We start from the raw sequence: 144,179 nt of genomic DNA on the forward strand, positions 1-144,179 counted from the left end.
TCAGTAATTTGATTACTTGTGTCTCTTTAAAATCTGTTGTGTTTTCTCACAAATAAGGTTTCAGCTGGGCAAAAACAGACACATTAATGGCTTCTCCAAGAGTCTGTTGACTATCCAGAAACAGCTAGAATTGTCTTATTTCCTTTTTGCACTGAAACACTTATGCAAAAATGCTGCTATTCTGAGGAAGTGGGGCTAGTGTTTATCCTTTCCAAGCTGCCAAAGTAATGAGACAGGCCAGACATTTTATATGATGTCTGTACGATTATGGTCGTACTAAAATGCTTCAACTACAGAAGTTTGTAAAATGCTTTAATGCATTTTATATGATGAACTTCTACTGTGTGATATTAAAGCAGGGTAGATATGCAAATGAACGGTTATCTTTGTTATTTCAAGTTCCCTTGGGATAACAAAATCTCAGCTTGGTTAAATTTTTCCTGTTAAATCAATAGTATATTGAAGATGATGACATCAAATGTTGAGGCTGAGTAGGTTGACTAATGATAGCTCCAAAAGATTTTTCTGGTTTCATTTGGAAAGAGAATATTGTAAAATTTGGTCTATCTCTTGTATGCTATTCTCAAAATCTATGAGGTCTCTAAGGCTCGACTCTAACTTCATATCACTTTTTTTTTTAAAGTATAGAATTATCAGAGAGTTAATGTCATTTATATTTTCTTATTAAATGCTCTGTAAATCATTCAATTAGTAACTTATTTACTATTCTTATGATTAATTATATTTGTATCAATGACCCTAGTATTTTAATGTTTCCAATTACTCAATATTGATGGGGGGGGGCTTTTATGCATATTCTTCTAAGTTGCTGCATCTCTTGCTCTTAAAGAAAATGACACCTGCACAATAATAGCTGAATTACACATAACATGAACTTGTTTTTAAATGTCTTTCTTTCAAATATGCACTGCTTCCATCATATTTGTTCCATGCTCTTCTAGAGAAAGTTCAGGGAAAGTCACATGGGAATATTTCTTTCACAACAACAAGAAAAATGGGTAAGTGATGAAGTGATTAAAGTAGGAAAGAAAGCTTTAGTTAGTTCACTTGGAATCTTTGAATGAGCAGAGAGGCAAACCTAAGATTTCCTAGTTCAGGTGTATCACACTATCCATTAAAGAAATGATAAGAGATAGATAAATGTTGCTCTTACATAGCATCTCATTTCTATCAGAAAATATATGGAAATAAATAAAGATGAAACAGTTAACTGAAATGTATAACCATTTTGCCAAGGTATTAAAATTTAAAATTAATAAATTTCCTAATATAGTGGTATCTTACTTTTTCAAAATGTATTTTCAATATTATAATGTTTTTCATAGTAGCATTACCTTAATAGGATGTTCTTATGACTTAACAAATGTAAATTTTAAAAAAGAAAATATGAGGACAATTATGTTGTGTTACTGACCTGCTCACATAATATGGACAATATCATTTTTGCACATCATCTATTTATTCAATTTATATTATTCTTTCTAGTCAAAATGAGCATTTAAAACAACTTTATCTGATGGTCTTATTTTTTAATTTCATAACTGTTTTGAGTGATTAAGCACAGATCTCACCAAATTGTGAAATTGCAGCAGGAATACCTTATGGAAGATAGTTGTGTAAACTATACACAAATAGCAAGCAAAATAGCAAATTGAAATTATTTTCTGACTACCATAAGTTTTGTGTACAAGTTAATTGGCTTTTTCATTGCTTTTGCTTCGTATTATTCTTATAGCATCAGTGATGACGATTTAGAAATTTGTTTAAAATAAAAAGCATCAACTAAATCAATCCTTTTATATTTAAAAAAGTTTAGTACAAATCCAGAAGCCTGGGAGAAATTTCATAAGAGTAAAATGATGGACATCTTCAATTATTGTTCTAAATCAAATGTCAGGATAGAGATAAAAAGTAATTAATGAACTGCTAGATAAAACCCACCCTGTACCTTTTCTCTTTCCTGAACCTGGGCTATCTCAAACATTTTTCCAGTCAGGTTATACACTGTTCTTTCCCAGTGTGGTTTCTTTCAGACATGCAGGAACTGTATAGCACAGCCCACTTTCAGATCAAAAATATACAGCAAATAGCAAGCACTCTAATAAGCACTCTGCTTATTACATTCCAATTTTATTTTTGGGTAGACATCTAGAATTTGTTCACCATGATAGGAAATAGCTGGGAAAATAAGGCTTTAAAGACACACACGCTGATTTGATTAATTTATTTATATGGCCACCCACTTGTCAAACAAAAGTAGAAGACTGGAGATACAACTGCCATGACTCCTATTTTACAAAGGACAATTACATTACATTAAAGAGGCATCAGTCCATTAGCTGAAAGTATCCTCTAAGTCAGTGGCCCCCAACCTTTTGGCCACCAGGAACCGGTTTCGTGGAGAGAGGTTTTTCCATTTGACCAGAGGGGGCGTGGTTTCATGTGCTGCCTGGATCCCGTGGATGGGGTTTTGCTTGTTTGCGCGGCCCGGTTTCTGGCATGCCACGACCCGGTCCACAAATTGGGGGTTGGGGACCCCTGCTCTAAGTAAAAGAGCAGGCCAGTCTGTAAGAAGGAAAGCAGCAGTTGTTCAGTTGCCCATCAGGACTTAGTACTTGGGCAGGACACAGGACAGACTTATAGTTCACTTAATTGGTACTGTTTCTACTGTACTATGTCCAGCATCTTAACTGAGCATAATAGTTATGTTGAACTTAGACTGGGGAAATCCAAATACAAGTCTCCACTTCACCACAGAGTGACATAAAGCTCTCCCTTCTGTATTTTTGAACAAAAATTTCCCAGGCTGAGCATTCTTCCACATGTAAATCTGGGAAGACTGAAACAATACAATACGTTTTGTTACACTGCACCTTTTTAACATATATCTGTAATAGTTTGCCCTAGCCATGCCAGGACAAAGAATTTATGTCAAGCTGCTTCATTCTGATATAAAATAACTTATTAACTGTATAAAGCAAAACATTCATTAGATTAATGCAAACATAAACAAGCTGTGTATTATTAATGCATCTGTGCTTTTTTAAAAAAATCTGATTTATTATCATAAATAAATACTGTGACTATTCATGGAGCTCGCTTAGTGACTTTGGGCCAGTCTTGAACCTATTTACAAGCTTGTTATTATGAGGAGACCTCAGCGTGTGCTGACTAACACTCTTAAGAGGAAAAACAGGATAGATAAACAATAAATAAATAGATATTTAAATTATTTAAATAAATACATATTTAAATTAAATTATAAATGTGTATAGTGTATTTAAGCTAGCATATGAAAATTTTATGCAAATTGATGTCATATATTTACTTCTTTTTGCTGATGCACTTCCATGGGGGGACAATACAAAGATGCAGAGGAAAAATCTTAACAGAGGAAAATTCAGCACCTCCTTCCCCTTCTGCTCAAAACAATCTCTTTCTGGTGACTTCTTTTATTAAATCAAGTGGCCATTGTAAACACATAAAGTTAATATACAATGTGTTACTAAACCATTATTATACATTCAAGCAGGCACAGTATCTGAAAATCAGAATAACTAGAAAAATTTGCTAGACTTTATTGGAGAAAAGACCTAGCAAATATGTTGTGTTATTTTATACATTCAGTTTTTATCAGTTGTTCCAAAGTTTGCATCCTTTTTAAGCTATTTTCTTTTTAAAACTATTTAAACTTCCTTTTTAAGCTAAAATAATTTAAGCACAATTATTTTTCTTGACAGCTGGCAGCAATACAGTACGATTCATTGGTGCTGACAGCTGGAGTTGTGATGCAGAATAGAACTGCATTATGCCCGGTATTTTAATAAGACAAATTAAAAAGCAGTCTGTGGAAATATGCTCTAATTTGCACTCGTCTCTGCCTAACAACTGTATCTGAAATGGTGTCCCTGGAATTACTATGTGTCAAAATTAGGTTAGGGTGTATTTCACCAATGGGCAGATCTTTGAAAGCTTGTACTGTACAAACGTGATACAGGGAAAAATGCCCTCATCCAAAAACATATGTGACAAGTTTGGTGCAAGGATAGAGATAGTTTTAACAAATAAACATCTGAATTAGCCTATTGGTCCCAATCAACAAAGCTTCTGGACAAGGGACAAGACAGAAGATTACGACCTTCAGGCCTTTTAGATAAGAGAAGGAGCAATGGCAACAGCAGCAGCAGCACTCCAAATATAACTGCTAATATAGGAGACGTAACACAGCAAAGTCAAGACATATGCAGTTACTGCATTAACCAGCTATACACACACACATTCACGCACGCACGCACACACACTCATGCAAGCACGCACACACACTCCAACTTTTACCTTTTGATCAGCTACCTAGATATTATCCCATCTAGTTTTTGGTTGTTACATTGCTGTCTTTATCCTACAGAGAAAGAACAATTGCCCTTCAGTTATTCAAAGTCAGAGCATCACCGACTTGCATTACTTGGTAATTTTAAACCTGAGCACCGAAGAGATGCACCAATCTCCTCCCCCTCCATGTGCCTGATGGCCGTTACCTTTTAAATCTACATATTATTTAATCATCAATACCTTTCCTATTGGAACGGCTATTCAAAGTTCATCAGCATATCTTTAAGCAAATGTTAGAAAAATAGCCAGGCAATAAAATCGTAACTGACAAGAGAGCTCTTCTGATCAGCAACGTTAAGTGCTTATCCCAAGCTCTGCACGATATTATTTCTTCAGGAAAAAAAAATACTTCTCATGTTTGCTTACCTGTTCGCTTTCTAAAGCAGTCAGTTAAGAGTCTCTTGACCGAGGAAATGGGTTGTTACTAAGCAGACAAGCATGCACAGCGTAATCCCTGGAAACAGCTTTGACTGTTCAGCATCAGGCTTGGTGCTGCGAGAAAAGGGTTAGACCTTCATGTGCAGCATCTGAAGGTTCACTCATCTTTTCTTTTTCTTTTTCTTTTTCTCTCCGTTAATGCCCGCTTCAAAAACTAAGCAACATGGATAGGTGCAGAGATCACTAAGCAGGTTTTGTTTTTCTTTTCTTACATTTAGGCCTCGTCTGAATTATTTTCCCCGTTTGCTGGAAGAAAATACAATTCCAGAGTCAGGTAAGAAGTTCAGCAAGCTCTTTTTTGTCAAGTAGATTTTTCCCCCCGCAGAACATATTTTACATGCTCACATTTATTGTAAAGGGAGAGTATAATGCAGCAACCCAAATTACAAACAATTGTTTACAGACAGGTATTTCATTCAGTTTCCTACCCATCAAAGTGGCTGAATTTCACACCCAAGACCATATCTCTTTCCAGCACCTGTATCTTAGAGAGACTTCTTTTAAATATACCATTATTATACCTCTGTTGGTAGAGGAAGAGTATTCAGCTTTGCCCTAGAGATTTACTGTTTGTACGTATGAAGAATGATGCAATCAGCAAATCTAAATAGCAATCCAAGATGAAATTAGACAACTCAAACCACAGGATTTAAAAAGCAATAGAGCAAATTCAATTTTTGTATTATTATTACATGGTCCAAACTAACACATCTTGCTTCTTACAAAAAGCTGCCTTTAGTCTTTGAAAAATATTTTGATTTCTCCATAAGAATTAATGTTACTTAATGCATTCCATAGGGCTATGACTAAATTTATCAACTACTAAGTTGTTGGTTTGAATTCATAGCTTTCTATTTATGGCATGACAATGCTGTAAAAATAATCACAGTGTCACAGGTAATTCAGAATGAACTAACAAAAATCCTTAGACCATTAACTCATATAATGCTTATTTTGGAGTTTCCCACATCTTCAGAATGCAGAAGTAAATCAGTTAATGAAAATAATCTTTAAATGTCAACCTGTGCCTCATCTGGGTAAACAAAGGAATGACAAAAATAACCAGAAAAGGCTAAAATGTGTTTCCATAGTAAACCAATAACATACCATAAAATCCATAGTGATTTATTTTAGCTATAAAAAAAAAAAAAGCCAGGAATTTGTCCATACAGTCATTAGAGGTCAGGCCCACTTTGATGCATCTAACATTATAAACATAATACATTATTTTTCAACTGACAAATATAATAGAATAACATGCAACAGTATAAAACTCCAAAACCAAATTTGGCTTGAAATATAACGTTTTTAAAAATAAACATTCCCCTACCCTCATCTGTGGGTATTTGCAGGGGAAGAAATAGGTGCATGATGCAATTTATGTAATTCACATCATTTGCATGATGATGTCATGATGCCTATGATACAATGACTTCATTACTTTTCACACTATTGTCTAGAAGGGAAGAATGGCTTGCAATACAATCTGGATTGCTTCAATGTACTCTGCATGGAGCTTCCCTTGAAAATTTCACCACTGGGTGAAATCATCAGACGACACGGGGTGGGATATCAGCAATATGCTGATGATACCCAGCTGTATATCTCCACCCTTCATCAGTTCAGTGAGGCGGAAGATGTGATGTGCCGGTGCCTGGAGGCTGTGAGGATCTGGATGGGAGTCAACAGGCTCAGACTTAACCCAGACAAGACCGAATGGCTCTGGGTATTGCCCCCTAAAGACTATGTCGATTGTCCATCCTTGGTTCTGGGGGGAGAGAAAGTGCCCCCCTCAGAACGGGCTCACAATTTGGGTGTCCTTCTAGACTCACAGCTGAGATTGGAACAACATCTGACAGCTGTAGCTAGGGGGACCTTTGCACAGGTTCGTCTGGTGCACCAATTGCGACCCTACTTGGATCAGGAGGCTCTCCTCACAGTCACTCATGCCCTTGTCACCTCACGGTTGGACTATTGCAATGCGCTCTACATGGGGCTACCCTTGAAAAGTGTTCGGAGACTACAGTTGGTCCAGAATGTAGCCGCGCGAGTTATAGTGGGTGCACCTAGATACACCCACATTACACCAATTCTCCGCGAACTGCACTGGCTCCCTATCGGTCTCTGGGTGCAATTCAAGGTGTTGGTTATTACCTTTAAAACCCTACATGGCTCAGGACCACGCTATCTTCGAGACCGCCTTCTACCACATAGCTCCCAGTAAGATCCCACAGAGTCGGTCTCCTCCGGGTCCCTTCAGCTAAACAATGTCGGCTGGTGGGCCCGCGGGGGAGGGCCTTCTCTGTGGCTGCCCCGACTCTCTGGAACCAATTACCTCTTGAAGTCCGGACCGCCCCCACCCTATTGGCCTTCCAGAAAGTGATGAAGACCTGGCTCTTCCGGCAGGCCTGGGGCCGTTGATCTCATTATAGTGATCTTGCGAGACCCGGCCACAAATTGGAGTGTATGTGTTTTAACGTTTTAATGTTTTAATGTCTTCTTTTAACTTTTGTATGGGATATTGTTGCATTGTTTTATTCTCTGTTGTAAGCCGCCCAGAGTCCCTTGGGAGTTGGGCGGCATAGAAACGTGACTAAATAAATAAATAAATAAATAAATAAATAAATAAATAAATAAATAAATAAATAAATAAATAAATAAATAAATAAATAAATAAATAAATAAATGCATTTAGAACTCCAACAGGTGCAGAATGCAGCTGTACAGATAATAAATGGTGTTGGGTACTAAGCCCATATAACACAACTACTTCATGAGTTGCACTGGCTGCCAGTGTGCTTCTGGGTGCAATTCAAGGTGCTAGTTGCCACCTTTAAAACCTTCATGGCTTGGAACCGGGTTCTTTTTACCTTGTCATGCTCCAGCTTCCATCAGCAAATGAACATTAGCCACCAGGAGGGGGTGTGCCTTTTCTGTCTCTGGAGATCAGGATGGCTCCAACCCTGCTGGCCTTTTGTAAGGTCCTAAATACCTGGTTAAGTGCCTGGGCCTGGGGCCCCAAGTGTGCGAAGAGTCCCTCTCCTGCTTGTTTTAACAACCATGGATTGTAATATTCTCCACAGCCACTGTGCACATTTTAAATTTTGTATTATGATGTCAATTTGTTTTTAATTTATTTTATGATTGTTCACCATCCAGAGTTACTTGCCATACAAGAGTCACCTGCCATACAAAATAAATAAATGCATAAATAATCTCCAAAAGAGAATTCTTAGACTTGGAGGAAACATAATTGCTTTATTGTTGCTTTATATTCCCAGATATGAATACAGGACTGATTCACTGGGATTTATTCTCCGGTGAAATCATATGGATTGTATTGTAAAATGATTTACAGATATAATCCTCTCCAATATCATTTCAGAGAGTAAGCTGCATTGACCTTAAAGAGCATCGTTTCTAGATAAAAAAATTATTTATCTGTTTGTTTGTTTGTTTGGTTGGTTGGTTGGTTGGTTGTTTATTGATTAATTTTATATGCCACCATCTCAAGATTCAAGGCAATTCTGGGGCTTACAATGTAATGTAAACATACAACAGGTTGGACTAACTTAGCTTGTACATATGCCCTGTCAGCTTCAGAATAGATGTTTTACTGACATACCAAGCTTCAGATGTACACCACTATTCCTATAGTCATAAAACATAGAATTGAACAGTATTTCAACAAATTCATATTACATGGCAATCAACCCTACATTAATACAAGTACTAACAGCTTCAAAAAGATATAAATGATCGAACCAGATTGTTAATTTACATAGTACCTTCATGGAACATTTAACGTGAGAAATACAACACCAAGGAAACAGATTCCCCCAGGTTCTTGATTATCTCCTGGATTAAGAATCTAAGAAACAGACTATTACAACCCCTAATAGAACTGGTCTCCTGTTTTCCACAGTGGCCAATCAAATGATTTGCCAATGGGAAGCCTAAAGCAATATATAAAGGCTGATTTTCCTTATTACTGTCCCTAGCATGGGGCAGCAGATCATGCCTTTTACATTTGAGAATCTACGTCTACCATGACTTGCAGACTTTAACAACATACAGAACTTCCATAAAAGAGTAAAATTATGCAATACATAATGCCACAAAATATTAAATACACATATTTCTTTCAGAGCTTCTACATCAGTGGTGGGATTCAAAAATTTTTACTACCGGTTCTGTGGGCATGGCTTGGTGGACGTGGCTTGGTGGGCGTGGCATGGCATGGCTTGGTGGACGTGGCTTGGTGGGAATGGCAGGGGAAGGATACTGCAAAATCTCCATTCCCTCCCCACTCCAGGGGAAGGTTGCTGCAAAATCCCCATTTCCTCCCGATCAGCTCGGACTTGGGAGGCAGACAATAGATGGGGGCAGGGCCAGACAGAGGTGGTATTTACCGGTTCTCCGAACTACTCAAAATTTCTGCTACCGGTTCTCCAGAACTGGTCAGAACCTGCTGAATACCACCTTTGTTCTGTATTTTCCACTATCACCATCTTTCCCAATTTTATAACTGTGCACTGAAGCTTAAAAACAATATCCAGTTTCTATTCATTTATTTTATGTTTGCTTGGATGCTTTACTGTCAACAAAATAGCGACTCTATTTTAGGCTTTTTCTAAGACAGTAAACTAATCATATATTAATGTTTAAATATTTGAGAATATGAGAGGCAGTTTGGCGTAGTGATTAAGAACATCAGGCTAAATATCAGGAGACTAAATTCTAGTCTTGCCTTAGGAATACAACCAGCAGCTGACCTTGGGCTAATCAGTTTCTCTCATCCTAGGAAGCAGGCTATGGCAAACCACTTTTGAAAAATCTTGCCAAAAAACTGCAGACTTGTCCAGGCAGTTTATGAGAATTTGACACAACTAAATGGAAAGGGGAAAAAATGACAATATACTCTATCTGCAAACAGAGTATATTTCAAATTGTTTTGTGACCTGAGCTATGGCGGATCAAACTGAACTTGAACTAATTCAGATGAAGTTATTAATTCTGAGCATTTTTCTGTCTTTTTCAAACCAGCACATAATATATATTTTTAGTTATGATAGATTGACTGCAATGGCCTCATTATAGGAAATAGTGAAGAAAAAGCTGTATTCTAGAATCAAGACATTTATCTGTACAATCTATTATTCTATTTCATTTATACAGTGTAACCAGGGTCACACACTGATCCATACCAGGCACAAATAAGTCACATTACAGCCATATAGGAATACGGTATTTAACTTTCACCAGCTTGAGAATTGTATCTGATTTTGCACAGCATGTTGAGACCATACTCCTCATCTGGATGTGGTTGTTGTGATCCTTGGGAAGGAGGTCCAGAAGTTTTTAAGGCCATAGAATTTGACCCTTTAACCCATTCCCATTAATCAAAGGAAGAGGGTATATATGTGATCATTTTGGTCATTTGCTCAAGAGGAAGATCTGGGAGCCATAAAAGATATGCAGTCCGGTTCCCAAGTTGCATTTTCTGCATTCCTGGCTTAGTATGTCATGTAAATCCAGTCAAATGTGCAATAATTCAGCAAATCATCATTAAGCCATTTTAGGCTTAGCACAATGTCTGAAGTCTGTCACAGAAAACAAAATGAATGGACCCAGATTGTCTGGAAAAGTATCCTTCCAAAACATAAGCTAGTGTGAATGGTCCAGTAAAATTATAAGCATCACCTAGATTTTTACTAAGAAACTCAACACTACCCATTCATACAATGATATGGAGATATTGGGGTTTAACTTACTTCAGTCTGATTGATTCAACCTCTCCAATGCCTAGCTATTTCACCTTCTGGCTAATCCAACTTCTTCTAAGCAAATGTTAAGATAATAAATCTCCCAGAGCTTTACCTAAATGCTTAGAACACTTGGTATTATACACACATTCTCAGAGGCCCAATTATGGGACCTGGCAGCACAGTTTTAAAGACAAAATAGGTATTGTATGTCTTTTTATTTGCCTGGCAAACTCAGTTGTTCAACTTGCCTTCTGAGTGGGGAGCAAAAGAAGGACCAAGTGGGCCTCACCCTGCCCAGCAAACTTTTATCCTTATGCAAACTGCTTGCAACATTTTATTTTCCTGCCCGTCCTTCTTGGCGTGATTAATAAAGTGATGCTTTCATCTACACCTCAGGGTGAATGTTTAATTAAAACTAGGGGGTATTCATTTTCAGACAGGAGAATGTGTAACAAGTTGCATCACTTGCCTTTGGAGAGGCTTTAACAAAGCAATTTTACTTACAATCCCTATAATCTAGCACAAATAATATGAAGTTGGTCAAAATAGCATATATAATTATAATTTGCTTTTTCAAAAATCTTCAATAATAAAAATGCTGCACCAGTTCTACAAACTTCTGTTTTAGGGAGCTTTAGCAGCTAAAATGTGGCTAATCAGACATTCCCGCTTCCAGTACAAGTATACAAAAATCATTCCTGATTCAAAGATAACAAGCTTGGGCAACAATAAAACAAATTCATGGACTGAAAGAATTTACTGTCGGAACCAATAGCAGTGGTCTTTTTATTTACTTTAAAAATTAATATTCATCTGAGTGATTGTTAGTGTTCCTTTGTGCCTTTTTGGTATTTATAATTTGCCCTTAATTTTCTGTTTTTTTCTGATAATTTTCCTTAAAATGCATGAACAGATCTAGTTTTTGAATGTCTATTGAAAGCAAATTTTTAAACCTTCATCACTTCCTCCTCACGTTTTCATTCTACCATTACATAACTCTCATTCTAAGACATCCTGGATAAAAAGGTTTCACAACCCACCCATCCTAGCCAGGAATGCCTCAGAACATATGAAACCTTCTGTGAAGAATCAAAGAGCTGGATGAGGCAATCAACTTTATTTAGAAAACTGATGTTACCCTTTGAACAGCTCTAGGGGACTTAGAAAAATACAGCCCAAAAACAAGACCATATATCCACTCCTTGCTACTTCCTTGGTTAACAACCATTTCCAAATACAATGATAATAAACAATTCATTTTCCAACCAATGCACCCATTTACACCAGAATTTCATGTGCTTAACACACTAGAGTGAGAGAGTAACTTTGGCATAGCTGTACAAGAGAATTTTATCTAAATGAGACAGCAGTCTCTTTCTCTCCTCCTCTTTGTCATGTGTTCATTTACCAAACATTTGGTTAAGTAACCTTGTCATTGAAATGGAATGGGTCACTAAATGAAGAGCTGTGCTTAGAAAAATGAAGAACATAAAGCCTTATATATAACGTAATTGTATAATGTTAAAACAATTTAAAAAGAGATTTTGGCAATACTATAATTAATAAAATGGGAGGAACGACATTGTTTGTAATGGTTAGTTCTTATTCTCACAAACCATACATTGTTATTCGCTTGTTGAAGCAAAATTTCTAGCTACGAATTTCAAACCCAACCTTCTCCCTCCACTATTTAGTGGGAAGCCAGTGATATCAGGCAGTCATTCTCCTTAAACCCAATCTACCTTACATGATTGTTGTGGAAAGGAAGCTTTATGTTTGCTCCCTTGAGGTCCTCTCTGTAACTATAATGGTATGTGGCAATGACCTTGGGACACAGGTGGAAGAACCACAGACTAGACATCAGTTAGAGAAGAGGCAGCTGAGCCTGCAGAAGGAAAGTGGGTGTGGTAAACATCTCAGACAAAAACCTTCCCTAGTTTCTTGAACTGTAAAGGTGACAGAAGGAGGAGATATACTTTCAGACTCACAAGATTTTGTTAATGGAACTTTACAATAAAGTTAGAGCTAGCTTTTCTGGGCATGCTTCTTGTCTGGACTATCTCACAAGGCTGACAGGAACTCTTTAAAACAACTGCCATGGGTGAATCCTGGGAAAAGGCATGGTTATATTAAAGAATGGCACACAAGAGTTTAATTCGTGCCACTATGTGCATTCCAAGAAATCTATTGGGAATCAAATCCAAGCAGTGCTTCAGAGCCCTACTACTGACCTGTACTTACTTAATAACCAATTCTCTAATTCCACAATCATTTTCAGTCAATCTGTTTTCTGCTTCCCAATGAAAAAAATCACATTTGTCTCTTCTTACATTTCATATTGCTGTTTTCAGCACCTTTCTTTAATCAGATGAGTTCAGAAGACATGACATTTTTCTCAAAGTGAAAAAAAATAATCCTCATGCTGTCCTACTTTCATCCCTGTCACACCTGCATAAGATGTCACAATGCAATCAAACAAAGGAGTTTGTGCCGCAACAGTGCGACACCACTTTATCTTCTGCCCCTCCTTGAATTCCTTGAAGATACCTCCCCCTAAAACTAATCAAGATCTCACTCAAAATACATTCCTGTTCCTTATGCTCTTTCTGCAACTGATCACTAAGTAGTTTTTAAACATTCCTTATCTCTAGTGTAAATGATCTTTCTAGGCTATGAACATGTCAGCTATGAAGGTAATGTAGATTAATATAGAGTATGGCAAATATAACCTATCACTATTCTTACCCTTGTTAGAACTGGGGAATCAATTCCGACAAACAGAATAGTTAACACATAGACCAACCATATGCAATAATTTATCATTTTAACTGTGAATGAGAAAAGTGTAGCTGATTCTCCACTATCATCTCTTTCATACTGCATGTAATCTCATTTAAATAAAATTCTGACATGTTTTCTTTCCTCTCCATGCTGCTAACATATTAATTAGAGTTTTGCACCTGGTGCCTTGCATGGGCCTATGAGAATATAACTGTTGATTGATTCTTCTCTCTCCTTTCTTCTCGCCTCATTTGCTTTTTAAAAAATATATTTTGATTTATAAAAGAAAATAAGGACATAGAAATATTAAGGGATTCTGTCTCCCCTTTCCTACCTTGTTCAGCATTCTGGTTTTTGACTGGTTAGTAAATTTGTAATTACTCATTTCTAACCAAACATTTTAAAATACTATTATTTCTGTTAATCAGCTTTCTTATCTGTTTCAAAGAAAACAAGCAAACCCCACACAGATCTAATGTGAATACATGCAGCATATTTATACTCACATTTGCAGCTTTGCACTTGGTTTTGGCCACAACAGTTCACAGCTCACAGCCGTGAATTGTAGAAGCTGTTCTTTATTTTAAAAAGCAGCCTAGGGATTCAGTGTTCAGGGATACTACAGGGAAAAGCAATCCCAAACACGCACATAATAATATAGTACAGTGTGAACTCAATACAAGACGAATTATGGTGTTATCCTGTTTTCAAATGACAGTCACTCAGTTCAGGCTAAGTTTGCTATTAGATTCCTTTTGCTGGCAAAACAAAAAACACACCAAAATAGTATATGTGCATGACTTTATATAACTTTTTTGTGATTTTATAAAATACTGATATAATTGTTAGACTTGTTGTTTATATTAGCATAAATATAAAAATGAATAAAGTTGAAGATTTGGTACAAATATCAAGCAGTTAACTTTGTTCTCAACATTGGTTTAACAGAATGCCCACAAAACAGAAAATAAAGTGTTTCCAGTGGATTCAATGAAAAGTCCAAAATTCTCTTCTTTCTTCCTAACCTGACATGCTATAACAGAGACAGAAATTTGTCTCAGTATCAAATCACAAGTATAAATAACTTCCAAAACATAACGCAAAATAATTTTTCAGTATGTAAATTTTAGGTCTACATTCGCCTCTTCATACTACATTTAGAACCCTCAAATGAACATGAACTGAACAAAAGAGAACTCAGAATAAATAATAAAGGATGAAGACACAATCTTAATGCTTATTTTTACATGAATTCATAGAATCACGCAACAATTCTAACATGGAAATTCAGAATTAGGCTTCTAAATTATGGTGTGTTCTAAATATTTTGATCTACAAATCATATCAGAGATTGGAGGATATTGGTTATAGAGTAATTAAGTTCTATTAAGGTGATAGCAACTCCAAGGCCCTTCTAAAGTACCTTTATTTTATTTTGGCACATATGGAGAATAGTGGGAAGAAAAGGAAGGGAAAATCCTTATACAGTCATCCTCAGCTTACAATCATAATGGCCCCTATTACAATCATCTGTCATGAAAATTATAAAGTGGGTCACCATGTGACCATACCTGTTTTTACCTTTTTTGAGGCAGTCATAAAGTGACTACCATAGTTGTAAAACAAATGCTAGTGTCATAAAGTGAACCCATTGTTCGTTATGGGTCATTTTTGGCAAAAGCCATTAGGGCAAAAATATTGTAAAGCACGGTCAGGATGCTGCAAACAGCCATAAAGGCAGGACAGTAGCTAAGCACGTGACATGGGATCACATGACCATGGAGACAGGTGACTATTGAAACTTCAGAACCAGGTTGTAAATACCTTTATGGGGCACTGTTATAGCTTCAACCGACTGCTGAGTAATCAATCACAATCAATCACGCATATTTACTTAATAATAGATGCACTTATTAAAATATCAGGCAGCCAGTAAGGAAGCATAAATAATCAGCATTCCACATTATTCCTGAAAGAATCCCTGTGTAATTTGGGTAAACGCATGCCAAAATCTGGATAAACTCATGCTATGATGGAAAGTATACTAATAGGGTCACACACTAAGTGCTTTTAGGCAAAGTCTAAAAGGTCTTTAATTCAAATAACTACAGAGGAACATGACAGCATAAATAGGAGAAGATGAGGAGCAAAAAAGTACCATTCTACAAACACATCTTACTACATTAATGAGTTTTTAAAAAAATATTACATTGTAGAAATAAATAACGTTATAAAGTACTTACAAATATCTCTGGTTAATCAGCTAAAATCTACAAATGTTATATTTAATCATTACATGGATTAAAAGTAATAATAACAACACTGTTTATTGGGGAAAGACAGGTTTCCAGAAATTGATGCATCTTCAAGTTACCTCAAATAAACCTGAAGATTTTTTTTAAAAAAAACCACACCGTATCGTTAAAAATTACAATTACAATCATGTGCACCTACCTGAACATAAGTACCACTGTATTATTAGGACTTATTCCTGAGTAGACACATATAGGTTTGTATCATGGTGTGGGTATCATTCAGAAGTAGTACAATAGAATAACTGAACATCTTAAGGTACCACTATTAGCATCAGGCTCAGCTTCTGTTGCCTGTATAAATGCTTTCCCTCTCCATCTGTCCTTGGCAGGAATTTTGAGCCCTTTCAGAGACATTCCGATTAATCTTTCTGATGTCCTCCATTTACCATCTTCCATTTACCATTGCTATATGGTAGGTTTTTTGCTAATTCTTCATATACTTGCATCATTTCTCCAAAGTATTTAAGTTTCTGTTTGCTAATTGTTGTCTCAAGTATCAGTGCATTTCTCCCAGGATCAGTTCATTGGCTCTTTTTGCAAACCATGCAAAACTTTGTAACCGAATCCTGACAGAATATTCTTTCTCAAATGGAAAAATAATATTTGATCTATTTTAATGTTAGTTGCCATGCAATCATTTTCGCTTGTGAGCTTCTTGCCACTGAACTCCTTCCTAAAATTAATTCCATTACTATTCCACAGAATTCCAAGAAAACTATCACCTTCTCTTCATCATAAACTGTAAAATAATTAAGGATGGATGCTTGCCTTTGGTTTAATATTTAATGCATATTGTATAATTTTCATTGAACAGATGCAGAATCAAGCATATTTAAGGGTAAGCAAAAAAAACACACCCTTTTTCTAGAAAAAAACTCATTTCAAGTTTACTATTCATATCCACATCTGAAGTATTGGCTGGAATTTATTCTGATTGGTTCCGATTCCAATTATCTGGGGGTCAATTTGTTGATGCATCAATAATCCCATTAGTAACCATTACTAAAAAAAAAAAAAAAACCTCAGCAAGCCACATGCACACTTCCGTGTAATGCTGTTATACAGTTGTTTTTTGAATCAATGGTAACATTCTTTGCAAGTTCACAGCAACAGAATATTAAAATCCTGAACAAACACGTTTCAGTAGTTTCCTAGATGAACAGCTACGATAGTATTTGGAGCAAATACGACCAAAAAAGCTAAGAAAGTTAAGGAGCCTCAAGCCTCCTTGCTATATTTTCAAAATATAGAGCTTGTTATAAACCTGCTCATGTTAACCGAATAACATGCTCCTTGTAACTTTTCGTTTTATTTCGCAAATAACAAATCATCGTAAAAAAAAAATCTGCCATGCGCAGTTTAGTCAGAATTGTATATTTATAAATTCAACTAAACGACGAGCAACCGCTAACAAATCACCAACTTCAGCTTAATAGGAGCTGAAGTTGGAGCTCAACCTCTCGCCTCAAAACAGCTGCTTTGTATTCTCCCACGTGACTTCTCCGATCAAATCAAAAATGCCGGCTCAGAGCGCGCGATGACATCATTGTTATTGAGAGAGAGAGAGAGAGAGAGAGAGAGAGAGAGAGAGAGAGAGAGAGAGAGAGAGAGAGGCGGAGTCTCACCAGCATAATACAACTTTAAGGACGCCATGGGGAACGAACGTCTCTAGTTTCTACCATAGAGTTATCGAGGGCTAGCACGGACCATAGCTACTACCGGCTCTTTCCGGCCGTTATCGGATGTTGAATGGCTATGTTTCCCTTTCCCGCGTCTTTTCTCCGAGAGCATGCTGGGAAACGTTATTAAAGAAACACGTCTTCCGTTTCATTGGTCTTTCCTGTGCCGCGCTCGACGAAGATGGTAAGTCTCGCTAGGGGCTGTTAGGGGGAAAGCAAGTAAGCAGCGTCGGTTGGTTTTATTTAATTCTAAAAAAAAAAAAAAATCGGTGGTATTACGTTATGCACGGAAAGCTAAAACATCACCTTAGGACTATCAAGTCATAGCAATGGTAGGGTGGAAAAGATTATTTTTTAAAAAAAAAATATTTAAATGAGGTCAATTACAAATTAAATTTTGCGCTTCTGCAGAAAAAGAAATAGCGATGGCCAAAATATTGGGTTTTCAGGACGATTTCCAAGATTCAGACTAAACCTGTAGACTCGGGGCAGCGTAGTGTTTGAACACAAACTTTTTATATCCTTTTTTTTCCAAACTTAAACATGTACAATATTCCTGCGTTTCTACTGGTTTGACAAAAGCTGGTGTATATTAATTTTTGGTCAGTTTCTTTTGAATGCTGCAAATAATAATGCAGTCATATGTACCATAAATACGGATGGAATTAATCTTACTATGCTGATCAGCAAGAAATAATTTGTGACCGAGACTAGAGTCACATCTAGATGCCATCAGTCGTCATGGTGTGCTATAGTCCTCGAAGAATAATGACTGACCTTTATTCACTGACTCTGTGATTCATTAGCAGACTCAGCTGCCAGGTTGGTAACAGGTTGGTTTTAAATTACGGGCCAAACTTATTTAATTATTTTAAATCTATTTTTAACTTTTGTGTATAAATGTTTTTTATCTTTGCTGTTCACCGCCCTGAGTCCGAAAGGAGAAGGGCGGTATAGAAATCTGAAAAATAAATAATAAACAAACAAACAAACATGGTATGAATTACAACAAACTTTCACTGCATTGCTGGAGATAGGAGATAGCTTGTGGTGGACATGGTAGTTCTGATGAAAGTAGCATTCACTTAACATTTAAAAACAAAATAGAGAGCAAAAGGGACAGACCTATTTTGCTTTCTAAAAGAAACAAATTCTTCAAAAAGGGAATAAAAGACTAGAACTACTAGTATTTAGTACTAGTACTACTACTAGTAATATTATTAGTACTAGTAATAACATAACTATTATGTTATTTGTAAATAAATTATAAAAAGCAATTGCTTGGTAGTGAGATAACTCAATTATGTTCCAAAATGGGTTTGACTCATACCTGAAATTGTGCCCCAAAACATGGATAATTAGTTGATTATTGTATTCTATGAGCTATTATAATTATTTCAGATGTTTTCAATTGGGCATTGATTTTTGATTTTCCCCTTTCATATATTTTTAAACTTACTGTAGTTAGCAAATTTTAAAATTCTCTATCAGTCAGTCAGGATTTGCCTAATCCTATGTTTGTGTAGAATTCTCCATAGGATTACAGAATCTAGATTGTCCGATGTATTTCTGTAGATATTAACATATCAGGTTTTGTTAGATTTGTTACATTGTTTGGCAAACAGTAAGTTAAATCTTTTCTTTCCATGGAGCTAGAGTTGCATTGCGATATATTTAGCTGTGCTATGATTCCTGTAGGAAGACTACTAATCTTAGTTCATTGCTTATACACACCTTTTTGGCCCCTCTGCACAGCAGCTCAACATCCAGCGTTGGGGCTGAAGTAAGAGGCTGAGAGCCTTCAGCAGGCTCATCCAGCCTCAGCGCCACCACTGCCACTGAGAAATGCCACCTAATTCCCCACACTCCAGCCAACCATGCTAGCATCATTGTGCAAAGCCCCAGTTGCCCCGCCACTATGTTCTGGATTCCTAGCTTTACCTTTCCATTAACCCAACCATTTTTCTCCCGCCTGTTCATGAGGCCCTATTTGGAGAGAGTAGTCCATGTGGCTTGAGAAAAGCAGCCTCAGGAAGAAGGCCCGGTGTAGCTGGTAAAAGATAAGGTTTACTGTTTTGGTAATTGAAGAGAGGCTGCTGCATTGCTATAGACTAATAGACACAACAAGCCTGATTATAGATTCAATACTGACTTTTGATTTTTTTTTTTCAGGGTTACTACAGAATTGGTGGAAAGAAGAAGGTGCTTTAATAATTGATTACAGAATTCATCTGCAGCTGACAAAGTGATGTTTATATTTCAATAAAAATATATAAAAACCGAAGCCGATTGATTTCTGCTTAATTATTTGGGCATCAGATTTTGAGGGGTGAAATGAAATTCCCAAGTTCTACAACTTCAATTGGCAAGATCCTGTATTTATATAGTAAGATGATGTGACTTATTAATTAAAAGACATTTTTATTTATTATGGAGAACCAGTTTGGTGTAGCGGTTTAAGGCATCAAGCTAGAAACTCTGAGATCACGAGTTCTAGTACCGCCTCAGGCACAAAGCAAACTGGGTGAACCTGAACCATTTTCTCTCCCTCAGACCTAGAAAGGAGGCAGTGAGGAATGGATAGAAGAAACTGCAAAGTTCAAAGCTTGTAAAAATATTTTTAAAAGTTTCAGATGGGAAAAAACCGTACAAGGTTCAACTCTAGGTTTTTAGTTGTTAATTTCAATGGTAGTGAGAGGGAATGCTTATCAGAGATGTAGATTACATGAGTTAAGATAGCTAATAGTCTAGAAGAAAAGCAAAATTTTAAATTAGATATATGGGTTGAAAGTAAGTTACCTACTGAACATGAAAATAGCCCTGCAGTCAGATCAAATCTTTCTCAGTTCACCATTTTCTCATGGCCAACCATTTGCCTCGGGTGGTTACAAACATTTGGTGATACCTTTTCCGCAATGGTTCCCCTGAAATTAGTATTTGGAAGTGTACTACCTTCAACCTTAAGAGTCTATGTCTTCCAGACTAATAGCCCTTGCTTTTCATGAATGAACTCCGCTCTCTTACTGTTGTAGAAATAAGGAGCTGAAGCACATTCCTGGGTCAGACAGATCTGTTTATTTGCGCAAAGATTCAGGGCTATGTTTGAATGTTGCAACCTGAATGAAGATGGGTCATTTTTCTATTACTTAAATATGTTTTTAAGACAGAGTTCCATGAGCCTTTTCCGGCTTCCATATATGGTTACATTAAAAATACATTTCACTTTACTAATTATCAAACCATTACCTACTACTTAATACAATTATTTTGGCTATACATTTTCACTACTCCATGATTAAACCATTATACCTTAACTAACCCATCACTTTATGTTTTACAACTGTTCTTTAAAAGCTGTAATGTGTAAATGCAGAAATTATGACTATACTTTTAAACAATAAATAACTTTTTGTATCCCCTGTATCCGTCCAGATGTTCACATTTGATTCTGTTAAGATGTATAGAATCAGTGGGTTTGACACAGGGCCATAGGTCAAGTGATTATGGGGACATCCATGAACTAATTGCTTAGTTCCATTCACCAAACTCCTCTTAACTTTTCTGCTGGATGACAGTTGAGCCTCATCAGAAGATATATTTGACTAATAAGGCAGTCCAGCTGCCTTTAGCCAGCACGTATCCTTAAGTGAATAGATGAGCTCATTCAAAGGTTGCTTAGAGTTCATAGGATTTGATCTGACTTTATATACCTGACTTGGAATGATTATTTCTTTTATTCACCTTTTATTTTCTCTTATTTACCTTAATTCCATCTCATTACAGACTCGGGATAGTCTTGTAATAATGAATTTCCCAAGTTAGTAGGGCACAGCAAGAACTGCTTTGGTCTGTCCAAAAACTCCAAATACTAGACATTTCAGTGTGAATGCCCTGCCTTTATTCCAACAGATTTTAACATTCTAGCATTTTCCTCAACAAAGATGTTCTACCCGCTTGACAAGTACAGTGCTTTAGTTAAGGAAATCTGCAGATATAGGAGGGGGGTTACTTGGCTTGGCAATAGTATCTGCAAAAGGATCATAAAAGTAATGTTACAGTGCAACTGCAAAAAGGCAGCTTTTTTTCCTTCCATCAATAGAATTATAATTTTAAAATTATAGAAAATTAATTGCCCTTTGTATTCTGTACTGGTCTGCTTGTCACCTGTAATATTCTTACATTCTGGGCACATCACACTGGGTCCATATCACTAATTACCTAGTTATATTTTTCTAATGGTCTTTCAACAGACACCAACTGGGCCAAATCATTTTTTTGGAATAGTATGCAACACCTTTGGCCAGAAAGTGCTAGTGTCTCACACATCGTTTTTTTCCCCCTTAATCTGATAGATTACACTGCATTTATATTTTCTTACAAAACTTGTTATAACAAATTCCTGTTCCTTCCAATCTTAGTAATTGTTTTTATTTTCCTGTCTTCGTCTACAATCTACTACTATAAATTTAAAAGTATGGTCTACACCAAATTCCTGTTTGTAGTCCCATCTTAACTTTTTCAGTCTTGCCTTTTCTTCCCACCGCCAAGTCTTCAGTTCTTGCCCATTCTGTCCATTTGAATGTGAAAATGCTTTTTTGCTCTTCTGGATTGGTGAATAGATTTTTTTCTCCCCCACCCATTTCTGGAACAAATCTGAATTCTGCTTCTGAGCTGCTGCACACTACACTTGCAGGCCAAGACTTGCTCTTCCCACTCAGAGCTCCCTCAGCTAGCCTTGTAGTTTTCTTTTGCCGTAGAGAGACTGCTGCCGAGATGTTGCCTTTGTGTTTTCCCACTTCTGTCAACTCCTAAACTTGACTCCTTTCTTGCTTTCTGTCCCATTTTATGAGACATCTCTAATTAAGGAAGGTGGTATCATTTTAACCCTCCTTCCCATGCAGCATCAAAATCCGATCTCAGGAGAGAAATGCCTGAGTGAAGTGTTCATTCTTGCACACATCACTAGGTTCTTCCCCATTAACTAGGCAGATAGAGGTGGCTACAGCTGGACCATTGTCAAGACATTTGATGTGTCTTAGCTGTATTCATACTTATTTCAGCTTCTCCAAGGGGTAGATGTAATCCTACCAAACACTGACAACATAGGGTTTAAAATAAGTTGGGGTGTCTCCTACTGCCACAAAATGTTTATATAATATTCAGAAGAAAATAGCAATGGGTAATTGGAAGTGGAACAAAATCCCATGTTAAAGGATTGTGGGAATTATTTTTATTGAGAAGATGCAAATACAACACTTAAATTCTAGGGACAATATATAAATGACTGGCCTATTTTCTATTACCCCACAATGCAAGATAATTAACATGGAATATTCTGCCTTAAGCACTGGAAAAAACATCCTAATTATAGTTTTGATAGTGGAATCAATTAACTAGGGAAGATGTGGTTTCCTAGTTCCTCAATAACTCAAATCTGGAAACTGGATTGGTGGCCTAAATGTTATCTTCCAGTTCTACAATTCCTCTCAAAATCAACTTTCTAGTATTGAATATAATTGCGAGAATATTCTGATGAAAAATCATTCCAACATTTGAAATAGTTTATTCATGCCTGTGATTTGAGTTTGCGTACATATAGAAACATTTATGCCACTAGAACACAGGCTCCTCCAACTTCCTTGATTTTCTCTTCTGCTCTTCGGCTGAAGAATTTTGCTTTCACAATGACAGGCTGCTTGGGCAGCTTTCCTTTGCCCAGGACTTTGTAATACCCCTGGAAAATATCAAAACACAAGCTTTCAATTAACATGTAGTTTCTTGGAGTCATTACTCATAGCGTCAATAAAATCGACAGGTGTTTTTAAATATTGTATATAAACTCTCATAATTGACGCCTTTATGGATTTAATGGGAGGGGGAAGCACTGATCAGCAGTCCTCTTTAGCTTGTGTATACAATTTACTAGAAGGCTGGCAATCCAAGACCAAAGCACTACATGACAGGGTAAGCTCCCACCTTGCCCCAGCTCCTGTCCACCTATCAGTTAGAAAGCAAACAAATGCAAGTAGATAAATAGGTGCCACTTTGGTGGAAAGTTAACAGCATTCTGTAAATCTCGGCGTATAGTCATGGACCATGGAAGTCTTTGATAATGCTGGTTCCCTCAGCTAGATGAACACTGCCCCCTAGAGTTGCAGACAGCTTGACAAGGGAAACCTTTATCTTTTATAGCATAATTCTATTTGAGTAAGAGCATACTGTCATTTTACTCAGTTTCATTTTAGTTTAACATGATTATTATAGTCCCAAGTTTGTATTCTCTCATTAAAATCTTGAAAGATGATATTTTAATTTGTAAAATCATATAACTGAGATGTTTGGATCTGGATGGACTTCACCTTAATCAAAACTAAGTAGCTATGACTGTTTGTCCCCCACCCCACGGGTTGGGGATGTTTTCATCACTGACATCACTGGTATTGGATAAGGTTACTCTTCTCCATTTTAGACTGATGCACAACTTGGGCGGGCCTCTTGGATTCACAGGTATTGCTTCATGGCAGCTATGGCCAGAAGACCCTTTACATTAGCCTATCTTGTGCACTGGATGTACCGTTCCCTTTTGAATTGTATATTTTAATGTAAGTTGCTCATGTACTGGAATAGGCAAACATAATAGGAATTTTCAAAAAACAGATGACCTCACTTACAGAGCGTACAACATCAATAACTGGAGCTAGTCCTGCTGGATTTTTCGCATAATTCAGCCTTGTTTGCTCACTAACAAGCGTCCAGAGCTTATCCAGATTCACTGTCGGGCAGAAGTGTTGGTTCTTTTTCAAGTGGTAATGTCTCATACCAACCTTTCCAAAATAACCAGGGTGGCTAGGGGAAAAAAATTACATGCAAAGTAAATTTACTGGCCAATGCATTATGATACTCACTGGTAACTTAAATAGAAAATACAAAAGACATCCATCCATCATCTAATTTATTGGCCACCCGTCTTACCACAGGGTATTCTACAACATACTTTATAGAAGGAATGCCTTTTGTCTTCAGTTCATGACTTAATGTCATAATAAATCGGAAGATTTATTGAAGAACTTAGTTCAACACATAAAATCTAATTATATTAATATGGTTATTACAAATTCATTCCCTGTACTCAATGCTATTCCCCTCCATCTACTATGCCTAGATGCCATTTCTATTTCCAAGCAGAAATACCAGGATCCATCAATGGCAAGGTATAAAAATGTTGCTGTAACAGGGAAGAACAATGGCTAGTTACATCATTTCATTTTAGAAAACATGTAATTTCTTAACCATTTAGAGCCTTCTGTTACTAACCTGGTGGCTGACTGTGTTGGGAAAGAGACAGTCAGTGAATAAAGGTCAGTTGTTACTCTCTGAGTACAATAGCACACCATGATCACTGGCAGTACCAAGATGTGACTCTAGTCTCAGCTATTTGTAAGTTACTTCTGACAATGAATTATAAATGACAACTGCAATCCTAAAGATTGTATTAAAACAGTTTCCCCCAATTTTTAGATGTGTTGAACTGGGCAATTTCCATCACCTATCCAGAAAACTCAAATAGTGGGTAAGTATCAGAGGACTGTATACAGCTTTGTTTCAGGTAGGTAACAAAATGTATTCAGGATATGAAAGCTGATCTTGGTTCATAACGTAGATCTGCTCTTTTTATTACACAAAACTAAAATACAAAAGGCAGTTGTGAGATAAAAAGGAAAAGTAGCTTACTATTTGTCAAAGTTAATTCTGTGGTGGTGCATACCGCCAGCATTTCCACGGCCTCCTGGATGCTTCCTGTGTTTGCCTATGATAAACAACAAAAGCCATTAATTGGAATTTAATCTAGAAAAGTTATTCCGTCTCGAATACTACTTAATGTGTTAATTTTAGCCTTTTTCAAATGCAGGAGTGTTCAACCTTGGCAATTTTTAAGACTTCCCATGCTGGCTGGGATTTCTGGAAGTTGAAGTCTGCAAGTCTTAAAAGTTGCCAAGGTTGGACACACATTTGTTTTAATGTAATAATTATCCTTTAAGTTTCATTCTAATAAATCATGTAGATACTTTGAATCTGCACAGATAACAAAGCAATCACTGTCACAGATGTTGAAGACTTGGAATATCTAGACAGAACTGTTTTTGTGTCTTGCCTTTGAGACTGATTATTAACCCTTCTTCAGGGAAGATAGTACAAACACCAGGTATGTCACATGAAGATGTTATGCAAGCCAATCTACATCAATAGTCAAATTCAACATAAATCTTGGCAGCCAAAGATGGAAGCTTATGGCCTTTTGGAAGTTAGTGTTGTCAGCATAGATAATGCTTATTTCTACTGATTCAACAGCATCTAGAACATGAAATTCCTCTATTCTGATATAGATGATGTTGCCATCTTCACTAAGAGAAGCTTAACTGTGAATTATTCATTGCTTTTTGGTAACCTCTGTTCTAATCTTCATATACTAAAAGCAAGTAAATATACTAAAAGCAAAGAGCTGCGGATTCAGTTCTACAGAGGAATTATTGAGTCTGTCATCTGCACCTCTATAACTGTCTGGTTTGGCTCTGCAACCAAACAAGACAGACACAGACTTCAATGGATAATTAGAACTGCAGAAAAAACAATTGCTAACAACCTGCCTTCCATTGAGGACCTGTATACTGCACGAGTCAAAAAGAGGGCTGTGAAAATATTTAGACCCCTCACATCCTGGACATAAATTGTTTCAACTTATACCCTCAAAACAACACTATAGAGCTCTCCACATCAAAACAAGACACAAGGACAGTGTTTTCCCAAATGGCGTCGCTCTGCTAAACAACTAATTCCCACAACACTGTCAAATTAACTACTAAGTAATAGTATTACTATTCTTCCTTCTCATCCTTACTAGTACCTATCTTTTCCCACTTATGGCTATATTCATGTTGCTTGTATCTTTATAACTTATATTTTTATTGTTTCCTAGTATGATTTGATTGCTAATTAGTATCCTATGACTATCATTAAGTGTTGTATTTTATGATTTTTGATGAATATATTTTATTTTTTCTTTATGTACTCTAGGAGCATATGCACCAAAGACAAATTGCTTGTGTGTCCAATCACACTTGGCCAATAAAGAATTCTATTCTATTCTATATCTGCTGTTCTCTTTATGTATATATAAAACTGTAGCAGCAAATTTATTTACCTAATTATACTGCATTAATTGCACTAATCTGCACAGCATTTTCAGGGCTGCAATCCAAAATAACCTTCTGATGTCATTTGTTAAGTTATTACTTGACTTCTGAGTAAATATTTTCACAATTAAAAATGCCCACTAAATAGGGTATTACAGACAAAATCAGACAATGCTACTACTGCAATAAAAGTATTATAAGATAGAAGCCAGAACATTCATCTCAATAATTTAAAACCCTGCAACTCTCAAGGCAATACATTCTGAACACGAACAAAATATCCTACCTCATCAGAAGCAAAATAAGGTGCAAATCTGTTTTTCAAAAGAAGAAATCAAAGACCTACATTGATCTATATTTTGAGTGCTCTCCATCCTAACATTCTTAGATGATAGCAATACCAAATAGGGCATTTGATATTTGTTACAAATTTAAGCATTCATATAACTCACCTCAGTAAATTCCATAATTTTTCCATACAACAAACTGTTACTATGCATTGTTTAGCTAAAGTAATAATATAAAAACAATTCAAAAAATGTGTGCTTGTGTATTTCCCAGGATTTCTAATTTCATAGCATGAGGGAGAAAAAAATCTGTCTTTTCCAAATTTCCAAAACCTTTATATCACTAGTGCTTACCAATACGTCCATGGCCATGACTGATGTGCCCCCTTAGTTTCCTTGTCTTCCTCAGTCTGGAAGGCTTAAAAATGTAAAAAAACAAACTTGGTTATAATGCACCCTACTTTTTGAAATCCCCTCCCTTTATTTCGCCCAACTCTGCGGAAGGTTCTCTTCAATCTTTACACAAAGAAACCAAATTTTTGCATTGGGTCTGCTTCACTGATTATTTAGGGTTTTTTTTATTTTAAAAAAATGTAGGAAAAACGTAGGAAAAACCAGAGGAAAGTTGTTGTTGTAGTGGTGGCAAGACAGGCGACTCTTCGATCACTTTCTTTCAGGGAATGGTGGGCTTCGGTCCAACCCCAACAAATAATTAAACCCAAACCCAACAAAATTAAAACTGGGCCGAGTCAACGTCTTCTTGTCGCTCCCGTCCTTCCATGTAAATCTAACGAGGGTCGCCTTCCCCCCCCCCCCCCCACCAGCCCAGCCCTCCGCCGGAGAAGTCTCCCGCCCTCAGGGCAACCTCTCCTCGGAATATGGAGAGACATACAGGCAAAGGCCTGGGCAGCCCCGGCAAGAGCAGCAAGCGAAACCCGCGCGGCGTCTCCCTGTCCCGAAAAAAAGGGGCCAGAAACCCCCGAGCCCGAGACTAACCACGTTGTTCCCAACCTACCATCTTGCTCGATCGGCGACAAAAAGAACGAAGGAAGTTGGAAGCAAGGTCTCGCGAGATTTCGCGTCCCCCTCCGGGAAAAGTTCTTTTCTCGCGATCTCTTGAGGAGAGAAAGAGAGAGAGAGAGAGAGAGAGAGAGAGTCTCAAATGCTCCCGTTTCCGCTTCCGGTTTTTCCGAAGTGGGCCTTTCTTTAAACTTGGTAGCAATTTAGGAATTTTGAAAGAATGAAGGCTGTTGTGAAAGAATTTTTTTTTTCGTTTCGCTTTTGATAATCCTACCCCGTTTTCCTTCCTGGTTTTTCAAAATAACTTTTTTATGGTGGGGTTGGCTGCCTAAATAAAACACTAACGAAAAAAGTTTGGCATTGGGCATAATTTTAATTTGTTTTATTTATAAATAAGCGCTTCAAAGAAGACGCTCTGTAACAGCTCTGTCCTGCTATTCTTTCAACCCAAGAAATGAGACCCGCTTCTCAAAGGCTGCCTCCCTAAAATAATCCGCCACGGCAGGCAGACATTTCATGGGTATACTATATAGCCCCTTAATGCAGGGGTCTCCAAACTTGGCGACTTTAAGACTTATGGACTTCAACTCCCAGAATTCCCCAACCAGCATGGCTGTCTAAGGAATTCTGGGAGTTGAAGTTCACAAGTTTTCAAAGTTGCTAAATTTGGAGAGCCCTGCCCCTAATATAACCCTGATTACTCTTCCACGATGAGGAGTGCTCTATTTCTTGAATTTCTGGCCCTTACACAGCCTTTAAAAGGACAGGAATGTGGGTTCCTCGGAAAGGCTTAGTCAATAATCTGATTTCTCTTAAGGGACTGTAGTTGTACATTAAATAAATCATCTAATTGTGTGATTTTTTAAATCAATGTCCTCACCTGAGTGTAAAACAGCAAAAATCCGACTACAGGTAATGTTGCCAGGTGTCCACTATTTGAGCAGACACACATTATGTTCACTATTTTTTTTTCACAAAATAGTGGACATTTTTTTTAATTCAAAAGCTTTATGATGAAATTAAAATGTAATTTAATATTTTACATATTATAATATATTTGATGTTTTGAATTTTAAGTAAAGTTTTGAAGTTATTATTTTAATACGTGTTAAAATGTTAAAAGAAAATATATAATTTAATTGTAAAAATTTTTTTTATTTTTTTACTACTTAACCCCCACCCACCCCTTGTCCGCTATTTTTTGGAAGCAGACCTGGCAACCCTAACTACAGGAATTTAAATTGATTGAACTCTCGCTGTGCCATTTCTCCTTCTGTCCATGTGTGTGAGATTAATGCTCTGCTTGCAGCTCAGGGATATAGTTCTTGTGTTAAAGAGAGACACAAACACATTCTCTCTCTCTCTGCTTCTCTTGTACAGCATTTTTTAATTATTTTTACTTCTCTTAAAGAACTGGCCTTTCTAAATGTTTTAAGATATTTAACTTTTAACTCCCAGAATTCCCCAGTTGGCCAACTACAGTGTGAACTATTTCATCCATTCCCTGCTGTGGTGTAAACAAGCAACAGACTACACTTGCCAGGTTTCTGCCAAGCTTTAGATCGAACATTGTTGAGGTTACAACTCCCCTAAAGCTCAGTAAAACTTGCTTCTGATGAAATGGGTACATAAATAGATGTCTGGCTTTGGCTGCTGCTCTTGTGCAAGTTTAGCAAATTCAATGGCTATCTTACCTGTTCTAAAAAGGTAGAGTTAATGCATCACATAACAAAGTGAATCTAAAAAATTTGCCTAAAAGACTCTTCTGATTTAAATATGCACACTATGAGAAAGTTGATATCCAAGCATCACTGAGGTGAAATATCTGTTTTAACTCTTATAAGTAGACAGAATTATCAAACTTGCTGGGATCCAGAAGATTCATGCTGCATTCATGTGTAGTTCCAATAGCCTTCTCTCCTCCCTCTCTCACATTTTTAGTTTTCAAAAGTATAGAATTTCAGCCATTGATTTAACGAAGTGGAACTGTCTTTGCTAGATTTCAGAGGTGTGTGTTTAAAAAGAAAATATAAGAATGTATGTATAACCAGTTATGACCAACAAGGACTGGTGATAATAGTGCCCTTTTTAGGGCATTGTATTGCTTTAAAAGGCATGTTATACCTTCTTTGAAAACAGAATGCATTTTAACTAGAGCAGCACTTATAATTGCACAACTGGTTTCCTAAAGTCATCTAAATTCACTATTAATGCTGCATTCTGATCTACACTAACCATGTATTTCTCAAATATTTATATTATTTGTATGATCAAGCAGATCATACAAATTAGTCAAATGAGATGAATTGACAGTTGGTTTTAAACATGTTAATGATATTGACAGAGTTGGCTTTAACATTTTAGTGATATAAAGCTATTCAGAAGCTATAGCTGGTGCAAATGTAGTAGTCATACAGCAGTGGAGAACTACTGGTTGGCTGGTCATTACTTATAAAGCTTATAAATGGCATGCCACTGGGATTTATCAGGACTACAACTACTTTATCAAGTGGGATTCTGCCAATTCCCCAGTTTAAACACTGCATGAAAAGTGGTTAGACTCAGCTTTGTTTATACAGAGCCTTGCATTGTAGAAGTTGCTGCTTCTGGAGACGTGTTTGACCCTGACCCTCTGAATTTCTGAAGGCCTTGCAGGGTGAATGTGGACAGCAATCTGATTTAGCCTTGATATTTATTGTTGAGATTGTTACATTCTTACCTGCTTGTACTACTCTAAAACATCATTTTGTTATGGGGCAATTTACAAATATTGTGAATAAAGATACCAGTGACATAAATTTAGATTTAACAGACATTTGGGTGTTGCAAGCCTTCTCGCTCCCCTAATAGTTTTATATATTATGATTTTACTATACATTCATCCATGTATTATGCAATTTATCTGGCTGGAATCCACTGCCAAATAGGTTCATGGCAGGGGTGAAATCTACTTACCTTTGTTACCAGTTCGGAAGTACACACGCCCCATGTGCACATCACATGCGCGCGCAGACCCTCTGTGCATGCGCAAAACCTGCACATGTACAGAGGGTAAAAAACATTACTTCCTGGTTAGAATTCAGAAGTAACGACACCCGGGCAGGTGGGCGGAGCCTTGCGCCGCCATTGCTACCCGTTCTCCGAACCACCTGCCACAATCGCTACCGGATTGCCCGATCTGGTCCGAACAGGGAGGATTTCACCCCTGGTCCATGGTATGATCCAGAATGTTACCATTCTGTGATAGGATCCATCTTTGCATTATATTGTATGTTACAACTCCTGACAATGGCTTGTGACAGGAGGAGCAGTAATAAGAAATTTCATTTTACAAGTCAAAGTGTGCTTGTGATTCATAGGAGCAACTTGTATAATCTATTGTATATGTTATTTTGTCATGACATAGAGGACATCTTTTCAGAGTAAGGATTATTCAAACCAAAGGCTCTTTGAGTTCAGTAGGATTTGCTTGAGGTGTAGGATGGATATAGGTTGTTAGGGATTTATATATTAAATCTATATGCTGCTGATATGATATACTGTCAAGCAACTCTGTGTGGCTTTATAATCCAAACTTGATTTACAGTGCAAACCTGCATATATCTAAACAATAAAAAGTTGTTGAAGTTAGAATAATCCTTTAGTAACCTAGAGTTTTAACCTAAGTAAATCGATTTACCGACAATGAAAACATTTTAGAAGCACATTATTTAAATAGCCAGAATTTGAGAAGTTTTCTGATTATGAAAATCTGACACAAGTATTTACACAATTTATTAGAAATAAAACATACACTAGAAAAGGATGCAATGTATCTAGTCATTTGCTGCCAAGGTGTGGAAAAAACAGATTTCTTCATGTTTAGCAATTATAGTGCAGAGTGCATTGCTATTTACTGACCATCATTCAAAATAACAGATATTTTGGGATTGTGAATCAAGTACCTTACTGCAGAACAAAAGGATATTTTCCTTGAAAAAATGAATTAAAAGAAAAGCTAAAGAAAAATATAAACTCTGTCATATAAAAAATCAGTCCTCTTTCCAATTCTCCCACCCCTGAATTCACCCACTGGTGTTCATTTACTTCCACAGCACAGCCTTAAACAAACATCCTTCAGAGTCAGTGGTTCTGCTGAGACAGTCAGCTGCACATAATTCACCATTCAATTTGCACTAAGCATAACTCAGTCCCTAATTAAGAAAAAAAGCACCTGTTGTTTTTCAGGAATATACAAACATTACCACAGTTGTCTGTGCTCATTACAAAAAACATTGTTAAAGCTTACCGCGCAGCATATTATTTACAAATCTCTACCAAGTACATTATTTTTGCTGGCACACTGTTAAAATTCGATTTGCAGTCACTTAAACATGTGAGCAGCTCATTCTGTGCCCTCCAGCACTAGCATCGGAAGAGCTGCAGGTGGTGTTCTGTGTTCTGTGCCCAGTGTCATAAACAGTCTTTCGATCCACATCTCACAGGAAAGGGATTAATTCTTCTTATGAAGAAACTTCATTTTATTTCCTACAATGGCAAAATTGAAAAGGCTCCCATTATTACACATATTAAAAATCAAACACATTTTTTAAAAAACGCTACAGTTCCCAATTGGCAATCAGGTTCTAGCTGGTTGGTAAAAATAGATATTCCAGTTTAAGGATTCCTGTCTGTATTATTTAGACTTTATAATTCATTCTTAATAAAGAGCTTTTCTTTTAAATCCGCCAATGTGGGTATACTGAGGAAGCCTCTAAAGCAGAATATACTTCATATAAGGACTTTTGCCTCTTTGTGCCATATGTATTACAAACCTAGTCTCCAAAATACAAATATTTCAAAGCCAAATTCCTTACCAAGGCCTCGTAGAAATTTATTTACTCCACTTTGTTCAGTGTCTGGAAGTTCTTCCAAATACTGTTCAACCCTCTGTTCAAAAAGACCTGCAGAAAGAGGATCAAAGAGAAAGGGCTGGGTTTTGTCCAAGAAAAAGGAGGATCAAGTCTTAAAGAGTTTTTATTTCTGATGTAGCCCAACAGCCAGCTTTCACCCAGCTTTTATGTTGTTCCACATTTTTTTCAAAGGCTTTTATTTCATTCTGCTATGTATAGAGTTGCATTTTTTTCTTTCATCCATGTTACAAACGTTCTCTGCTTTCAGGATGTATTTTAATTTTCTTAATACAATCGTGCACATTCCATAAACGTCCCAGGGAAAAGGTTTTTTTGCTGAATTCAACATAATATCTGCTACCTTATAAGTCTTGCCTACTACAGAGTATGTCCAGTTAATATGAAGTCTGAAGGCAATGCAATTTCTTCTGCACAGAGCCCCACTAAAATTAATTAAACATGTGATAACTCTCATTTGTGGATGATTCTTATAACTGGAAGAAGCTGTGAGTGATTAGCTTTTAACAGACCACAAAAGATCTAACGGCTTTGCCTTCATTTCATTTTTTCACTCCCGGGATTTACAGTAGTGTAGTCCAGTGTTTCTCAATCTAGTGCCTTCCAGTTGTTATAGATTACATGCCCCATCATCTCTTGAAGTATTGAAACCAGGCTGAGAAACGTTGGCTATAATACACTTACAAACTGACTTTTGTAATTGAGTATCAGAGGGAATAAGGGAATTATAATATCTATTTATTAGACAATCGCTATCCACAGAGTACTTTTCTGTGTGTTCCTTCCCCATAGAGGCACTGAAATCTATCTACATTACTATAGGAATACTTGATAAAACACACAAGTGCTTATATTTTTCAGATTATGCTTTTTCACTGATTATGTCTACAATGTCTCGATGCCTGGGGGAGAGAGAAAGATGCACAAATTGTGTGCATATTTGAAGCCTACATGGCTTAACCTTCTCATATAATGAGCCTCAATTGTGATCTTTCCAAAAGGCATCAGGAATCTTCCTATTTGTTTCCTTCTCTCATCTAGGAAGCAGATTGTTTCCAAATCAGAGGGAACAACATAAGCCTCCCTTCGACTTTCTAAAGCTTGATTCGTAACTGCACAGCCCAACAGATGGCATTGCTATATAAGAAGGAATCTGACACTTCCTTGATCGTTAGCTGTAGTAAAAGCCATAGAACTATACCAAGTGCAAACAGTTAATGTAGTTGTTTAAAGGACAAAGGAAATTATCCTCTACATCTTAACTGCCATGTTTTATGCGTCTTATTAATTTAAAAGGATCTAATACACAGTTCCTCAGTGATTGATATTGACCCTAAAGGCAGGGTCAATGGGACTATCTAAGAAGTCATTGTTGTTACTATTATTATTTGTAGTACTATTAGTTAAAGTAGTGTTTAGTAAATTATTTAATAAAAGTTTGATGGTCAATGAACAGTTTGAAATTTCCTGAAGGGGTACATGAACTGAAGAGTTTGGGAACCCCTGATCTAACAGATCTTTCATTCCCAAACTTATCTGCCAACTATATTCTTTGACTAGTTCCATCAGCTTACTTGGAGCCATGCAATAAAATATTTATGTAAGTTTCTCTATCAAACGCATTAAGTACAAAAAAATATGCAATATGATTCCTTTTAAAATCTGTTAACAAATCCTAAAAAAAAACCTTTGTATCCAAAGGTATAATTCTGGCAGTGAAAGTTGGAGTTCTCCAACTCCACCTCATACCATCTATGAAATTGATAAGGTGATACAAGAGTTTTATTTATTCAATTGTTCTCTTGGGGCAATTACAGTTCTTAAATTCAGAGTTGGGTTATTCTCTCTTTTCAATTTTGTGAAGCCACTCAGTGTTGTTTTTTGGAGTTGGGCAGGCCAGAGGATGGATGGATGGATTCAGTGGTGGGATTCAACCGGTGTAACAACTAGTTCACTGGGCGCGCGGTGTGTTTAAAAAAAGCTCTAAAACATGCCTTCTACTTCAGCCCCGGTGAGTAAAACAGCTGAGGCGCGGCAATCTGCTCTGCCATGCCGATCAGCTGGGCTTCAAACACAGGAAATATAGGTCAGTATAGCGCAGGGGCGGGCGGGCGGGCCCACCTGATCGTCGGAGCGAACCGGTTCACTCTCAGCTGATCATCAGAGCTACCAGAACGCCCAAACCGGTGTAAACCGGTGCGAACCGGCAGAATCCCACCCCTGGAAGGATGGATGGATGGATGGATGGATGGCAGATGAACAGACAGTTAAAAAAATAAGCTGCATAAATATGGATGGTGAAGGAGAGTAACAGGAAGTCCTTTCACCTGACTCTAAATCTACTTTTATACAACTGGAACACAGTTCTAAGTAATTCAGAAAACATATCATTTCTAAGAATTAATCCCCTTGTTGCAGCCATATAAAGGCTATAAAATTAAATGCATCTATCACAGTAAGCTAGGATTTACTTTACATTGTTTATTAGTAAATGCTGGTATGCTATAAATGAAACCTAATCCAAAATAAAGCATATTATGGTTTAGCTGAATATATGAATGTACTAAAAATACTTAAAATGCATACACAATGTCTTATCTGAACACAAAAATCCTTAAAAGGTAGGATAGAAGTTCTATCTCTATGTTGTTCAAAAATAGCCATCTGGTAGAGTATGCATATGGCGGAAGCAGTTACACATGCCAAATGTTTTGCTCCATGGCTCTCTAGGCAGTCTGAGAGGAAAAAGGCTAGTCTGCAGCTAATAAAACAGGTCTTACCTTTTGCCCTACATTTTCTCAGTTCTCTGTCTTGAATAAAGCCAGCAAACATCTGAGATTCCATAAAAACTTCTAAAAACCGACGGATGCTTTTTGAAGCAACTGATTTGCGGAAAGCCTCCCTCTGGAACACTCGCTCAGCCTTATCATTTTGTGTTAGGAAAAGGGAATAGTGTCCAATGGTCTCCACAAAGAAACGGATGAAAACCTCTGATACTAATCCATTTAAGGTGTTACATTCTTCAAGAAAAAGCGGGAAAAATATTTGTTTGCACTATTTGTATACAAAGAGCAAATTATACAAAACATAAAGTTGTAACAACACAATTATACAACCACTCAGCCATAGCTATTTTACCACCCAAATTCAGTCAAAAGACCAACTTGCAGGTGGCTAAGGGGAAAGGTCTGCCTTCAGGATTACATCCCCTGAATTTATTTATTTTTCACATTTTTGAACCACCCATCTGCCTCAGAGAAGGGCTCTAGTCTAATAGGGTTGAACCATCAGAATCCCCACCCTGCAGCCACACAATAAAATGCTGGATTACATTCAAAATTATCTGTTTCCCTGCCCAACTGAAAGTAAATATATTTGCTTTTACGGGCTAAATTATTATGTTAGGAAAAATATTTTTCTTTATTATTAATATATAAGAAGCTGCATTATCTGAATAACTTTTACTATGCTTGTATATACCTAAATATTGGTTTCCTACTCTGTTCCTCACAGCCTTTTTCTCTTCCATTCTTGGTATTCTTCAGCTAAAGATTTTGGGGGTGGGCTGAATATTTTAACAGTGAGAAGGGACAACAATGTTAACTCAAGTATTTATCTTTTTGAGAAACTCCTTCTCTCAAAGGATATTTCATAATAAAATTATTCCATTTGTACTTAATAATAAAAACATATTTTATTTTTAAAAAATTATCAGATTTTAACAATCTAAACAAGCCTGAAAAATGTTGAAGTGATGAAATATGTCATGACTTATTGAATAAACGATGCCATTTTATACTTGCATCATGAGAGCTGATGCAAATATATAATTTCAATCATTTTTTATGAGTAATGATACATATTCTGTCACTTGCCACCATTCCCACATACATACACTTGCTCATAAATCCCATTATAAGTGCAAACACTGATTTATATTTTGCCCAAAATATTAGAGTTCAGTCCTGCAAGAATTTACTCTGTGCACAATACATGAACCATATTCATGAAAAAAATCACAGTGACAAACTCTACAAAGTTAAAAGATGTAGTCATTCAGAGGCTAAGAAATAGAAGGAAACATATATATTTTAATATTACCCTTATTTAAAACATTTCTGACATGTGACACAGGTTAAATAATTTTGCTTTGCTAGGAAAGTTTGTTTGCATTAACAAAGCCAACTTATTTGAACTAAACACAGTTGCTCTTTTGCTTCCTTAGGGACTAGTACAGCATCCAATCTTTTAATTAAATTCTTACAACAGAGTAAGTGAGCCAAAAAACAGTCATGGAAATGATTTTTCAGAATGCCTAGGCCTAGATTTTCTGTTCAACCAATGATTAATTATCTGTATTTTGAAACATAATGGGAACAACCATTAAAGATTCCAACTGTTTGCTACAGAACAGTGTATTTTTAATTATGAAAAAATAAAGATTTGTAATAAGGTGGTCAGTTTAAATACAGCTATCTTTGTTTCTTTCCTAGTGTCCAAGGATACATTATTCTCTCTTCCACAAAGATTCTGTTGTAAATAGGATTTCTTCCAAAACTGTCTTACCCTCATCTGATTCACTGTCTGAATCTTGGTTTATCAGATCATTTTTCCTCTCTAGGGCCTGCTCCAGAGCTGCTTGCAATTTCCGAGGCAAAAGTGTGTCTTCATCATCCATCTGAAGGGGAGGAAAGAGACTGCTAAGATTTCATTCTTCCTTTTATATTCCTCTACTATCAAACATTTTTAGAATCAAATGTATTGCAAAATAAATACTAAACGCCTGTACATACATCAAGAATACAGTGCATATTTTCTTACAAACGGGAATTCATAAAACATACTATTGGGAGGTTATAGTTATTCCGTAGCTCCTAAAATTTCATTCCTTCTAGGCCTATTAAAATCAGCTCACCAAGTGCAAATCTTTTTATCCCTAGAATGACATCTAGGCAGAGGAAGAATGGGAGAACGAGTTGCTTCATGGAGCTTTTTTTTTTCAAAAAGGATGAATACTGTAGGAACTCTTGAGGAAGGCACAATTCTTTTGTAACAATACTATATTGGCCTCCAAGGGCATTGATTTGTATGGTGATGTATGGGTCAGATTTTCAGGTTAGTCTTCAATTTTGCTCCTTATAACTATCTACTGTATAATAGGAATCACTAATACTGTCTTCTTTTGGAGGCAGATTTAAAACAAAACAAAAGAGCACCCTAAACTTCTGCAAGTCCATCTGTAAAAAGTGTTGTTAACACACTTCTTCAAGATTCGTTCTCTCCATCTCTCTCTCTCACACACACACACACTTTCTGATTAGTCTTCTGGCAACTGCCTGGCCAAGTCCCCACAGTTCTCTTGGCAGAGTTTGGAAGTCCTTGCCTCCTCCTTCCTAGGACTAAAGACAGTAAATGGTCCAAAATCACCCAGTTGTGCCTAAGGTGAGACTAGAACTTATGGCCTCATGCAGGAAGGTTCAATGTCATCTCCTATGCTTTGTCCTGCACTTGATAAAGTTCTGCAGTCTCTGTTCATGCCTAAATACAAGGTTTAATTGCTCCAGATTGATTAATCTCATCTGAACTATTTTCGTGGCAGTAACCACAACAATGTGTCATGGTTTTAAATGCAGAGGAATGGCAATACATAGCATATCTTGCAAATAATGTGACACAGGATAATCTCATGCCCCCACTATTGCACACTATACAATCTCTTCCCTGATTATGACGGCAGTGCAGCAAAGTGCAAGCAAACACGAATATAGAATTCTTGTGTGCTGAATAAGGCAATTAAAAGACAAGATATACAGGTTTTGCATTTTCCATGGAAATTACTGAACACATATAAAACCATCACATTTTCTCTTTCTCAGATGGATGGGAGGACATTTATAACTAACTCTTACAAATCTATTGTGTAAGTTGTAAGGCACTTCTATACAAATAAATATCAAATAAAAGACAAATACAAATAATGTAACAGTACCTGTCTGATGAAACGATCAGACCCAAGGTTCACCATCAAGGCCTACAAGAATTGACACAAAAATCTTTTTGATGATTGGAAGCATTTTGTTGCTACTGAGTGACTGACTGTCTTGATCAATGAACAAAAGTTCTACTTAATACCTGATGGCTCCAACAAATTTATAGCAGAAGCAGCCTAATCTTAGGGGTTGTACAGTTCATGTCTGTCTGTGGTTACTAAGTCAAATGTAATAAAATAAATAAAAATGAAAGCCTAAAGCTGTGATCTAAGACAGCAAGTATAGTGCATTGTTATCCCAAACACTATTAGTATTACTTTCAGGAGGAAGCTTACATTTTAGCAGAGAATGTTATGTCCAAAAAGGAGACACTGTGATCAAGAAAAGGAACACTTCATAGTAATTTCTATATTCTTCAATTCATTGTATGTGTAAGCAACATGGTGGTATTAAAGTCTTAATTTTGAAACAGAAATCATTGACTCTGGAATCTATTCATATTTGAGAATAACAGAAGGGAAGTATCTGTGTCAAGGAACATATATATGAAGCTCTCAGATGGGCCGGACAAAATGATATAGCTCTCCCTCAGGAGTCATGTGAAAAAAACAACAACCTGATACACAGCTGACTCATGCAGCTTCTCCAAACAAACATTACCAAAGCCTTTAAAGCACTCCACCAAATCTAATAACAAAGAAAGCTACTTTTTTTATCTAGGGAAAAAGCTTGTCAATGACAGCAATTTAATACATTTGAAAACAGAAGGTTAAGAATACAAAAGCTGCCTTACACAGATGTTAGATAACACTGGCTCGAAATCAATCCTACCAAGACACTTATCCCCTGCTTTTATGATATTTCAGTATAAAATAACACCAGATACACCTGGTTGTTGTTGATCCTGATTTTCCACAGATAGCTACTTCTCACATTTCAGTCCCTTTTCAGCTACCTTCCAACGAGCTTTAATTCCAAATTACAGCAAATCAATATATAGGCTTTTTCAAAGATTTTTTGAACAACAAGTTGACAAAGTTCAAAGACTTTCATCCAAGATCTTCACTGGCATAATGTCCCCTTTCTTCTTGCCAATATATTTATTATACAATATTTTAATATTGCCACAATTAAGCTTCTAGATGGTGAACAAAAAAATCTCAAAAAATTGTCTTCATGAGAAATTTTTTTAAAAAACCACTGTCAGAATCATACGATCAACCAATACTCACCAAGTATTAAAAATCATCAAAAGGCATCCTTCAAATAAAAAGTTTTAAAAAGATTTCTAAAGTCCATTAAAGGAGAAAAATGTATCTCCAGCGACATAGATGCTGGCATACTTATTTTCACCCTTGAAAGCTTCTTCAGTCGATTTGGGATCAGTAATCCCTCAGTCCAAGTAACCCCAGACTTTGCCTTTAAAAAGAGCCACCAGAGAACTCTAACTAATGGCCAATACATAAAGCTTTTGATAAAAAAAATATGTTGAATTTATTGAAAACTTCTATTTCCGTATGAGCTATTGAATCCATTCTTACCTCTTCTACAGGTAGCTCCTTTAATTTGGGCAGTGAGCTCGACAACAATCCAACCAAAAATGGAGTTGGGCAGCAGACAATGTCAATCATGGAAGATGGAAGGACGGGAATGAAGGTATGTTGCCATGAGAAGGGGTACAGTAAAGCCACTACAGCATGAGAACAACTGGAGAGGGTGCTGAGAAGAAATGAAATTATATTGTTATGTGCCAGCTTCTACCTTTTTTCTTAATAAAACTCAAGAAAGACTATTCTATGCTTCTCTACTCCATGACATACATAAGCACTGCATCCAAGATAAGTAATGTACAAAAAGAACACTGATTAAAAAGTATCAAATTAAAAAAATGAGATTATCCACATTCAAAATTGGTAACTTCTCTGTAAGCACAGTGGCCATATTTTCTTCGAAAAAATAAAGAACAAACCTGAAAAAGGAGCATACCTGAAAGAGGTTGGTGTATGGATAAAAGAAATTAAATGATAAAGGATTAAAAATGTCAGAATTTGCCTCATAGGCCATTTTGGACCATTTTTGGACCTCTCAAAAGCAGGAGAAAAATGCCTGACGGTAAGTAGTGTGCAGCAAGATCCTCATAAGGGCTGGGTGATGGGGCCAATCTATCACTCCCAAAGATGTATCTTGGAGAATGGCATGAAGCAGCATTTCTCACTGGTAGCAGTGGCACTAGGGCTCACAAACAGGCCTGGGCCAATGGGAAGGCCCAGTATTGTGGCCAATGTCACTGTGCAGGGCAGCCTAGATTGCGGGGGGGGGGGGGGAGATAGGCAAACAGCAACCCTTCAGTTTTAAGGTGGGCATGTTGCCATGTGCCCAAATTTTTATTGTATGACCATGCAGGCATTGCAACAACCAGCCCATGTCATAACTGCTTTCTATCAGCAACATTGTAACTTTCAATGGTCGCTGAGTGAATAGTCATTAAATGAGGATTAACTGCTATATAAAACGGCACTCCCTTATAGTGCCGAAGATGCTACCTAGCCAGGTAATGAAATATCTGTAAGAAAACAACCAAGCTCAGAGAGCACCAAGGATTCAACAAGGCAACCCCCGAGTTACATATATTCTATTGGCACCACATATATTGGCATCAAACACAAAAGCACACAAATGAGAAAAAATTGCATTCAGGCAAACCTCCACCAAGGAACAACTATTTTGTCTGCCTAAAAGAGCATTTCCTGTCTACCAGTCTAAGATACAAACCTCCAATAAATTGCACAGCTGGATGAAAAATGATACAGCTAACAGTTATGGATGTTAACCTCAAATTAAATTCCAACACACCATGGATAACTTCAAGGACGAAAATGAAAAACCCATTCATTCTCCCAAATAATGTTGTTTCATATTATTTTCTTAAGTAGAGTAACTGCTAATAACCTTGGCAGAAAGTTGCCATGTTTATTTATTAAATTTATATGTCACCATTTTGCTATCCAGAGTAATAATGGGCATTGTACAATGTACTTTTGCGCTTTAAAAGCTAATCTCTTCTAGTTTAAAGCACAGTAAAGGTCAAAATGTACCTACCAAATGTCCTATGGCAACTCTGTTAACATTTCTAATAGTCTGGCTACTGATATCTTTCTGACAATGTCTGGCAACTGCTCTTCCTTTATCCTTCAACTATTGTTCATGCACCATCTATCACTGCTTACCTTTGTCACATCTCATCTAAAAGGACAACTTGTCTATGATTCTATCTGGCCTGGAGACCAAAAGAATAAAAGTTTCCAGCTACACCGAATGCAGTTTTCCTTGACAGCATTTGTTTTTTCAATTTCTCTATTTACCAAAGATAGAATAACAAAAATGCTGTTTATTTGCAGAGCATTTTCCAAAGGAAGGCACTTCAAACGACCACAAATTTAGAAATGCTTTTGTGTCTTTCCAGAAAGACTACACTTTTAACTAGGACATCTCCTCAGTACTTTCATATTCTGCAAGGCAAAAGTCAGATTTTTTTCCCCCAATCAGCCTTTAAGGAAGAAAAGAAAAAGGAAAAAACTTTTATCATATGTGCCCCCCACAGATTTGTTAACACTGGTTTCCAAAACAACAAACGTATCACATTATAGTTAACAAAATGTCCCAAATTAGTGACAGTGAGCAAATGTTTGAATCACAGTTAGGATTTATTTAAGCCAGATTTTAGTAACAAGGGGTTGTAGGTGTGGGTGTGTGCATACACAATACTTGTTTCTAGTGTGAAAGTACACACAGACATACACACACTAACTTCAGAGCTTTTATTAGTTGAAATGCTGTCTTGTAATGAGTGATCCATTTACTGATATGCAAGGCCATAAGGTGACTCTAGATGGCATCAAACCTCTGTTTGGAATCTTTTTGCTGCCTGGGAGCAAAAGTTATTCCTAAAGACTACACAGCAGAGAATACACAAAACTATTTGCCCAGTACTAACTATAAATGGGATCCCAGAGGAAAATTTGGGGTCTCTTTTTGTCTGAACATTCTTGCAACACTTATTTTTACAGTAATCTGACTTCTCTAACAATAATTTGTGCGCTATCAGATCTTCCTGCCTGTTGAAGCCATCACTGCTGCGTTGGCCATGGTTTCTTGCATCTTTTTTTCCTTTCAAGAGACAATATGGGAGAGCAAGCTGCAACAGATGCATAAGGCCTTTGACTGCTAGCATTTGAAGCTCTCCATATGGAAGCGCATCAGACTACGGAATCAGAAATTTGGGATGTTTCCCAAATTAAGTGGCCATTGCACAATCTCTGTCTTATTCATGGAATGTTATAAGGGATTTAGATAGCTATGTGCTCCTTTTGTAATCATCAGTTTTTCCTACCCCTTCCATCATTTTTCTGTCCAGAGAAAATGTTTTTAGTAGCAATAGCAGTCATCTATCTAGAAGCCCTGTAAACCCTGTGCCAATCCAATAAACTCAACAGAACTGGGAGGGGAGAAGTTGAGGCAGAACTTCTTACTGGCAGAACTGTCACTGGTAAAAAGATGATTATTAGAAATTACAGTGCTTTGGACAGATTTTAGGAATTCTGCAACAAACCAACCCTACACATTAAATATAGTAATACCAATACGACTCTCTTTTGCACATATCTAGGCTGTAATATATGTGTGAAAATGAGTATGAACTAAATTGGCTGAATCAGTATTTGCTTAGGAAAATAACTCTTTTAGCAATCAGAAATTAAGCTGTTCTCCTGCGTAAAAAGGCTAGCTTTTCACACAGTGACAGGAAAAGTAGCACTAGATGTCTCTTCCCACTCTAGGTAGGCACAGATTGGAAAGAAAAATTTTAAGGGGTCTCCAACAATCCAGAATGAAGGGCACTCTGCTTTGGAATATTAGCTGTACTTCTTCCAGGCACTTTGACACCTCTTGAAAAAAATATTTAAGCAGATATTTGGCTGACATATTTATTCACATTGCAAATTCTCTTCATTTATCATTTGGCTTTGCTATCATTGTATTCCATTTGATAGTTAACTTACCGGTATTCCCTTTTAAAAATGTTTTTTGGTGTGTGATGATAGTTTAAAATGATCACCTTGACTATATTTATACCTCGGTTTCCTATTTCAAAATTAAAGAAAAAACAAATATCATATACTCCTCTCTTTATCCCATATACAGGCAAGCCGGGCTGGGTTAAAAAATTTTTAATTGGGGAATTTTATGGGTAAGGGGTTTTAAATTGGGGAAGCCAAAGATAAATTTAATTTTGTTTTATAGTATTTTAATATTTGTTTTGTGTGTTTTTAATTTTGGCTGTTCACCGCCCCAAGTCCTTCGGGAGAGGGGGGCGGTATAAAAATTTAAAAAATAAATAAATAGATAAAATAAATAAATTGGGACCTGAATTTTCATCACTAAGCAATGTGGTTGTAAAGCAAACTGCATTGCTTAGTGACAGCAATCCCTGCAGTCCTGGTTGCCACTGTTAACTGAATCATGTGACCTCAGGGGTGCTAGGGTGGCTGGAATTCTGAGGACTTCAATAATTTTGAATGGTTACTGAATGGAATGGTTGTAGATCAAGGACTACTTTTATGAGTAACCTAGAACTGCCACATAACAGCTTATTCTTGGGGACAGCTTCTTAGTTCAGGAGCTTTCTTTTTGTATGAAATTCCTTATGCTTCAAAGATTGCTGTTTACTCCAGGATGGATTTGATTTAAATCGAGTTGATTTAAATCACAATTTAAATCATGATTTAAATCACTAGTAAAAAGGCTTGATTTAAATCAACTCGATTTAAATCATAATTTTTAAAGAGCAACTGTCATCTCTGCTACTCCTTTGACCCACTGTTGACTCACCGATAGTCCCAGTGTTGCAGAATATACAGCCTCATGCTACATAACTAAGCTCCATTTCATGCTGAATAAACTAAATTATTTATGTATCTTAAATAGAAAATTATCTTACGATAGATTTTTACCCCAAAAGTTTTTTATTAAAATAAATTTGATAAAAATCAAAAAAATCCGATTTAAATAAAAAAAATCCGATTTAAATTTAAAAAATCTGATTTTTTTGATTTTTTTTTTTAAATCATTGATTTTTATCCACCTTGGTTTACTCTGATTCTTTTGGTTTGGGTGAAATATTTGCTACAATAAATGTACTGCAATATAGTCAGAAAAAAATATGCTGTTTGACTTGCAATCTGTTTGACTCTTCCAATCTTGCAATTCCTGACGCACATGGGAACTTTAACGTTTATAGGAGACAATCTTAGAGAAAGGAGTTTTCCCATTTGCAGATGGAATTCCAACATCTTTGGAATGAATTCAGTTCCACAGAGGGCCTTGGGTCAAGGCAGCTGGCAATCATGATTAATGCAGCCTCCTTATCAAACATTTCCCTTTCAGAAGTGTTATCTAGCATGTGAGGCTTTGGCCTTGACTTTTATCTTGCTCAATAAAATATAAAGCTTTTTCCCACCCTGAAAAAGCAAACAATGTTCTGATTCAGAAAAGAAAAATAGGATAGGCTTGAGATTTTCAAGCATAATTTTTTAACTTACTTTTAATGACAGTGTAGCTGATCAACTAAAAAAATAAATGAAGCTAAAATGAGAGCCAAATTAATCTAAAAATGAGAACACAAACATTCCTCTAGTTTCTATAAAACGTCCTTTTCTAGCTCGCACTCTTCAAGAAAGCAGGACTATGAGGAACTCATTCACACACATACACCATCCTCTCTCTTATGTGCAGTTCCCACGCTTGGGCCCATTCTCCTGAGATCTGCCTCACTGAGAAACTGAAGGTAGTAATAACTGGGCAGTTATATTTGATTTTAACTGCTGCAGCAACAGTAACAAAAAGATTATATTGTAGTCAAATATAGTAAAATCAGGCATTTAAACTTTACTGGATTTGATATGGCAGAGGTGTCATCTCAAAGATGAGAAAGGAGGCTTTATACCCTGAAAGTTCATTTGATACAGCAAATGTCACTATCAGATACTCTATTTGACTTTGCTGGGATTAAAAGAAAAAAGAAAATCAGGTTGAATTGATTCAAACAAACTGAATAGATTTCTAAATGGCTCCTTACATATTTGAATTGTTTCGTCTTTAGATATATATATCCAAAGGCCAGCCTTCAATGAAGCTTTGTGTCTCATACTAAGTCAAGGGCAGATAATAGTCTCACCCTACAATCAAGCTGGGAATTCTTGGGATTCCATTCCCAAGACCCATGGAGGGCACCAACTTGGACATGGCTGGTATAAGTCTTTATGTAGATCGTCACATTTGGGGGGGGGATCATGACTTACCTCTTCAACCAATAGAGTTGTCATCTACCCCAACATCCGACTTTCCTAATCATACTATATCTGCAGATATTACAGATGAATTGATAGCCTTTATACATTGTCCCCCAAAAGCAAAATGGATAACTACAGGTAGTCCACAACTTACAACTATTTGTTTAGTGACCAAAGTTACAACAGCACTGGAAAAAGTGACTTACCACCAGTCCGCAAGCAGCAACCCTGGTCAAGTAATTGCAATTTGGGCACTTAGCAACTAGCTTATATTTATGACAGTTGCAGAGTTCCACGATCACAAAATCGCCATTTGCAACCTTCCCAGCTGGTTTCCAGCAAACAACGTCAATGGAGGAAACTTGATTCCTTAATGACTGTGTGATTCACTTAACAACTAAAGCGATTCACTTAATGACTGTAACTATAGCAAAAAAAAAAGTTGTAAAATTGGGTGTGACTCGCTTAACAAATGCCTTGCTTAGCAACAAGAATTCCAATCCCAATTGTGGTTGTAAATTGAGGACTACCTGTATATGAAGAACTGAACTGCCAATAGAGTTTCTTATGTAAGAAAACTCAGAGTGGTAAAAAGTAGCACTAAATCACTGAAAAAATCAAACATATTAATACATAGAAATGATTTTTAGAAAATATTCATCTTTTGAATGGGTATAAATATTATAAAGAAGTATAATTTTATAGGAACTACAAGGGAAGATGATGTTAGATCCTCATTAATCTATTAATTTATCCAACATCTTGTTGATGTGATGTGCCACATAAAAGGAGGTTATATCTCAGAATTGGCCAAATGAGTACATACAATCTCAAAATGTTCTTGAAGCTGGAAATACCAGTGTGCCCCACAGTTGGATTCTTGGTCAGAATACAATCAACGGTTGCTAGAAAATCATGAGTTTAATCATACATAAAGCTCTACTAAAAACAATGCTACCTAGGAAAACAAGAGAATACTGCAGAAAAAGTCAATGTGCCACAGCAACTTTGTGAAAAGTTAAAACAATACTATGATCATGATGTAGACATAATATATGTGGATTTTTCACAAAGAACTCCCTATCATTCTGATCAGCAGATTAGGGGAAAATGCGTAACAGGAAGTGTAGTTAATCTGTGGAATGATGGATAGTGAGCTCTCCTACACTGACTACATTTAATCAGAAGTTGGGGAGCCATCCATAATGGATTCTTTAATTTGGTTGGTTTCTGCACTGAGCAGGAAATGATCTCTCCAATCCTATAGTTTTATTGCCTATGAACTGTTTCAACTATATTTATATTTTGATCAGCACTTAAAATCAAATTGCTTTCTAGTCATGCCAGCAAGAACCCTTTCAAGCACGGTCTTTCACAATAAGGAGGAATTTTCCTAAAATTGTAATCCAAGAGGGATTCCAAATGAGATTATGTAATTCACAAGACGTTTAGGATATACCAATGTGCTCCGAAGACGACATAGAGCTAAATAGGTTGGTGTTCTGAAGATAAAAAGACTGCTGATCTAATTTCCCATGGGACATGGAAACTGAAACTATGGGATCTTTTTGCCCTTCGTCAAAATGGAGAAATTACATGCTATGCATAGTTCGTTACAACATTTCTTCCTCTCAGAAATATCAAAATAAGAACATGAGTCATTGTTGCTCTTTAGCCATGAAATAAAATTGTCAGTGGAAAAAATACAAAGTGAATAGTTGTGACTGTGAGAAAAGTTTCCAAATTGCAGAATACGCTAACACATGCACCCTGGAACAATAGTTACATTCAAAGTCAACAAAGTAAAGGCACAAATTAGGAAGAATAGCTTGCACAAAAAGGTGACATTTACATATAACCCTCAGAAATATTTAAAGAATAAAAGTTTCAGGCACATAAAACACGGTAAATAGGTTGGAAGATGAGGCATGCATTTTATAGTTTAAAATAAGCATTTTTATTCATTTTCCCATCTTAAATATGCGTTTAGCATGAGGGTTATGCAAATCTGGTGATGGCTGATGGGCGCTCCCTATGCCTTACTATCTTTTTAAGTTATAGATTTTAATCTTGTTTTTTAACTGTGTTCTTAACTGAGCTTTTTAGTCACATTTTTATATTATTTTATGATGGTATACTACCTGGAGTCACTTAGGTGAGATGGGCAGTGCAGAAATTTGATAAATAAACAAAAGCTATTTTGCAGTAGATTGCTTACAGACTACAATGCAAACATTTGGCGCAGACCACACTTTACTCTGGTTCACATACAGTTGCCATAATGTCATTTAGTAGCCCACAATACAAGTTACTAATTTGTCCAATATCAGTCCAGAGATTTGGAACCATGGTTTGAAATGTTCTTAATAAGTCCATTCTTTCAGCAGGTCTTATTGTGCGGCTGATGAGCTGACATCCATAACTAGTGTGCTACATCTACCTTGGTAGGTATGAAACTATGCAAACCTTGCCTGAAATCCTGTTTTGTTTTGTTTTTTTTCTTACATTATATTTGTAATGGAGTCTTGTTTTGGAATTGGGAAGAACATGCTGACGGGGCAAAAGTTCATTACCATTATCTTAGCCTGCTTGGTGTGTATATAGAGTTTAATCCAAAGTCCTGAGGTAATACAACACTGAAACAACCAAAAATAATATAGTACAATTCCTATATTATCTTCTCAGAATTATCCCATGGCATACAGTGTAGTTTACTCCCAAATAAACTGCCTTGTAACCAGTCTCTGTAGTGAGTTTATTTTTTTATTATTTTTTGAACTTTTGAAAAAATTGCTCCTCCTTGCATATGCAGCAAAAGGCTTTGATCAAAATCTTAAGTCTGCATGGCAGGCCAAAGTGGTCCCAGTTTAATTATATGTTGACATGATTGTGGCAAATGACCTTTCTGACAAAATGCAGAACACAAACAACTTTTGAATGATAAAGCTGAAGTTGGGAGCACAAAATGAGAAGGAATTGCATTCTTTCCACATCACATCAGCCAATTATCAGATATCTACTTGTACAAAACTGTTTTAACTATGGTTACAATGTAAAGAATAACTTTTTAACTATTCATCCTTCTACCAAGTTTTTTTTCCCATGAATGCAAGCCAATATAAACCTTGTGTTAAAAAGACATGAGTCATGCTTATGGATTTATCTTGTTGGGGCATTGTGTATAAAGGAAAAAAAACAAAATAAAAAAAAAATCCTAGGATACTTGATGAGAATTTTAGGTTTTGCTGTAAAATAATTTTGGTTGTCTGAATTTACAATTATCTTTTCTTGCCATCGTGTAGAAGAAATTCTTGTACAATACTGTTCTGCCCCAGCTACGGACCCCAAAGAACGCAGCACAGACAAAGTCCATACAAACCTTAGTTTACTAGTTAAGGACTACTAAGGAGCTTTCTTAGTAGTTGTTCGAACACAAGTACAGTTTAAATCAGTCTTTTCTGAACAAGGGCTGTTAATTTAACTTCATTAACAGCCACAAGAATCCAAAGAATAATAACTCAATCCTGAGGCACAGTATTTCAGATAACCATAATCTTACTGAATTTTTGCAGGAAGCAATTTGCAGGAAAACTGACAAGAGATAAACAAGAGCCGAATCAAACGTTTCTGGAATCAAGACACCAAGGAATATGAACTAAGTTGTTTCCTGCAAATTGCATCAGTCGTCGTCCTTCCTTAAATAGGCTAGGGGAGCGGCCAATTAGCCCCAAGCCTTACTCTCGAGGAGACCTCCTCCTGAGGAGCCATTCCTGTCTTTTAACAGCTCTGCGTGCTTGTGCATCGAGAAGAGACTCCTCCTCTTCTTCCTCTTCACTTATGGGAGCTTCTGGAGGTTCTGAAGGCCCTGGCTGAATCCCTGCCTCTGGCACCACATCTTCTCCAGCCTCCTCATTGTCTGACTTGAGCGCCAGCTGTACAGATTGCTGGAGCAGCACCACACCAGCCTCCTCGCTGTCGGAATCAGCTACTAACTGCACAGGCCGCTGACGGGCCACAACAAATACTCCAGTAACTTCCAAAAGCTATTACGAAGATATTATTACAAAGATATCTACAATGGTAAAATCTTACAAGGGAATGGATTTTGGTTCTTTTATTCTCTTTAATATTTGTGTACATAGAGGGTTTTAGTGTAGTGTGTCAGGATGGCAATTAATCTCATTCTGCTTTTGGGTAATTGCACCTTGATTAGAGAATGGATCGTGACTATTTCCTTAAAGCATACTTTAAGAAAATAAACCCGAAGATATATTTTCTAAGAAAAACTCATTTATTTGTTATAAAGAAAATAAAACATCTTATTAGCTAATTAATTACATCTTGGCAAAGCTTTCCCGGCCACCTCTCCTGGCCAGAGAACAAAGAAAGATAGAAGAAGGTGAAAGAATGTGGACATGCGCAGTTAGCTTAGAGATAAGAACTTGGCAAGCTACGGTAAGTCTGAAAGTTCAAAAATAAGAGCTCATCTGGTAAATACAAAAATGCAGTGACATAGTAGTTAAGGCATTAGGCCAGAAACCAGGAAACTAGAGTTTTAATCCCACTTTAGGCACAAAGGCCAGCTGGGTGACCCTGGGCCAGTCAACCCCAGAAAGGAAACAATGGCAAACTATTTCTGAAACTTTTTCAAACAAACTGCAGGAACTTGTCTCGGCAGTCACCACCAGCCAACACTGTCTCAAAGGCACAAATAACAAAAACAAAAAACACCCATGATAGAGGAGTTTAATCACATTTATAACATGATATATAATATCAAATATAATACTACATACCACAATATTCAGCACTCCAATTACTGGATAAGAAAAAAAAAGATCAAAGCCCAATTTGGACAGGTATGAATCAGTGATTCATTTACCATAATGGGGTGTTAATGACCATTGAACCTGTGCAGGATCCAGCTCCCATTTACTAACACTGTTATCTGCATTAATTGAGAAATAGACTCCAATGGTTTTAGATAACATTTTCACAGCCTAATCTGGCAATGTTAATTGAACCTGGATTCTATCTATGCATGAAGTGTGTGCTCCAGCCATGCATTAAAGCTGCATCACAGAACCAACAATGTAATACTTGAAAAGCAGAATAAATCCATGCAAGAACAGATATCATCAGGATAACAGAAGACAAGTATGACCACTTGGCCATAAAATGAATCATAACAGTGCAAGTTTGTGGATTCAGTCACCTCAGTAAATATTACTACTATTAATTTTTAATTCTGAACTCTGAAGGTTTGGAATGGAGGCTTTTTGGCGAATGGGAAGAAAATGGGGAGGGGGATTTTCCTGCTTGTCATTCATTTCTCAAGCTCAGCACAGACTGAGGGAAGGGTGGCAGGCAGGAAAATCCCCCTCCCCATTTTCCTCCCGTTCACCAAAATGCCTCCCATTTGTATCCAAAAAAGAGGGGAAAAGTAAAGCAGCTGGCCGGGGAGCTACTTGCTTCTGACCAACAAGCAGAAGCGCTGCGCCCAGAAAGAGAGGGGCAAAAGCAGTATTTGCTCTGCTCCAAGGAGCCAGCGGGCTGCAACTGCAGCCAGACAGTTGCCCTCCCCCCTGCGCCGCCACTTGTGCTCTCCTCACCCATCCTCCCGGACTTATTTTCAGGGTAGGGGTAATAATTAGGCCCACGCCTCAAAAAATTAGGGTTGGGCTTATTACTGAGGTGGGTCGTGTTTTCAGAGAAACACGGTAGGAGTCCTTAGCCTATCTTTTTTGGCCTTGTTATGAAAAGTGATAAGAAACTAGACCTTTCACATTTGCTGTTGAAATTCAAAGATTTAGGAGTGGAATAAAAAGCCTTTAATATGCCAATCCCTTTAATATGGCAGAAATGCTCTACTCTGGTGAGAAGTGTTGCCTTTTTCTTTTTTTGCTTAATACTGTGCATCTTTTATTTTACTAAGACACAACATATACACCAATTTTTGAAAGGAAAAGGAAAAGGAAGATGACTACTTTCTGAAGCTATCTACTTCTGCTTTATACAGGGATAGTCTTGGTATTTGCTGAGGATGGGAGCAAAATTTTGTATATAACCCTGCTGACAAGTAATTAGCAGAAAGCTATCTACGGTACATTTTTTAAAAAATGAAAAGAGACATGATTATAAGGAATATTATGCAAGGTAATATATTATTTTAACCTTTATGAATCACTATTTTCTGCTGATATTTCTATTGACACCCATGAAGTTCTTGTATGGCTCACCTGAGTTTATCTGCTACAAAGATTACTCGTCGCTCCAACAGGAGTGAAGCAAAGATTCTAATGATCTGTCGTATACTCAGACACTTGAAAAGGCATTCAAAGTCGACATGTTCCAGCCGAGAATCCATTGGTCGGCGAAGCTCTATCACCTGAATATATTCCGTAATCAAAATTGACACTCAAATTAGCTTGATTTTAACGTGGGCCATAGCCCAATCTTACATAGCTCAATTATTCTATACTAGTAAAAAAAAAAGTTTTTCAGAATATTTGTGGTGTCCAGACTTGGATGAGGAGTTACAAAATATTATGATCAAATAAACAAATGTCATAAAGTATGAGATAGTAAATTCATCAGAAGGTAGTATTAGAGGAGGGTCTTGACAATGGGCAGAAACCAGAAAGATGAATTTCAAAAAGGACAAATTCAAATTTCTACATTTTGGTGTGTGTGTAGCATCTGGGTCCACTAATGGATCACAAGGAACATGAACCAATAATGTGATGATTGCATCAGCAGAAGAATGTCAACATTTTAAGTAAAGGTAAAGGTTTCCCCGCGCATGCGTGCTAGTCATTTATGGCTCTAGGGGGCGGTGCTCATCTCCATTTCTAAGCCGAAGAGCCAGCACTGTCCAAAGACGTCTCTGTGGTCATGTGGCCAGCATGACTAAACGCCGAAGGCGCACGGAACACTGTTACCTTCCCACCAAAGGTGGTCCCTATTTTTCTACTTGCATTTTTTACATGCTTTCGAACTGCTAGGTTGGCAGAAGCTGGGACAAATAATGGGAGCTCACCCCGTTATGCAACATTAGGGATTCGAACCGCTGAACTGCCGACCTTCTGATCGACAAAAGTTTAAAGAAATGTCATCATTCCTCTTTATGAAATTATTGGAATTACTGACCAATCTATGTTGGTCAGATCACATTGAATACTGCGGTCTAGGCACCAAGTTTTTAGGAAAGACATTGACCAACTGGAACATGGAAATTGTTCAAAGGAGAGTAAGCAACTAATATAATAAGGGACTTACACTGCCCAGAGCCCCTCTATGAGGTAGAAAGGCAGTCAAGAAGTTTATATATATATATAATGTCAGCTTTGGAAGCCATATTAGGCCGGAAGCTCCAATGCTGCCACCTTCTCATGGTTGGGAAAGTAGGAGGGGGGATTTAGGAGAGGGGGTTAGTAGACATAATAGCATTCTTCCTGTCGGTCAAGGTCAGGGCGATCCAGCATCTGGAGAAGGAGTGGTCAGGGGGCTGGATCGGGATGGAACGGATGTTGATTGGAGCATATGACTGACTGGGTGGAAAAGGGGATGGTTTTGGGAGCTTTGATTTACTGAAAGAGAACCCGGCTTTTCAGATTCGGGTTTCCCCAGATGTGCCAATTTGCCTATTCTAGTAAAGAGAACTTTGGAAAATGCTTGCTTCCGCGTCTTTACTTGGAGTTGGGTTTTTTTCTGGAATGCTGACATATAAACAATGTCTTCAGATTGCAAGGAAACTGATATCAGCTTGACATTTAAAAAAATTCAAAATGGATGAAGCTGTTCAATAATGGAGTCAGTTGCCTTAGGAGATAGTGAATTCCCTTTGGTTCAAGATATTCAGACTAAGGTTAAATGATAATACATTTTTTTTTATTTTTTTTATTTTTATTTTAAATTTATATACCGCCCTTCTCCCTGAGGACTCAGGGCGGTGTACAGCCAGAATTAAAAAACATGAAATACAAATATTAAAAACAATTAAAATATATATAAATTTGGCCCAAAATTAAAAATACAAACCAATTAAAACATTTAAAATTTCTTCTTAAGCCAGCCCGGCTTGCTGGAAAAAGTGGGTTTTAAGGGCACGGCGGAAGGCGCTAAGGTCTTGGATTCTCCTTATCTCTGGGGGCAACTGATTCCAGAGGGTAGGTGCCCCCACAGAGAAGGCCCTCCCCCTGGGGGTCACCAGCCTGCATTGATTGGCTGATGGCACCCTGAGGAGGCCCTCTCTGTGGGAGCGCACGGGACGATGGGAGGTCGTTGGTAGCAGCAGGCGGTCTCGAAGATAGCTAGGCCCGATGCCATGGAGCGCTTTAAAGGTGATAACCAGCACCTTGAAGCGCACCCGGAAGACCACTGGGAGCCAGTGCAGCTCGCGCAGGAGCGGTGTTACATGGGAGCACCATGCTACTCCCATCACTACCCGCGCTGCTGCATTCTGGACCAGTTGGAGCCTCCGGGTGCTCTTCAAGGGGAGCCCCATGTAGAGAGCGTTGCAGTAGTCAAGGTGAGAGGTGACGAGAGCATGAGTGACCTCTCATTTGATGATGCTAACAGATTCTTGTACTGGGAATATGTCAGACAACATGATCTCCAAGGTCCCTACTAACTCTTACATCCTATCAGTCTATATTTCTGAGTTTTTCTATCTAAAATAGTCTCAGCGCAAACTTGATGGCTGGTATTAGCTTATGCAGTGGATGAGAATATAGAGAATGAAACAAGGGTTCATTCTATTATTCACCTAATATGATACATAAACAAATACAAAAGCTAACTGATAATAAGAATATTAGCTTTTGCATTAGCTTTGTTTCTATTAGAAATTTTATATATCTCTAGATCAGAGGTCTTCAAACTTTGCAGCTTTAAGACTGGTGGACTTCAACTCCCAGAATTCTCCAGCCATCATAGCTGGCTGGAGAATTCTGGGAATTGAAGTCCACCAGTCTTAAAGCTGCCAAGTTTGGGGATCCCCTTCTCTAGATTCAGTGGCTTTGTAATGTTTTAGTGACCAAATAGAGGAAACACTGCTAGCTCTTTAAGATGAACTTGTCTGTGATTATGTGTTGCTCCTGATGTAACAGCCAGGGATTAGTTATATGAGAAAACACTGAGACTGATTGCTAGCTTGCCAACCATGAGACAAACCCTGTCAGTATTTTCATTTTTCTTAGTTAATATCAAGAAAGCTTGAAGTAAATACAGATTCAAATTCATAAAAAAGTCATCTGCGCAGTGTATATTGGTTAATATAAATCTTCATAAATGGGAACTATTAAAGAACAGTGACAAAAGCATACAATCCCTATAGTTGTGGTAGCTCTTAATAATCCACTTTCATTCTTAGTAATACTTTTTTGGAGAATGAATGTTTGCTAGGGCTTTATTTCACAATATATTTACCTCATTTCCAGCTCCAGGCAGGAAGGTTTTGACTTTGATTGTCTTTCCAGGTGCAGGGAAAGGTGACTCCATCAAGCTTCTCATAAATGGATAAACCAGAGCAGCAGAAATCCCTCTCCTTCTTTCAACTTCATCCAGGATCTGATTCATTACAATCAAATCAGAAGTAGAAAAAAAGTAAAACAGTAGCAAACACTTGTGTACTATATAAAAGGGAATGGGAACTCTCTTTTTCATTTCTATTTAGGATTCTGTTCCCTTGGGGCCATTTATACAAAGCTGTCTGCTACTTTTAACATTAAAAATGAATAGTACTGTAATCAAGAGGGAGCAAGGTTTTCTCCTCCTCTGTCTGCAATCTTTTTTCTCTTTATGCACCTCAGTAGACATCTCATTCTCTTTTCTCACAGCCTGACCACATACTAGTCAATAAAGGCAAGGTCCTAGGTGTGCAAATCCTAGGCAGTGCTTACTTCAGTCTAATTGACAATTCTGAATTTCACACAGTTCTGGCACTATGAATTATTCCACAAAAAGAGCTGCTCTCTTCAGAAAAATGTATATAAGAAAGGCATTCCCAATGACACAAATATGGAAAAGATGTTTCTAATACTCAAAATATTCGTACTATCATGAATCAAAATATATATATACAGTAGCATTTTTAATGGATGAATCATATGACTAAATAACTCATGTTGCCAGTAGGAGTGGAATGAATCTATTCCAAATACAGAAAACACTAGTTTATTTTAAACTTGTCAATTCAAGTCTCACCACATTGCTACAGTACTAATTGCAGCATGATCAATATGGGTTCGTTACAACTGGACACATAAAATGAACAATTGTCCCTTCAGTCTCCTTTTTAAATCATTTTATTTTATTTTAATGGATGTCTAAAAGCACAACCAAGAAAAAAGGGAAGTGGAAAGAAGTGAAGGAGGGGCAAGAGATTTATAAAAGATGTGTAAAACTGAAAAAAATTCTAAAGTAATGTCAGACTAAAACATTACATTAGCTCCACACATAAAATAATTGTTACTATTATTTGAAATCAAAGCAATAATTAGCAAAGTAATAATCTTTAGGTAAAAAAATTGGCCTTTGGTGGACAAAAAAAAAAGATGATTATTTGAATAAAAAAAGCAATATAGAAATTGAAACTGAATAAATCCTCAGGACTAAGGGTTTTTTTTTCATTATAAGATATTTAAAACTATCTATTGAAATAATAATCCAAGTAATGAATAACATACAATGAGGTCTTCGTGGCAAAATACTTTTATCTCTTTGATTTACAAATAAAAAAATGATCTAATTCATTCACAGCCACACTGGTCTATCTTTTTACTGAATGTACATAACAAACTTGGAAGGAAGTTAAATGGCCTTTAAGTGATCGAATACATCCTGATCGGGCTGAATTTTTCCAGAAAATATATATAATATCAGATATATCTTGAAGATCTATAAATATATATATAATATTCTGAATATATATTTAGAATAAGAGCAGCGGTGATGCAGTGGCTAGAATGCAGTATTGCAGGCTAATTCTGCTGATTGCCAACTGCCAGCAGTTCGGCAGTTCGAGTCTCACCGGCTCAAGATTGATTCAGCCTTCCATCCTTCCGAGATCAGTAAAATGAGGACCCAGGTTGTTGAGAGCAAGATGCTGACTCTGTACACTGCTTAGAGAGGACTGTAAAGCACTGTGAAGAGGCATATAAGTCTAAATGCTATTGGTATATTCTGACTACAAATTAAGGGAAGTTGTATTGAAAGATGAGCATGTTTTTAAAACTGGAGAAAGAAACATTAATAACCTGCACTATGTTGATGTCTCTAATAGTTGAAAATGTAAAGAATCTGCAAGGTATACTAATAAAAGTCAAGGAGCATAATGAAAAAATGGGATTAAAATTAAATATAATGTCAATAGATTTAACAACCAGCCTCAAAATTGACAATGAAGTTATCAAAGTAATGGATAGCTTCAGTATTTTAGAATCAGCCAACATTAAAGGAAGAAGCAGTCCAGAAATATGCCATAAACTAATTCTTGGTAGACCAATTATGAAAACCTTCAAAAATATATTTCAATGTATGCTATCCTATGATGTGCCTATAGTGTATCAAGAAAGATCAGAATAGTTCAAGCAATGATATTCCCTGTGACACTCTATGGAAGCAGACGTTGGACTCTGAAGAAACAAGGTGGATAGACTCAGTAACAGTAGCAATGAGTCCACTGTAAATCAAGTTAGGGATAGATCATCATGGAGAAAAATATATCTATGTGTTTGACATGGATGGTACATAACCAATACTTTAAATGCCATAAGTATCCATACCATCCACATCCATAAGTATACAACAAAATAAGATAGGCACTATCCAAGCTAGAGAGCAGAAAATGAGTGAGAAACTGTGTTTAGGATATGTCTCCCATATTTTCAACATAGAAATACCCTATATACTTGCAAATAATCCCAGCTGCAGATAAACTGAATCCAATTTGGGAGGAGGAAGTGATGGGAAACCATTTGCCTAGGAAGTTGCATCTGTAATTTTATCTTTGGCCATGTTAACTGGGAATTATGATAGTTGAATCTCAATACAAACGGAGGGGTCCAGATAGGGAAAGGTTGGCCTTCATTACAGAAAAAAAATAATTGGTATATACAAAGATCTTGAGATTCTTTATGTAACCTATCCTTCCTAGGAGCTTTCACCGAGACTTTCCAACCAAAGAGGAACTATGGTTATTGAGGTCAAATACATCCACAAAGCATCAGATTCACTGAGCTTTCATTTTTTTTGTTTCAACATACAATCCCTATTTAGCAATCTGTAGCCCAGGATAGAGGAGAAGTTACTACATACTGTAAGATTTGGTAAATACCAAATCAGTGTGTATACATTTGTTTCTCCTGGTAGATTATTTCAGGCAGTATAGATTGTAAGGATTAAATATGTAGTAAGTCTACAACCATGTCCTGGGAAAAATAATTCTATCCAAGCATTTAATCTTCTAGTAATAAATAGATAATGGATTAGCAGCACTATGCCACACCATCTTTTCAGGTATATGCATCCAGAACTGCAACTCAACCAAAGTAACTTTAGGAAACAAAAAAGCATCAAGACATGTATTTCAGACACAGAAATAATAAAGCATTCATTTATAAGACCACGTAAGTGATTAAAAATATGCAGCAAAATCATTCCAAGATACTGTTATCACCCATCAAGGAAAGAATGCTCCTTCTTGAATAAAAGTTTTCTGCCAGTAGCTAAACAAAGACAATGCTGAAAGACCAGCTTACCTTGGAAAATAAGTCAAAGCAACCCAGGCGGCTGATGACACAATATACTTCAGGCAGGCGTGGTCCTTTTCCACTTGGCTGCCAATTTGAAAAAAATGAGATTTGAATCACCTTTTAAGTCATTTTCAGATAGGATTATGCTTTTTGTATCATTGTTCTGCCATTCTTCCTCAAAGTAGTTACACTGCTTTCCCTATGATGGGAAACCAATTACACAAGGAGCCCTCTTTTCCTGTGACAATTGCTGTACAACGGAGACACTCCAGCATTCTCCCAAGTCAAACCAGCCACAATTACAACTTCTGCAAGTTGGAACTTAGTTTCATTTTTCCATGGCACATGGAGTGAAACCATCCAGACCACTCACAAGGAAGATTGGAAAAGAGGGATAAACAGTAGTACCATTCTGTGGTCAAATATACTGTGATGGACATGGCTATGAACTTCATTAATTAATATGCCTGCCGAATCCACAATATATCAGAACCCATAACAGAGTTCTTACACCAATGAATGCAATCAGGAAACAATGATATTTCAGAGAACTGATTCCAGGAACTATGGCATGATCTAAACAGGTTGACTTTATTTTCCTTCTCCTGTCCAACTGTGCAACCACTATGAGGGCAAAATATTTTGGGCCAGGTTCAACAACAAGGAATAATCAATCCCTGAGGGGATTCTTCTTTTAGATACAACACTTCTTTCCATTTTCAATTAAATCAAAAGCTATGGTGAATTTAAACAAGAATCCTGTTTGTTAACCTGACTTTTATGGCCTTTTACTTTTTTTTACCCTAGATGATCAAATTATTTTGCTTTTTGCATATCACTCAGATTAATGTTTTAAAATGAAGATGCTGAGACGGTCAACAGGTGTTTGAGCTGCTACAGTAAAAAATCATAAAAGCTCTATGTTACTAAGTGAACACAGATGAATCTATTTCTGGATCAGGACCTGCTGCTTAATAGACGTCATATTTCTGAAAAAATAGAATCTTTGTCCATATTAGGTATAAAAAGGCCCTCTAAAAGCATCAAGAGATTATATCCAGCATGTGGGATTTGGGTTAAAATCATTGTGTCAAATCTGCAGGAATGTTGAAAGCATGCCAGGCGTCCTGGACAGCTACCAGCTAAGAGCTATCTTGCTGAGTGCCAGTAAAAACACTGCATTCCTGGTCCTATATAATAGCAGAAACAATAATGGTCACAGTTTAAATCAAAGGCTGTGGCCCCATGAAATATAATTTTTTTCAATGTTTTTTTAAAATTTATAATGTCACTTTTTTTTTAAGTATGTTTACTTCTCAAATGTCTCTTCCTTCATGGCCCATATTTTAGTTAACTTCTTTTTATCAATAGCATTGATTCACATTGTGTTTACAAATCATGATGCCAAAGAATGGAGCACACTAGAGTGAAAAAGCTTTTGACTGGCTGAAATGTTTAGTTCTGTTAACTCTAATGGTGATGGATGGGAAGAGCCATTTGATAATTTCAGTCCCTTCCCAAGTTCACTATTTCTCAGATAAGTTTGTTTTCCCAAAACACAGCCTTTTTTTCGTATTTAAGCAGAGCAGCTGGTTGGATTATAATAAAGTTAATGTGAGTTATTTGAGTTCTGTAGTTACAGGAAACCTGCATGCTGTGATCTTGATTAGTATATGAGACAAAGGAGACCTTTCTACCAAGGTTCATCTCTGGAGAACAGGAGGCAGCCACCTTTCTGTGAAGCTTTATTGATCCAGCATAGTAGGGTTCAAGCAATGAGCCACATGGCAACAGAAATGACCTGAATCTGAGGGCAGATTCATGCAGCTCTTCTGTATATGGCTAAATTCATTGGTTCTGCTCAGATGTTTTCATATAAGTTCCTTTGTCAAATGAATCATCTGAATTACTTCCTATTGTATAACATGCAGTTCTGTGCCTCCCAGCTACCCCTACTAAAGTGAGTTAGGCTGAAGCACGTCAAATAGTCTGTGTGGCCATGGGCCATTCAAATTATCCACTTCCCACAATTAAGGCGCAAAACACAATGAGATCTTGTTGTTCTTGTTACATGATCAACAATGCCTAGAACAGCTGTAAAGGATAAGCTTTGAATTTCTTGTGCAAATGAAATTAATATAGTCTTAAACATGGGGAAGTTTAGTTAGCCATTTCTCCAAAGAAAGTTTCATACAATATAACCAGTAAGAAATATTGTGGCAATTAATATATTAGCAAAGCTAATTTGGTATACTTAAAGGAAGTATATGGTTTAGTAAGATTAAGAATATTGCAAGTTTAAATGGAAAATTCAGTTTTATTTTTTAAATTTTACTTTTTAAAATTAGTTTCAATCTAATATGAATTACATTTCTAACAATTTTGCAATCATTGTCATTGTCATCCATTTTTGCAATCAGACGTTGTATGATTTACCAACAATAAAACCTCTTATCCAATTCTCTTTAATATTTGGAATACATTTAATATTCTTCTTTGAGTATTCCTCTCCGTTTCATCTCTATTACTACATTCACCATTCATGCAATCTTTGATTTATTTTGGATTTGGAGCCATATCTTACCAATAATTTATAAACCCAGCCTAGCAAATGTTTCAAATTATACACTATAATATTTATTAATTCTGTCCAGACTCTCACTATTCTCCCTTGTTTTTGTAGTTCTTTTTGTCTTATGCTATCAATTTAAAGATATCTGAATCAACCTTATGACCTTCTAAAATACAATTTTTGTCTTATTGATACTTACAATTTGCAATCTAAATGAGTTCTTATATTTTTACTGAATATTTAATTCTAAAAAAGTAAGTGTGGCAGAGGAATCTGGATTTACTGTACTTTTTCTCTGTTTGTCCTAGACATTCAATAGATTACTTATTATATGAACTTTTATATATTGTTTATTTCTTTCTGTATCAATGGACGATCATAGGTAAGGATCCCATGTAGCATTTCACTTAAAGAAGCAGGTTCTAATCTAGTTTAATAGTTCTGACTTGTAAAAAAAAACAGTGGAAAGGCATGAAATACCCCATTAAAGAGTCTTTGTGCTAAGTGAAACCAGCAATTATTCATTAACTGAGTAGAAGCTTCTCAATGCTGGACTGTATGAGTCAGCAGTGCATCAGGGAAACTCTATACAATCTTTGAACTGTTGTCAACTTTACATAATAGTAAATAGAAAAAAAACCCACCCTATCATCAAAATCAATTTTCCCACCTGGAAACATCAACCTTTGACTTTAAGTAGGGAAGCATTTGATCTTATAACACCTTACTATAAAACACTCAGCAGTTAATACTTCTGTTTAAATGTTTAAATGTTATGTTTTAATATGTTCCATTAAAATGGTTATTTAAAGTTGACTCAAACAAATCTTGCTGCAAGTCTATGAGCCAATTCCTTCAATCAGAATGAAGATGCAAGTATTGTTGTCAGAGTTCCTTGCATAAGAAGTTCACCATGGGTGAAGAATAATCCTAAAAAGCTTTCTCAGAATTAAATCTCACTATGTTCTTTGAAATTAGACACGTTATATCTAGTACTGTAGGCTGTTTGCCTCTTGGTTGTGGGACAATTAAGGGCTGAGACCTCTTGAGCTCTTATTCTGTTTGTGGGCTTTTTGGATACACTATCTGATTCCCATAGAAAAAAAAGGGTTGAGTAGCTAGGCTTCTGATCTCATCTAGCAGAGGTATTTCCATATAGGTGTTGAAATATATAACAAGCAAAGCAAGAACAAACTTCCAGGGATTGCAAATAATTTCTACTTTCTAGATTCAAGATACCAGGAACTCCTGTTAAGATTTAATTAATTAGAACTACAGATTTAACCATACAAACAGAAGTATTTGAATATAATTTCTAACAATCCCAAGAAGTAAAGTAGCCATCCAGAAATCAAAGTTGAATTTGTCAAGAAAATATTAATGGCAGTCATCAGAACCAGCTTAAAACAATTAGTTATGTAAAGGCAATAAAGCATTTAGTTATTAAATGAGACTGTGCTGTATATATTACTTGCAGGAATCTGACAACTGTACTTGTCTAACTTAATTTTTTCGGAAATGAGAATATTAAGCAAAAATTGGACTGGAAGCAGAACCTGACAGTGCCAGACGTTACTCAACATAAACTGCCAACATTATTTTGTATCCCTCTAAGTTATGAACTTGTTACAAATTCAGATCACATTGCATAGATCAGAAAGCTTATTATGAATGTGTATTGTCAGAATGAAGAATAAATATAAGGCTAGATAAAGATAAATAAATAGAAAGCTTGGTATAGTAGCAGCAGTTATCTGCAATTCCACATGCTCTCAGTGTCCATATGGTCCTCCATCTAGCCCCACTAGCATTTTTTAGATAAATGTCAACCTAGTAAGCATCCAGAATCCACTGTGAATTGCTCCACTAGTGTAAATGATCAATCACTGCTGCTGCAACTAAGGAGAATCATCCAGAGAGAGCACTGTATCATCATCATGTGAGGATATACTTTCTCATTTCTGTTAACATTTTCTCCAGAAATACTCTATTCTAGGTTATATCTGCCAAACAGAGACTAGGTGTGGAGTAAACGAGAAATAAACATTAGAAGATAGCCTTGCTTAAAACAAAAAACAAAAAAACTAAACTAAAAATACCCTGCACAAAATGTAGCACAAAATTTCAGGGGGAAAAATACTCTACAACTTGGAAAGTTAAATGATCTTATTTGTGTTTATTTATTTTTAATTACAGTATTTACTATTAACAGCATTTATATGGTACCTTAGCTTCAGGACACTATCAGTAATAATAACAAATATTCAAATACAATTCCTTTGCCAAGAAAGCTGGGTTTCTCCTTAAGATCATAAATAAGACTCGTTGTATACACTATTTATGTATTAAAGAGGTAACATACAATATCTTTTGGTTACCTGGCTCATTATAGAATAATAGAACTGAAAGAAGCTCAGAAACATTTTTCCTATTTTAGGTTCAATACAAGATCTACAATGCAAAATGCAAGTTCAGCATTCATAATAAATAGTTATGATATCCCTGCTTAGGTGCGTCAAGAGAAGGAGAGCCCATTAGCTTCTCCTTTTATGAATAGATCATTTCTCTATCATGGAATCTGATTGAAATCTTCTCCCCTGAGATAGCCACACTTATCCTAGTAGACAATCTCCTTGTTTAGCAACTTCAATCTGTTCTTTAAATCAAAAGCAAAGGAGAGAGAGAGAGAGAAAGAGGGAGGGAGAGAAGGAGATGTGAAAAACATTGGTAGCTGACATCCCATTTAGATAAATTTCCCTCATATAGCTGTGCCAGCATTACTCTCACTCTGGAGTATGTTGTGGTCAGGAGCCATGGTTAGAATGCAGTATTGCAGGCTGTACCCACAGTCATGAGTTCAATCCTGACTGGCTCAAGGTTGACTCAGCCTTCCATCCTTCCAAGGTCAGTAAAACGAAGTCCCAGATTGTTAGGGGCAATATCCTGACCTTTGTAAACCGCTTAGAGAGGGCTTTAAAGCACTGTGAAGCAGTATATAAGACTAAGTGTTGTTGCTATTGCTACATTAAATTTGATTCTAAGTACACATTTTGTGCAGAAAATGTTTTTTTCAATTGCCATCCTATTTGAGACAGTCACTAAACAAGGTAGCCACTAAACAAGGAGCAGCTGTACATTCTGGAACGACTGAGAATAACATCTTCTGCATGGCATATAATTGAAATAAAGCTAACTAACTCCATGAGCTGAATTGATTGCCAGTTGGCTTTCAGGTCCAATTCAAGATGCTGGCTTTATAACCTTTAAAGCCCCTTCATCGCATGGGACTGAGGATTATCTGAGGGACCATTTTTCCCAGTTAAATCAGCCTGCCTCACAAGATCTGGCAGGGTAGGCATTTTGCAGGTACCATCAACCAGAAACCTTCACCATGTGTCTTCTCTGTCTCAGTGCCTATTTTATGGAATGTTCTTCTCCCCAAAATTAGACTTTTCTAATTCTGAATTTGCTTTTCAAATTCTGAAAAGCCTTCAGGACTTGGCTATGTTGTCTTGCCTGGAACTGTGGAAGACAACACTACAGGTCAACTCCAGACAAATCACACGTGGCCATCAAGTGCAGAGGTAGTGTATACCAAAATGATACACTGTGCCTGCTGCTGTTCTGCATAAGTTTGAACCCCCCCAGTCAGGTAATCATCTCCTCTGCATGGATGACATCAAGATCTATGTCAGGTGGATCAGTGAATCACTGTCTTGTACATTCTTTGCATACAACTTTCATACAATTTAGTGTCATCCATGAAGAACAGGTACTGTTCGTAGTTCCACTTTTGAACTTGTATCCATATCCAGTCCTTATGATTATCTGACTGAGGAGGTTCAAACCTATGTAGAACAGCAGCAAGGACACTGCATCACTTTGGCATATGCCACAGCCGCACTTGTTGGCCATTTGTGTGAGCTGTCTTGAGTTGACTTCTAGTGTTGTCTTCCACAGTCCCACTGAGTTATTAAGGAAGGTTGTTGGTTTCATGTTGTGTGAGAAAGAGATTAATAAATAAGTGAACTAACACAAAACCTTGTATTTTTTTCCTTTTTGAAACAATTGTTATGATGTGCTTAGCATTCCAGAATTTAGTACTTTAAAAAAAAGATTGATAATACTCACCAGTAACCTCCTGCAGTAGCCAAACCTTCTGCTGCCATCTTCTCCAGTCAGCATGAAAGAGAATGTTTCACTGCAACAAAAATTAGTACATGTTGTAATCTATTACAAAACATAAGGCCAAGAATAATGCCTCTGCTTTTTCTTTCAACTAATCATATTTTTCTTCAGATTCAGATGTTGTCAGATATCTTCTAATCAGATAAATCTTGTGAATTATCTACCATTTTTGTTCAGGTTTTGGTATTAACCAGACAATATGTACTTATCCATGTGTCAATAAGTATAGTATTGAAAATGAGGTGCAATGAGGAAATGCCTTATATTTCCTATTTTAAAATTAATTCAAATTTTATTATTACAAAATGTAGTACTAAACATTTAGTCAATAGAAATATAGCAAAAGTAAAAGAGGCAATCCACAGCTCAGACATAGCCCTTTCTGCAGTCCTGCAGGTTTCCTTATTACAATTTGGCCATGCTATAGTCTAGTCATCATTAGCAAAAAATAAAACAGATTTGTCAAACCTCAAAAAACATTAACATTAAAAAAAAATCCTCCCCAACAAGAATCAAAATGGGGGGGGGGAAAGAAAGAGACAAAAGTTCCACTTCTACTGCTGCCAGTGTTGATTGCCAACTGCAGGTTTATGTTGCAAAAATAATGGTTAATAGATAATAATTTAAATGCAGTACAATCCTAAATGGCAAACTCTATATAGCATAAACTACTGTTAAAAAATCTAAGAAATGGAAGAGAAACTCAGGGTTTCAATTCCAAATTAAATAATTAACAGTTGCATTAAAGTTATGACTTTCAAAATCTATTTGTTCAAATATTCTGGCTTTGAAGTAAATGCAAGAATGGTTTGAAAGCTGGAAAAGCTTCATAATTCTGTTCCTAACTTTTCAACTAAGTGAGAACTGGATGAGGAGGAATAATATAACAGAAACTATAGAGAGATGCTATTAGTTCCCTAGAGTTGAATACAAGGGAAAGCATTGTGCAAGCTTGGTTACTTTGTAAAAAGCTAGTACTGTGGTGATGGGAGTGCAGTTCACCTGTTATATTCAGATACTGGATTCCAGTCTTTGGCATCTGGAAAACAAAACTGAGGAATGGCTTTGAGTCGCTCTTCAGCTTCCCGAACTTGTTTTGTGGGTCTTTCTAGCTGTGATTGAAGAAATCAACATCAGCAGCATTTAGCACAGACTCAAATTCATCTTTTGAAAACAACATTAGGAATTCAGAATTCAACAGCATAATATTACTTGCATCATTCTCCCTTCCTGTACAGATAGCTACACTCATCGTTTCTATAAGCCAGAGGTTCAGGCTTAATGATGTCACAAAACAAAGAGAAGTAACAGAACCAAACATTTCAGCAGTATTTCTTTTTTAGGAAGATTCCAATAATAAAAACACTCTATATTTAATACCTTTGTCACTCACCTAAATAAGACCTCTCTCGCTCCCTCTCCCTCTCACATACACACATATAAGATAGATAGATAGATAGATAGATAGATAGATAGATAGATAGATAGATAGATATAGACATACACACACATACCACACACACACACACACACACACAGCAGTGCTCTAAATATCATAGTAGAAACAGACATAACAAGAAATGAAGTAAACGGATCTTGTGACAGTAATCAAGAAATTACTCATAATTAAAAGGAATTCTTACTTTTACCTTTGGAAACTGATATGTGACTTCAGGAAGGTATGTATTTTTGGAGGGCTTCTTCTTAAGAGAAACCACCACAAAATACTCAAACAGTTCACGTTCCTGCCATTCAATTAACTCCAATTCCAGAGTTCGATAACTAGGAGCCCTCTTTAGCATTGACTGGATGTGGACAAGCCGCTGGGTATGAGCTAGCATTTCCAAAAAACAAGAAGCATTAGCTGGTGGTTGTGTGAATCATCTGAAATTGTGAGCATTCAAGAAGTCCTTGAAAAGAACCATACATCATCAAAACCAGGCATGTCTAATCTGTGTCCCATGGATCACATGTGGCCTGGGCCACAAGTAATACAGGCCCATGAGACCGTAAACTTTTAACGTTATTATGTGAAAATCCTCTATGAGGCCCAGGCAAGCCAAAAGGTTGGATAACCACGATCTAAACAATTAAACACCCTCAATCAACTCCACAGCACCATATACTGTATAACAGATGTCATGCCTAACATTTCCCAAACAATTTCTTAATTAATAAATAAAAATCAAGTAACCTTACAATCAATAAATAATCCATTCTATATTTTAGTGATGTTTTTACTATGGTAAGTACTAATAATTTATACATTACTAATTATGAAATCATTTCCAGATTTCTGCAGCTACTAACCTTGCTATGTTTATGCACAATTTTATTAAACAAGACATGTATGCATATGTAATCTGTTGGTTATGTTTAAAACAGAACTATAGGAATTGAGAGGTAGTTTGGTGTAGTGATTAAGGCACCAGCACCAGACTAGAAAGTGGAAGACTATGAATTCAAGTCCCTCCTTAGCCATAAAAGGTGGCTGGGTGACTTTGAGCCCATCCCCCGCTCTCAGCCCAACCCTCCTCACAGGGCTGTTGTGAGGGCTGGAGAAAATTTTCTCCAGGGCTGGAGAAAATAGAAGGAAGAAGGTGTGTTGGATATCTTCACTAACTTGAGTTATCTATAAAAATAATAAAGGTGGTATTTTGTTGGGGGTGTTCCTTGGAACCCTGACAGATGGAATACAAATAAAATAAATAAATTGATTGATTGAACTTAGAAATCACTTTCCACAAAACAAAACAAATGGTAGTTAAGACTAGCTCAGGGACACAGCACATTATGGAAATATTGAAATTTTAAAATCATTTTTCCAGCTGGTTAGAAAAACAAATGGGAATGAAGAAGAGAGTATCTCTCCAAGGCAATATAAGTCACATGTCAGGATTTATTAACTGCAGATCAGACATGTAGAGGTCAGTATTTCAGTTTTATATGATAGTTTTGATGGTTCACTGATTATATAGAATATATGCTCTCTATATATTACAGCAAGATCCAATAAACAAGATATTACTTTTAAGGGCAATTAGTAACAAACATACATATTACTATTTTAATAATATCACTCCATAAAATTAGCCGCAACACGTTGCAGTTTTACCATCTGTTTCTGCTGTACCTAAAGTTACACATACCACAGTGATCTGCATCAATCTCAGGCCAGAAAATTTATTTGAAATAGAAGAAAATCTGGCATTAGTTGGGAAAACAACTCCATAAAAATATATTTACTGGCCAGGTGAGAGAGTGTTAGATAGATCTGACTGCTGGTCAGCAATGGCATCAAAAGCAGATACAGGAAAGGAGAAGTGATTGTGCCCAGTTATTTCACAATGTTTTCATTTTTTAAAAAAGAAGTCTAAAAATGGACAGTGTCTCAGTCAATATTTTTTTTAAAAAAAAAAAATCAGTCCTTCAGATTGGGGAAGTTTCTTCATGGCTAAGAAGCTGCACAGGACTAGTATAGTGCTGAAAAGCACGTGCTCATAGCTGAGAAGAATTTAATCCAACTTAGTTGAGTTTAGTGATCAATTTGTTTTTACCCTGGATCAGGTAGAAGCCATATGGAGCTTTTGGCAGTCCTGATAAGCCAACCTTCCCACAAGTTCTTGCCAGTGGCAAAATAATGATTTGATGTGCTATATGTTGTAAAATAAGTTTATGATATTTAATGCAACGGTATTATTTCCTGTAATAATATCTGTTAGGAGGAGACGAGGAATCCTAAAACCTAAAGGGACTGAAATGTTGGCTCCTGCCAATTCTTGTGATGTCAATGCATCACCATTATGGACCCCTGCAAATCAAAGGGCAAAAATAATGAAGTAATTTCATGAAGAAATAATTTTCTGCTTTAGGGAGGCTTCTTTCCTTCCACTATATAACTGGGGGATAACATTACTGGTAAACTTCATAAGTTTACTATAATGATTACTAATACAGTACTGTAACTCTTGATTATATCCCAGAGGATATGTGCAGGGAACTGCTAGAGTGAAGGGAAATTTATTTCATTTACAGGGTCCTTTCATTTAGCATATTCAAAATGTTTTGTGCATTTAAGAAAACTTCATACCATTAATTTCTGATTGCCCATGTTATTAGTTATATAATCTAATATTTAGTATTAAACTGAGAACATAATTTAAATGGAAAAAAGCAAGTGTCATCACTAAAACAATATAACTCAATACTGAAGCTGTCATCCCTTCGAGATTTTGTAATTTTACGACCATGGCATAGCATTAACTGTTTTAAAGCTGGACATGATTCAGCATTTTCTGCAGAATACAGCAATTAACCACCAAACAGCAGGTGAGGTCAGGTCCCAGACAGGCCTCTTTACAAATGTTTCTTAACTCAAATATATCTATTTCCCACTCCACCCTTGCAAATAAAAATGTTTTATGCATCTACTACATATGAAGCTCTGAATTCCATCTGGCAGATGAATGGATTATTTCTTATCCTTTGCAAAATCTGTTCTACTCTTAAAACTGAGTTTTTGCTTTCTTGAAGTATTTTGCCCTTTTTGATCTAGAGTTCAAAGATATTTGATTTGCATCTTTTGAAATAACAGCAGCACAAGGTGAATTAAATACTGTGACTTAATACACAGTATATTTCAAAATAGCTGAAAGACGTATAAACAATTGTTTCCAATTACACAAAACCACATACAAAAGTCAATTTCTTTTATTCCATTGCTATTTCTAGTCAAATTAGTTCTGGTTACTTTTTAATATTTTAAAAGGAAGAATAATTCTATCTATGAAGCATGAAAGTTGATGGCATGCAGAACAGTCATCCCTCTCCTAAGACGTCATGAGTTCTCTGAGGGGAAAAAAACCCTAATCTTGTCCCCAACCCAATTTTATTGGGTTATAATGTATTTAGGAAAAACAACTGATGAATTTCTCACCTTTAAATCTATCATCTGAATCACTTTCACTCTCACTGTTTTCATCTGAAAAAGAAATGAACACGTGCCAAAATTTTCTTTGTAGAAAATGGTTCATGATTTGCAAGTGTTTAAGAAAAGATTGCTTCAGCATGTCTATGCTGCTTTAGGAAACATTTAGAAAACTGTTTTGATGTTTCCCATCCAAATTATTTAGGTATTAAAAGAAGTTGTGCAACATTTTAAAGAGGAACCTCTTAAAAGTTTAAATTGGCTGAGTAATATCAATTAATAATATGAAAAATGCCAGTTTGAACAAAACGTCAGGGCTATCACAGTAGTCAAACTGTGATTCATTCCAGCAAGCAGCTTTCAAGAAGTTCAAGGAAGAGGTGTACACTCTAGTTAAATGTTCTTAGACAAGCAAACTACTACACCCACACCACCAGTTGCTATGAGGAACAGCCACATCTACGTGAGCACTACCACATAGGTCTCCCTTCATCAGGAGCAGGATTAAAGTTTCATCCTAAAGCTACAGCTACATACCTTCGGAATAAGGTTCATTTGAAGTTTCTGACATTTCTTCTACATCGGCATATATATACACAGGCAGAATTCAAATAAATGACATAGGCAGAATTTAACAGACATTAAAAACATTTCTTTGGAAACAGTAAGGACATACAGTCTAGTTAATAAATCCTGCTATTGTATTTACGTGTTTCACATAATAAATATATAATTGAATATATTGGTTCACCATAACCACACTTGTGGACTACCACTGCAGAAATTTTAGTGGATAAATTCCAAGGAACAATGAAAACCAGCTGCTCCTTGCTTTACACAGTACAGATTTGTGAAGCTACACTAACTTTCCCAGGTTACTCCAGAATTAGTAATTGGGTGTATGCAGTGGTGGGATTCTGCCGGTTCTAGGTGGTTCGGCCAAACCGTTTGTTAAATTTCTGGCTCGCCCCGCCCCTTGCCAATAAATAGTGGGGGCAGGGTGGAGCGAGGGGCGGGTGAGCCAGTAATTTAACAAACGGTTCGGTGTTTTTTTGCAATTTATTGGCCTCGCAGCACACCGAACCGTTTGTTAAATTGCTGGCTCACGCGACCCGCCTCCCACCTGCGCGGCATCAGCCTACCCTAGCCCATGGCTGGGCAATTGTGGCTCTTTTACAACCTGTGGACTTAAACTCCCGCCTAGCCCATTCTGGGGAATTGTGGAGAATTCTGGGAGTTGAAATCCACAAGTCTTAAAGCTACCAGGGTGGGAGACATCTGCTGTTACATGTAGAATCCTTTCAAACATGAAGATGGCCAAGCATCCTCCTTGAGAGACAACAGTTGAACATCAGGAGGGCTGTTAGAGGGCAGGGCTACATTTGGAAATTTTTGCATTTTTGCAGATGGTGCAATACGATCTAGTGTCTGCAATGGAGAGCAAAATCCGGCTTCTTCTCTCCGCTGTAAGTGCGGCATCAGGATTCCACCTTGGTATATTTGCGGCACAAGGCAGCCCTCATCTCCTGCCGCTTGGGATTCAGAGCGGTAAACAGCGTCTGGTTCGGGGAGCAGCCGGATTTTGCTCTCCATTGCTCTCTTGGCCCCCTGCAAGCTCTCGTCTCTCGAGGAGCACTCCCTGAAGTGGTGCAGGAAACTTTGGTTGGACTTCTCGATAGATGAGAGTTTGCAGGGGGCCGAGAGAGCAATGGAGAGCAAAATCCGGCTGCTCCCCGAACCAGACGCTGTTTACCACTCCGAGTCAGCAGGAAACGAGGGCTGCCTTGCGCCGCAAATATACCAAGGCAGAATCCTGATGCTGCACTTACAGCAGAGAGAAGAAGCTGGATTTTGCTCTCCATTGCAGACATCAGATCGGCCCCCTGCAAGAGAATGAGAGAGAGAAAGTGGGGGAGAGTGGGGGGGAGAGAGAGAAAGAGAAAGGGGGGAGAGAAAGAGAATGAGAGAAAGAGGGGGAGAGAGAGAGAGAAAGAGGGGGGAGAGAAAGAGTGGGGGAGAGAGAAGGGGGGAGAGAGAGAGAAAGAATGAGAGAAAGGGGGAGAGAGAAAGAGAGAGAAAGAGGGGGAGAGAGAAAGAGTGGGGGAGAGAGAAACAGGGTGGAGAGAAAGAGAGAATGAGAGAGGGGGAGAGAGAGAGAGAAAGAGGGGGGAGAGTGCCTGAAGGACCCTATCCCGTCACTGGGAGTCCAGGTGCTTCAGCAAGCAGTGCGCTGGATTTGTATTAGTGGTCCGCAAAATTTAAAAATATGAACTTGGTGGTCCCTGAGGTCCAAAAGGTTGGGGACCCCTGCTCTGGAGGATTTAAGTAGCTTAACTGTGCTTGCTTGCCAATACCAGAATTACAGAGTTGGAAGGGACCTTTGGAGGTCTTCTAGTCCAGAGATCTCCCATCTTGGCAACTTTCTCTGCCTGGGCCTGATGCTTCCTGAGAGGCAGGGGGTCTCTCCGAATGGGACCCCCTCCCCAAAAGGCTGGCCCCAAAGCCCTAGCTCAGCGGTCTTCAAACTTGGCAGCTTTAAGACTTGTGGACTTCAACTCCCAGAATTCTCTAGCCAGCATAGCTGGCTGGGGAATTCTGGGAGTTGAAGTCTGCCAGGCTTATAGTTGCCAAGGTTGGAGATCTCTGGACTAGAAGATAAATGATGGCATAAAGGATGACCGGTCAAAAGTGCGAGGACCTGTCAGAAATCACTTTTTTCAGCCCTCTGGGTAGGGACTACTCCAGAGGGCTGAAAAAGTTATTTTTGACTGGTCCTCACACTTTTGACCAGTCCTTGAACTTACGACTGTCCTCACATTTTACGTTTTGAGCCCTATCTTGTCACCGTGGTGAAAAGAAGTAGTGGTGAAATGACTGACACGGTTGTTAAGAATGCTGCAACGGGCATAAATGTGAGGATGGTCATAAGTGTGAGGACTGGTCAAAAGTGCGAGGATCAGTCAGAAATGACTTTTTTCAGTCCTCTGAGTAGTCCCTATGCACATAGGGATGCCCACCCGGTCACATGATCAGCTAGCCACGCCTACCCAGTCACATGATCAGCTAGCCACACCCACCCGGTCACATGACCACCAAGCCACACCCCCAACTAAGCCACGCCCACAGAACCGGTTGTTAAAAAAGTTGAATCCCACCACTGGGTGTATGTACTGTAACTGATGCACTCAAGGACTTGCATCAGAAAATATAACTTAATTCATATATCCCTCACATGCAAAGGAACAAGCATTTAATCTTAAAACTTTTGTTTTTGTCATAGGAAATATTGGCATCCGAACTATCTAACAAATCGCAGTAATTTCTGTAACTGATGATCAACACTTTCCTATAAATCCAAAAGATTTCTGTGCTATACCTCGCAGTGATGCAGTTTCAATATTGGACATTGAAAGCTTCTTCAATCTTTTCTTCCCTCTTTTTGCACTATAGATAGAATTGATCCTCTGTACCAGCTGTAAAAGAAGCAAAGAACCATTGGCACTGCATACAGAAATTCAGGACAAACATAAATCAAGCAGCAATTCTCTTTCACTTGAAGCTATTAAAATTGTTAAATATAAATATGAGAAATAGTTTCATGTATTCAAAATTTATCCAAAAGAGGTTCTACAATAGGTGTTCCAAGATTCAATAGAAGGTCATAGTATATGGAAGTGACCCAAAATGTTGCATAGTTTCAGTCAGGCTAAAGATTGTTTCAAATAATTTCCAGTATTTCCAGTATTTAATTTCACTGATGGATTGCTTGACTGATTATGTGCCAAAAGGTTGGTAGGACAGTCCTTCTCCAGGGTGATCTATCCCAAGTCTGGCATTTCAAGTCTTCCAATTACCACTGTAATCAATTCAATTTGTCTTACTGTTCTTTTTTTCTTTCTTTCCTTCCATTTTTCTAGCATTATGGCCTTATCCAAATAATTATTATGCATAGCAATACTGTCCCTATTCACACGGCACATTTAATTGAATGACAGGGGAGAGCTTCTCTTGTGAACACAAAAACGAGATCAGTGAACCCAACTAATTAGCTTTCAATTAGCCACAAATAATCCTGGCTCTTTGGGGTTAAATGGATATGAGGTATGTCGTTTCAACAGCTGATGGAGAGTTATTTGCATTCAAAGTAGGAAAGGTAGTTCACATTCTGAAATAGTTACTCAATCTACAACTGAGGAGGAAAAGTATAAAATAATCCAATAAATACAACACACAGTTTACTTACAAGAATAATTCAAATATCAGAACATGGTTCAGAGAGAGAAAACCAAATCTTCTAGAGTTGCAAGAAGACTACAGTGGCCATTACTGTACCTTTGGGACTCTGCGAGCCCTGCGTGCAGATAGAAGTTCACTGGTAGTACTCAAACTGTCATCATTCAGGCTAGAAGGAGAGGAAGGAATGCCAAGCTGGGCCAGCAAGAGCATATCATCATGGCTGTGCCTCTTGGGTAAACGTGGCAGGCGATGGCTTTTCCTTTCTGACCAGTTTCCAATTCTTAGGGACTGGCTGCTAGGCTTTAAAGGTAGCTAAAAAGAAAGAAAATAAAATTATAGCTACTGAAATAACGAAAAGGCCTGGCTGAATGCTTAATTAATAGAAAATGAAAAATGTTGAATAGAAGCTAACAATCTAACACAGCTGCTAAACTGCTACATTAGTTTTATTGATTGATTGATTGATTTCTATAGCCACCCAATTCAACCAACTGACTTTGGATGGCTTACAATTTTAAAATGATAAAGCAATTAAAAACATTAAAACAGTAAAAACACCCACAAAATAAAAAAAAAAACTACAAACAGCAGCCGTGATGATTAATCAGCTAATACTAAAGCTAAGTAACGGGGCCTTTAACACGTTCTGAGCCCTGGGCCTGAATAAATAGCCAAGTTTTTAAAGCATTATGAAAGGTTAATAGTATTAGGGCCATTCTAATCTCTGAGGGGAGAATATTCCATAAAGCAACGGCTACAGCAAAGAAAACTCATCTAGTTCCTGCCACTCAACACTCTTTGGCTGATGGGCTCTGCAGATCCAATCTGTTGGATCAAATTGGATGGTTAGAAACCCATGGAAACCCAGTCCCAAGTCATGTAGGCTTTTAAGGTGACAACCAGCACCTAGAAACACATCAGCAGCCAGTGCAGCTCATGGAATAGTAGTGTTACATGTGCTATGCATATGCCATTATTTACTGGTTTGCAGTGACCCCAGAATCCATATCATACAAAGTTCCATTCTACTCTGCTGAGATTAGATCCATGTGGAACATTGTAACTAATTCTGGGCACCATAATTCAACATGGGCATAGATAAATTAGAGTAGGTTCAGAAAATGGCTACAAAAATGTAAACTGTTGGAAATCAAGCTCTGGAAAGAAACCTTATAGAAACTCTGGGTCATTAACTTATAGAAGAGATACAGTAATTAAGGATGGATACATAGCAATCTCATATCTGAAGAGCTCTCAAATGGAAGACAAAGTGAACTTATTCTTTATTGCTCCAGAGGCCAATACCAGAACCCATGAGGAAAGAGGTTCACTATATTTTTTTTAAAATAATCTTTATTTACATTTTCCATTAAAAACAAACAGAAAATAACAACACACCATATAAATAACATACAACACAAAAAACATCACAAGTGACAAACAAGTAAAAGGTGCAGCTAGCACCTTAGCCACTAACTATTCAATATAGTATTACAATCTAGGGGAGATAGAACAACTTATATCTCTTTATATATCAATTAGGTCTAACCGACCTCACTTTCCTTGTATAATATAGTTTTCTCCATAACTACTTTTCCTCTTCTGGATTGGGTTATGATTTTCTCTTCTCTAGCCAAGTATATAATTTTTCCCAGGATAAACATATTTGTGTTTGGTCTCTCTCTTTTAACTTCTTGGTTAATTTATCTGCTTCCGCACAGTCTAAAATCTTTTTTATAACTGCTTCCTCTGATGGGATATTTTGATTTTTCCAAAATTGCGCGTATGTCAATCTTGCCGCCGTGATAATGTGGAGAGCTAAATACCATAGATCCTTCTTAATCTTATCTGGTTTGGAGCCAAGCTGGCATGTCTCTGGTGACCATTCAATTTTTTGATTTAAAATTTCATTCAGCCATTTTTTTATTTTTCCCCAAAATTTTTGTGCTTCCGGGCATGTCCACCATTGATGATAGTAAGTGCCGAAAGAGGTTCACTATAAACATCATGAATAACTTCCTGATGAGTTGAGTATGAGTTGTCAGTCAGGCTGCCATATGACATGAAGTGTTAGGCTCTACTCTATGTCCACTACTTCCAATAATATTTTAAATGAGTTTCAGTGAATGTTCAATAAAAGGAATTTGTTAGATTAAAGCAGCAATGACATGGAATCAAAAATTGCATTTTAGCATTAGTATAAAGAATTGGGAGTACTGTAGGAATGAGGCTGCATGGAGTGGAAGTACAGAGGAATCAACAACAGAAAATAAAGCAGGAAGTAAAGCAAATCAATAGCCTCCCACCGACTAGTTCGTTCTCACAGGGAGGGACTACTCAGGGTACCGTCAGTCAAATTATGTCGACTGGCGACTCCCAGGGGGAGGGCCTTCTCTCTGGGGGCTCCAACCCTTTGGAATGAACTGCCCCCGGAGATACGGAATATCCCTGATCTCCGTGCTTTCTGCCGTGCCCTCAAGACCCTGATGTTCCAACAGGCGGGACTAAACATACGAACATGTGAATGATTTTTTAAATGTTATCTAATTCTGGGTTTTATTTAATTGACCAAACTAAGTAATAATTTTAATTAGCAATTTTATGATGTTTGTGTGTCTATATTTTTCTTGACTGTACACCGCCTTGAGTCCTACGGGAGAAAGGTGGTATAGAAATATAATAAATAAATAAATAAATAAATCATTAGATACTAGCAGTGGTGGGTTGCCCCCAGTTCGGACTGGTTCTATAGAACCAGTAGTAAAACTGGCGGGAGGCTCCACCCACTGACCCTGATGTCATTAGACGCGATCTGCGCATGCGTGAGTGATCCTGTTGCAAACCGGTAGTAACCCACCCTTGGATACTAGGATTTGAAAGCACAGATTCTATATGCCCCTCTCTGAAGGAGATGGACAGTTTAGAAATATGAAGGAAGGAAGGAAGGAAGGAAGGAAGGAAGGAAGGAAGGAAGGAAGGAAGGAAGGAAGGAAGGAAGGAAGGAAGGGCCTTTGTGGCGCAGTGGTTAGAATTCAGTATTGCAGGCTAACTCTGCCCACACCCTGAAGTTGAGGTTGACTCAGCCTTCCATCCTCGAAAGGTTGGTAAAAAGCGGATCCAGATTGTTGGGGGCAACATACTGACATTGTAAATCGCCCAGAAAGGGCTGTAAAGAACTATGGGATGGTATATAAATCTAAGTGCTATTGCAATAAAAAAAATAGATAAATAAATAAGTAAGTAAACAAGCACTATTGCATAGGGCATTAAAAGGGCAATTAGAACTTCCTGTTTTAGGGCACAGTTCCAGATTCTGCTTTACAGAGTCTTTGAAACAAACCCTTGAAGAAGAGGGAGACAGATAGTTATTATCATGATAGTTATGTATTACTTCCCATGTTAGGGTCGATACACTAACCAGTTGAAGGAAACAGGAGAGGATGTGTCATTATTTCTGTATGATTTTTTGAAGCAATTCATTCAGAGGTGTGTTTCAGCAGGTTCTGACCAGTTCTGGAGAACCGGTAGCGGAAATTTTGAGTAGTTCAGAGAACCAGTAGTAAAAATTCTGACTGGCCCCGCCCCCATCTATTCTCTGCCTCCCAAGTCCCAGCTGATTGGGAGGAAATGGGGATTTTGCAGTATCCTTCTCCTGGAGTGGGGTAGGAATGGAGCTTTTACAGTATCTTTCCCCTGTCACGCCCACCAAGCCACGCCCACCAATCCATGCCACGGCCACCAAGCCACACCCACAGAACCAGTAGTAAAAAAATTTGAAACCCACCACTGAATTCATTTATTTATTTAGTCATGCTGTACTAATTGGATTTGCATCTAACTGAATAGGCTCTTCTTATGGCACTGCTGTTTTATAGCATTCTCTAGCAAGCTTTCTTGTCTACTATCTAAAAATCAGGAAGGGTCTGGTAGCACCTTTTCATCATAAAAGGTTTTATCCCTGAAAGCATATGCCTTTTAATAAAATTGTTAGTTGGAAAAGGTGCTACCAGAGTCCTTCTGATTTGGCTAACACAGCTTTCCTCCTACACTACCTACAAGCTATAATCTGATGCTGTGAAAAACATTCCTGGTTTAATCAATGAGCTAAAAGATATTTTTTGTTACACTGAAGTTGATTTCACTTTAATTTGCTTGATTGTATATCTGATGCTTTAATAACAATCTGCTAAGAGAAATGAATCATGAACTAGCAACTGTTTTTAATGCACATAAAATAAAATAGAATATTAACAAAACTAGACTATCACCTCACATCCTTTTATGGGGAATACAAAAATACGTACAGAAAGTACGCCAAATTTGCAATGGGAGATATATTATCCTGAAAAAAATGCCACAAATTCAATAATATCTTTTTCTGAATAGAAATTCATGAAATACTGCTATAACTCTTTTATTTCCAAAGCTAGAATCAATTGTTCATATACTTCAATCTATTCCTCAGACATATACATCAGACCTCAAACAATAGCTGTTTCAATTCTTGAATGACACTTGTCTAGTTTCAGAGGAGCTGAACATTAAAGTTCTTTTAAATTTAGAAATATAAAACTGAACAGAATCAAGAAGTTAGGCCAGATACATATTTAATGGTTTTACAATAGGTTATTGTGTGTTAAATGCTTCATACTCTTCCAGGTTACTGAAGGCATTTCTTTGGAAATACAGTACATCCCATTGTTTTCTGTTAAATTTATCTGGAAATATATCATATTGAGACATTTTAATATACTTAAGATTGGAATGGCTATTATAAAGACTAAAAACGGGTTTGGGGAGATGAGGAGTAAAGCAGCTGATTATGGAAAATTTTGCTATGTTCTATTATTTCCCAAGCTAATTATATTTTATTAGTTGCTATTTTTAGTATCTTCATAGAGCACATTAAGTAAGAGAGGACTGCATATAAATTATAGAAAAAAAAATGAGAAACCAAACATTGGTTTTTTGTTTAATAGAGGGCATTCAATAACTAATTCTGGGAATTACAAGTTGAAAAAAGTTAATATACAGAATACTAACAATTTCACAATACTATACCAGTATTTAAAAAAGAACAGCAAATAAAAAGTTAATACATATTAAAGATTTTAGATTAAAGATGTTAATGTCCTTCTTTTCTCATGTCCCTTTCTCAGTTTAGTATACTTATATGGTTAAATTGTCTAGCTATTCTCCTGTTGCTGATCCTTTTTGCAAGAAGAAAATAAATACCACGCTCAACAACATACAGTTCAAACAAAACCCAGTGCACTGCAGTGCATTTATTATTACCTGTGGAGGTGTTGTGTACTTCCTGTCCTGTCGACTCCACATCCTGTGCAAAGAATCCAGGGAATTTTCAGAAAGCTGCTGGGATTTTCGGCCTGCATTACGGGCTTTCAGTTCCACATCCTCATATGGGTTTTCCTTGGGTGAATCTCCTTTACAATTTTTTTTTCAAGGAAAGAAAAGCAGATAGGAATGTTAAAAGAAAAAAAAATCATGTGAACTAAGAGAAAGGCTAATAGCAAACCTCCTCAGCTTCCAGCGTGACTCATCTTTCAACTGCAGCTGGAAGTACTTGGAGTAGATTTTGGCTATGAAAGACAGTGTATTTAAAAAAAAAAAAAAGATTTCACAAGATTGCTTTCTGAGCCTCTACAGCTCAAGCTTTGTTCATGAATTTAAAACACACACACACATTAAGCACATAACTGTTTTAAAGAAAACCAGACATGTGAGACTTGATTCAGAAACGCTATTGAGTTCAGTGAATAACTGTGTATTGGATTGCAAATATGAAAACTCTCCACCCCTTCCTCTGATTAGAAAATTATACTGCTATTTATGACCGCTTGGACTATTTGGGTATAACTATGGGATATAAATTGTACATAACATTACCACAACTTTTTAAAAATCTCTTTTTTAGCCGAATTATCTTTCCCAGTATTAATGATTAGTTATAGTTAACATAAGGCATAAAGCACCCACCACACATAGAATTGCAGTATCATATTAGGATTGCAAAACTCTGGATGACCATTAGAGGACACCAAAGGACACCAAACAGCTGCAGGATATTCTGACACAAAGAAAAAATATCTCTATTCTGAATCCTGAAAAGTGAACTGCTGCAACTATTGGTTCCCTGCAAAAGAAAACACTAAAATAATTTGCCAAAGCCAGATATTTACATGAAAAGAAAAATGAGCCATTAAGTATATATTGCAATAAACAGCTTGAATCATCAATAAAAATAAAGGCTTAGGCCTTTATTCTAGGTATGCAACATTTCTTAGATTAAAAAATGGATTACATTATTTGGAAAGGTTTTCACTTAGTTAATATGTAGTATCCTATCAGGTGAAAATACTAATGTTCATTTTGGAATTCTGGAGAATATTTAGAAATTCAGAGATATGTGGGCACCTGTATTTTTCCAGAAATGTACAGAAAATCTATTATCAAAAAACTTAACAGCCATACATTCAAACACTAACCTTGTATGCTCTCTCAAGAAGTCTACAAACACGGCATTACTACAATTAGTTCCCCACTGTCAGCTAGCTAGGGAAATATTCTTTTAGGGATGAATAATTCTGTCTTTTTACTGATTACCTTCTTTAAATGTAAGCAAAAACATTATCATTTATGAACACTACAGCAAAAATGCTTCATACCATTTATTTATATGCATATGCACTTTTTTTCAGGCACAATTTTTGCCACTATTTTGTTCCAGTGAGAAACTGTATATTGTCTACACCAATATCTAAGTATAAACTCACTTTGTCTGACTTGCAAACAATACCACAATATACTCAAAAGTATTAGTGTCTTTATTCAGCCTTGGAGTTCTCTGCCTTCTGTCCCTTGTTTACCAAACCGTTGCCTCTGGTGTAAGACTCAGAGCTATCACTTCATTAAATTCAATCTTAAACCATGCATTTCAAGTTTGTCAATTTATGGAGTAGTTCCAATTTAGTATTGCATCTATATTAAGAGGTTCTATACTGATTAACATGGGGAGCACTTGCCTATAAAGTTGTCAAGAGCCAGACATGACCAGATAGTTAAAACAAAACAAAAAAGACTGATAGCTATTTTTGTATGAACCAACTTTCCCAGACTCTCAGGATTTGATGGACGTGTTTGAGTATGCATACACACACATGCTTTTGAGTCAATTTTGACTTAAAGTTTGCCACTGCCTCTGTTCTAGGGCTGAGAGAGAGGGACTGGCCCAAGCTCACTTGAATGGCTTTTTGCCTAACGTGGGACCAGAACTCACTGCCTCTCAGTTTCTAACTGATACCTGAAAAGCTTTTTCATTTTATTCCTTCAGGGATGCACATTATCCCAAACTTTGCCCATTGCCCCTCCAATTCAAAAATTTTGGAGATACCATGTTGGAGTTCTTCAATGCTGAATAATTTGGTGTCATCTGTAAACTTGGCCATCTCACTATTATCTCCAGATGATTCGTGCATGTGAAATACTATTGCTCATCCCCATAAACCAATATTTTAGGATTGTTTTAATTAAAAGGCTTGGATGGCTGCTGCTGTTGCACTACAAAATGTTTCCACTGGCAGTCCTTGATTATTATCTCAGAAGGATGGAATGCAGTTGTATAGACTGTACTGGAACTTGCAGAGTCTGGAGTAGAGACACCACCCAGCTTCGATCAAGCACAGTTTAGAGATGTATTTGCCTATTCAGCAAATCAGCTTTAATGACAACATAGTCGTTATGGGGTATATATATATGTGTGTGTGTGCAATAGTCTACATTGATATGTTTTGTCTTCCCTCCTTGCCAGAAAAATCCATAATGATGATAAACTGAGGTTGTTCCATTGATTTTGAAGGAAGTCAATTTACAGGTGCAAAGTATAGTAACAAAAAGATGATTATAAGGATTTGGCAATTGAAGTAGAAACTTATCAAAAGACCTTTGGTACAACTCTAATACCGACCGCACATCATGAGGCAAAAATTATAAATGTGTTTTTCAGAGGGTATTTTATTTATCTGCTATACAACAATGGCTAGAAATGGGGGAAATAAAAATGAAAAAAATATTTTCAGAAGCTCCAGAAAGTTGGCAATACAAACCAGAACTGATTGTATACGTTTAATTCTCTTTAAGAAGCTGCAGTCTATTATTCTCTTATCATGGAATTAGCATCATGAGCTCCACTTGACATGAATAAGATATATACAGTATGAGGTTTCACAGTGCAAGCTGCAATTTACCCAAACGTTCTATAGGAAAAAATGGTGCTTTCATTGATGGTGAAAGCATTATTTCCTTAAGCTAGGAAAAATAAAACATGGAGGGTTACTGAATTGTTTCATTTTCTGTAAACAAGCTGTAATCATATAATGCTCATCTGAATTAAACTAAATCTAGCAAGAACAATTTCTATATAGACATATAGAAGAGCTGCGTTTTGAAGAGATGTCCTTTGCTTATTTAGGAATAAGGATGCAAGAGACATTTGATGCCTTTGCTTATTTGGAATTTTTCTTGCTTATTCTTTCTTGATCTACTTTAACTTTGGCCACATAAAATTGGAATGTGGCCCTTAAAGTCTTTTCCAGAATTGCACTGTAAAGGATTCTCAGACATTATGAAGTAAACGTGCATAAATTATAATTCGGACATTTTGTTTGGCTGTATATAGAGCCTGAGAAACAGAATACATTCTGCTGGTAAGAAGAAAGAATTTTTTAAAATGTGCATTATGAGACATATAGAAGTAAGCACTATTTTTAATTTTGAAAGTCGATATGCACAGTTATTTACTTACACATGCATTTTGGCTTCTATCTTATTAATTCCTACGGGCTTATATAGAATGCCAAACATAGAGTTTGAAAAATCATATCACTCTGATTAACATCCAGTGAGAATGCCAGCCTGAGAATAGCCTAAACTTCCTGGAGTTCTAGATCTTTATTGCCTTTTGGAAACCCAGTAAAATTGGGAAGGACTGATTATCCAGGGAGGTTGATGACTATGCCATGGGGATAAAGTAAGGGAGTAAGCTATTGTAATACAATCAGCATGCTGCAGAGGAAAAATTATAATCTAGTGCTGGTTCAAGCACTAATGTTATTCATGCCCATTGTGCTGCTTCAGCATACTGAAAAATACACCCAGTCCCTTAGGACAGAGACATAGTGGAAGATGTCCATCCTGTTGGCTGTGAAATATGGCAGATGGAAAGCTGCATCTAAGCAAAACTAAGCAGTAAATAGGAGGCAACAATGAAAAATGGGACTGAGAAAAACTGCATTCCTTATATTTATATGACGTCACGGTTTTAATCTGGGAGGAGGAATTTCATGCTGTAGTTAAAGAATTTCTCCTACTTTGGCTCTCATAAAAGGACCAGATCTGGAAATAAACAACTTACTTCACAGGCAATTTCTAATACAGGGCTTCTAGCGTAAGGCTGTGAACAGATCTGAAAAATTCACAGCCTCTTCAGAAAGATAGATGTACTGACACAGGAGTGACAATGAGGCACAAAATCTGAAAACAAATGGTACCTGGAGATGGTGAGTTTTAGCGGTCTAGATAAAGTCTAAGAAATACATTCTAAAACAAACAACTGATAACTCTCTTCATGCTGCAATAAAGTGCCACAACCTATAGGTGTACAAGAAAGTTACAGACCTCCAAACTACTATACATTAGTTAAATAATTATACAAAGCAAGCCTTCTTTTGCAACTTCAATTGGAATTCAATTCCAATTGGTCCAATTGGAAACTAGATCTGAAACCTGTTTCCAAGTAATGATCGGTGCAATAGATACATTACAGCAGGTTTCCTCAACCCTTGGAACAATACCAGCCCCTAGCCTCTTAGGAACCGGACAACACAGCTGGAGGTGAGCAGCAGGCGAGGGAGCAAAAATTGGATAGCAATAGCATTTAGATTTATATGCCTCTTCACACTGCTTTATAGCCCTCTCTAAGTGGTGTTACAGAGTCAGTATATTGCCCCCAACAATCTGGGTCCTTATTTTACTGACCTTGGAAGGATGGAAGGCTGAATCAACCTTGAGCCCTTCAGGATCAAACTCCTGGAGTGAGCAGTGAGTTAGCCTGCAGTACTATATTCTAACCACTGTGCCAACATGGCTCTAAATGAAACCATCCCCTCCCCGGTTCATGGAAAAACTGTCTTCTACGAAATAGGTCCCTATTGCCTAAAAGGTCAGAGATCACTTCATTGTAGGACTGAGACTGTATTGTCTGCTAGATGTCTTTCCTCAGATGTAAGTTGTACAGATATTTTAAAAAGAAAACCAGACTTTTTTTTGTAACAAAAATGTATGTTTGCCCATATTAAGAAAAAGGGAAAGAGAGATAGAAATAGTGGAATGTTTAGGAGAGAATTGTAAGGAAGAAAGGGTGATGAACATCAGAATGGACATTAAAGTCAAATGCTCCCCCATTCAAATCTTGGTGGGACAGAGTGCTATGGAACTTTCTACCTTTCAAAATTTGCCTTTCCGATTTAGATTTCTCTGTCTAAACAAATTATACCATTCATAGAAAAAATTGGCAAATAAAATATAGCAGATTATTAAAAGAAAACATTTGTGGATGCCAACAAAACTACTATAATGAAACTTGACCATGGAAATGACTTCGGACAATGCTGGCTCCCTCAGCTAAGAAACTTGAGATGAGCACTATCCCCTAGAGTTGTACATGATTGGATAGGGGAAACCTTTACATTTATAATGAAACTATGATATACACTAAACATCTGAAAATCCTCTCCCTCCTCCCCTGTTGTAAGGTGGTTGACTAGAGATAATACTGGTGGAAATGAATAAATGACTCAATTAGGAATTAAGAGTTTCCTATGGGCAGAATGGCTGCATTCAGGCAACGTGCTTAATCTAATTATGAATTTACCCATTTTATGTGCTCACACAATACCCTGAATCATAAACCAATAAAATAGGCAAGGTTTCCACAATGCACTAAGCCAACAACTAATCAAATCAGCAACTGATATTAACCAGGCTTAGTATTCTGTGGGGACGTATCTGGGGGGAGGTTTGTTATATGTGATCCATTCATGAAATGGGAGGCCATATAAATATATTTTAAATAAATAAATGAATAATGCTAAACCCCTTTATGTACCACAACTCTGCCACAAGAGCCTGTCTCTGACCAGATAAAGGTTGAGGCTAATATAACTGAAGAGATAATTGTAGACTTCAAACAGACTTTAAAATATGTGAATGGGAGGATTGATGGTAGAAGAGTTAAGTAAAAACTCAACTTAAGTTTCAGAAACAACAAATTAGCTTAATAACTAATCAGAGGGTTAATAAATTGAGACAGCTCAAACAATCTGTGGGAATTGCTCTAAATTGTACATAGAGATATTTTTCATCATATCGTTTCATCACTTGGTTATTAAAACAGTTATATTGCCTAAAAGCTTCTGCAGCACTGGGAAAAAGAATAAAAAGAAGATACGTTCCTCTTTTTCCTCAGTTCCTCCACGCATGTCCTGTATTATTATAACTAATCTAGTAATTGTTACAATTTAACAAGTATATGCAATTTTCTTTTCCATAGTCCATTGAGGCCAAGACAAGCGACACATGGACAAAGGAATAACATTAGCTTCAGTGTCAGCTTAAGATGAATTATTGTAAATCCTCCATTTTCACACTCTTTATATAGAATAGAATAGAATAACAGAGTTGGAAGGGACCTTGGAGGTCTTCTATTCCAACCCCCTGCCCAGGCAGGAAACCCTACACCACTTCAGACAAATGAAGATTAAATGAAGTTTAATCACTTCTTAAAAACTGCTGGAGCTTTCACAACTTCTGGAGGCAAGTTGTTCCACTGATTAATTGTTCTAACTGTCAGGAAATTTCTCCTTAGTTCTAAGTTGCTTCTCTCCTTAATTAGTTTCCACCCATTGCTTCTTGTCCTACTCTCAGGTGCTTTGGAAAATAGTTCGACTCCCTCTTCTTTGTGGCAGCCCCTGAGTTATGGAACACTGCTATCATGTCTCCCCTAGTCCTTTTCATAAGACTTAACTTCATAATGTCATATGTGATCATTTGATGCCAGTACGTGTTTTTTTAGTGGAACAGGCAACTGTAAGCCTCTCTCAAGCAGTGCGTCTCCGGACTTACTGTACAGAACCTGTACAGATGTTCTAACTTCCAAGCTTGCCAAACTCTCCTCCAGCTGGATCTCAGTCAGCAGTTCTTAAATACATGGTGATTCATAGAAAACAAGCACTTGGCAAAATATGTTAGTTCTTCAAATAATGTGTAGATACTTGAAAACTTATTACTTTAAAACTCAGTATTACATGAATCCTACAGTAAATGGCAATAAGAACTTGTGAGCTAAAGAAAAAATCTGTAAAGTACAAAGTCACCATATTAACCTTGACCCCAATCTTCAGCCCATCCTAAACTCAACTGGTACCTATGATGGTTCACTTTTGAACTATTTACATTCCAGCTGTTCATGATAAGACCATCAAAATCTAATGAAAATCATAGTAAGCCACTATAACAACTGCAAAATAATAAGAAATCATACTTGAATTCTTTTTTATGCTATGTCTCATGTTGTATATGTACAGGGGGGTAGGCGGTGCCTCTGAGTCAGTTTTGACTAGTGACAATTCCTGGACAAATCCCTGTAGTTTTCTTGGCAATGTTTTTAAAAGTGGTTTGCCCTTCCTTCCTTCCTTCCTTCCTTCCTTCCAAGGGCTGACAGAGAGGAACAGGCCCCAGGAAGGTATGAAGCTGGAATCATACCTAAGGAAGGACTAGAACTCACAATCTCCCAATTTCTAAATCTGATGCCTTAACCACTGCACCAAACTATCTTTGCCTGCCATATTTCTATTGCTCTTTAAAATGTAATGAGACTCTTTTATTAGGAGCATTATAAAGCCACTAATAACAACTCAAAGCCACAACTTACCAGAATCATGACTGCTAGTATGTCACAAAAGAGCATGCAAGTTTTTAAGTTCTTCACAACTCTTAAATAAGTAAAATGTTAATAAAGCAAAAGGGTATTTATTTATTTGGATATTTCTATAACATCCATCCGTGTGCCTTTGGCGTTTAGTCATGTCAGCCACATGACCACAAAGACGTCTTCGGACAGTGCTGGCTCTTCAGCTTTGAAACGGAGATGAGCACCACCCCCTATAGTCGGGAACGACTAACGCATATGTGCGAGGGGAACCTTTACCTTTATAACACCCAACATATAGTTATCTAGATATCTGGCAACTTAGAATCTTGAAATAAGTAAATCCAATTGTTATATTTAAACGAAGGGAGAGGGAGATAGAAATCTTGCCAGGTCTCTTCTGATATTTTGGCTAGTATTAAAGAGCTATATATTACTGGTTTACTTTCCTATGAACCAACATAATCATGTTTGCTTCAAATAATTAATGAAGCCCTCAGAAAGTTTCAATTCTCAGTTATCATATTTAGTTTACATATGAATGGGAAAAGCAAACATTGTATTAGTTTTTACTAAGAATCTGCACAAGTTCAGATAAAGATCTCACCAAAATCTAGTCACATACTTAGACATGCAGAAGACATATTTTTTGTTCCAGATTTGCTTTCAGCCATCAGTTTAACAATAATTTTTTTTCCAAACTCCTGAGAGAAATTTGGAGATTACTAAGTATCTCCAAAAATAATGAACAGTATATGACTAACATAATTTTTTATTTAACTTTAGACTCAGCTTAAATAATTACGATTGGTTTGTGATAGACAGAATGGGAGCACATAAAAACCAACAAATGTAGGAGAGCTTAGGAAAGGTTGAATAATGCCAAGTCTGTCTCTAAAACTAAACAAAATCCAGAGGCTAAAAGGGACAAAAAAAACCCAAATAAAAGCCAGTTTATTATAGTGGTTAAGGTCCCGGCCTAGAAACCAGAAGATTCCGAGTTCTAGTCCTGCCTTAGGCATGAGAGCTCGTTGGGGGACCTTGAGCCAGCCACTTTGTCTCAACACAACTCACCTCACACAGTTGTTGTTGTGGGGAGAATAGGAAGAAGAAGGAGTACTTATGTACATTCACCACCTGGACTTATTTATTAAAAAATTCAGATCAAAATAAATAAGGCAGGATTTTAAAAATCTATCAAAAAATGAATAAAATTACAGTTGCTGGTGGGGATTTTTGCACAGATTTTACAATAAAACTATCTTCAGCAGTATCTGGAATATAAATTTCCCACTGGCAACACTGTTTAATTGGCTCTTTTCCCATTTTCCTTTCAATTTCAATTAATTTCTCTTTTTGTAGATTATGGGAAAGATGGATTATGCCAAGAATGCCCATTGTGTTCCAAGTCTGTTTCTTTGATATTTTGGTATAATGAATGTTCTTAGCTCCAGATGAAATATGCTTTTATAATAAAGCTAACAGTGAGAACTTTATTCATCTTTCAGAACCAGGTAGAGCAACTTTTACTTCAGAAAATTTTCCTTTCGGCCAGGTAATGTGCCATTCATTACTTTGTGTTTTTAAAATATCAGAATTGCTTTGCTCTTCTTAAACATTCTTCCTATTCCAGCTTTTTTTTACCATTATAAAGAGTTTGATTATAAAGTCTATTATAGCCATCACTGCCATTTTATATATGATAACCTGAAACAAATCACCTTGGTGGAGATTGCTTCTGAATAAAACTAACATAGGATTGCTTTAAATGACTTTATGGATTACCACAAAGAGGAAATTCAAAGAATAGAGTCTTCTGATCCACTAAGATACTATTATTAAACTAATTATTAACATACAACTCAATAAAATAGCACAGAATATAACAAAGGAGAAATATTTTTCATGATTTGGTATTAATCTTTGCAAATGAGTCAAAAGGGTGGGAATGATAACAGCCCTAGTCACCAAAGCACATTGCTATAATAAAACTTCCCTAAACAAAATGAAGGAGAAATAATATAGAATTTAATATATACAGAGGAATGGTTTCAAACGTGTTATACCAATAGAAAATAATTGGGGATTCTTTTATAGACCTAATATTAATATAAATTTTTCTCTAAAGAAGGAGGAATTTAAATCACAGTCCTTTCAAATTTGATATAACTACTGTAGACAGGAGAGGTCTTAATACGAAGAGAAAACAATTCATAATTCATCTATTTTTATCATTAAGTATTTACAGTAGTTACCATGTAGCTAATCATTTTAACAGAATGCCAACAGTCTCATAGGCAACAAGATGTATTTTTTACATTGGGTGAAAATGTTGGCTTCGGTTTGACTTTCACACACAGAGCTAATGATAATTACGAAGTCAAAAAGTATTTAATTACATAAATGAATTAAACTGTATATTATTATTGCTAGTATTTTTAAATGGTTCGTATGTATTCGGTTTTTTTCTTTTTTTATGAATCTGAACATATTTTGATCAAGAGCTATTGATCAAACTTCAATGGCATCCAGAAACAAGATATTGTGATCTAGTGGGCAGAAAAGACCATTGTATATACCACTATATCAGAAAGAAGAAAAGTATCTGAAGCATTGCTCTCATTCTTCAGGCTAGCAAAGTTTTGCTTATGCTGTTTCAAAGAATAGAACCATATATGGGAAGAGAAATGCCAAATGAACAGAGAAGATTCAGACAAGGGAGAGGGGCAGAAAATCAAACAGAAACTATTAACGCGATGCTTCTCCTAGTAGTAAGAAAACTGGGCATGGAGAAAAAGAAAGATCTTCATTAATGGCGTTAGAGACAATGACTAAAATTACAGAATAAGAACAACCATTCAGCCAGTTCAGTAAGAAAATAAAGACTGTAAGCTCCCTTGAGACAATGATTAGCAAACAAAAGTTTACATACTTTGTGAACGTAACATGATCTAACAATGGAGGAAAAAAATAATCATGATCAAGAATCTGAAGGAAGTAAAAGAAGGGGAGGCAGTGAGAATGCTTCTGGGGAGAGGTATGTTTGGAGATCTTTTTCTACATAATATAAAAAATTGGACCCAATTCAATGAGACCTAATCAATAATTTATTATATTACAATTAGAAATGAAGAATTGCTCCTTTTTCTCCCTATTTAATATGCTCAGTAATTATGCATATGCTCACTAATAGTCTGATCACATAAATTCAAGGATTACTTACTCCCAGGATTTAAAAGAGCCACTAATTATTCTTTATACCAGCAGGGAAGGAATAATAATAATAATATAGCAATAGACTTACTGTATATACCGCTTTACAGTGCTTTTACAGCTCTCCCTAAGCGGTATACCGTATATTGCATCCACAATCTGGGTTCTCATTTTATCTCGGAAGGATGGAAGACTGAGTCACCTTGAGCCTGGTGAGATGCGAACTGCCAAATTGCAGTCAGCTGGCAGTCAGCAGAAGTAGCCTGCAGTACGTCTAACCACTGCACCACCACGGCTCTTATATAGAGGTAATCCTTACTTACAACCAGTCATTTAACAACTGTTTGCAATCATGACAACCTTGAGACAGATGCTTTTCAGTCCATAAAGCACTTTCAGCTGTCGTAAAGCATTGCTCTGTCAGCTTCCCTAGAAAGTCAATGGGGAAGCCAGCAGGAAAAGTTGCAAGAAGACGAGAGGCTGGATTTGAGGTTCATTCCCCCAATGTACTGAGGGATTTCCCCTCTCCTCCCTGCAGAGAAAGGATATCCTTCTGCTAGAGGAATGGACCTCAAACTTGGTAAAAACACTAGCAAATGCCATCGTTGTGGAAAACTCAGACAATGCTATTCACTAGCATTTCCCCCTCCAGAGGGAAAAAGCTAGTGGGTGCCATCATTATGAGCCTCCCAGAGTGATGACACTCATGTTCATTCTCTCCAGCAGGATGGGTAGAGGGCTCAGGTCTCCTGGGAAGCCTGGGCTGTCTCCCCCATTCACCACACCTTGGCAGTTCAACTCCTCTCTCTCGCACTCCATTTAACCCATGCAGTCACTTAACAACTGCAATTAGAAATGTTGGGATTGCAGTCGATGAGTGAAGTAATTATTTTTATTTTTATCAGGTTCGCCTGATTCGCCAGTTGCGGCCCTTTCTTGATCGGGATTCCTTGTGCACAGTCACTCACGCCCTCGTCACCTCTCGCCTTGACTACTGTAACGCTCTCTACATGGGGCTCCCCTTGAAGAGCACCCGGAGGCTCCAGCTGGTCCAGAATGCAGCAGCGCGGGTAGTGATGGGAGCAACATGGCGCTCCCATGTAACACCGCTCCTGCGCGAGCTGCACTGGCTCCCGGTGGTCTTCCGGGTGCGCTTCAAGGTGTTGGTTATCACCTTTAAAGCGCTCCATGGCATAGGGCCTAGCTATCTCCGAGACCGCCTGCTGCTACCGATGACCTCCCATCGACCCGTGCGCTCCCACAGAGAGGGCCTCCTCAGGGTGCCATCAGCCAAACAATGTAGGCTGGTGGCCCCCAGGGGGAGGGCCTTCTCTGTGGGGGCTCCCACCCTCTGGAATCAGTTGCCCCCGGAGATAAGAAGAATCCAGGACCTCAATGCCTTCCGTCGTTCCCTGAAAACCTATCTTTTTCAGCAAGCCGGGTTGGCTTAAGAAGAAATTTTTAAAATTTTTAAATTCTTTTAATTAGTCTGTGATTCTTAACTTTCGGGCCAAAATTTATATATATTTTTAAATGTTTTAATATTTGTATTCTATGTTTTTTATCTTGGCTGTACACCGCCCTGAGTCCTCAGGGAGAAGGGCGGTATATAAATTAAATTAAAATTAAATTAAATTTGGAGTCTCACTTAATTAATAACTGCTATGTTCAACAACTGAGATTCCAGATCCACTTGGGGTCATAAGTGGAGGACTATCTGTACTCTGGTTCTTTAACCTGGTGGCACAGTAGTTAAAGGGTAGGGTTGCAGGCAAACTCTGCCCACAACTTGGAGTTCGATCCTGACTAACCCTGCAGTTGCAGGAAAACATGAGGAAGAAAAAAAGTATGCAAAATATCATCACAAGTAATACACTTTTGTACAAATGCTGAGTCACAGAATCTTGTTTAGCATATCAGGATGAGGAAGAATGGTGGATTTGTTCATTAGAATCTATGGCAATTCAGATTCCAGATTTCAGTTACAGAAGACAGTTACACAGATTAGAGTTTGGCTGCCCATGAGCTTGATACCCAAATATCTATCTTGTAAGGTTAGCGTTCATCCCAAATAGCACTGATAAACTCCAAATATTATAGTCATAAAATATGCTGAAAAACAGTTTAATCATTCTCAGACGATGCAGAAATTATAAAAAGTTATTTAATCCAGAAGAAATACATCTGATTAAACAAAATATTTCAAATCAGGTTGCAGTATATTAAATCCAACTAGCCAAACTTCTTCATTCCTTATCCTTATCAGAAAGTCCTTTTTAATATGTCCCTGTTGTGAATGGGTAATGGATTTGTGAGTCATTACCCAAAGAAAAACCATTTTTATTCAATTCTGGGTAATTTATCCAGGTTTGGGAGAAACAAACTGGACTGCTATGCACTAAAATAGTGGGAATCTCTTGAAAGAAATTGAAAGAATAAAATGGAAACAGTGAATAGGGCTGCCTTCTTCCATTATTCCACCCCTGAGAGAGCACTTCATGTTGAGAGGTTTTTCAAGTGAGCAGGTCCACTCATTTAATAACACATTTCGATTTTAGCCAATGGAAAAATCTGGTCGATCAAGCAGCTATATTAGACATTGCAAGATGTCCTTACCTACAATGTCTTCATAGGCATTCTCTTCTAAAGTGCTCTTAGATCCAAACTTGTGCTGACTGTCAGTACCATTCTCACTTGGAGAGGGAGGATACAATGACTGGAGGCTTGAAGCATCTTCAAATTCAAAGGATTTTCTATAGGGGACAAAAGATAATACAATCATTTGTGATTGTGAGTGCTAAAACTTTTTAAAAATGGAAGTTATCAAAAGAAAACGGCAATTATATGATTGCCTTCTCCCACATCATGTTGAACAAGATCCAAACTATTGTTCGTATATTTTGCTGGACTTGTTTTGCTATAACAACACTTTAAACTAGTTAAGCAAGAAATATTTCTTTATTGTGGGCTTCCCCACTACCACAATATGATTTTAGGCCAATGCTGATTTATCAGATTTTTTTTTCCTATGTGCCTCTGTAATTTGACAGAATCTTGTTTGATCATAAATTGATGGATGGGAGTATTTTTTCAAAATCACTGTGACAGATAAAACAAGTAGATTAATTGAATTCACTGCATGCTTGGAGAACAGTAGAAAGAGACAAGACTGCTTTGCCTTTCTCTGGTAGAGCAGTACATTTGGGCTGGTGCATATCCTTATAGGTAACTTACTTTACTGTGAGCCACTTAATGCTACTAATATGCTGTGGAAACTCTGACATTGGGATTGAGGAGCCTCTCTCAGAGACACTGTATTTCTGAAACTCAATCTAAAAAAAGAAAAATGAATGGGCCAGCCAAGAGAGGAGAACTTGTTCATATACTCTGCTTCCAATGGCAGTGATTTGAATAGAAATACCACTTAGATTTATATACCTCTTTACAGTGCTTTCCAGCCCTCTTTAAGAGGTTTTACAGAGTCAGCATATTGCCCTCAACAATCTGGGTCATTTTATCGACCTCAGAAGGATGGAAGGCTGAGGCAACCTTAAGCTGGTGGGGATCGAACCCCTGGCAGCCAGCAGAATTAGCCTGCAATACTGCAGCTGGCAGGATAATCTTTCCAGTACACATACACTCTAGTTTCTTGCAATATTATCTGCCTAAAGCCTCAGCCATCTGAATATACCCATAGCATTCAAGACTAAAATAAACTCCCTGTTCATTCTGATCCTAGCCTAACAGTATTGTACTTACATTATAAAGGAAGATGCAACAAATAATTGTTTTCAGATACCATCATTGCTTCAGTCAAGAGTTTCCAAAACACGGCCTTATATTCCGTGACAAACTATTAACTTCCAAAATAAAATAAAATGTAAATTTCAAGATCGCTCTTGTGGTGATTAGATCTTGTATTCAACAAATACACAGTCTTCTACATACAGCACATGAGCTACTCATAACTTATCTCCCTGCTTGAATAGCAAACATTATTTTTGCTTATTTTTGTCATGATGAGAAATCCCAGAAGCAGGTGGCAAGATCATTTCTTTTAAGCATCTCCTCCCACCAGAATATTTTATCTGGTCAAGTTGTTCTGACAGTACCCATTTTAATAAAAACAAGACAGTACCCAAGAACATCCAGTTTGGTTTATTAAGAGTACTGAACATTGGCTTTACTACTGACCAACTTTAAAATTATTTACAAGAACTGTATGTACACATCCAAATACATCTGAAACTCAACAGCTTGGATCCCAAGAACTGCACGAGGTTCAATTTCCCAATGAGACTCTTACTCTTCTCATTACACACACAAGAACACTTCTGATGATGCTTGTGCCCATTAAATTTAATATATAGTGTGCAGCTTTATATGAAGCTCTTCTTCACTTAAAAGAGGTTCAGGTCAGCATCCTAGAAATTAACTGGGTCTAAATCACACGGGGAAATGTAGTTAGCCATTCAAAAAAAAAAAATCTTCAATATACATTTTAAAAAATGTTCCAACACAACTAGCTAGAGTATAGGCAAGACTTGGCAAAAATAGAGGAGCTTTGCACAAGTGGAACTGTCATAAATTCTTTGATTATAAATTCTGTATTCTGTACAATACTCTGACAAGCAAGCATAGCCAAACAGAAATATTCTATTCTCCATAAGAATCATCATGACGACACATAAAATGCTGAACTTGTTTGTTTTCTTGAAGACGTTTCATTATCCTAACTAGGTAACATTGTCAGTGCTAATGATGATGATGATGATGCAGTAGCACTGATGAGGTAACCTATTTAGGGTAATGAAATGTCTGCAAGAAAACAAGCAAGGTCAGAGAGCACCAAAGACCCCTCATTTCAATCCTGAACTACGAATATTCTCCTTTATTGGTACTCGAAATGCTGCTTGAAACAATATAATGAAATTGTACAAACTATTCAGAAATGTTTTACCCTTATATTTTATGGGAGTTTTGCCTTGCATTTGGGAGAAATTGATGGATATTTTTTCCACCAGATTCCATCAGTAAATTTCTCCATCTTGAACAGATTGCCTGACTGAACTAAGATTTCAGTACACGATTCTTGGCCATTTCAGATCTTTCTACGTCATTGAAATCCCATCAGAGTGTTACTGAAAATAAGGAAAGTGTGTGGTTTTTTTATGGCAAGACAGGACGTAAACGTAATAAATTGTGCGAAATAAGCAAATATATCCACAACTGAAGGTTTTAAATGAGATAACCAATGACTTTGTGCCAGGTACAAGAGCTGGAGTTTAGATAGGGAAATTTCACTGCATCCCAATAAGCCATGAAAATTCATGAGGATCAGGATTAATCAAGGGATTAAATATGAAGCTGAGAGGGAGGAGCAGTAAGACAATTTGTACAAAGCATCTTCACAGTTGTTATAGAAAAATAATAGAAATAGATGTTCTTTATTTAAGAATTTTTCAGTTTGTATTTGCTGCAGTAAAAGTCAATCCCTCCGGCAACTACAGCAGCTAGCAGACTCTAGTATAATTTGGAACAACACTTGACAAAACCCAATTAACAGGGCATGACAGCCATTGAGTCTACAGGGTGAAAGTGGTGGCCTAATTCTGCTTGCTTTCACTCTCATCTGAAAAGCATTACCTTAAGGAGAGGTTTCTTGGTCTGCAGAAATGTCTCCCCGATATTTAAGGGTACTATAGGACAATAGCTTTCCATGTTTACCTATTTGGGGATTTTCTGTGAAAGCGCGACTCTTTTTTCGGTCTCCGTGTGGCAGGGGGAGCAGGCGTTGATGGAAGAGGGGGAGGGGCAGCAGCCATTGGCGAAGGAGGTAGTCCGTTGCTTGATTTACTTGTATGGTTCTTGTCAGCTTCATACTCAAAGGTGCGTTTCGGCTTGGGCACAGGATTTACCGCTGTGTTTGCCAGGCTTTCTGGAAGCAGCTTAGAACTAAAAGAACTAACTTTGGTAGTTAGCCCATGCAGCATTTTACTGATTTTTTCAGTCTCTGTGGGTGTCTCCAGATTACTCCCACAAGTAATGTTCCCTGCTTTGCTATCATTTGAAATCTCAGTCAAGCTCTCTGAAACCCCTAAAATCAAAGACTTCTTTCTGCCTCTATCCACATTGTAGCAGCTACTTGGCAACTGAGGAAGTCCCCGGCCAGGTTGTTCTTTTAAGGCCTGTTCAATTTTCTGGATTCTGTTTAGCACAGCAGAGCTTTCTTTTGGAACCCCTTTGAGAAAGGCATTGGTGGACTCATTCCGGCTCAGTCGCTTTTCAAACCGGTGGCAGGAATCTCTGTCTAGAAATTCCTCCTCTTCTGTTTCTGGGTAGGAACATTCAGAAAATGTTCTGCTCATCCTCTGGAAGCCTTTGTATTCAAAAGCCTTCTCACTGCAGGGAGAAGGCAACATACTAGGGCAGCTCTCACTGCCTGACCTCTCCCCAACATCCCTCTTGTCCAAGCAGACACTCATTCTAGGGGAAGGCTGTTTGCGGCATTCCCATTCCGTTATCTTCTGCCTGATATCAAGAGCTTGTGAATGGACACTGACCCGACTGAGAGAGATGTTACGTAGATTGGCTGCTGTTCCCAAGGAGAGAGAGCTCCGTCTAAGCTGCCAGTTGCCTACTTCTTCACCATCCTGAGCCTCATTGGATACCTCCTTTTGTTCATGGCCCTGGAAGACAGAGACCCTTTTATCTAGGCATCCAATGCTAAAGGCTTTGAGTGGATGATGTGGAGATTCTGTATCTGAGGGAGAAGTTGAGGTGCTTCTTAAGGCAATTCCCCACTTAGTTTGATCTTTAAGGAAGACTCTGGAATTGGAAACTTTGGTGAAATTGCCAGAACAGCAGGATTCCTCACTATCACTGAGTGGATGTGTTTTGGGGCTTCTTTGTTGATACAGAAGAGGTGGTGGAGACACTGACTGACACCTGGAAGTGAGAAGACAAATACCATTTAGCCAACTAGCTATGTAAATAAATCAGCAAATAAACAGGTAAAATAAATATGAATGTCTTTTTTAAAAAAACAGTTTTAAAAAAACAACTGTACCAACCTTCTAAAACTGATTTCTATTTTATAAAAAAGTTTTAATACATAATTTATCAAGTAGGGGATTTTAATTTTTTTAAGAGTATTAGAAGTGTCATAATTAAGTTGATTAACATTTATCAATTACAGCATTCTCTGTCCAACACGGAAACTAATTCACAAGGAACATTTAAAACTTGATTGCTTATTTATGTCTGCTCTTTAATAGGTTACTGTATATGTTTTCTTACAATTAGAAGTCTGATTGTTGGACTGGATGATTATGATGACAAAAAAAAAATCCTTCTTCCCTGAAATTGTAAATAAATTATAAATAAGCCCAACTACAATCTTCTGGAAACTATCATTTGAGGATCTGAATCATTATGAAATGAGACTCACTTCCTTAAGCTGGCGTGGAAGAATACCATGCTCTGTAATAATGACAGCTAAAAGTCCAATAGGGACACAGTCTCTTTGCCTGGTTTTCAGATCAACATTCAGCATAGTTAAAGTTAATTCAATGCAAGCTAGGCCTAAAAACAAATGGAAACAGATCCCAATGTTCTGTTTTATCCAAGAGCTATTAAATGTGTGATGCTACTATCTCTAAAAAGGTAAAGACAAAATTATTATTATTTACCTGTTAGGATCTGAGGTTTCTTCTACACTACTACAAATGCGCATAATAAAGTTCAGAGAGACTGGTCAATTGCTTTCTAAGGTTGCAGTGATCAGAAAAGTAATGAGAGAGCAAGAGATGCTTTCCCTATAGACATTTCCCATCAAATCCATCCTCCCAAATAGTATATCTACTCCCAAGACAGGGAACAACTTGAAAAATATAGATTCCATGCATCACTGTGCCTTTGCTCAACATTGTAGCTTCCTAAACTGTTTATTGTTTATATGTTATACACTTGTTCAAGTGTATATGTTACACATACACTTGAATTTATGGCTTAAAATTCTCTTTTTCCCTTACACACAAACATATATATTGGGGCTTCATAACAGTCATATGTACATAACATGTTTCAGAACCATCTACCATTCAATTCACCTTCAAACTACAATAACCCACAACTAAAATGAATGCTACATATAGATGGACTGGTTAGTATCTCTCCTTCTTTAGCCACATATTTTATGCATTTTCAGGATCAATTACTACATCATTTGCTCTCATATTGCTTTATGAATGAAAATGTCATTCAATAGCGTGGCAATTGAAGAAATTATTTAAACTATAATTATTAATTTAAAAAAGGAAGTTTCTATAAAGTTGACAGTGATCATGGACTTTGAATAGCCTGAAACTATAAAGATACCGTGTTTCCCTGAAAATAAGACCCTGTCTTATATTTGTTTGAATCCTGAAATAAGTGCTTGGCCTTATTGCCGTGAGCTCAAAAGCCCAATTGGGCTTATTATCAGGGGATGTCTTATTTTGGGGGGAAATAGGGTATTAATTAAAACTCTTTTGGAGAGAGAAGGGAAATTAAACTTCTTTTGGAGAGAGGAGAGAAATGAATTCAACCTGTTTTGGAAAAAGGAGAGAAATTACACTTTTGGAAGGAGTCGGCAAATTTGATCTTTTTTTGAAGGGAGGAGAGGAATTAATTCAATATGTTTTGGGGGCTTTTGAGATCTGCAGCAGGACAGCTACAGTACCTATGCAAGGCTGCCTGTCTGCTGTCTGGGAAAAAGGCACAAGCTCAACTTAATTGCAGCAGCTGGACCAAGAACTCCTGTCTTGTGGTGTTCCCGTTCAACATCAAGCAATTTTCTCATCTGCAATTAAGCTGAGGCAGTGTGCACATGTTTGACACTTTTGTATTAAGAATATCATATATGTGAAAGATTATTAACCAAAATCATGCAATGTTTGAAAACAAAATTACAATTTAGTGATCATAATATGAAACTGAGGCAGGAGGATGCAGAATCCAAGTCCACATTCCGCTATAACTCAATGGGAGATTTTGGACCAGTTGTCAACTTTTAGTCAAACTTACCTTACAGGATTATTGTGGCAATAAAGTGAGTATGCTACTACAGGTAGTTCTCACTTAGTGATCCTAATTAGTACCAGCAACTATGTTGCTAAACAAAGTAGTCGTTAAACAAAACACCTCCCCTTCTTGGCGGCAGCAGTTTCAGCAATCTCAATTTCAGTCATTAAGCAGGACATAATGTGACCGTAATTTAAACCTCCTGCCAGCTTCCCTATTGACTTGGCTTCTTTGTCAGCTGGGAAAATCACAACTAGCAAGTACATGACCATGGGATGCTGTGACTGTTGTAAATGAGCAACGTTTGCCACTTGCCTGAATCACAATCATGTCATTGCAGGGGTTGCAAGTGTGAGGATTGGTCATAAGTTTTTTTATTCAGCACTTTGTAACTTCAAACAGTCATTAAACAAATTGTCATAAAGTGAGGATTACCTGCATATACTTTCAGAACATCTATGTTAAGGAAGATTCTGCGTCTTATTTTATTTAAAAACCAGGCAGGACATGTGATTACCATAAAACACTATTCCTTCACTTTTTCCTGTTTTATAGTTTGTAGGGGGGTGGGCACCTCCAGCTTCCCTAAGTATACTTTATTCAATTTATCTCTTTTCCGTACCCTCAGGGTTTTTTTCCATTCTGCTTATTTGTGAGTTAATAATGATCCCTGACTGTTTGCTTTCATTCCCACCTTCTGAATTCTAGGGATAAGAAACGATTCTTCCTGCACCAATGCTACAGTTCTTAACTAATGCAATTCTCATGACTGCTAAAGGAGGAGAGAAAAAAAACCAGACAGTTAATTTGAGGAAGTCAGATTTCTTTTATAAACTACTCACATATACCAAACCAGGAACCCAATGATTAAAACTCTTGGAAAAGAGAGTTAGATTATTTTAAAAATGGGAAGAACTCTGTGGGACTCAAATGTGTGCAGATACATTCTGATGGAGTAGGAGAAGGATGTAAGGAATGTGTGAAAATTACAAATGTAATTAGAAGTCAGGAATGTACAGCAGGAATGATGAATCCCACTCTGGGTAACCAGCTGTGAAAAGACAAAAAAAGAGCAGTTCATGTATTCCTTCCTTGTAAGCAATGTCAGTGAGGAGAGAATTTCCACTGCTATTCCGTCATCACAGCACTCTATCTGTATAACATGTAAACACTTATGGCATGAGATTTCTGTTCTTGGCGATAACTGTAAATTCAGGTGTGTCCAATTCAAACTTACAATAACTCCATCAACTCTGAAGTTATGGAATTCTCAAGGATTCAACTAAGACTCAAATTTTCAGTAAAGACACTATTTTCCATCTGCTTCCTTCATTTAAAAAAATGGAAAAACAAAACTATTTGAGTGTATTGATTGGAGATGCTAACAAAACCAAACCAAAGAGTTGTCTCCAAGGTACAGCTGTGTCTTCTCCAGGAAAGGTGCACCTTCATAGTAACAACCTAGACTAAGGTTAACCAGGTCACGATAGAAAGTAATTGTGTAAAATAACAACATATGCAATTTCTGTTTCCTGTATCTGCTTGCTTTTCTCATATTTCCCTCTGGGTAAATCATGACCAGACTCCCAGACTATCCTCATAGATCAGCTTTTGTTTCTAGAGAGGAAGTGACTATGATCTGTAGTGGGAGGCATCTTACTGCAGTAGTTGAACAGGTTTTATCTTGAGTTAACTGCCTCCTCTTTGCTTCCAAGACAGTCAGTGTGTAAAGTAGAGGCTAGAGATAATTATGACAACACTAGCAAGGCTGAGATCATGAAATTATCTAAGTAAAAGAAAGGGTAGAGATAATACTCAGTTACTTTGCAACACTGCAGATAATAACTAGTGTCAGTTGAAAAAGTTTATTGAAAATGCATCCATTCAATTCAGTATGAAACATATAGTTCATATAGTGTAATGGTGATACATTCAGAATAGAATATCTTGGTGCTGTCTGCCTAATCCAATTTTATTTGTATATATATTCTCCTCAGACATTTTGTACTGCTATAGTAAGCTATATATGTTCTTTGCCATAATCTCATCAAGACACAGGCTCCAATCCTCTGTGTAATTTACTAAGACCAAAATCAATTGAATCCTTCTCCAAACTTATAGAGATGTTTCATGGTATAAATCTTTATTCCAACATCAGTGTACTGGCATAAATCTCGGACAAATCACAAGAACAATTCATCTATGCTTGGATTCTCCAGGCATTTGGCTAATATGAGTTTCCGTCATAAACACTGGAGGGAGAATTAGATTTGACATTCTACCAGTCAGAAAACAGATTATGGAACTACACATTTTTATAACTTACACTACAAAGTTTGTATTCCCCCATGCCAAATGGTCCTACTATGGTTTTCTGAAGTAATTCTTTAGTTTTAATACAGTATTTGCCTTTCCCAGCAACATATTTAAACTGCTTCTGTGTGTAGCAAAATGTGATGTACAATAATGAACACTGCCATATGCCAAAAAAGGGTTGGTGAGCCACAAATGGGCACACTTTTCATGAAAATCCCAAAGGTGCTTTTCAAAAGGCAACTGGACTTTCGTGGTTTTTTCCTTTGAAAATGTTTCACTTCTCATCCAAGAAGTTTCTTCAGTTCTGACTATCAGAATTGAAGAAGCTTCTTGGATGAAAAGCAAAATCAAGAAAGTCCAGTTGCCTTTTGAAAAGCACCTTTGGGACAACCATGACCTGGATGATTGAGAATCTCCATAGACATTTTCATGAAGGTCAACTCTGAGACAAACAATAACTGAATTTTTATCTCTAGCATTAACAATGGCTTTTTTTTGGGGGGGGGCATATACTGTATGTAATAGTCTAAATATGTTTAAACATAACGGCTCCCTTCCTTTAATAAATGTATGATTCATTCCAACTAAGTACACTATGCCTGAGTGCCGCATGGCAAACAGATGACGGAAATTAAATTGCAGGACATCGACATTAAAGCTTTGTCACCACAACATTTTGGGGGACATGCCAGCGTTCACTATTCTTGAAAGGATGTCCTGTTCTCAGAAGCTGTGTGAGAATGAAATGTGCTGTCTTGCAACCTCCAGACCTTCCAACCCTGGAGCCTTCAAAAATCGTATGAGAATGGGGTATGCTTTTGCGTAGTTTTTGGAGGCTGTGGAAGAGCATTCTTGAAGTCGCGTCAAGAAAGAAGGCCCTGTGTGACCTGGAACAGCCTCAGGTAAGGCATAGGGGCCTGTCAACAGAAAAATAACACAGCCTGAAGTTAAGAGATATACAGCAAATCCTAAGGAACACTGGATCATGGGGGCAATCACATAAGACAAGCTTTTTGAGTGGTAGCAGTGGTGTTAGAGCTGAAATCAAGATCCAGGCTTTTCCTTCAGGTTCCACCTCAACGCTAACCTTAATACCAGATTATGTGAGCAGGCCCAGGAACCCCAAGGGACAGGGGAAGTAGTGAACTGGCTCTGTTATTATTAACATCCCTTCATTTGCTATTTCTTTGTTCTTGCTCTGTTTTTACAGTCTTTTTATTAATATTAATATTTTTTAATAATAATGGTAATTGGTTTTAGGTATTGATTGATTGTTCTACTTTATTAGTAACCATCTCTTGTTTGGTGAAATAGGCAGCTATATAAATTGGATAAATAAATAAAACACTCAGTTTTATATCTCACAACTTGATGCCCTCAAGGGTCTGGAGGCTATGAGAGTCTGATGGGGGACAGCAGACGTCAGTTCAATTAGATGTCAGTATTGCTTTAGTTAAGTTCAGCTGTGGCTTTCTCAGGATTCTTGTGTTTTGGGTTTCCATGCCGCCCAAGGCATATACAAAAAAGGGAGAATGCCAAAGAACCTGAGGCAGTCCCAGAAGAAGATGGAGAAATAATATCAAAGGCACACTACAACCACAGGCTGCCAGAACAGCAAGAACCAGAATTTCGTATCTCCCTCAACACCCAAAATGGTAGAAGACGAAGAGAAGTTCCTTTCCAAAGAGCAGGTGGCAGTTGCATCCAGAAGAATCTTGGCACAAATCCATCTTGTGTGCTAATTGTACCCAGTCTAGATCAAAAGACCTACTCACAATCATTTATGCTTTGGTCACCTCATGGTTGGACTAATGCAATGTGATGTACTAAAGTACTTGCAGGACCACCTATCTCTAATTGAATCTGCTTGTTCCGTGAGATCCAACATGGTGGGCATGCTCCAGATCCCCTCCATAAAACAATGTAATCAGGAGAAATGCCTTCTGTCATAGTGCTTGTACTCTAGAACATCTTACCACCCCACCTGCCATGATTCAAATGTCCCCAACCATGTTGACTTCCAGTAAATCTTAAGGTCTGACTTTCCCCCACAAGTATTAGGCCAAGGAAGGATGCCTCTGCAATAATTTTATCTATTACACAGATCTTGACAAAATCTAAAAAGAAAGATGCTACATAACTAGATGAAAGACCTCTCTGAACACGAGCTAAGCATTAATAGAATTGACATCCATGTTCCTCTTCAAATAAGCTAAAGGCAAGAAAAACAAATGCTTTAAAAGGACATGAAACTTTCCGCCATGAACACTGATTCTGTTTTGTAGTGTAATTCTAAACTTGATTTTAATTTGATTTCAAAGCCAAAACTGAATTATTTAGAAAAAAAGAAATATGAACACTGTTGGCTGTTTTCATTTCAAAGGGGGCTGGTTCAAAGTAGCTTCAGATGATTTTTTTTAGTTCCTTGCATAGTCTTCACAACAGTATATTTATTGTGTAAAAGCCCACTCCAAAGACTGGGTGGACTCTTTTCAAGCTATGCAACCAAAGCTTGGTTTCAAATTCTGACACATAAGACTGGAAATTTCCTTATTTGGCCACCGACCCAAATAAGCTGAGCTATTTCTATTGCCTTCTACACCTGGATCTCCACTACATGAGAGATGATTGGTTACTTTTATCTATTATATAAAAATGGCTTGTTTCCCTTTTCCAATTTCTATGTACCTAGTTGATAAGTGCTGGATTTCTTCTGAATAAATCTTTAAAATGATTTGTTCAGTTTTGATACAGTATTCTGTGAGAACTGAGCAATTGCCGTATGCTTTGTAAACTATGTTTTGGTCCAAGGGCAAGCAAAATGTCTGAAGGTATCAGTGTACTTTCAAGCACTTCCTTTGCATACTTATCAGGCTTTCTACTCCATTTTACCTCATAAAATAATTAATATATTTATATATTAGTAATGAAAACAATATAGAAAGCAGGATACAAAGATGCAGCCTCTAGTTTCACATTTCTTTCTGGAAATGCTTGAAAAGCCACACAAAAATTTATTCACTTTCATAGAATTGTTTTGATGTTTTGAGACAGTATCAGTGATTTGGTGAATAATTAAATTTCCTATTGTAGCCATTTTGGCTGTCCATAATCCCTTGTTCTTATAATATTAAAGTCTAAAAAAGATTGTCTATATCTGGAAAACAGATAAGAGTGTTGTGAAAAATCAGCCACATACAGTTTATTCAATATATTCAACATGGTTAAATAAATATAGATTAGCTTTTCCAATTCTCATATTTTTCAGATATACTTGATTCTAACTCTCTGGTTTTGGGAACGTTTATAGACTTGTCTATCTTGGTGCTTTCCTCCTACAAATCTCACAAGTCTCTGCCTTACCTGTACTGACCTCTGTTACCAAATTGTTTCTTTAGCATCAGAACTTCTCTGGTTCCCCTTGGTGAAGCATCTTCAAAAGCAGGTCTCCAAACTGCCACTCTACCTACTTTTAATACACTCCTAGCAAATAATATCTGAGCCCACTTCATAGATAATACTTTAAAGTATTGAAAATGATTATAAAAAGCATGTATGTTCGTATCACAAACATTTACTGTATCTATCAAAGATCCAGGGCTAGTTGAAAGATTCTATCAAATGTGCCATTTAGTCTTATGAAAGAATGAATAAAAAGGCCTGAAAACACCAAGGCATATTGCTCTACCAGTTCCAATTCTAGTTTGATGCTTGTCAGGAGAATGGAAAAATTTCACTTGCTATATTTGGCTGCCCATTCTCATTGTTTTCAATTACACCCAAAACTGTGTTTCCCCTCCCCTCTCCAGCTGCTTTTTAGTTGCTTCTGTTATTACAGAGTAAGAAACAGTTTTCATGAATGCTTTTCATATAAATACTACATTTAATGAATATTACATTTAATATTAGTATCACATTTCTTTTAACCGACTCTCTATATCCAGTGTCAACTCCGAAACGACTCTAGCTGTAGCCATGTTTTCTTGCTTTGTTTCTTAGTTGCCATACTTATTGGGAGGAGGGGGACTTATGAAATGTAGAATGTTTTCCTCCAATGTGCCAGACATAACAATAAGGCTCCTGAGAAGCAAGGCCAAATCAGCATGCCCTAGCAACAGCAGGAGGGAATGCTGAGAAGTTCATCACCTGCTTTGTTAGCTAACATGACCTGTGACACAAGGGGGTGGCAGACAGTATCTATTCTTTAATTATACCGAAAATCCAGGAATTATTCAGTGTTGGCTTCACCTTTGACCGTACCAATATGATGTACCCAATAAACAGGATTTTTGAGGAAGCCAAGGTCTCGGAGTCTTGAATTGGTTGGGAGCATTACTCAGAACCATGACATCCAGCTCCTATAACTACACTTAAAGCTTTTCAAATAAAATTTACAGTTAGTCCTCACTTAGTGACCACAAATGGGACTGGCAATTCTGTCACTAAGCACTGCAGTCATCAACCATAAAATCATGTGACCGTGATGGACTTACATCACTTCTTGTTCAGCTATTACGCTGGACATCATATGACCATGAATTGCTATTTTACTTCCATGTTCTCAGTTAATTCTACTTGCTGGAAATCAGTTGTGAAGCACACAAATATTGATCACATGACCGAAGAACTCTACAATGGTCGAAAATGCCCACCAATTGCGAAGAATCAAATGCTGATCGTGTATCCAACTGCAACAGTCATAAAGGTTTATAAGGACTGATTGCAATAAATGTTATAACCATCAGCAACTACAAATGGGCAAATTTCACAACAAATTTTGATGTCTGTCTTGTTTGCCAGTTTTTGCCTCAATTTCTGCTGACTGTGGGAAGAAAATATTCAGGCAAATAATATGTTTGGTTGAATTCACTCTTCAATATTAAGGTACCTCTATTCAGTACCTGAGTACAAGTATTTGCCATGGCAATACTGCGGACACATTCTGTGATGACTTAGCTTCTGGAGAAGACTTTAATTGTGGGAAAAGCAGAAGAGAAGAGGATGACCAGCAGCAAAGTTGATAGACAGTTACAGTGGCAATGAGTACATCATTGGAAGCCCTGAAGGACCAAATTAGGGACAAAGCATCATGGAAAAAGATCTATCTTTGTGGTTGCTGGGAGTTGATATTGACCTGAGAGCACATAATGAAATCAAATCTTGACCTCTCAAATATGCACTGTACAAACCTAGAGGAAGCACCTACAGTAATTACCTGTTAGAAACTAATAACTGAGATATACAAATTACTCGGATTCCAACTATCCCTACATTCTGATATCAAATCATATTTAAATATCTTTTAAAAGCAGTAATTCTGCTAGGATTATGATATTGTTGGAAGTCAGATACAGCCATCAATTTTAAAAACAAACATAAAGGACACTGACACAACATTAAACAAGAACAACTACAGCATTTGCATTTTACACTTACCGCTCTAGAGTATCCCGAGATACCTTATTTGCTCCTGCTCTCTTGGTGACACTGGCATTCTTGTTGGCAGTCATGGTCATTTCTGCCCTCTCTAAATCTGGAAACCTAGGAAAGAGAAAAATGAAACCCCAAAGAAACTTGTTGGAATAGTGTGTAATTGAATTGGAGATGTTTACCAACCAATTTAAAATGGTAAGAAAAAGAGTGACAAAGGGACTTCAGTCACATTTTCCTTTCTCTAACAGCTTCAGTAAGACTAAGTCTAAAAGTGAACATAGACAAGATACTCCTAAACAGGCTAGGTATTATAAAATATATATATATAGGTTAATGAAGGGGCACCTGGATTAGGTTTATATACAGTAAACTCCTTACTAATTTTGCCAGCCTCACTGGTGTAAGGACAGCCATATGGAACCGAAAAGGCTGCATATACTAGAAAACCATCTCATGAATTATAAACTAGCATTCTCCAGAATCTTATTTATTACAGCCAGAGAATGTGACTGAAACTCAGAGAAACACATAAGAACAGAATCACTATCCTGGTTTCCAGATTTTTTTCTTTTTTTAGTTAAACCAGAACTACAATAATTTCAGATTTTTAGATGGCTTCCTTTTGTACAAAAAATAACATTTTAGAAATGATTTCATTGCATTTCATTGTTGGAGATGCAATAAAATTAACACTTTATTTAAATATATTGTTTCATTCATTCAGGAAGCGCTTACATGTACAGTATATATCATCAATACACATTTGAATGATAAAGGAGCTTCCTCTTGTATACCATATCATCTTTTAATGACCCCATAATCCCTTGTGGGGTGGAGTCTGGGCAACTGAATGGAGTTGAGGGTTTACTGGCCAGATGCCCTTCCTGTCACCATCTTGTATACCATATGTTGCTGGAGTGGAGAATGAATGCATAAAAATTCTCCACATTAAAATACTGCTCACTGAACATATTTTCACTCAATTTTTCCTCCAGGAAAGTCAGGCAGTTTACACAGAGTTTATTATTTGAAGCTCACAGTAACTCTGAAAGGCTGCCAATAATCTTTGCTCCTGTCCTTCAATTCCAGCTCTATACACTAAAACAGTGATAGAAATTACTCAAGCTCTAAAACTATATACCAGCACCGATGTCCATCTCCAACTGGCCAATATCTACAATCTATTTCATAAACTCCTGGATTTCACCTACACTTTAGTGAACTCAACCATTTTCAGGATCTCAATTAACATGCAAGTTAATACGTGAGTACGTAAGTATTTAAGTACTCTATATTTTAAAAACAATGTACAAATCCAGTAAGCAAGTAAATAATAAACATGCCCACCTGAATGAGAAGAGTTAAAAGATTTAGATAGCCAAAGAATAGAGTTGCTTGAAACTACTCCTTCTGGAAACCATTAGAGATTAGACAGGAAAAAAACTTGACTGATGATAGCTATAGCTTCTCAGGCAAACAAACATTATGGTTGATTTATTATCTTGTAAAATGTACTTCAAGAACCCTTAACAAATAATCTGACTAAAAACAAGATATTGCTTTTTTTTCTAAAGCTATAAAGAAATGTGCTTAGATTATTCATCCTCACTACATGATCTGCCTAATTCCGAATTCAGAAAAACTTCGGTTGTTTAATTCTTGGTTAATAAGCAATAATATTTTTCTGTCTGGTGATTTGTATTGTGTTTTTTTAAACTCTTGAGTATCTCAAAAGTAAGAATTCTTAATTTTCCCCCAATCCAATCTCAAGTACTTGTACACAAAAATGAAAGTACAAACTATGCATATATGTGTGTTTCTTTAGACAATTATATTTGCAAGTATATTGGGAGAAGGTAACTTTTCACGTTGCAATACAGTCCATAGCTACACAAGTCAGCTGCACAAAGAAACAATTATGTCCACAAAGGAAAACTAAGTGACTTCCGTTGTGATAAAAACTATCTTTTGAATATTATGCGAAAGGCTTTATTCCTTAAAAAATAGGAAATAGTTTTAAATGAGATTAAATTAATATTATTTTAATATCATTCTTTCACTCAGGTCAGCTAATAGTTTCAGACTTTGAAACAAGATTAAGTATTCCAGCGAACCAATATTAGAATCCACTAGCAAAGTGTTGCATATAGGTGATATGATGGACGGTGCCTATAAAGGGGCAGGTGGTATAATAGATTGCAATGAAGCATCAGTTTCCTGGGAAGAAGGGAACACATTCCAAGGAGGAGGAAGGATGAAACAAGAAACAAGACAGCCCAGCCCAAGACAGAGACTTAGGAGAGTCACTCCCTAAAATCTCCTAGGGTATTTCCATTGGGATGAGAACAGTAAAGGTTTAGTCTGGAAAGATTCTGTCTATTTGGTGTGAGAAAATATAGATATGGACTTTGACCAGATTGTTCTATATCTTGTTGTTCTGGAGTTCAGCCTGACAGGTAGTCCTTGACCTATAACCATTTGCATCCTCACACAACCTCCCCAACCCTCTTCCACATCCCTGGTTACATTATAGCTTCTTTTATACAAGTTCAAATATACCCCTCAAATACTGCAAAATTCAGCTGCAGCTTCCAACCTCTGACTGGTCTCCATTCAAACTTCACCAAAATAGCTACATCAATCACATCCAAACTTCAGAAAAAATTTCCTGGAATGCTGGGCCCCAACCAAAGCCAAATCTTTGAAGGAAGAGCTCTCCTAGAGAATGGAGTTTGTTACAGTGTTAGAAACTTGCACTTCTCTCAAGTTTCTTCCCCATTTCTAGTTTTCTTTTAGCTGATACACACAACATTCTAAGCCATATTGTGATTCATTTGGCTTATCTTAACATGCCACATGAGGATATGCCATATACTAGTTAAGAAATCCTGGCTTAGTTACAGTCTGCAAATACATTTCTGGGCAGACTTTAACAATTTAAGCCTCTTAATCAAATTTTGGAGTAACACCAATTCAAAAAGATTAAGTATATTTGCCTATCCTGAGAAGAGTAAAATGACAGAAGTAAGGGCATTCACAAGGGAGGGATATCAAAAAGGTGTTTTTTTGTGCGACTTAAAGGCTTACCCATTTTTACTTGTTGAAAAAGGGAATGAGGATCCAAACATTCAGTCATGGAACGCAGGAAGGCAGAAGAGAAAGAGATTTTAAAAGAAGTAATAGGTGTATGCTTGTTAAAGAGAAATCCAATCTAGAACTAAAGAGAAGTTTCCTGACAGAATAATTCATCAATGGAATAGCTTGCCTCCCAGAGTCATGGGTGCTCCATCATTTTCAAGAATAGACTGGACAACCATTTGACCTGGATAATATAAGGCCTCCTGCCTTGAGTGGGGGGGCAGGGAGGGGGAGGAGGGACTAGAAGACCTCAGAGCAGTGGTGAAATCCAATTTTTTTTTACTACCGGTTCTGTGGGCATGGCTTGGTGGGCGTGGTGTGGCTTGGTGGGCGTGGTAGGGGAAGGATACTGCAAAATCTCCATTCCCACCACACTCCAGGGGAAGGATACTGCAAAATCCCCACTCCCTCCCCACTCCTGGGGGAAGGATATTGCAAAATCTCCATTCCCACCCCACTCTGTGGCCAGCCAGAGGTGGTATTTGTCAGTTCTCCAAACCACTCAAAATTTCCACTACCGGTTCTCCAGAACCTGTCAGAACCTGCTAGATTTCACCCCTGCCTCAGAGTTCCCTTCCAGCCACATGATTCTATGTTCTATGTAAACCAGCTGAACCTATTGTAGAGCATATGTATTTTAGAACTAGAAAAGGAAATTCTAGCCATGGACCCGTTTCACTAGGCAGAATGCAAATTTAGGATGAATGTGTGAATTCGCACTTGCACTGTGTTTTTCTCCTGTTTCAGTTTTTTATTCACGCATGCTGCTCAGTGGTGGGTTCCGCCCGGTTCCACCGAGCCGGTAGTCATGACAATATGACATCACCGAATGGGTTCTGCCCGCCCGCCCCCTGTCCCCCACCACTGCGTTATTCTTACCTTTTATTTGGCCCCACCCCCAATCTATTGCTGCCTCCTGAGTCCCAGCTGATGGCTAGAGCGGAAAAAACTGTTTAAACTCTTTCTGTGGGGCTTCAAAGGGCCGCCCTACAGCTGATCAGTGTTAAAAGAAAACAAATGAGTAGACCGGTGCCTGCAAATATCATGAGTAGACCGGTGCCTGCAAAAGTAAATGGGTAGATTAGTGCCTGCAAAAATACATGAGTAGATCAGTGCCTGCAAAAGTAAATGGGTAGACCAGCGCCTGCAAAAATAAATGGGTAGATCGGTACAGCTCTGCAAGCAGTTAAAAGCCTGGTAGACCAGTACCTCTGCTAAATCCTAAAGAATTGTCACATGACCATCAAGCCATGCCCACAAAATAAGCCATACCCACAGAACCAGTAGTAAAAAATTTTAGAACCCACTCCTGATGCTGCTGCTATGTAGAATAGTGTTTAGAAACCCAATTAATCGTTTATTAGCCTGTAGGGTCTTATTGGGTTGAAGCAGAAATCATAAATCCCTACTTCCTTTACTATCATCATATTGTTTCATTTAAAAGCCACTGTGAATAGCTGAAATGGTAAGAAATTGCCATATTTGCAACCAGGTGCTTTCCCCAAAAACTGTTATTATGATTGCATATTGCTAGGAGAGATTTATTGCAAGGAGGAAGCAATAAGTCCTAAACATTATCCAGGAAGAGGAAATTGAAAATCTGGTTGGGGGAAGAGCAATGACTAGCTTGAGATCAGGAGCTGAGAAATGGGGTGAGACAAACGTACTTGCCTGTACCAACAAGTAATGAAAAGGAAGTTTCAGATTTCCCTAAATTACCTCAATTCCCAGAAACAGAAAACATTAGGAAATCAACATCGTGTGTAGAGTAATCCCAAAGTGTTGCAAATTATTGATATAATCGGGCTGCCTGTTTAGGCAGTTTATCTATAGAATAATCTGATAAAATCCTTTCTACAAATATATTCTAGGTCAGCATAAAATTCTACTGCAGAGAGTGAGAAAGATAGATGACCTTGACAGAGATACTGTATGCCAGCTTTATTACCAAGGTGACATTTTTTAAGTCCAGAATGTCCAGATATTTCTGGAAGCAGCACAGGCAAATGTCTCTCTAATTTACTGAACTATAAAGAGGAAGACATATAGAACAATAAGACTTGCAATATTATATTGTACTCAATCTCAATAAAAATAGCATTAATCTTGTGGAGTTCATTTCCTAGTCTGGTCTTCCTAGAGGGACTGACAGTCTGCTTTACTTCACTATATTCTTTAGAATCCATAGGTGCTGGCATATAAGAGAAAGCGAAGGCTAAATTAGGTTTTCTTGCTCAACCAGTGAATCAGACAGCTTCAAATTTTTGCAAAATGTTTATAGTTGGAATACACTGTTTAAAACGAAGTGAATGCGATAACTTGCTTTACACACAACTCTCGAGCAATTATACAAACTCTAAATGGAATTTGTATGCTCCTCCACTTGACATAAGCAAACAATAATGTAAATGAAACAAAACTTTCTGTGGCAGCTCTCCAAAATAAACAGAAATATACCATAAATATTTTAAGAATATAGCAACATCAATAACCTCCATTTGATTTTTGATTTTCTGTATCTGTCACCATAGGGACATCTAAGAACCTCTCTGGGCTGAAATGGAAAAAAGCAGCAGAATCTGTATAGATAGATAGATGCATACATATAGCATCTAAGTCAGTGGTCCCCCACGTTTGTGGATTGGGGGCCTGGCGGAGGGGGGAACCAGGCTGCATGAGTGGCAGGCCAGCGCATGCTCATTGGCATGCAGCTCAATTTGCATGAATAGTGGGCTGGCATGCACAAGCACCTGTGCACAGTTCGACTTGCACAAATTGAGCCGGGCAGCTACTTGCGCATGTCAAGTTGCATGCACGTGCATTTGTACCAGCCCACCATTCGCACAGCCCACTTATGAATAGGTCATGGCCGGGTAGTGGGCGGCAGCCTGGGGGGTTTGGGACCCCTGCTTTAAAGTGATTACTTTAATATATATTATAATAAGGTCAGTGAAAATTATACAATAAAACAATTACTATTTAATAATTTTTGTAATTTTATATAATGTATTTAAGTACTGTAATCAATATTTTTAATATTTTGATACTCGTTTCCTACTCATCTTAGGCACCATCAAGGCAAAAAACTAAATGAAAGGTCATTTGGAATTCTATTCAGATATTCTGCGTGTGTGTGTGTGTGTGTGTGTGTGTGTGTGTGTGTGCGTGCGTGCATATGTGTGTGCATGTCTCGCAGGATTTACCATGAACAGTAAATCAAGCAACAATAGAATTGAATTTCACTGTAATTGCCATTTAATTTCCTACTATAATGGATTGCAATGCAATGCCATGACTTTTAAATTATTGATTAGAAACATCCTTTATGCCATCTTCAGCATGCCAATAACTGCATACAGGCTTTAAGAACAATAATTCTAAAAATATTAATCAGTTTATAATAACTTGAAATAATTATTTGTAGCAGATCTACAGTCTACTGTAATCATTTCAATACAGCTGCCAAATATCTAATAACTTTAATTAAGGTAGAATTCTATTCTGCTTTAATTCTATTCTATCTTAATTCTATTCTGATGCCTTAATATCACATGGCTTCAATGTGTGGAACATTAACTATTATAACTTGCCACTAGCAAACTGTTTGGAATGTTTCCTACAGTTATAATGCCCAAGTTAACCATAGTTTTTTTTTTGGGGGGGGGGGTTGGGGGGGGGAGGGGGAAGGGAGCAAAAGGGAACAAAGCACAAATGTTGTTACTAAAATGCTTTCTCTTTCGCTGTCTCACTCTCTCCTCTCCAAAATCCCCCAAAAGTGGATTATTTCTATCACTTTTTACTTCAAAACACAAATCCAATGGTCCGTTCAACTTCATTACAGAAGAATGGTAACTAAAACAGATATGATTATGTAAAAGAGAACTCTATTTTATTTTTTTTTCCCTCTGACTTATTAAGAGCATAAACCAATTTCTGTCATAGCAAGATTATTGCTGCGTGTTATTAAACTCTAATCTCAATTTAGGAAACCACGTGGCTTGTGTAATATATTGTTTTGGAGATATGTCCAAAAAGATAAGAATCAAGAATACAGGGCGTACAAGGGAAAGATAATTATTGCATTTAACTTTCCATGAATAAACCAGAAACATGATAAAATTCTTTTTTCAGAATCATCAGGCCTACTTTACTTTATCTGGGTATTGGTACTAGCAATTGTATGTCAATACAGAGTTTGTGGAAGAACTGTTTGGAATTTGAATTATACTCTCTCAAAGTACAATTTCAAAGCTACTTATGGGGATGCCATGAAAGTTAAGCTGGCCTTACAGTAGAAGTTATCTCAAGTCAGTTTAGATCAGGGGTGTCAAACTCAAGGCCCAGGGGCCAGATCCAGCCCACGGGGTGCTTAGATCTGGCCCACGGGCCACCCTGGAAACAGCAAACGACCGGCCTGTGGTGCTTCTGCCAATGAAAATGGAGCTTGGGAGGGCCACAGGTGGGCTCCCCGAGCTCCATTTTCGCTGTCAGAGGGTTGCAGGAAGCCATTGCAGCTGAAAACGGAGCTTGAGAGGGCAAAGAGTGGCCCTCCCAAGCTCCGTTTTCACTGGGAGAGGGTTGCAAGAGGCCGTCGCAGCCAAAAACGGAGCTTGGGAGTTTGTTTTCACTGGCAAAGCACTCAGGCCACCACAGGCGTCCCCAACATGAGTGATGGCAAGCTGGACACACTCACCCTGGCCACACCCACCCCAGCCTGCCAAGGTCAAACACATCCTTGATGCGGCCCTCAATGAAATCGAGTTTGACACTCCTGGCTTAGACCCTGTTGTCTTCGTGGATACATCCATGTAATTGTTTTGGCAATAATATGGAAATAATTGGAAATATGTTCCATTATTTTCTTCCAGAATATTGTTCTACTAGTTCCTGATTGTCTCCCAGAAAGGTTCTCTGTCAGGATGCCTGCCCTCTGGAACAACATTCCCCCTGAGAGTTGTTTGGTCCCTAGCCTGACATTTGAATGGGCACTTAGGGCTAACTTTTCCCTCAAGCCATGGGTTAGAGTGGGGGATGCACCTCTGTGAAATGCTTTGGTTTATATATATATGGTGGGTTCTAAAAATGTTTACTACCGGTTCTGTGGGCATGGCTTATTTTGTGGGCGTGGCTTGATGGTCATATGTCAATTCTTTAGGATTTAGCAGAGGTACTGGTCTACCAGGCTTTTAACTGCTTGCAGAGCTGTACCGGTCTACTCATGTATTTTTGCAGGCACAGGTCTACCCATTTATTTTTTCAGGCACCGGTCTACTCATTTGTTTTTGGAGGCACCGGTCTACCACCAAACTGCCTTTTACCACTGATCAGCTGTAAGGCGGCCCTTTGAAGCCCGCGGCAAGAGTTTAAACAGTTTTTTTTCCTTATAGCCCATCAGCTGGGACTCAGGAGGCAGCAATAGATTGGGGGTGGGGCCAAATAAAAAGTAAGATAATGTGAGGGGGTGGGGGCAGTACCGCTTCGGTGACATCATATCGTCACCGCTACCAGCTCGGCGGAACCGGGTGGAACCGGGAGGAACCCACCACTGGCTTACTACCTTTAAAGCCCTTTATGACACCAGGCCAGATTATCTGCAGGACCGCTTCTTTCTAAGAACATCTACCCATCTGTAATGCATTGCTGGCCTTAAGAAAAGAGAGAGATACTGCCTACGAAACAATCAGAGAAGAGAGGCAGGAACCCGCAATCACTTAACTGTCACAGAAAAAAAAAGTAAGGAAAGACCTGTCCTAATGGATCAAGTAGTTAAAAGTAGCAAGTAGGAAGTTTGCACTTTCAGAGTTACAAGATTCTGTTAATGTCAGGCCTAATTCCAAAGACAACAAAGTGAATTGAGACCAGTTCTTTATTTACTTATACCTAATAAACAGAATCTTACTAGAACTAAAGCTATAACCTTTTGACCCAATAGATTCTAGGGTGTGGCAATCCTGAACCTTTCTGCCATACAGGACTGCATCTCTTGTTTTGAGCCTGTCTCTGGAATGCGCTGTCTCCTGCCTGGGAAGCAACAGTACTATTGCCAAGATTCCTCCTCATTTCTTCTCCAGCTGCACATTCCATCAAGTTAAGGTAGCCTTAACATAAAGTAGGTCATGTAGTCCTGTTCCCTATCTGCTTTACCTGAGAAGGCTGACACTGTCCTACCAGATTAGATATGGTGAGCATATTCCTAATCCCATCCCATAAATGTTACCACCTTATGGGACCTAGGAAGTATATCTTTTCCACGGCAGCCTCTGCCCTATGGAACATCTTTCTCCTTGAAATTCAGTAGGCCACTACTCTCCTAGCCTTACTGAAAAACACTTGACCTACCTCTTGATCCAAGCACTGGGACAAGGTGAGATGAATGACGTTTTAATGAGGATGTTGGAAGTTTTGCTTTGGTGCCAGTTTTTTAACTGTTATGGTTTAATAGATTTATGTATTATGCTGTTTTTACCAAAGTTGTTTTAATTGTTGATTGAGAGCAACCCAAAGTGCACCATAAGATGGGAAGCTATGTAAATATTTTAAATCAATAAATAAAAAATAGAACAGAGAAAAATGTAAAAGTGAGAAAATACAGAATAAACTAAAAGCCCATTAAGACGGAAAGAAAGGTAGAAGTGGAAAAAAGAAAGCTATAAACTAATACTTTCTGATATTCTGCACAGCAGCTATAAATACAATTATATTGTATCTGCTTCCTAAAGTTACAGTACATCGTAACACCCTTCTTTCTAAAATCTGTCCAATCATCAAAACCATAAATCATAAGTTCATTTTTTTTATTTTTATGCGAAAAGTCCATAAAGCTTTTCCAGTCACCAGTAAATGTATACATTTTCCTTTCTCTAATCAAAAAAGTCGATTTGTCCATCTCCGCAAGTTTTGTCAATTTCACCAACCATTAGTCCATGGTGGGTAATCTTTCCATCTTTTTGCATTTAGTAATAATATACTGAAATAATCTTTCATGTTATTTTTCTATTGGGTCTATCTCAATAGAGTTTGTAAACTCCAAAGCTGTGATAGATTGGAGTAGCCTAAAATTTTTATTAATAAATAAGTTCTAACAGATCTATCCCTGCTTACAATTTCTTTTGTTTTACTGTAGTTGGCTACTTTTCTAAAATAGTGTCTTTCCGAGGATGATTATAAAGCAAACAGTAAAATTTAGCATCAAATCATAAAAATAAAACAGTTAAACTGTGTTCAAAACATCTACTTAAAATAATGCAATTTCAAATAACTGCAGCAAATACTATAACAATTCTTCAGTTAAAACACAGAATGTGTTTTGATAACCCTTTCCATTAAAACAGATGTTTTAATGATGATCAGTAGTAAAAGAATGAGTGCATATGTGTATACATATGTATACGTGTATGTGTATGTGTGTATACATATGTACTTTGTGTGTGCATATCTTTGTATATGTGCATATCTTTGTATATATACCAATGTCTATATCTTTGCAAAAAATACATTATTTTTAAGTGTTTTTAAGCATTCCTCAAATACTAAGCAAAATCAGAAATTCTAGGAGTTTCATCCAAAAATTCTCTGCAAAGGGATTCCCAGATGTTTGACTGCCTATCCAAAGGATTTATGTCCTGAAAAATCAGGTTTTAATTTCTACAGAAGGCCTTTTGCTTTTTTGAAGAATAATTTGCTTGGCAGTTGGATTTGTTCTCTAGCAGCAGAGTTTCTGGGAAAGAGGAAGATTTCACTTTTGCCTTTTAAACCAAGCCTAGAACAATATTTTGAAAGAAAACATGCCAAGTTTTGTCCAGAATAATATTGATTTTTCAAGCACCATTTGCAACCAAAGACGGAGAATTACTGGGCAACTCTTTAAAATTATTATGGTCATGCACATCAGGAATTGGCTGATGAGGAAACAAAATTTGCTCTCCATGTAAGATCTCGAATTTACTCTTTTTCTGCCAAGGAGAGTGTATTCTTATCATTCCTGTCATGTCATTTTCAAGCTACTTTTCATAGAACTAGAATGGAAGGGCTGAGTTAGATGTATAATTCCAAACTATATAGAATTTAAAACAACCTCACATTTGTGGCCAAAATGACACATTTAAGAACCACACTGGACTCTGAGCTCTAAAATAATGGGAACTTATGCAACTGTAGGTAGCCTATTTTCAGAAAGCTGAAGTAAGATTGTAAGCACAATCACAGTTTAACTTAATGACTTCTTCACTTAACAACCAAATTGATGATGGTCCAACTGTGATCACTAAACAAGGACTACCTATACACTATCATTTCACATTTATTACTAATCAAAACTGACAAAACGTAACTGCAAGGCACAAAATGTATTTTAGAGGGCTCATGTTCATGACTGCTATATAACTATGGATCTCAGCTATTCTTCATTACTAAACATTAGAAGGTACTCCTGTGTTGAGTTACATGATATATTTTAAACTGGCATGAGAATCCACAATTGCATAAAGTTGAATAGGAGAAAATAAATAATTTAAACATTAAAAAAACGGTTGGCATTTCTTAATCATATCCTTCCCCAGATTTTTTAAAAATGAAGCATACACAGAACAGGTTTTGTCTCTGGGCTCCCACTCCATAGCCGATCAGTCCACAAGTGTCCACTGCAACTAGTTCTCAGTGCCAAAGTATGATTTGGAAAAACTGAGTTCTGTTCTTGCATTGTTTAGCATGGAAAAAAACATAAATGGCTAAATGACTAATGCTTGTGTGTGTTTTTTTAATCAAAATGAGACATTTGAAGAATCATAAGACTATTGTGAAAGGATAAAATGTGCCACAAAATTTTTCAACACTGATACATACTTTTAAAGTGTCCATTTTATTTTGAGGCAGATTGTGCTGAAATCTACATCGAAAATGCTCCATGGCATGAGGAAAATCTATGCCAAACTTCAGGCAGATAAACTGAGAGACATTTGTGCAAAGAGAAGGGGGTAATCATAAGGAATAACAATGCCACTATTTTAACAAAATGCAGCTAATTATTGGAGGTTAAGCCTAGGAAAAATGTGATTCCTTTTAATGAAAACTGAGCACTTTTTAAAAAACATAAATTATTACTTCCTGGTCTTTTCCCACTGTTGGTAATGACAAGACCTCTGTGTACTGTAAGAGAAACCCAGTGAGAGCTTGCACCAGAGCCAGAAGGGTTGTACAACATGGTTTGCATCATCTTACTAGCATTTTGGATGAAAAAATTAGAAATAATAAGATAATGTATGCAACAAAATTAAGACTATTCCAAGATCACTATGCTCTGAGGTGATGCTGTAATCAATGGTAGGGAGCCTTTTTTTGAGGGAGAGAGAGGTACTATATTTCTAAATGCCATTATGTTCTGGGTTCCGATCCTTGCAAATCAGAAATATTGATTTAATATAATCCAGTGGAAGATTTTAATCCAGTGGAAGATTTTAATTTGAATCAAATTCAAACCCTGGTCCCGAATATTTTTTCTGGTTTGTTTGGTTACAGGACTTATTTTATTTCATCTGTCAAGACAAACCAAGAACATATAGGAAAAAAATTTAACTCTTGCCAGTTACATGGAATGAAGAGAAGGGAATAGTTGTGCTTTTTTATACAGGTAGCCCTTAACTTAATGACTGCCGTTGGGACTAGAATTTCTGTCACTAAGTGATGTGGTTGTAAGGAATTACCATTGTTCAGAGATGGTAATCCCTGCAGTCCCAGTTGCTATTGTTACCAGAATCCCATGGTTGTTAGGTAAAGTTTTCCACAACCAAACTCAGTGGAGAAGCCAGCAGAATGTTCCAAACCCCAGGCCCGCAAACAGGTAAGTAGCTAGCGTCAGGTGGGGGAGATAAGAGGATGGGGGAGATAAGAGGGTGCACAAAGGTGTGGAGAAGAATTGGGATGAGTGGCTGCTCAGGTCAGTAATAGTATACAAGAGTGTAAAGAAGTGCGCAAGAGGCACTGCACAAAGAGAGTTGGGGAGGTTGTGTGAGTGGCCAGCCCGGCATAAATGCAGAGGTGGGGGAAGATGCATGGGTGGCAGAGACTTTTGTCAGTGACATGCAACCTTCCCTGTCAGCTTCCCCAGTGACTTTCTGGGGAAGCCAGCAGGAAGTGCTGCAAATGGCAATCACGTGATCAAAGGGGGCTTGGCAACTGGATGTAAGTGCAAATGGGTTGCCAAGCACTCAGATTACCATCACACAACTGCAGAGGTACTGGGATGACCAGAAACCGAAGGACCAGTTCTAACCACCATTTGTTCAACACCTCTGTAACTTGGAATGGGGAGTAACCAAATAGTTCAAGGACTATCTGTATACATAATTCTAAAATATTTTACCATTAAGGACAGATATATCTACATATACAGTATGTCTTATTGTGCAAAGGCAAAATAATATATTCTACGAATCACATTACTCCACTTAAGTGTCATTACTTTAAAAAAAGACTATGTTTGCATTTAGAAATATGTCTCTTTAGTTGTCTTCATTTACCATTATACATTTTTCACCATGCAAATTCTATAAAAATATGATCTACATTTTCAGACAATTTCTCATTTGTGTCTACTGCCAGGGACTCTAGAATTGTGATCCTCTGGCTGTAACATGAAAGACATTTTTGTTAAATGGCCAATTCTCTGTCATACCCTGGATTATAATGTCATATCAGACAGAACAAGAGCTCTTAAGTACTTACACAGCTGAGTCTCTGTAATGTCTTGATTAATAAACAGCAAAAGGAATATTAATAAAAGCAAAAGGAGGATATGAACAAAAGCATAGAGAAACATGAAAAGGCATTTTAATAGAATTTTTTCTTCCAGATTTTTGTCAGGACATGGCAGGATCTTTAAAATAAATAAATTAATTTTAATTAATTAATAATAATTTTAATAATAATTAATTAATTAATTAATTAATTAATTTTATTTTATGCATTCACTTCATGTTAAAATACAGAATACTCCATACAAAAGAAACTAAATTAAGCTGACATTCCTGAAACATTGGCTTACAACCCATTTGCTGTTTTGTAGATCAAGGTCAGGACTGGTCCCTGAAAGTTATATAAATACTGAATGAATTCGGATCTAGGCTTTTTCCCTATTTCCCGGTATATATGCGTAGAGAAGAAAAAGAAACCAAAAGGTTCCAGAAAATGTACTTTGTTTTTTTTTCTTACTAACCGAGCCAACATAAATATCTTTCAAATAAAACTAACAGGGGAGAATGTGAAAACCCACATTACTTAACTGTAATCCACAAACGACACTGCCCTCCTGGCTGCACAAGGAGGGTGGGCCCTCTAGCAGAGCAGAATGAGGAAACTCAAATATCGCTCTGGAATGGTGGGAAAAGAAAAGGCGTCTATAATATGCTTGGGTAGTAGAACCCATTGTCAGCCAGAATGTTTGAATTCTCAGATACTTGTTGGCAAAAACTTATGACCACAAATGGGAAAGTGAGAGCAAATGAGAGATTCCTGGCAATCCACTAGCTCATCAAGTCACTGGAAAGGACATGTATCAGTTGTTTTCACCTTTGCGTTTCAGATTCTTAGGATGAAAAGGGTTGGGGGGTTTTTTTGTGCACTAACTTGATCTTCTCCAGAATCAAATCAATCATAGATCTAAACTGAGCCCCCCCCCCCAAGGTCTTCCTTTTATTTATTTATTTTTGCTAAAGATGAATGTTTTCCTCATTTCTTCTTTCCAATCTTTTAACAACCTCCTCTTAAAGAAGTTCAAGACTTCTTCTCGCAAACAAATCAGACAGAATTATTTTCCTAAACTTTATCTTAATAAAGGTTATTCTAACCTTGGAATGAATTTCAAACTTGGTCTGAAAGCTTTAAACAAAAGCAAAATGTTGCAGTCAGTCAGCAACCGAAAATTGTGTGTTATTATCAGAATCAAAACAGTTTTCCATATATTGGCAGATGATCAATTTATCAAAATTTCAATTTATTTTTATATTGGGAAAGCTCTTAACAACAATGAAATTGTAATGCTTAAATAAGTCCAAATTTAAAATAAAGGAGGTAGGCCTATTCTGGTATAGTGATTAAGGTGCCAGCCTAGAAACCAAAAGACTGGGAGTTCTAGTTCCTTAGGCATGAAGGCCAGGTGGGTGGCTTTGAGCCAGTCACTCTCTCTCAGACCAACCCACCTCACAGGGTTGCAGTCGTAGGGAATATAGGAGGAGAAAGGAGTATTACATATATTCACCACCTTCAGGTACTCATAAAGTATGCTGTGTAAAAGTCTAATAAATAAAATATAGAAGAGGAGCATAGAAAGAAAGAAAAAATAAGAATGAACAATTTGAATGTTATCCTTTATGAAATTCACAATTTAGTTTGTCTTAGAGGCCTAACATCAGTCTATGAGGTAATTCTCAATTGTGAGCTCATGCTTTAAAATATTCTATACCAGGGGTCAGCAACCCGTGGTTCTGGAGCCGCATGTGACTCTTTCATCCCTCTGCTGCGGCTCCCTGTCGCCAGTCAGCTCCACAATTGATAGGGCTTTCAGTTAGGATAGGTAGAGGAAAAAGGATGCTGCGCTAGGAGAAGACTCTATGGTGTGTGTGTGTGGGGTGGGGGAGGGGGGAACCAGACTTCCGGTTGGCTCCAGAATTGAATGGGGGGCTTCCAGCTAAGGCCTTTGTGGCTCTTTGAGTGTTTAAGGTTGCCGATCCCTGATCTATACCTATCATCAGCTTTAATATAAATATTATAGGCAACTCAAGTAGGCTTAATTTTGAAAATGCCCAGGTAGATTTATATAGGTGGTGATGGAATCCTGGGGTGTTTGGAGCTTTAAAAGGACAAAAGTGTCACCATACATTAACTCAAAAATGAATAACCAGTTAATATCCAATATTTTTAAGGTCACAATACTCAACCATCATGGTTTCAGTACGTTCAGCATGTTTTGTTCTCTATCTCCTCTTTTTTACACTTCCATTCATCTCTTGCTTCAGTTTCTTTTCCTCTGTTTTGTAGCAATGAACTGCTATTGAGGGTGTTACATATCACAAAGGAAGAAAACTAACATGGTTATCTAAAGAGTTAACCTGTGTCCTGTCACGAGAAAACTGCAATCTACCATTTCTTTTGGGTGGAATGGAGGATTTTCAAGCTACCAATTTTAGTTGATGGAAGAATCCAGGTCCACCAAGGACATACATACCTTCTTCCCCTCTATTGCCCTCTTCCCCTAATGTTGTCACTTTCCAACATGAAGACAAAAGAGCACTGCTGGATCAAGTAGATGTGTCCAGCATTCTATGTAATATACTGATTAATCAGATATATTGAAAAAGAACTTGAGCAAAATTTGAGGGCGAAAGCTTTCTTTTGATGTGCTTCCTAGGAACTGGGCAAAGTAGGGGACAGGAGACCCAAGTATTCAGATTAATAGCCATTGATATTACTTCTTTGGAAAAGTTTTATATTCTCCTATATAAGAACATATTACTTGAGAAGTAATATGTTCTTCTGAAATAATTCCATCACTTTTTTAAAAATTATATCTATTATGGTGGATGGAGGTACCTTGTTTAGCCCTCTTCACCTATTTCCAAAACTATATTTTATTTCTATTACAATTGCTTTGCATTCTCTATGGTCACTTCTATAATCAGAACATCTTATCACCTGTATATCCTTTATTAATTTTCTTGGTCATGTGTCACAAGCAAGCATATTAATTGTTCTGTTAGATATTATTATTAATTTGTCAAGTACATATTAGATAATATATATAAGTATAAGCATGAATTGAATACATAAAATGAATACAAATAAAGGGGACATTAGGACAGGGACGGTAGGCACGCTGGTGCTCTTATGCACACCCCTTACAGATCTCTTAGGAATGGGGTGAGGTCAACAATAGACAGTCTTAGGTTAAAATTTTGGTTTTTTTGGGATGAAATCACAGAGTCAGGTAGTGCATTCCAGGTATTGACCACTCTGTTACTGAAGTCATATTTTCTGCAATCGAGTTTGGAGCAGTTCACTTTAGGTTTGTATCTATTGTGTTCGTGTATTGTTGTGGTTGAAGCTGAAGTAGTCATTGACAGGTAGGACATTGTAGCAGATAATTTTATGGGCTACCCTTAGGTCATATCGAAGGCAGCGTAGTTCTAAGTTTTCTAAGCCCAGAATTTCAAGTCTGGTGGCATAAGGTATTTTGTTGCCAGCAGAGGAGTGGAGGACTCTTCTTGTGAAATATTTCTGGACACGCTGAATTGTAATAATGTCAAATATGCAGTGCAGGTTCCAGACAGATGAGTTGTATTCAAGAACTGGTCTAGCAAATGTTTTGTATGCTCTGGTTAGTAGTGAAATGTTATATAAATATTATATTTATATAATTTATATAAATATTTATATAAATATTATATATAAATATTATATATAAATATATACTGAATGTGTATATACCACTTGTTTGACGCAAACTGGCCTTTTAAACAAATATTCACCAAACAATTGCTGGAAAGATTATCTTAGGGTTTTGTATCAAATAATGAGGATATTCAAGAAGGAACTGAAATGAACACTACAAATATTACCATCCTAGAAAAAGCTGATCAAAAGGAAGTAATGTGAGAAAAGTAAACATGCTGTAGGTGTACATATTGATGTGGAAATGGAGAAATATTAAAGCAAGATTTTTTAAACTGTATTATGTGGAAAGTATGGATCCATGAAAATTTGATGGGTTTTATGACAGACCCAGGAGGAGCAGGAATTCACTCAAATACAGGCTACATCATGTCCACCGTAATTTCTTTAAAGTACAGTGGAAAGAGTAGGGATTGTACTCTTGCAAAAATTATATACTTTTTACTTATGGAGTGACTAAATGATTTATTTAAGGTTTAATAATTGCATCTGTGCCTGCATCAGAAAAAGTGTAGCTATTGTTCCCCTATATAAAAAAATAGAAAATGTGAATACAAAACTTATAGTTTACGTTTCCCTGGAAAGGTGCTTGGCAGAATTCTGACTGAAAAGGTACAAAAAGTGATAATAAACTGGGAGTTATAAACGGAGATTTTTTAACAGATTAACAGAGTTGGAAGGGACCTTGTAGGTCATCTAGTCCAAGCTCCCACCCAAGCAGGAAACCCTACACCATTTTTGACAAATGGCAGTCCAATCTCTTCTTGAAAGCTTCCAGTGATGAAGCTCCCACAATTGCTGAAGGCAAGCTGTTCCATTGGTTGATTGTTCTCACTGTCAGAAAATTTATCATTTCTAGGTTGAATCTCTCCTTGATCAGTTTCCATCCATTATTCCTTGTCTGGCCTTCAGGTGCCTTGGAAAATAGCTTGACCCCTTCCTCTCTGTGGCACCCCCTCAAATATTGGAATACTGCTATCATGTCTCCCCTGTCTTCCTCTTCACTAGACTAGCCATGCCCAGTTCCTGTAACTGTTCTTCATATGTTTTAGTCTCCAGTCTCTTAATCATCTTGGTTGCTTTTCTCTGCACTTTTTCTACCATCTCAACATCTTTTTTATAGTTTGGTGACCAAAACTGGATGCAGTATTCTAGGTGTGGGGTTACTAAGACTTTATAGAGTGGTATTAGTACTTCACTTGATCTTGATTGTATCCTTCTGTCAATACAGTTTAGAATTGCATTGGCTTTTTTGGCTGCCACTGGACACCAGTGGCTCATATTTAACTGGTTGCCCACTAAGACTCCAAGATCCCTCTCACAGTTACTGCTATTAAGCCTGGTTTCACCCAGTCTAAATGTGTACTTTTGGATTTTCTTGCCTAAGTATAAGACTTTACTTTGTTCTACATTGAATTTCATTTTGTTAGATATGGCCCAATGTTCAAGTCCGTCGAGATCCATCTGGATCTTGAGCCTATCATTTAGGGTGTTAGCTATTCCTGCAGCTTAGTATCATCTGCAAATTTGGTAAATTCCCCTTCTATTCTCTCATCTAAGTAGTTTATGAAGATATTGAAGAGTACTGGGAAGGAATCTTGTGGTACCCGACTGCTTACTTCCCTCCATCTAGACGTAGACCCATTAAGGACAACTTGTTGAGTACGGTTTGTCAGCCAGTTATGAACCCATTTGGTGGTGGTGCTTTCTATCCCAATTTTTCTATCTTACCAAGAAGTAGGTTGTTGTTTACTTTGTCGAATGCCTTGCTGAAGTCTAAGTATACTGCTCAAAAAAATAAAGGGAACACAAGCAGAAGACATCCGAGATCTGAATGAATGAAATAGCCTTATTAAATACTTTGTTCTTTACATACAGTAGTTTATACACTGCTCAAACAACTAAAGGGAACACAAAACTACTGTATGTAACGAACAAAGTATTTAATAAGGCTATTTCATTCATTCAGATCTTGGATTTCATTCAGATCTTGGATGTCTTCTGCTTGTGTTCCCTTGTTGAGCAGTGTATATTATGTGTAGAGTTCTATTTTGATCAGATCATTAAGAAATATTTGAATGAAAAAAATAACATTTTTGCACATTTGTTGGGTTAGAGATATCAAATTATGAAATGAATACATATAAAGTTGAAAGTTGGTTTAAGATTGTAGTAAAAGTGATAGATGATGGCAGCAAAGCATGCCAAACCAGTTACCTGAAATCACAGATCAAACCATTATCAGAACAAGAAACAGAAGGAGCAACTCAACATTACTACTACTACTTCCATGTCACAGGCGCCAAAATGCTTCCATGGTGGAAGGATCTATGGGAGACCATTATCGTTGCCTGGGGAATGCCCAGTTAGCTAATTTCGTGTCCCCATGAAGTGTCCCGCCAAAGTGGTACCCATTTATCTACACACGGTCACTGATTTTGAACTGCTGGGCCAGCAGGAGGTGGAGCATGTGACAGGAGCTCACTGCATCCCAAGGCAGCAACTGTGTCTTAAACGCAAGTCTGCCAATTGTCAGCCCATCATTCTAATCTCGTGAGCCAACACGCTTCATCAACTCAATAATATACTTTATTATTTTGATCATTCCCTTTCTAAGCAAGGAGCAAGTCTCATTTAACTAATGAGAAATAGAATTTACAGGACCTTATGAGAAAACATGATTTGAAGTGTACTCATTTATTTTTATTACATTGCTTTTGTGGAGGCAGTCTGTTGAATTTAAGATTGACTATAAAAAATTTACCAAGAAAATAATAGTGGCTTCTGTAATTAATCCCTCTCAATAATTAACATAAGAGAAACAAAGAGAGCAAATTAATTAGAAAGTATGGACAGTTTTAATATCACCTGGCTACTATATATGTGACTATTTTTTACTTATTTTTCCAAGTGAAAGTTATTTATCATCTCCTATCAAAATATGCCCTCCTGTTCTCTACTTCAAAGCATAAGGTGGTAGTCTGTATCCCACCTTGAGCTTGGTCCATCAGTAATTTTTTGAAGTGACACTGAAAAATCAAAATACTGGTCACAGTGTGATTAATTACCTTCCTAGATCCTGAAGTCCAGGGGTCCCCAATCCCTGAGCTGCGCAGCCCACTCCTGGGCCGTGGCCTGTTTGAAACTGTACCACTTGATGAGCAAATGTGCACACATGCGTGAAGCTCTACTCACTCGTGATGGCTCCTTGCACTTGCATGTGAAGCTCCATTCATGCAAACGGACAGCATATCACACCCACCGCTTGCACCAATGGATCTGTGCGCGCATGTGTGCACCTGCCACTCACATGCCCCCTCCCACTCTGGGCCACCAAGGTGGAAAGGTTGAGGACCGCTGCTGTGGTCCCAATGTTTTCCATGGGCTTTACTTCTCTCTTGTTCATATGTAAAACTGGAAATTGGACCACATGGTACATATTAGAATTGAAATACAGATCTTACAAGTCTACATTAATAGATGTCTGGAATAAATGTAAATATTGTATTCACCTAGGGACTGCATTTTAGTAATACACCGCATATTTCCATTTTGGAACATATATTTGGTTTTGACATTTATCAGATTTTATTTATCAAGTTCCTAAGGAGAAATCCTTCTATCCATAGGAAAAGGCAGACAAAACTAGTTTTACATGAAATTATAAATATATTTAGATACATGACTGGGATATTGATTCTGAAATTTCTCCTAAGAATCTCCTGGTGGTTCTTAGGAATAGTCATGACTATTCCTTAATTGCAGCTAAATTTGGGGTCTCACTGGAGGAAATTATGGCAGCAGCACTGTAAGTTATTTTTCTCTCTTGTAAGTTATGCATCAGCATTGGTTTTGAATTTTTCCAGAATTTTTTTCCAGACATAAGTGACCTAGTAATGATTTGTATCTAGCTGTCTTTAATTTTGTAATCTGTTATTTACTTTCCAATACTGTTATGACACCTGAAGTTCTAATAAATGTCTATTTTGTGATTTATAGATAGCATGAGAGTGTTGGATATATCATCAGCAAATTTTATGTGCAGACTACAATTTTTTTAAAAAAAATATGCCATGTTCATGTGTCTGCAATAGACTATTATAGAATGTTCACATCTGTTTTGAATCTATTACATTTTTTAAAGTTTGATTAAGCTTAACAAAAAATACTCATCCAACACCCTTCTTCTGGACTTTGAGCAGCTTAACATATACATCTTATAGTGAGTTTTATTATTATTTCTATTTATTTAATCAATTTATATCACTGCTCATTTCATATTCATGACTCTGGGTAGCTTAAAATAAAATAGATATAAATTTTATATCTATTTATTATTTTATTTTATTTTATAAACCGAATACACTACAACAATTAAAAACACATAGCACCCAGAATAATAAAGTAACTCTCAATACAATCAGGATATAGGCTCTGACACACACCTGAGACCCCAGACTTGGATACAAAACCATATTTTCAAAGTTTTGAAGAAGGCCAGCAGGGTCCAGATTGGGACCAGTCTAATCTCCAGAGGGATGATAGTCTAAAGAGCAGGCATCAAGATAGAAAAGGCTTTCATGCTAGATTGAATAAGATGAGTAGAAACAACTGGGAAGAGAGGGTCCCATAAGTTACCCACTACCAATCCACAAATGGCTTTAAACGTGACTACCAACAACTTGAATTGCCCCTGGAAACATATTGAAAACCAAGGCAGTTTACAGAACAGTAGTACCACATGCACCAAACAGCCAGCACTGTTAACTGCCCATGCCATCATGTTCTGCACGAGCTGAAGCTTCGAAATATTCCTCAAGGGCAGCCCATGTAGAACGCATTGTAGTAGTTCAGTCTGAACTCTAATTTTAATAGCCTCATTATCTTTCCCCTATAATCCTTAAAGCCATGATGGCGAACCTAGGGCCTCGGGGGGGGGGAGGCCATTTTCGCCCTCCCCAGACTCCTAGAAAGAGCCTGGGGAGAGAGAAAAACGGGCCTACCGGGCCATCGTGTGCCAGGAACGTGGGGAGCATGGGGAGTAGGGGGGGTCACGCATGCATGCGCAGGGGCGGGGCGCATAGAATTATGGGTGTGGGCAAGCACGTGTGCGACACCCCCCCCAGTGCTCCCCCGCTCCTGGCACATGATGGCAAAAAGGTTAGCCATCATTGCCTTAAAGCAATGTACAACCTTAGATGTAAACAAACAGAAACTTTAGCAGAGTACATTGAATTGTTGTTCCACTAATTCAAAATCACTTTCATTAGACAGCCATACACATTTAAGACAAGGACATTATGAGAATATAGGGATCAATTAATATTGTTATAGCAGAGTAGTTTCATACCAAAATAATATGTAATTATAACAGAAGATATATTGAATATTTTATAATAACTTTGTCTATAAACCTTACATGCTTTACATTGGTATTAATTCTCTATCAAGCAATGATTGTTAAGTCCTGAATTTTAGATTCCACCATATGAAGTCTCTAATGACCACATCTTTTTTTAGAGGCAATAGTTTGATTTTCATCTACAGTAAAATTATTACTCAAACAAGCAATCTTCACAATGGTTGACAATACTTCCCGTTCTTCCTAAACAAAATTTTAAAATGTCACGTAGTATTCTGCAAATATTGGATGCAAAAAATACCACATAATATTCTGTTCTGAACAAAAATATCCATGTCCCAAAGTGTTTTTTCAAAAGGCAACTGGACTTTCTGGTTTTTCTTTGAAGACATTTCACTTCTCATCCAAGAAGCTTTTTGGATTGTGGGGAATTAATCCAAGCTGAAGATGCCTCTTGGATGAGAAGTAAAATGTCTTCAAAGAAAAACCAGAAAGTCCAATTGCCTCTTGAAAAAAGCACCTTTGGGATAACCATGACCTGGATGACTGAGAATCTCCATAGATGAAAGTATCCATGCTTCCAATACATCACAAAAGTTTCTTTTCCCTCTCCAGTCATCTTGCAACTTAGCATAAATGAATAATTTGAATATATACTGCATGTCCCAAAAAGGTATTGGCTGATTCTGAAAGCTCTGTGTGAATAGGTTTATGTGTTTGTTAAAAGTGCACCTCCTGAATTAGGGCACTCTGACTCTTCAAAAGCCAGATGCAGTGAACTGTGAAGAAAAACAAAGCTGTCAAACCATTCAGTTCTGTGAAAGATTCATGAAGAAGTAGCAGTGACATCCAAGTCTCAATAACCCATAGAAAGGCCAAGTTCAAAGTTGTTGATTTGCATTATAATACTATATATAGTGTTTGCCTATAAAATGATGCAAAATGACCGATTCGCTTGTTTAAAAGGTTTGGTTATTTTGAAGAACAATCTATATAGCCTATTAGGCTAAAAAAATGTACCACCACCACAGTGGTAAAATTCAAATTTTTTTACTACAGGTTCTGTGGGTGTGGCTTGGTGGGTGTGGCTTGGTGGGCATGGCAGGGGAAAGATACTGCAAAATCCCCATTCCCTCCCCACTCCTGGGGGAAGGATATTGCAAAATCCCCATTCCCTCCCCACTCCTGGGGGAAAGATATTGCAAAATCTCCATTCCCACCCCACTCTGGGGCCAGCCAGAGGTAGTATTTGCCGGTTTTCCAAACTATTCAAAATTTCCGCTACCGGTTCTCCAGAACCTGTCAGAACCTGCTGGATTTCACCCCTGCACCACCCCCAAATGTATTGCTCACGTTTTTCTCTAGTCACCTGGAGATCAGATGATGGCCACATGATCCAAGGCTCTGTTTTCTTTATTAGAATTTAAGATCACTTAAAGGAAAATATTCTAGTTTTCCCACTATACAGGTAAACCGCAACCTACGACCATTCATTTAATAAAGGTTTGAAGTTATGACGATGCTTTAAAAAACAATTTATAGTCCTCCAATTTATGACCATCAAAATTCAGGCAGATGGCAATCAGCATTATTTACAACAGTTGCAGCACCCCAGGGTCAAGTGATCACAATTTGCAACCATCCCAGAAAGCTTCTCCCAAGTAAAGAAAATGGGGAACATTTGTTTACAGACCACATGATCCTCTGAACAACCATGGCAAAAAGGTTGTAATATCAGGTGTGACTCATGTTACAACTGCATTGCTTAGAGGCAGAAGTTCCAGTCCCGGTTGTGGTTATAAGTCAAGTATGTATAATTATAATCAATTCGGCCACACATCATTCCCACCATTGTTGCAAAAAGGGGCAGCTCTAACTTTAGGCACAATGAGGCAACTGTTTCAACTGAGAAATGCTGGAAGTTAGGGAAGGTCACTATTGAGAGATCTTCTGGACATCCCTCCTGAACCTTCCTTCCTCACAGTCTTCATCTTCTGCTGATGGACCTGATCTGTATGTGCCACACATCTTACACCATATCTAAATTAACCTGCTGCTCTGAGACATAGCAAAAGACACTTCCACTGTGGATGCTTCCATCCTGAATAAAGCATGGCTCCTAATAGGTTTGTTTTTTGTATATGAAAGGGGAGAGGGGACATAATCTTATCCTTTACTTAAGCCTAAAAACAGTGTTAGCCAACCCTGAAAATTAGGGCTTGCTTTTCTATTATTAGTTTACTACTCAGCTTTGGAGAGAAAGCTACTATATGCATACTATTAAGAAATAATGTATTTACACTGTAAGGACTTATCTTTGAACTTTTTCAGGTTACATACACAGGTATTGTTTAACATCCCAATACCCTTCTGTAACTTTCTCTTTCAGGAATGTTGCTTTTCCAGCATTCAGATAGAATCATGTAGATTCTGATTGAACCTATTGAAGATTATTATAATAACCCTAGAAATGCAGGACATGGCTCTCACTTATACAAGTCCAATACTTCATTGTGATCTGGTGTTCTTACTAGTTCATATTAGCCTACTAAGGTGGAACTGAAAAAAGCCACTTTGAAGTGTAAGCCTTGAGAAGTTGATTGATCCTTTGCCTCTCCTCAGAGCCTGCCATTTCTCTCTGTATAGATACACACACACACACACTTCAGACCTGACCTTGAGACTTCAAACAGGATTTTGTCAAATATTAAAAGTAAGCCGAGGATTTTTTGAGTTTGCCTTGAAATTAGCCAATTCATCATCTTAGCAGTCCCCATTTGGAAACTTTTCCAGAACTTTCAAATTGTGTTCTGGAAAGTACCTTCCTTTGCAGGACAGGAGGAAAATAACATGCTAAACAGGTTATCTGGCCAAGCCTTTAAGTAGGATTATAAAGAACAGCTTTTCCTCTTGGCTTAACAAAAACTAAAATACTTGAAAAATATTTGATTGCACTTGGCCTCAGTTTTGCAAATCAGTTTCCCCCAGCTGGTTGTAAATCCCCAAGAAATAATAAAATACCCACTACTGACACCACATAACAATACTATTTACATTAGTTGTCTGCAATTCATCCAGCAAAAATGAAAACCAGCAGGGAAAGTTCATACTATCAATTCTGGAGTAACATATGTACAAACAAGGGACAATCATACTGCCCTGAAACTTCCATTGACTTCACTGAGATGTCTTGAATCAATTAGTTTGTGCTTATTTTTATCAGTTAACAACTTAAGATTTAAATATAGATTTAAATGCCTAATACAAATAGTCCTCAATTTACAACAATTCATTTAGTGACCATTTAAAGTTACAACAGCACTGAAAAACATGACTTATGACTGTTTTTCATAGTCATGAACTTTTCAGCATCCCCATAATCATGTGATCAAAATTCAGATGCTTGGCAACTGGTTCATTCTTATGACCATTGCTGTGTTCTAAGCTTATGTGATTATCTTCTGTGACCTTCTGACGTCAATGGCGAAGCCAGATTCACTTAACAACTGGGTTACTAACTTATCAATTGCAGTGATTCACTTAACAACCGTGGCAAGAATGGTTGTAATATGGGGCAAAACTCATTTAACAAATATTTCACTTAGCAACAGAAATTTTGGGTTCCATTGTGGTCGTAAGTCAAGGACTACCTGTATTAGATTTTCTACTTTCTGGAGAAGGGAGCATTTGAGGGTTTCTTTTCATTATTTAGACTTTTAAAATAAGTGAAGTTTTAAATCCTCTCTCTCACTTACAGAATGGAAATTAAAAAAGAATATAAAGAGAATGATTATGGAGCAAATCAACAGGAGATAATAATATTGGCAGGGTTTGCAAGCATAACACTCATTAATTTTGGGACAGGAGGATCCAGGCACCTGCCAATGGTTAGAATCTTGCAGGTTTCTTTGTATGTATTATATTTGTATTTACTTACTTAGTACATTTACTTATATTTGTTTTAGGCTAAAATGTCTTGTATTTGCTTAGGCTAAAATGCCAATTGGGCAAAGTCATGTGAAGTGAGTGGGTGGCATATTGTAATGTTAACTGAGATTCTTCTATTTGAGTCGAGGTTTATTAAACAAGTTCCACCCAGTCTCCAACCTATCCTTTGCTGGGAAACTTGTTGAGAAGTTGGTGAACAGTCAACTTATAGAGAATCATAAAAGTAGATTACCTACGGTAGATGTTTTCATTATCTCAAACATGAGATGGGAACAGTACTGGTTATGCTAGAATTTTGTTAGGACTTGGAAGGAAGAGTACCTTTTCGTGGTCTTTCAGATTTCTCAACAATATTCAAAACCATTGTCCATTATATTATTGTGGCCCATCTAAAAATACTTGGGGATGTAAACACTATTCTTCAATAGTCCCAATTCCAACCTGAGTGGCCAATTCCAATTCTCTCATTCTCTCTCTCTCTCTCTCTCTCTCTCTCTCTCTCTCTCTCTGTGTGTGTGTGTGTGTGTGTGTGTGTGTGTGTATTATATAATATATATCCGTTATAGTGGGCTATTTCCTTTTGATTTAAATGTCCTTTCAGTTGTTTTGAATATAATATTATGACAATGGGGTGGCCTGTAAAACTTGCAACAAATCTTTCAGACAATGAAGCTATAATTATCTAAAGTCTTAAAAGAAATCTTACTTCATATTCGAGTTTTAAAATAATGTTTGCATGCCACCTGTCAAAAGGAAAAGCAACCTTCAAGTCAAAGTAAACCTCCCTCTGAAGATAGAATTCTGTCTAGGGATTAACTGGGATAGAAAATTAGAAAGCTTCCCTTGTCTGCTTCTCCCTCCCCTCGTTATAAACCAGTTTCTTCCTTCCACCTCGTCCCTCTGGGGAACCAGGAAAAGATTGAAGGAGAAATCCTTACCTCACCCTAGGTCTGGCTAACTAAAAAAGGGGTAAACAAACCTTTGGGAATCTGTAGCTCAGCCAAGATGAAATGGATGCTGGGAAGCTACCAGTCAATTAATTCTAGGATTGAAACAAAATTGAACTGTTGCCAAAAGAAGATAAGGTTCCAAATAACACAAACCCCAGTTAAAAAGAGATAAAACACAAAAAAACCCTAATGCAATGCTAATTGAAGCCAAACAATGCAGTATCCAGCCTTGCCTGTGGGTAAACTCCTCATCCAGGACTCCAGCTAACTCTCCAAAAAAGTCAAAACTCTTCTGGCCCAGAAGCCTGACAGAGCCTTTTTTTTTCCTGTATTGGCCCTCAGGGGTCAGGTGACTCCTTCTGGGCACATGGTTGGATTGTGATTGTATGAGCCCTCTACTCCCACTACACTAATCTAACAAATGCAATTTTATTTCTAATTATTTTCTATTAACATTATGACTTTAAATTTCCCACTGACAGTATATGTGTGGCCTCACTCAGAACAAATATGTGGAAACTGTACTGAAGAACTGTTAAAGCCATACTTTTGCTGTATTTTCCAAAGGAAGGTGCACAAGAAATGAATATTAATATATTCAGATTGCTATATTTTGATATGTACTACTAGAAATCCAAATACTTTGGCCACTTAATGAGAAGGAAGAACTCACTGGAGAAGAGCCTAATGCTGGGAATGATTGAGGGCAAAAGAAGAAGGGAACAACAGAGAATGAGGTGGCTGGATGGAGTCACTGAAGCAGTAGGCTTGAGCTTAAATGGACTCCAGAGGATGGTAGAAGACAGGAAGGCCTGGAGGAATATTGTCCATGGGGTTGCGATGGATCAGACACGACTTCACAACTAACAACAACAACAACTAGAAATCCACTATTAATCAAAGCCATAACACTAGAATGGATGCCTACTCCAAATCACTTTACTGAGGAAAGATTTTCATATCTAAATATTTAATATATTTATAAACTATAAGAATACTATCTATGTTTAAACGTGATAAATAAAATTAGTGTAGAAACACTTCCAGAAAAGTCTTTTATTTTTATTTATTGCACACAATTCCCTCTGTCTCATTCATTAAATTTGGAGCAGGTTGTGAGGGGGTGGATTTTTCTATTTATAATATCTTGTAAGTTTTTTCCCACCATTCACTGGGTTATTTCACCATTAAAAAATTGAAGAGATAAAGATGGAATAACTGTACATTGTCTTTGACTGATAAAGTTAAGAGATTAGAAGTCAAAATGACAAATTTAAAAGAAACTACTCAGTCATTATATGGTTTATAAGCCACAATGTTTGAGCACATACTGTAGTGTGCCAGTATACTGTAGTATAAAAGCATAGTAGTTAGAATTATACCAACAAAGGAGCCACTATCCAACCATTATTGAATTGGGAGGGCTAATGCTCCTTCTCTTCCAGTTTAAGTCAAATAGCAGAGGAGTTTGAGTTTTCCTCAAATTCTGAAACTAATCTAGTAAAGCACCCTTTGACATTTCCAGCCATTTTTGCTTCATGTTCAGGATGGATTTAAGCATCTCTGCCTTCCACAATGCTGCATGTGAGTCTTATCAAATCTAGATTACCAGCATGAGAATATTGTACCGGGTACTTACTAATCGAAGAACCTCTATTCCCTTAAAATAACTTACCTTCATAAAAAAAGAATATTACTTGCTGGATCAGATCAATAGCTTAGTCTACCTAGTATAAGTAATCCTCAATTTACAACCAATCATTTAGTGACCGTTCAAAGTTATGACAAGACTGAAAAAAGTGACTTACAATCAGTCCTCGCACTTAGGACTAATGTAGATCCCTCTAGCCATGCAATCAAAATTTGGGTGCTGGGCAACCAGCAACAGGTTATGTGATTGCCATTTGTAATCTTCCCAGCCAACTTCCAATAAGCAAAATCATCAAGGGAAACTGGATTTGCTTAACAGATTTTGAGGGAGAGCTAAATAGATTCCATTGGCATAGCACTCCATAGCTGGAATGCAGATCATAAGATTTTCTTAGACTGAGGCTTTGTAAAAGGGTCCAGAAATCATCCCCTGATCTTGATCAGAAACCAAAGCTACCAGGTAACTCAGTAGTTGCACTATTAAAAAGTTTTAAGGGAATGATTTGCTCTAATAAAGACTGGAGGCGAATTCAAGATTTAGAAGTTTCTCTATTGAATCAAACCCTCCTAAGATGTATGTCAAGCTTGAAAAGAATGAGTATTTCCTGGTCTGAAAGTGAAGTGAAATCTGTGTTCCAGCACAGGTTTATGTATCTGAGTTTTTATGTGTGCAAATATACCCATGTGCATGTGACACTATGAAAATTTAAGAAAAAGATGAATTGGGCTCAGGGGAAAGTGTCTGTGCGATGGAGAAATCCTGATGTGGCTTCCAGAAGACTTAACCCAGTGTTTCTCAATCTTGGCAAGTATTAAGAGGCGTGGACAGAGGCTGCCTGGGGAATTGTGGAAGCTGAAGTCCATGCCTCTTAAATTTGCCAAGATTGAGAAACACTGCTTTAACCATATAATCTCCTGTATTTGACATACCTTTCCAGCTCTCCTTTCTTGGATTATGAGGTTGCTTAAGAGAAAAGACGATAAATGTGAATGGATGGAGGGGCTCTGTTTTCCACATCCCACTTTCACTTAATTTTTTTTGTAAGATTGTGGGAATGATTCATATCAAGGGATGTAAAATGATTTGAATCTGTCACTGCTGTGCTATGGTGTCCACTTTGTATAACATATACTTAGCAATACAGACCTTTTAAGAATTTGGTGCCAGTGGCTAGAAACGACTTCAAGAATAATACTCTGCATTTGCATCATCCTCCGGATGCATATACATGCATGAATCCAGAGTCATTCAAACACATTTTCAGACAAGCCTTAAAGCATTTGGCATCTATAGAAACTGTATATCTGATTAAGACTTAAAAAGGCCATTACTCATTAGTTCATGAGAAAGCAACATAAATGCCTCAATGCTGATCTCAGAGCAGTTACGTATGATGAAAGCTATTATTTTGTATTTTAGAACAGAAGAAATATATAAATGTTAACCTAAAAGTGCTTTTTTCAAGAGGCAACTGGACTTTCTAGTTTTTCTTTGAAGGCGTTTCGCTTCTTACCCAAGAAGCTTCTTCAGCTCTGGCTCTTTTTATTTATTTTTTTAAAAAGATTTTTATTAATTTTTTAATAAACATGAAACCAACAATGTACATACAAAAATACACACCAAAACAGGGGGGAAAAGAATACAAGAGATACAAAAAGAGAAAAAAGAAAGAAAGAAAAAAGAAAGAGAGAGAGAGAGAAAAGGGAAGGGAAGGGAAGGAAAGGAAAGGAAAGGAAAGGAAAGGAAAGGAAAGGAAAGGAAAGGAAAGGAAAGGAAAGGAAAGGAAAGGAAAGGAAAGGAAAGGAAAGGGAGAGGAAAAAAAGGAAAAGGAAAAAAGGAAAAGGGATTTTTTTTTTAAAAAGAGCCACTTGGATCTAGTGGTTAAAGCACCAGGCTACAAGCCAGGAGACTGTGAATTCTAGTTCTGCCTTATGCATGAAAGCCAGCTGGGTAACCTTGTGCCAGTCACTTTCTCTCAGTCCAACCTACCTCATAGGGTTGCTGTTTGGGGAAAATTGAAGGAGGAAGGAATATAAGGTATGTTTGGTGCCTTGGTTTATGTATCAAATGTAAAAAGGTGAGGGGGGGAGGGAAGAAATAAAAGAAAAGAAAGAAAAGAAGAGAAGAGAAGAGAAGAGAAGAGAAGAGAAGAGAAGAGAAGAGAAGAGAAGAGAAGAGAAGAGAAGAAAAGAAAAGAAAAGAAAAGAAAAGAAAAGAAAAGAAAAGAAAAGAAAAGAAATTGTGCCCCAATCTTCTGCATGTCCTTCCCAAAATAAGACCCACTAAATTCTGTGGAGTTCACCTCTGAGGCTGCAACCTAAACATTACCTAATATAGGCCTTGACATGGGCAATGATAAACTCTTGTGTACATATTATATCATAATTATATCATGCAACATTCCATTCTTGCCTCTTTCACTTAACTTAGGCAGATCAAAAGATGGATATTGAGGCTTTCTTTTTTTATGAACCAGCACGATAGTGCTATAATGAACGTAGCAACAAATGAAAAAAAATCTACCAATTTTGTAAACCTTTTTTTTTTCAATCAACTTGCAGAAAGTAGAAAGAGGCCATCCTAATTTGACATTATGCTGGCAGGCCCACCAGTCCCAATCAGAAGTGTCTTTCATTGTGCAGAGGAACACAAAGGGCACTCTGTTTGAGCAACTCAAAAAGAAAGCTAAAATCTTGCAGGCCACTCCCCGTGTCAAAGGCTTGATCTGAATGCATGAAGAGAGACTTACTGATTACAGAAGCATATAACAATCAGTTAACAGAACTGTTAAACTGTTAAATTTCAGCAAGCTTCTCAATTCCCCTTACTCACCCCCATTTCTTGGATAGCCTTGGTTATCCACATTTCATTATTCCCAACATTTCTACATAGAAGAAAGTGGAAAACCTGGAGCCTATATGTTTTTTAAAAGTATCCTGCTGGATGGTGATCCCTTTGCATGTCTGGATTAGCTTTACATTTTGCAGGGCTTTCTTTAGCCAAAATAAAAAGACGACAAGGTGGCAGATGTCATTTGGGGTATTAGAAAATGATGAGGAGAGAAACTTGGGCCTGGAGTATAAATGTCCCATATTCATACAATGGTAAGGATGTGAACAATGAGTATAGTTCCCAGTTGATCAACCAGTATAGCTTCAAGAATCCTAAACTATTACTGTCAATCTAGTGTATTTGATCATATATTAGATGGCATGGATTTGTTGGTTTGTTTGCTTGTACAAGAAGTTGTCTGGTTTTATTGTATATTAACTGACTGTGCTTTTCTCCAGAGGTATATATTATAAAATCACAGCCTGAGGCACTTCTTATAAATCTTTAATTGCTCGTCTAAACTGAATTTTCTTAAAGCTCTTCTTACATCGGCACACATAAGGAATTTACCATAAAAGGGGTTGAAAATCCTTGTTGCACTCTCCCTAAAAGAAAAGAAAAAGGCACTCACCCTTTATTAAGGAACAAGTCCTACTACACAAACCAAAGTAAATAAAACTACAAAAACAAATAATAAGAACATTCTCACCGAACATTGTGGAACACTGTATAAAATTATACTTCTGCCTTAAATGGGAAATCCATTTAAGACATCTTTATTTTAAATCACCTATCAGCAACAATTCAAATTCTCATGCAACAAGCTGAGATAAAAAACAGCCCCCCAAAACACATTCTTCTGAAGAACTTTATTCAATACACAGAAACGCATAAAACGAACACTGGATAATTATTTGTCACACTGACATTTTTTGTTCATACAGATCAAATACAATGCTTGAATAATAGTCTTAGGCTGCAGCTGTAGGTATCTCAGCCAGCAGAAAAATACAGCAAACTTTGAATGAAACCATCTTCTTTGAGGTGGTTTTAAATCTGTCATCTGCCAGACACCAGAAAATGTCCTAATTTACCCCCTTCTCTTTGTTGTTTGGAATGTATCTTATAATAAAACAGAAGAAATGCAAGTATAAAATTCACTGAGTCCAAATACTCTCTATGGGGATTGGGGCGCTCACTACTTCTTCTTTGCTTAACAAAGTCCAACTGCTGAATATGACATCACTCCCAAGAGCCTGGGACTTCCAAAACATATGCTGACATGCCGTTCAGAAATAAACCGTCTAAGCAGGAAAGAGCAAGAACGAAGAAGAAACAATGCAAGAGAAAAGAAGCAAGAGAAACACAAAATGGAAATTTTTCATTACCTGATACAGAACAGACTTTCTTTTCCATGCCATGCTTGATTTTGTATTTCCCAGACCAAAAAAATAAAAAATAAAAATTCCCCTATTAACAAGAGGGACTAGACGGCTGAGTTGGGAGTCAAATACCTGCTGTGATTCCCACAGCTCCTTCACATGACCTTTCGCAGAGCAGAATTTATCCAAAATGATTGTCCAGAGAGAGAGAGAGAGGGAGAGGGAGAGGGAGAGAGAGAAAGGGTGAGTACACAGACTGGCTGGGTTAGTTGTCATGGAGATCACTCTCCCTCACCCTTTCTCTCACACATGCTCTCTTGCTTTCTGCGCAGTCTCTCTCTCACACACACAAGTCATACGAAGCGTCACCGCTTTGGAAGGCATCTATGAACCAGCACTTTTTTTTTTTAATGCAATCTGTCCCTCCTCCCTGATTCCTGTCAAGAAAAATTTTTTTAAAAAAAAAACCTGTGGTCTGTAATTGATTATTACAGATTAGGAAAGATAACATGTTTTCAGCAAGTGACGTAGTGTAGACAGAAGGGGGCAGGGACAAGCTGCATTGCCAAAATTTATTATGCAATAAAATAGGAGTGCCTGCTGTTGAGTCACTGAAGGTGCAAGCATATGTGGCCTATGACATGACAAATCTGGTATTTCTAACTTTGACATGGATTGGAAACACAATAGTAAGAATCTCAAGGTTAAAAAATACTACTGTTGCAGCAAGACGTACCTTATGGCTTAACTCCTTGGTGTATGGGGTTTTTTTGCAGGGCCCTTAATGTCCGCTGATCTTCCTTGTCATCAAGCCAAATATCCGGTATTCTTTCATCCTTCTGCAGTTAAAAAGAAATTCAGGCATGTGATCACCTTGGGAAACAGTATGCAACCCTTTCTCTTAAATGTTTTCCTTGCTTCCAGGAGTCAATATAGAATACTACAAATGATAGCTACATTTCATCCCAAATTAACATCTTTCTGCTTCGGCTGCACCTGGTTATATTTGTCATTTGTTCAATTAATGAAAGGAAGTGTACCTGGATATGCATGCAACAAGTCCCAATGTTGTCAGATTCAGCCACTTAAAACCATTTCATCAGACGTGACCAAAATAAACTCTCTTTTTTTTTACTTCTCAGTAGACAGCAAACGTGCATCTCTTTGATAAGCTTCCTAGTTTTAAAATTTGTCTTCGTCAATGAATTGGTGGGTTAAAAATAAACCATGATATTTGAACATATGATCGGTACAAAGGTTATTAAAGTGACATAATTACTGTTAGTTTGATTTAGTTTTTAGTTTTTTCAGGCATTTCATAGAGTTGTACCCACTACTGACTTGGGTACTGGATACCCTGAGATATACAGGAGTATAGTTCTCTGGATAAGGCTTACTCTAAAAGGAGAAGGAGAAAGAACCCTTTCCACTATAAGATACAGGGCAAATCAAGTAAGACTTTGGTAGATAACAAGGATAACATAAAACCAGCAAGACTGAAGACCTAGCTCAAATAAAACAATGGGTCCACTCTATCAGGATACTCAGCATAAATATATAAAACATATTTTGAAAGCATATTTTAGGTGTAGCAAAACTATAGTATAAAAGGCTAAAATGCTCCCTTGCAAAAAATAGAAGATAATTAGAAATGTAGGTATATATTCACACACACGTACATCTGTATAAATGTTGAAGGAGCTATTAAATTTATGATTGGTAAAAATACTTGAGATTTCCAAGGTGCTATGCACTCAGTCAGAAATTCTGAGCAGGAAACTACTTACATGAATTAGCTCTTCAGTTCCTAGGCTTACAACATAATTTTCCAGGAAAGCTCATGACTTTGCTAATTCTTTCATCCTTATTAAACAAAGGTAAAATAATACTATACATAGTACTTGAAGATTGGTGCATGATGTATACCTTTGCTATTTTTCACCTCCATTCTCTAGTTCTGTTTCCTTCAGGAACCTAGATTAATTTAAAAAAAAACAACTTGTTGAATTTTGCTTAAAGCTCTTCCTTGTTGATATAAACCCAAGGACTGAATAGGTCTACAAGACTGGGTCCCCAAAAAAGGCCATTATATACAGTATTCCTGAGTAAGGGCCACCATAGAAAATCTACTTTTAAGCCCTCATCCCCTTCAATATTAAAAGAGAGATGAGCTCAAAACATCACTTTCTGAGTGAATTGCATAGGGAGGGCAGAGTCTACTTGTAAAAGACAGTACTATATATAATATGGACCCATGCCATATAGAGATTGATACCATACCATGGGTCAAAAAACAGCACTTTGACTTGTACTCAAAACTATACTGGCAACCAATGCAGCATTTCAATGTATATGAAGCAGGGCAACAGTGGCTTTCCAACACCAGTATGTGAGGTGAATCAATTGCAGTTTCTGGGTAGCCTCAGGTAGAATATGTCTAGCTAAAGATAATGTGTATGATGGTCACCTTCTATTCAATAATTCTCATATTGGCCAAAGTTGAGACTCCGGACACAGTCCTTTTGTTCTATAAGTAGAACCCCCAAATTAAGGATTGCTTTTTCAGAACAATCTTGATCATGTTCAGCAAAGGGACCATGCCCAAACTTGATGGCTTCTGGACAAAAAGCAACTCT

General features: G+C 37.2%; 2 protein-coding genes, 1 long non-coding RNA gene and 2 other non-coding genes across 6 annotated transcripts; 2 read left to right on the plus strand and 3 right to left on the minus strand.

Annotated features, from left to right (window-relative positions):
• Positions 1 to 17,372: 17,372 nt before the first annotated feature.
• Positions 17,373 to 19,675, plus strand: LOC139327603 (uncharacterized). The gene is made up of 2 exons (XR_011601677.1): positions 17,373 to 17,575; positions 19,564 to 19,675. It is a non-coding gene; the product is annotated as an uncharacterized lncRNA (long non-coding RNA).
• LOC139309140 (small nucleolar RNA SNORA3/SNORA45 family) lies at positions 18,095 to 18,226 on the plus strand. Its single transcript, XR_011599798.1, has one exon. It is a non-coding gene; the product is annotated as a small nucleolar RNA SNORA3/SNORA45 family (small nucleolar RNA).
• Positions 19,676 to 22,934: 3,259 nt separating the features above from the next.
• RPL27A (ribosomal protein L27a) lies at positions 22,935 to 27,975 on the minus strand. Its single transcript, XM_070933876.1, has 5 exons — positions 27,885 to 27,975; positions 27,224 to 27,287; positions 25,123 to 25,198; positions 24,063 to 24,237; positions 22,935 to 23,125 (listed from the first exon to the last, which is right to left on the minus strand). The coding sequence occupies exons 1-5, from the start codon at positions 27,885 to 27,887 to the stop codon at positions 22,997 to 22,999; spliced, it is 447 nt and encodes a 148-aa protein (XP_070789977.1). The 5' UTR covers positions 27,888 to 27,975; the 3' UTR covers positions 22,935 to 22,996.
• On the minus strand, positions 24,693 to 24,823 carry LOC139309142 (small nucleolar RNA SNORA3/SNORA45 family). The gene has a single exon (XR_011599800.1). It is a non-coding gene; the product is annotated as a small nucleolar RNA SNORA3/SNORA45 family (small nucleolar RNA).
• A 3,808-nt stretch (positions 27,976 to 31,783) lies between the features above and the next one.
• DENND2B (DENN domain containing 2B) lies at positions 31,784 to 107,925 on the minus strand. 2 transcript variants are annotated; one of them, XM_070957464.1, is made up of 19 exons: positions 107,845 to 107,925; positions 96,757 to 97,977; positions 93,646 to 93,782; positions 80,109 to 80,257; positions 74,910 to 75,125; positions 73,954 to 74,050; positions 70,587 to 70,631; positions 67,300 to 67,484; positions 66,653 to 66,762; positions 65,594 to 65,663; positions 58,897 to 58,974; positions 55,565 to 55,705; positions 52,375 to 52,523; positions 40,331 to 40,508; positions 38,789 to 38,830; positions 37,366 to 37,477; positions 35,580 to 35,819; positions 32,746 to 32,832; positions 31,784 to 32,416 (listed from the first exon to the last, which is right to left on the minus strand). In XM_070957464.1, exons 1-19 carry the CDS (start codon positions 107,922 to 107,924, stop codon positions 32,382 to 32,384), a joined length of 3,372 nt encoding a protein of 1,123 aa, XP_070813565.1. In that variant the 5' UTR covers position 107,925; the 3' UTR covers positions 31,784 to 32,381. The 2 variants fall into 2 exon arrangements, with proteins under 2 accessions (XP_070813565.1, XP_070813566.1); XM_070957465.1 differs by lacking the exons at positions 65,594 to 65,663; positions 66,653 to 66,762; positions 67,300 to 67,484; ... (1 more) ...; positions 73,954 to 74,050; positions 107,845 to 107,925 and having other exon boundaries at positions 96,757 to 97,576.
• Positions 107,926 to 144,179: the final 36,254 nt, after the last annotated feature.

Source organism: Pituophis catenifer, unplaced genomic scaffold (assembly GCF_029215685.1).
Source record: "Pituophis catenifer annectens isolate HBS135680 unplaced genomic scaffold, rPitCat1.0.hap2 SCAF_1, whole genome shotgun sequence".
Lineage (NCBI taxonomy): Eukaryota > Metazoa > Chordata > Lepidosauria > Squamata > Colubridae > Pituophis > Pituophis catenifer.

Bases quoted from the DNA above. Each gene is read 5' to 3' on its own strand.
- RPL27A (XM_070933876.1), bottom strand. The intron at 24,238-25,122 runs GTAAGCTACTTT...TTTTTCCCCTAG, and splicing joins AGAATTAACTTTGACAAATA to CCACCCTGGTTATTTTGGAA. The intron at 23,126-24,062 runs GTAAGTGAGGTC...GATATTTTCCAG, and splicing joins TTATTGATGTTGTACGCTCT to GGGTATTACAAAGTCCTGGG.
- DENND2B (XM_070957464.1), bottom strand. From the start codon at position 107,924: ATGACCATGACTGCCAACAAGAATGCCAGTGTCACCAAGAGAGCAGGA. The intron at 65,664-66,652 runs GTGAACTGCACT...TTTTTGTTGCAG, and splicing joins CCAGTATCTGAATATAACAG to TGAAACATTCTCTTTCATGC. The intron at 52,524-55,564 runs GTAAATATATTG...GAATATATTCAG, and splicing joins TGCCTGGAGCTGGAAATGAG to GTGATAGAGCTTCGCCGACC.